This window comes from Scomber scombrus, chromosome 5, assembly GCF_963691925.1.
Source record: "Scomber scombrus chromosome 5, fScoSco1.1, whole genome shotgun sequence".
Lineage (NCBI taxonomy): Eukaryota > Metazoa > Chordata > Actinopteri > Scombriformes > Scombridae > Scomber > Scomber scombrus.
Genome location: NC_084974.1, coordinates 16,233,864 through 16,378,042, shown reverse-complemented (window position 1 = coordinate 16,378,042; position 144,179 = coordinate 16,233,864). Strand labels below are relative to the sequence as shown.

General features: G+C 40.1%; 4 protein-coding genes across 6 annotated transcripts; 2 read left to right on the top strand and 2 right to left on the bottom strand.

The window, feature by feature from the left end:
* Positions 1–6,621: 6,621 nt before the first annotated feature.
* On the bottom strand, positions 6,622–44,107 carry LOC133980171 (neprilysin-like). Of its 3 annotated transcripts, XM_062418778.1 has the most exons (23): positions 43,671–44,100; positions 40,184–40,360; positions 37,726–37,761; positions 36,480–36,641; positions 24,230–24,310; positions 23,675–23,770; positions 23,453–23,571; positions 23,199–23,267; positions 22,423–22,557; positions 21,674–21,775; positions 21,426–21,562; positions 21,114–21,207; positions 19,177–19,305; positions 12,235–12,333; positions 12,049–12,126; positions 11,731–11,834; positions 11,306–11,364; positions 11,078–11,197; positions 10,628–10,761; positions 10,142–10,207; positions 9,309–9,404; positions 9,036–9,112; positions 6,622–8,917 (listed from the first exon to the last, which is right to left on the bottom strand). In XM_062418778.1, the coding sequence occupies exons 1-23, from the start codon at positions 43,711–43,713 to the stop codon at positions 8,818–8,820; spliced, it is 2,313 nt and encodes a 770-aa protein (XP_062274762.1). In that variant the 5' UTR covers positions 43,714–44,100; the 3' UTR covers positions 6,622–8,817. The 3 variants fall into 3 exon arrangements, 1 of the variants encoding a protein (XP_062274762.1); XR_009925159.1 differs by lacking the exon at positions 6,622–8,917 and having other exon boundaries at positions 9,062–9,112; positions 9,309–10,018; positions 43,671–44,107; XR_009925160.1 differs by lacking the exons at positions 6,622–8,917; positions 9,036–9,112 and adding an exon at positions 9,920–10,018 and having other exon boundaries at positions 9,339–9,404; positions 43,671–44,107.
* Positions 44,108–60,878: 16,771 nt separating this feature from the next.
* Positions 60,879–71,258, top strand: LOC133980170 (probable G-protein coupled receptor 149). The gene is made up of 5 exons (XM_062418777.1): positions 60,879–61,853; positions 64,048–64,228; positions 64,369–64,871; positions 70,205–70,345; positions 70,752–71,258. The coding sequence occupies exons 1-5, from the start codon at positions 60,879–60,881 to the stop codon at positions 71,256–71,258; spliced, it is 2,307 nt and encodes a 768-aa protein (XP_062274761.1).
* Positions 71,259–77,491: 6,233 nt separating this feature from the next.
* Positions 77,492–107,824, top strand: dhx36 (DEAH (Asp-Glu-Ala-His) box polypeptide 36). Its single transcript, XM_062420007.1, has 26 exons — positions 77,492–78,034; positions 81,743–81,900; positions 82,087–82,164; positions 82,338–82,557; positions 83,046–83,084; positions 83,212–83,382; positions 83,559–83,638; positions 92,238–92,312; positions 93,120–93,286; positions 93,433–93,514; positions 93,637–93,777; positions 95,410–95,515; positions 98,327–98,414; positions 99,070–99,125; positions 99,252–99,316; positions 100,011–100,154; positions 100,571–100,688; positions 101,641–101,739; positions 102,387–102,560; positions 102,699–102,785; positions 102,876–102,959; positions 103,102–103,201; positions 103,302–103,392; positions 104,785–104,905; positions 106,397–106,549; positions 106,637–107,824. The coding sequence occupies exons 1-26, from the start codon at positions 77,777–77,779 to the stop codon at positions 106,874–106,876; spliced, it is 3,195 nt and encodes a 1,064-aa protein (XP_062275991.1). The 5' UTR covers positions 77,492–77,776; the 3' UTR covers positions 106,877–107,824.
* Positions 107,621–133,213, bottom strand: LOC133981124 (rho guanine nucleotide exchange factor 26-like). The gene is made up of 15 exons (XM_062420008.1): positions 133,034–133,213; positions 130,891–132,579; positions 130,075–130,126; positions 129,780–129,922; positions 127,219–127,275; positions 126,514–126,674; positions 123,440–123,592; positions 123,115–123,244; positions 122,438–122,512; positions 122,232–122,321; positions 121,647–121,801; positions 116,637–116,846; positions 110,079–110,149; positions 109,753–109,857; positions 107,621–109,404 (listed from the first exon to the last, which is right to left on the bottom strand). The coding sequence occupies exons 2-15, from the start codon at positions 132,508–132,510 to the stop codon at positions 109,262–109,264; spliced, it is 3,165 nt and encodes a 1,054-aa protein (XP_062275992.1). The 5' UTR covers positions 132,511–132,579; positions 133,034–133,213; the 3' UTR covers positions 107,621–109,261.
* Between the last annotated feature and the right edge of the window lie 10,966 nt (positions 133,214–144,179).

The following is a 144,179-nucleotide window of genomic DNA, read 5'->3' as shown; positions in this document are numbered from 1 at the left end:
CATGTCAGCTCATAACTTGTCATTATAGCTGATCCTCTAAATCTGTAATAATACTGGCGCTGTCAGCTTTAAAGAGCATTTTGAAGCCTGCATTTAATAACAGGGAATTAGGTTGTTGTTACTGCAGGTTGTGCCACATCCACGTTCCAGAAAGCTGGAGGTGTAAGCCTTACAAGCCTGCACCGCCAAATAAGCCTGTACACTTGGTGTTGTGTTGAACATGTGCACCAGATGCAAACATCAGTCTGACAGGCTGATAAGGCGGAGATGGAAACTCTCTGTACCACAGCAATGCATTATTGGAGACACCATGCACACTCACTTGCACACACACATGTTCATCAAGATAAACATAGCACATACAAGCTTGTATTAAACACAAATGCTACTAGCAATTCAACAGTGCCAAGTTGTTTGTAACTAGAAAAATAATTATGTGTTTATGCGGTTAACATGCTAAATCTGTTTACTTCAATAACTGTAAAACACTATTTCTCACCACCACTTGTCAAAACACACCCTTCCAACCCTCACAGTCTGCCACAACTTGGCATTTCTGCCCTCAAATAGGTCATTAAGCAGGTATACACCATATGGTGCTATGTAATAAGATGTCTTCCAGGTGTGATGCATTAACTGTGTGTATACTATTTATACTATGTGTTTGTTGCCATGCTGCTTTCACAGTAAAATGATATTGGGAAAAATATGGAGAATTCATAGTGTAGTTTGAATCCACAGGAGACAGATGTGCTATCCTAATATCAAAATAGGTCATCAAAAAGTCATGCTAAATATAAGCAACATTAATCATATTAAGAATGATAAATGTAATTTGTATAAAGTTACAATATATTACATATGGAAATGTAATTAAAAAAGTATAATGCCATAATAAAATAATAATAATGCCATAATAATAAAGTAATACAAAAAAAAAAAATAAAAAAAAAAAAAAATATATATATATATATATATATATATATATTTTTGTCCATTTTTAAATAGTGTTAATGGTAATACCAGTAACAGTAGTACCAGTAATGGTGTTTGTAGACATAGTCCTGGAAGAATCTGGCCTAAGATAGGTTGTTTCAAAGTTCAGGGGTGTTGAGAACAAAGCCAGCTACTCGTTGGTCTAAACCTTGTTTTTGGGACAGTAAAAAGGGCCCTGCATGTGACTGTGATGTTCTTCACTGACTTATAAGGAAATTCAAAAGTTTGCTATAAGAGTAGGTCTAGGCCAGATTGAGCTGTGCTGTAAGAAATAAATAAAACCCTGAAATAAAGTCAGACAATTGTAGTAATGTGATTTTGTTTGTCAAACTACGGAGTTGCTATGCTTATGTAAGCATTACAAGCAGTCCAAATGTTAGGAGATCAAAGTAAAAAGTTGTTAAGATGATTAAAAACTGAAGAAGTAAGCTGCAGCATTTTTCCAAATATCTGCTAGTCTATGCCTCTTTAAGGCGGACTTGCCATTTGAGCCAACTGTATCTGTGTGTCAACAGTGTGTAACAACTCAGGGAACCACTACTGTGTTTATGGATTATTTGCCCTAATGAGAGCATCAACACAGAAAGCAAAATGAAGCCTGTAGCTACAAAGCCTCACAGAGGACTGCATGTCAAATAGGAAGTGGCATTTCCTATTGTGACAGAAAATGTGTTGTATCGGCTGAACCAATTATGAGCTGTGACCTTCATGCCAGTCCTGAACTTGAAGCAGTTAATTAAAAATGCATGGTCTATGGTGTCACTGACTACTCTGAAATGTAAAAGTAATGAAAATGATCCTTCACCTTTCTGCTGCTGAATGGAATCTGTGGTGACTTTAATGGTGACAGTCTGTGACTGTACATAATCTTCAGTCAAGATTGGGATTCCATTTGTTTTGTTCATGTTGGAGTCTATACTGCTGCAGGACTAAATAACTAAATAACAAAAGGAAAGGGTAAGGCTCCTATAGTAGCCTGGTCAAAACATGAGGAGAAACAAAGTGCATAAATCAGTTTCTACAGATTTGTACATTATACAATTGCCACTGTCAATACTACCGGTGTCTTGAGGTGCATTACATTGAGCATATCAACCTAACATGCAGCTTGGAAATGCGATATAATCAGTTAGTTAAATTATCTCTAATCAATAAATAATTATCTTATAATTTTGGTATAAGTAAACTGTTGTATTATAGTATCTTATTTTTACAATATGTTAATCACTGCAGGCTCAGTTAAACAGCATTTTATGTTAAATAACCACAGGATGTCACTATTTTACATTAATTATGGACAGAACACTAGGCTCCAACACGACATATACGTGTGTATTCTGAGATAGATCAGCTTTCCTGTCAACTGATAGAGACAAGTTAATAATTACTGAAATAACTTTTGTGAGTGCTCATAAGTAACCTTGTCTGTAAGGTCTATAATCTGAATGGGTGATTCATGGGTCTTAGGCATTTGAGCACTCGATAGTGCCCCCTATAAAATTTCAAAGTGAAAGCATCCACCTTTAAATTTGAGGTACATGTATCATGTCCACACTTACAAAAGAAACCTCTTGAAGCCATACCCTAAGCCCAAGTCAGCCATTTAGAATTTACTGTGCAATTTTTGTGCAGTTTTTGCCAGGTATTGTACTTTACCAAATTAATCTTAGAGAATAAAGCACAGCAACTTCAAATTTGGTCAGTGTCATCTACAGACCTTTGTGATGCAAAGGTATAAAAGTGTGACTTTTCCTTGAACACCCTTGCAATGGTGAGGTGGTGATTTTCAATGTTTTGCCATGAAAGAGGAAGTTGTAACTCAAATATGTTCAATCTGTCCCAAACTTCTCATGATTGATAAGATTCTTAAACAAACAATCTCAAATTTGGTCAAGAGAGCCTTAAGACCTTGATGATGCTATTTTGTGACACTTGTGAATTTTAATTGAATGCGGTTGCTGTGGCGATAGGGTGAAAAAAGCCTATTGGAGCCATACCCACCACAGTCCACAAGCACTCACACACATGCCAAGAAGCACACAGGTTGTGGGCTTCTGACTCCTTTTAAGAAGCACTTAACCATAGGGTATGCAAAGAAAGATCTCTCTCCATCACCTTCATGGTAGGACAAAATGACTGCAGCATGTTTTAACCATATATAGCGACTCACTTCTATCTACTAACCGCTGGATGAAAATAAACACATCAGATAGAGGGCATAATGTGTGCCCCTCTCCACACACCAAAACTGAAAACCGGACCATTTCAGTGGAGAATGTGAGAAAGTGTAGGAGTACATCACAGTGAGTCCACCTCTGCCCAAGACCAACTAGCCGCACTATCATCTTGGCAGAGGCAGTGAAGGCAAATGTCTGTGGTGTTTTGGGGAATGCAGGAGTCACTTTGATAATGGTGGTGCAGTATTGCTGTGACAGCCAAGGTCAGAAGATATGACTGCCCCACTCCCTCAACCCACAGATGGATAAATGTGTTTCCTTGTTTGTAGAATAACGAACCAATAGGCAAATTCCATTACTGTAAATGCACTGAGTATGACCATTTATGGGCACAGAGTATTCGTGGTACTATCTGTGAAGGCTTAAAGACTATATGCAGAGAACCGTTTCCTCAGAATTGTGGTAGCATCATGCATCAGATGGGTGTATTGATAATACTTTGATTCTCCTTAGCCAAGCTTCAATAAACATTTTCAGCGTAAGACATCCAGGGCTCCTGCGGGCACTTTCTCCACTGATGAGGTTAACCATTGACCAATAAATTCTCCATAACACCTACAGTATCACAATATTATCATAATATTATAAGTTTTACATTATAACGTAATAAGTTTCTCATGCTACTGATCCTTTTTTCTTTACCTGGTGTGGAAGCAATATGTTTCATCATAAAACAGAAGTTGTTGTAACTCAACTGGACTTTGTTAAATCTGCCCTATATTTCTCATGCTTGATATTGAGTCACAGTCATAGCACCACTGACTGTCAACAGGATGTCACCCTTATATGACAAACATCACACATGATATACAGCATACAGCATTATACAACATGATGTATAATTAGTAGGTGTTCTCTAGGGCCACAGGAAGTGATAGTTATCTCCTTCATGCAATTTTCAATATTCATGAAAATGTATATCCATGTCATTTGTCCACTGGTAGATGTATTGCTTCATCTAGTTGCTCCGCAATAACAGCACTTTGACTGCGGCATGCCCCAAGGAGCACAACGGTGCAAAGGCCCGAAGATCACTGCTTACAGCTTTAATTAACATTTGTAATGTATATCTCTATGTGTCTCAGTGATTTTTCACAGGCAGACCACTGAGTGTACAGTGTGTCAGTTTGATCATATGCATAATCTGTGAACAGTTGTCAAAAAAACACTATGGGGGCAACTTGTGCACTCAGTGAATAACAACACTATGTTTTTAGTAGAATAAATTACTTTCTATATGTATTAAATCAAAATTATCATTAATTGTGAGGCTTTCAGATGGGACATTTTATGAGCACATATTGATTCGTTGCCTCTTTTACCAATGCCTGAAAGACACAGCAATCACAACTTTTAGAGAATGTATCCCTCTTAAAATTCAGAATGGATTGTTATCAGTGGCCCTTACCAGTGAGAGCACAGTGAGAGTGCACTTCACAATAAGAGCTTCTTTCAAATCAAGTGTTCAATAGGACAGTGCCCACTCTAATTGCCTACCTGAAAAACTTTCTCATTTCTGATCCTAAAATACTATATGCACATGTGTGCTTGTGTGTGTTCTTAAAGGTGTCAACATGTGTGTGTGAACATGTGTGCATATGATTGTGTTGTGCTCGCTTCAGGCACACAACACATTGCCCCAACCACAGACACACACACACACACACACACACACACACACACACACACACACACACACACACACACACACACATTGACATGCATTGCAGAGGCTGCATGCCCCCCCTACACACACTCATACACACATACCATTGGATCCACTGTTAGGGTCGCCAAAAGGGCACATGAAGGAAAACTGAGTCGTTTTTATGACTAGAGGGCAACAGAACTTTGTATTGATTGCAAAACAAAAGAAGGTCTAGCATGAATGACTTTCTAAAAACTGCGGAGGTGTAAATTATGTTTTCTCAACTGACAGTATCTCCAATCAAGTCACGTTTCTCATTCTTATTAAGTTTAACTTCTTTTGAAAGCACCAAACACCCCCCCTCTCGGTGTTACGTCAGGATAAAACCTCAGTCGTCTATAGTGTTCCAAGTGCAAAACACACTGTTCAGCCTCCCAGGAACATGCTGAGGTGTTGTAATGTTAGCTGTTATGTTAGCTAGCATAGCTGCTAATGACAGGGAGGGTGAAAGCACGAGGAAAGTGGGTGGTGTGAACCCTCAGTTATCTACCACAGTGTTACCAGCCAGAGAGAGCAAAAGGGGAAGCTAGGAAGTAAATAAGAAATTGCAACTGATATTCAGCTGAAAAAAATACTTGAATGAGTCTCAGAGGTGGAAATGCTTTCACATACAATCACATAGTTATGTTTGTTTTTATATATTCACTGTAAATGATATAGACTATAAAGAATAAGTATCAAAGGAGCATTTTGAAAACGGTTTAAGAAATGAAGTCTGTTGTTGATTTTTAAAGTCAACCTATTTGTCTCGCCACATTGGTGACATTGTGAGGAATGTGGAGTAAAACCCCCAAAAATGTTGTTGGTTAGCTCGACCAATCAAAAGTAATGTATTCACATTACAGTTGTAAAATAAAAGTCATAAACTTCCAAAATTGTATTTGTGTATTTGCACAAGCGTGTGTTGGCTCCACTACTTCACATCTCCACTCCTCAAGATTTTTTTAAAACTTGGCTTCAAAGTTAGGTCATATTTCTGGTTGTCCTACTTGGCACCCCTGTCCTATACATCCTGTGTGTTATAAAAGTGTTTTTTTCTTGGTCCCTGTTCATCCCTGACTGTTTGCTTCTCCAGTTTCAGCCCGGGTAGAAGCTGTCACCGTGCCAAGAAATTGCTGGTCCACTGCACTGCCAACCAGCAGCTTGGGAGTAGCCGTAAAGATATGGCACATTCATTTGTTTGCATCATGCCTTTGACTAACTTCACATATAAGCCCTTATTCCCTGCATGTTTGTGGGTCCAATTAGTGGGAAAAGAGTTTGGGCTAATGTTGCTATTTAAATTATCTTATTGTTTTATTGTCTCTCTGTGGAAAATTACTAAATTAAACTAAACCTACATATTCACAATTATTCACTCAAGTCAACAGCTCTCTATGAGTGAATGAGAATGTAGAAATATATCAGCCTTCATCTAAACACACAAACACACTTCTAAACAGACATACATATTTTGAGTGAGTCCAATGTTGAATTATGTTTTTTTTTCATTTTGAGACTCTTTGCCAAAAATACTTTTGCCAAAAATACTTTTACCAAACCTCATGAGGCAATGATACAGCCGTTTACATCATATTTAAGAGCTTGCATTTATGAGAAAAGCCTGGCTTGGATGTTGAAAAAACAACACACAAAAGCCCTTTCATACTGTGTAGACTCAACTTGCCTGCAGACTCAGAGTGTTATTTAAAGATTTATTTTGAAAGGAAAAAAATGCTCCTCAAGAAGATTATCAGTCATTTTTATAAAGTATCTAAATACAGGCAACTGAGGTATATCTGTCTTCCTACAGGTGGAGTGTGTGAGAAAGAGAGGCAGAAAGAAAGACAGCCTGAGGGAGTGATAGTGACAGAGAGAGATGAAGATTGCACAAACAATGATCAAACAAAACACAGGGAAACAACAATGTGTACAGGTAAGATATGGACAGTGTTGTACAATCTGAGGAAGTGGTATACATGATCATGGCACATCATCCATTGCACTAATTTCTATATAAAAGGCAAAGTCATTTTTTCATAAATTAATTACCTTGTATCACAGCCTCAATTACATTTTAATGTAGAAAATAAAGCCATACAAAACAATGAATCCTAAATTGGGATCCACTGACTTGATACAACCTTTAACTACTGCATTCAGAGAAATAAATGCACTATGAAACGTTCATTAGGTAAAGCAAAGACTCAGCCTACAGTTTAAAATAGACAAGATAAACATTCCTTCAAAAGCATGATGATAATATTATAATGTGTCATTTGACTTTTGCCTCAGTGTGTAAAGTAATCATTCAAACAAGGGACGGCTAATACGGTGCACTTCACGTGAATAAACCAATAATTAACTGAATCAAACTCACAACCACTCTCTCACCTATCTATTAAATATGAAGCTACAGCCAGCTGCCAGTTAGCTTAGCTTAGCATTAATGCTGGGAATACCAGGCAATAGTATGACTCAGTACAAAGGTTACAAAATCGACCAACCACAACCTCCAAAGCTCACCAATTAAAATGTTATATCTCATTTGTTTGCTGTACAAAAACTTTACAACCAGTGGAGATGCATTGTCCCAGCCAAGAACTGTCATTTTAGCACCTTGGTTTTTATATGAATTAAAAAACAAGATATTATGTGTTAATTAGTGAGCTTTAATTGTTTCCCCCAGTTTCCAATCTTTGTGCTTAGCACAGCTAACTTCTCTTGGCTATGGCTTCATATTTTCCGTACAGACGTGAGAGTGGTGTTCAACTTCTCATCTAACTCTCAAAAAGAAAGTGCATTTCCCAAAATGTCGAACTATTCCCTAATGTTAAATTTTAATATTATTTGTTCTATTGTGCATACACATACACACTCTCACACACAGTATCACAACAGATCATGTAAGGCATACTGATTTGCTTGACAAACAGTAGGCAGTGATCATAATGACTTACAATGATTGGAATACACTTAAGAGACATACATCCTCACAGAAACACACAGGAGGCTCAGTGAACGTATAAAAAGGGTCTGGCGTCTGTCGATTGTCAGCTCAATGATTCTTGACCAGTTGTAATCTTAAAGGCAAAAACTTCATTTTGGTTTATTTGACATACTGCTAATGATCAGCAGCCGCCTGTCAGCTGCAGTTGAGTCATTAACATTAAATATAGAACAGTATTGTGTAATATGTGATCACGGTTAAATACATACTGGTCTATTCAACAAAATAGATTCTGATTTTCTGTAATAATTTACCTAATCTAGTAATATGTATTAACAAAGAGTACATTTCGAATACATTGTAAAGTGTATCAGCATGTAGATGAAGGCTGAAACCAGCTGAGGTTTTATGAGAGGCATACAGTTCAGTCCCACATACAGTACAGTGGTTCAGCCCTGTTACATGTGTATGAGTGTGAGTGGGTGTGTGGAGTATTCATATGCCAGTGGGTTTAAGCACATTTGTCTGTCTGCTCCTCTCTTGCCAACAATTTGTACAGTATTTTGACTGAAACACACGCACACACACTCACATATACACATTGGCAGACTCACAAATAATGAGTAAAACAAGATGGAAATTGAGAGAGAAAAAAACCAGAAGGAGTGATTGTATCCAGTGAGAAGCAGAATAATCAGGCTGATTGAATTAACTACAGTATCAGAGTCGGAGAGACGGTGCTCCGTCTGTCCGTGAGGGTACAGTCCACTGCTGTTCTCGGAGGAAAGCATACTGCAGTGTCAGTCCACCAGCCCTGGTCCATCCAGTAAAGAGCTAAGGGGAGCTTCCACTTCCCTTTAGCCCCTCACGAGTGCTCCAACAGTCAGAGGGGAGAGGTACTGTAGGGGACAGGGACGACCCACATTGGCATCCCAGAAGTCTGTGGATCACCACACACGGCAGATGTTGTCAGGGACCATGTAGTTGCTCTTGTTGCAGCTGAATGCTTTGGCAAATTCTGGGAAATTTTGAAGGGAACCTAGTACCCTGTGAAACACACAAGTTGCTGCATTAGAATTGACTTACTTCATATTTAGTTTCATTCCCTTTATACCAAGGAAATGGATGATTGATATAAAGAACAAACGTGTTAGTTTGAATTAACCTGAATTTCCCTGGACTGTGTACATCTACTTTGATGGAATTAACAGCTTGTTCTGGTCGGTGTGTTCCACACCATACCTGGAAAAGACAGAGATTAAGATTTACTACATTAGACAGTTGAATTAAATGATATCATCAAATCCTTCATTCACCATTCACCCTCTGATCCTTTAATCAACCATCCATCCATCCATCCATCCATCCATCCATCCATCCAATCTTCCATCCATCCATCCATCCATCCATGAAACCAATAACCAATCACATGCACTACCTGAGCAAAGTTGAGGAAGAAGAGTTGATTATGGGAAAGGTCAATTCCAGGCAGTGGTGGCTCCTCTCCATGTTCCTTCACATAGTTCCTGTAGGCCTATAATAATGACAAAACACACCTTCTCATATGATCTTACTTCATATTTTTACTGATTATTAAAAAACCCAGCCAAAAACATCCCATATTATATTTATATAATGTAATATGGGTGATTCCTTCAATAAATTGACTTAATATACCTCATAATACCCTTCCTGAATCATTACCATCCAATGATAAATTTGCAAAATAACCAATAAAATGAGCATATTGAATATTAAATGCCTCTTCCTGCTTTGCTTTTATTCTGCTGTCTTCAACATTATGTCTAATTTTCATGGATATTGCCTGCAAACTCCTTAAAGTGGGTTGAAACTCAGTGTAAAGAGTTGCATGCCAAATTGTGCATGGAAACATGCATGACAAATCTTTAACTGCGTTGTTATGACATGAAAACAGTCTGTTCCTGAAACTGACATTTCTATCACAGACTTATTTTCAGCATTAAAATCAACAGCTAAATTTAATTTGTACAATGTTTTCACAATGTAAATGTTTTGTAGATATAATACTTGTATGACATCATGGTTTATCTGAAATGAGGACTGACAGAATCAGCAGCAACACCATGTCATCGTTGATTACAATCGTCGATGAACCAAGTCAGTGACCTTGCAAAATGACACGTCTATTAATGTTAGCAAACAGGCGATAATCACAAACAACAGACTGAATATTCATCTGTAATCCGGGCCTCTTAAACCAAGTTTCCTTAATGCTATCTTGCTCTTTACCTGATATGCCTGTCGTATCCCTCCATTGTCAGCAATGTTCTCCCCAAGGGTGTTGTTGCCATTTAACTAGAGGGGGGACATGAGGAGAGAAAACACAAAGATTGGCAGGAAAAAGGGCATAGAGGTAGCCTGTAATTGTTCTTGTCGTTCAGCAAACCACAGATATCACTCTTTGGGATACAAGAAGTAATTTTCCCACGGGACAAAAGAAGCATTGTTCAAAGCAATAGGACCAACGAGGCAAGACAAATAGAGGAAGAAGGATTGATACATCAACACAAAAGACACCTGAAGCAGGGAAGAGATGAGGCTGCAAAACTGGGGGTAAGATAGAAAAATTAGGAATGGATCAGTTGCATCAAGAAAGCAAATAAATAAGAAAAAACAAGGTTTGGGATCATATTTGAGAAAAATACTGCTGTAAATTCTATAAACTCTTATAAAATTAGTAAAGAAGCAGGAGAGAGATTGTCTACCAGGACATACATGAAGTCCATTGGCCAGGTCCCAGGAGAAGTTGCTGTACTGATCCACAATGCACTTTGACAGCTCCAGAAACCTTTGAGTAGAGTCTGGTGTCCACCAGTCCTTCAGGTCACCATCCTTATCATAGTTACGACCTATAAAAGAGGGAAAAAATAAAAATAAATGGTTGTGAAAAAACTGTTTCCATTCTGTTTTATTTCTTTGTATTGTATTTATGGATAGCTTACAGCTGTGGATATCAGTATTAAATCATCCTGACATCTTTGAAATTGAACATAATTACTTACTACTGATGAAAATGAGGATTTTGAAAAAAAATTTCAAGCGGCACACAGAAATGGGATTTAAAAACACTTTTTTGCCAAGTAGTACAGTTACAGGGGGGAAATATTTCTACCCATTGACCAATATAATCTGCCAAAACTGCCTGTGAGAGGAACAGAATCATACCATTGTCATCAAAGCCATGTGTGACCTCGTGACCAATGACCATGCCAATGCCACCATAGTTGAGAGATTTAGCCTGGCCTTTACTGAAGAATGGGGGCTGGAGGATACCTGCAGGGAACACTGACACCAGGGGAAAAGGAAAATAAGGTTTATCGTTACAAAACTTTACCACATGTTAAAAAACATCTATGGTATGAATGTTGAAATGAATGTGCACATATGAAATACCTATTTGGTTTTTGCTGGATGAGTAGAAAGCGTTGACAACAGCAGCTCCAGTTACCCACCTGCAGAATGCAAGGAAAGTGGAATTAAAGAATGGTCCATTAAGGAGCCCAATAGCACAACTGAATTAAAATTCAGTGAAAGATATTAAAATTAACCTGTGGTTAATAATAATAACCTGCTAAAATTAGCATTCCTGCTGTGCTTAGTGAAAGGCTGAACTCTATCTGTGAGTAGGAGTTTGTGTGGGAGAATGTGAATGCACTATGCCAAACGCAAGCATGTGTGTCACACCACAAGTACCATAACATAAGTCATTTATTATCAGCTGTTTAAATACTTAACATTGAAACTTTAAATTACTTCACAGCTGAAATCAGCCTGTTTGCTTAGCATATATTTAATTCTGCCCCCACGGGAAATCTTACTCCTCTTTGTTGACTTTGACTCTGAGTTTCCGCAGGCGTTTCTTCTGCACATACTCCAGGTTCTGTAGGATGTTTTCAAAGTACTCCTCTGCACTGTAGCTCAGCTAACACCAACACACAGCCAGAGAAACAGGAGGATTAGCCGTGATGAGAGCTATCAACACCAGGTCATATATTTTCAAAGCTCATAAAAGCCCATAATTCACTGAGATATTTTCATAGAACTGATATGCGGCCACAATGAACCGGCTGTATTCTGTTACATTAATTTAGTGAAAGAAGAGAACTATTCAGAATCACATCTTTGCAGACACTCACATCTTTGTACTCATTGTTAAGATATTTGTCATCCCTGATGTTGTCAGAATAGCCGATTCGTTCCCGAATAGCTCGGGCCTAAAGAAACGGAGAGGAGACGATTTGTCAAACACATGTCTCAGTCATCATATGTCCTAAAGAACATAATACAGTACAATGCAAGAGACAGTTAATTATAACTAATACCTTCTCCTCAGCTGCTTTCTTGGTCTCCACATCCATCCAGGCCAGGTCATCAAGGTTACTAATGAACACTTCCCGGATATCTTTAATCATCTCTTCCATCTGACCCACCACACACACACACACACACACACACACACACACACACACACACACACACACACACACACACACACACACACACACACACACACACACACACACACACACACACACACACACACACACACACACAAAGAAATAAAGAAACAACCATTACAAATATGTCACTGTATACTGTATTTCTAACATGAAAAAACTCAACACTGACTGTCTGTGTGTCCAATACAATAAAATGTCTTTAAAATTGTTCATGTTGAGGAAGTATTTCCTCATAAGGTATACTGAGAGAGTAACCAGTTGAAAGCTTGCTCCAAGTACTGCAACACATTGTGCAACAAAGTCATAAAAATACACCTCCCTGAATTAGGCTCATCATTACACAGTCACATATCAATGTAGAAGCACTCTGAGTTACACTCCCTCTGCGTTGGAGTCTGGTGACCCTGGGTAGTATTACCAGTAGTGTAATGATTAATTATGATAGATGGAATCATAACAAAAATATAATCAAGTATTTTTATGTGCATATAAAAGGGAGTTAGGCAATGAGAACCAGAATTACATCACGTTTAGTGACAAATATTAAAAGTACATGGTGAGGAAAAAGTGCAAAAGGGACATACAAGACATTTCTACATATTTACAAAAGTCTGTTCTTAAAATTATCTACAGTAGCTGTCTGCTGTTTTTGCTACAATTTTGCAGTTGTATTATTAATATTTCTACCAATTTACATTCTGCATCCTAAAAAATATTTACATTTATTTACGAATGCATCAAGTATGAACTTGAGCCATATATGTCTAAATTACAGAAGGTAAGGTACTTGGGCATAATGTTTCACCATCACTATGATTAAACAAATAAGTTATGCTATTTTTATTCGGCAAATAAAGGTGTGTAACTGCACAAATGTTTCTATGTCAGCATATTTGTCTTCACATAAAATACTGGCAGAACTATAAGATAATGACATTTTCTATTTGTATATGCTGATTCACACAGCAAGGTGCTCCAAAATCCACATCAAACCTGTGGTGTAAGTTTAACGTTTCCATAATGTATTGCTCTTGATTTACAGTATTTACAAGAATGAGCTTGCACACTGAGAGACACACAGACTGACTGACGCCACCAGGAGGGAACAACGCTGTGCAAACTGGATGGCAAAAAGAAAAAGTATGAAAGTAAAATAGGAAGGGAAAAATCAAAAACTGAGGTGACAGCAAAGGTCACCCTTACAGATCCCTCTAACCACAGTTGTGCTCAGAGACCGCAGCAAGCTGACAGATGCATTCCAGTGTCTCATCACATCAACAGACCCTCACTAACACGCTGCATGACCACTCGGACAAAACGCTGTGGTTTGCCACAAATCGGCAGGGACCGCACTGATGAGGATTTTCTTACAAACCTTTTAGCATACAGCCTGTGTATGTGTGTGCATGTGAGATTGGGTTGTGTGTATGCATGTTGTGGCTGTATGCATGTGTGTCTTTTTTGCATGTACTGTATATAAAACAGGGTTTATATACATGAACATACATAAATGCTAAATCTGTATGTATCATGTTAGCTTGCTTTAACAAAAATGTAGTGACTTTCCATTTAAGGCTCCGATCCACTACTATTCAATTTGATTTAATGTCTCCATAAACAAAGTTATGTATATTTAATTAATTTTTGGGTTATGTTAAAGCATTTTAAAAGCGTTGTCTCATATAAATCCTTTAAAGGGGACAAATTATGCATTTTTTTGGTTTTATGTCATTCGTATACTGTTACGAAACCAGATATTTATGTGAAACATAGCCAAAGCTCCTTTAATTGAGGTTAACATAGAAATGCTCCTTGTGAGTAAAAGCTCAGGCTTCAACCTGCACTGAATGTTTTGTTTGCAACATTGCACATGCCCATAAACAGCCAACCAGTCCCTAGTCTTGGTTGCTAAGGTTGCAGCTAAGGGTTTTACGTGTATTACTGTACATGTCTTGCATACAGATGTATTTGAGAAGTTGACATTTCAAATAAAGAAAAAACAGTGAAATCTTACTACTATAGTTTGTTTCATTTAGTTTGTTTACGTAACCTCCTGAACAGCCAGAAGTCAGCCGTGATGCTTGGTGTGGCCTAATCAGGAAGGGCCTTAAAGACACAGGAGCTACCATGGTAATGAAACAGGGTGAAATAAATTATCCAAGAGTAGTTGCAGTGCATACCAACCACCAGGTGGCACATGTGAGCAGTCCAGATGCAGTGTCTGTATGTCTCTCTGTAAGGGTAGTCAATACAAAATGGCGACCATGCTCGCCAAGAGACGCAGCACAGGAACAGAGACACGCTGTGAAACTTTGTCACGGCAGTCTGTTATATTTGCTGGCCTGTACAGTGTACTTATATGTTGCACAGTATAAATATCATAATAGACGTTTGTGTTATGATATTCAAACCAACCATCTGTCAACACAGTTTAGACCTCAATATTTGAAACATGGAAATTTGTCCCATCCAATATTTGTAATTGACTGGACATCAGACAGCTGATTCGTTCTCCTCAATATTCAGAGCTAAATTGGCTCCTGATCCTTCACAGAAAACCTGCTGCATTTCATTTGTGTTCATGTTTAGCAGCAGTGGAAAGCAGCTGTGAGCGCTGCGCCAAAGCTTTGGGTCCATCCTGTGGGTCCTGTGGGCTGCCACTGCTTCAGCCCCAAATGTTTTGGGCATAGCCCTGCATATTTCTGCTCCTCAAAACTGGTATTTTAATGTAACAGAGCAGTACTTAATGTGGAACTTTGGAGGAAGGGGGAGAAATATGGTGCTGCACATAACAAGACACATGCACAATGTGGATGTATTATAAGATCAGTAAAGTTATTTTTACAGTGAGTGGAGCAGTTTCTGCAGCTGTCTGAAGTATTTATAAAGGTAAGTGCACCTTTACTCCAGTTCTAAAGTCTTTACACTGGCTCCCAGTCAGCTATAGAATAGATTTTAAAGTTATGCTACTGGTCTACAAATCACTGAATGGTTTAGGTCCAGAATACATGAATGACATGTTAGTAGAATATAAACCCAGTAGAGCTCTGAGATCTACTGACTCAGGTCAGATAGTGGAGCCCAGAGTTCAGACTAAACATGGTGAAGCAGTTTTTAGCTGTTATGCTGCACACAACTGGAACAAATTACCAGCAGAACTGAAATCAGCCCCAACTGTTAATATTTTTAAATCCAGGTTAAAAACACTTCTCTTCTCCTGTGCTTATGATTGAGCTCTTTCAAAGGACTTTAAATTGTAATCTTTCATTTGCACTCTATGTCCTTTTAATGATTTTAAAGCAAATCATTATTTTATGCTGCAATCTTATTTTTAATGCACTATTATAGTATTTTATTTCTCTCTCTTTCTATGTTTCTGTACTTTGTTTGTATTATTAGTGTGTGTGTGTGTGTGTGTGTGTGTGTGTGTGTGTGTGTGTGTGTGTGTGTGTGTGTGTGTGTGTGTGTGTGTGTTTGGGGTGTGGGGGGGGGGGTATGTATGTGTTTACTATGATTGAGTTTTATTTTTATTTCTCAAATTCCATGTTTTTTTTAATTTTTCCAGTTAAATGTGCAGTACGCACAGCAGTGACAACTTTAGTAACACCAGATAGAACAAGATCTGATAGTAGTTAATTTTCTGTATTCTGCTACATATCAACATAGGCCAGCTGTTACACACAAATTCCAGCTTTATGTAGTGTTTGTAATAAAACTGATCTCCATCAGAGCTGTCAGGATGTTTTTAATTTTAAATAGCTAAAAGTCTGAGGTAAGTCTGCCACCCCATACCGACTTGGTCCCCTTCCCATCCCACGTCTGACAGAAGATTTTGCCCTTGATTGTGTTTTTAATAGCTTTTCACCACATTAAAAATATGCAACATTTACATTAAAGCCTACATTTTAGTTACCTCTTTTAATATTATACAGAATAAACAAGCAATAAATATCAAAATCTCCATTTTAGACACCCTGTTTAATATGCAGGTATAGTCGCAGCTGACATGTTGCAGGTTGTTTTAATAACATAACACGCTTTTTGACTAAGGAGTTGTGCTGGAGCTCAGCAGTTAGAAAAAAAGTGAGCATCAGAGCAACGATGGAAGATTGAAGCTATTGAGACGGTAAACAGTCCAAATAAATGCAGAAACATCTCAGCTTTCAGCAAAGAGATGACTGTCTCTGAGCCACCTGACAAAACTACTCAGTTAATAACCTAACAGACAGGTTGTGGCTGCCTCTGGAAGATGGATATCCTTGGTTGCTCATTCAGTGTGGTCTATTTTTCTTATAATTTCTCTATGCTTACACATATTTTTTTCTGCTAGAATGTAAGCATTAGCAACATAACCCTATTTCCCCTCAGGATCAATTAAGTATTTCTGATACTAATTCTAATTACTACAGCTACAGTTCATTAATGAAATTCTTAATTGTTTCTCATATTTCTTAAATATGGCATATCTTATATTCCCTTGTAAAGGTTTAGTTGGACATTTCAGAGGACTATATCAGACAAGAGGGGACAAGGATAAGATCTCTTTGGGATCATTCTCAGATTTGTCTCATTAAAATCTCAGACTCTTCTCATGTTATTCTCTTGGTTATATTAAACTGCCTTATAGAAGGGGTCCAGAAAAGTAAAGCAAGAAGAGTTGAGCCGAGCCAGTAGCATATAGTGGACTGTCTTAGACCCTCTCTTCTAATGATCCCCCCTCAAATGACCCCGACTAACACAGCTAGAGAAGTTGGCTTTCACGTGGAATTGAGAATGTCCACAGTAAACTATACAAATGCAAACCAGCCAATTAAATTAGTAGGGGAACCGTGATTCCTGTTCTACATTAAGAGCTCCAAATATTTAAATTGTGGAAAACTAAAAGTCAAGTTTACTCATTTAATTTTGTTCAGTTTATTTTTTTTTATCATTTATATTGCAGGGGTTGGTTATACTCTTTTTCTAGGTACTGTCTCCAGTTTAAAGGTAACTGGATAACTGGACCAACTTTTTCGACAGATCAGTTAGAAATTATGTAAGGAGGAATTCTACAAGCAGAAACAGCCACAGTGAGATGTTTGATGAAGCACTGCAGACAACCAACACATACCCAAAAGATAAACAATGCATTTTCTTTGCAGTGCGATGTAATGGAAAAACACAGCATGCCAGATGAACTCGAGTCATGGCTAAGCTTAACTACACTCAAAACAATGGAAAAATTCCATAATTTTAGTGGAGTGGAGCAGTGAACCCATGTGCTGTGTGTGGAGTAGATCACCATAAAAAGAAATCCGTCACAAGCTGACATCGGCTCAGGCTGAAAGTAGAAAAAACAGTTGGAAACCAATATTTCAGAGAAGTCTGAAGCCAGTATTTTTTGTTTACAGGGATACTGTAACTCCTACATAAGTTTACCTCATTATTTGACACTTCAGCCATGTTTAATATAAATATCCGACACTGCAGCGTTATATTATATGACTGAAAATAAGGAAAAGCATAATAGGTCCCCATTAATGTGTAAGTGGCACTTTCCTGTTGTAGTTGGTCAAGATGAAGCAGGATTTTAACTGATTTATTAACTAATGTGCTACAATGTTTAAAGCAAAACAATACATCATATTTTATAAGATGATCATATCTGTTGGTGAAATTTTATGGACAAAGTAACTAGTGAGTAGTTAAATAAATGAAGAAGAGCAAAAAGGTTTTTTCCCCCCTCTAAAATGTAGTGAAGTAGTAGGATAGAGTAACATATAATGGAAGCACTCAAATACAACGAGCACCTCTAGATTATACCCAGTAATACTACTGTAAATGTACTTAGATACACTCCACCACCATTGGTCAGATGTGAAATATATCTCTCAGGCTGAATGAAGGTTGATAAGTGAGGAGTGCAGCATGTGTGATGGCTGCAGATCAACTCAGCACACTTTCACACATACAGTATATGTATGGCCATGTATTTGGGGAAAGGGGGGTTGATATATACTTGCATGGTCAAAGGAGTTGTGTGTCTCTTCTCTCTCTGTCTCTCTGTCTTTCTGTCGCTCTCTCTCTCTCTCTCTCTCTCTCTCTTTCTCTCTCTCTCTCTCTCTCTCACACATACACACACATTTGCTTCACATTTACACAGGATGCAATGTGAGATCCACATGGTAGAGTGGGCAAAGATCCAGAAGATGATAGAGATTTACGGTGTGTGAGACACTCAGCATTACGACAGATGTACACAGTCATGGAGATGCACTAAATCTGACTCAAACACACACAGTCATACGCTAAAACACACACACACACACACACACACACACACACACACACACACACACACACACACACACACACACAAACACACGGACAGATTTACAGTGTGGGTGGTGTGGGCATAATAACAAGGACACCTTTTTCAGCTGCTTTCAATGAGTGCAAGCAAAAACAAAAAAACAGTAAAGTGGTGGACACACAATACAAAAAGGTGACAAAAACATAGGTGGATAAGACACATAAATAAATTCAGTGGGATGCGACTGAAACACATGTTCTCATACTGTATTTCTGAATAGCAGAATAAAGAAACACTCACACTGTGTTTGTGAAAATGTGTGCCCTGAGAATTCATCTCTGCAATTTAAAACCAGTCATATTCAAATATGTACTCTGTTTAAATGATTCCTCTTTTGTGTGATACAGCTGTGTGATAAAATGTAGACTAACTGATGCCTTTAATACCTTTTTATCCTGTATTTAATGTAATCTAACCTAAATGATATGAAGTTTAATCCACAGCCCACTGACCAGTTCTTTGCTCTTTTCGGAGAAGGCTTCTTGCACATACAGTCGTCCTACAGCATTGTCCATGTTGTTGTTGACGTAAACTGCACATTGTCGCCACACTGCTGCCTCTGACGTTGTACCTGACAGAGCCTGCAGGGAAAGTAACAAGGCACAGATCAATTAGAGATGGCAGCTAAACCACTCAGCATATTGGTTAAAGAGGCTCATGGCAATTCTTTATTTGCACCTCCACTATGCATAGCCATTATACTAAGGGCTATAAGTCATTGGGCAGCAGATAAATGGTTATATTAGGAAAAGGGTTAGGATTAGAGCTTTATAAATGTGGAGAAAGAATATGAATGGGGCTGAATGTGCACATCTAGTGTTATTAAAGTTTAATGTTGGCCGATTAAGTAAGACAAAATTAAAATATCTCAACAACTTTTGGATGGTTTGCCATGAAATTTTGAACAGATACCCACTGTGCCAAGAGGACAAATCCTAAAGACTTTGTTGATCCCATACCTTTCCTCTAGCACCACCAGCAAATAATCTTGAGAAATACAATGGCTCAATATCTACTAGATTACTTTTTTTTTTTTTACAAACATTCATGGTTCCTAGATGCATACAGATAGTTTGGAGATCCTCTTTTCTTGTTCTGACTGAACAGTCTCAGTATCTATTTAATGGATTGCTATGTGATTTGGTGCACACATTCATGCATTCTTCAGGTTGAAATTTAGTTACTATGGTGCATACCTTTTCATATAGTTATGACAAAATTCCTGCAAACCTGACATTCCTGTCAGCTCCAGCTGTACTTTGTTTAGCACTATTTAGAAGAACGTAGCACTCTACTCTTAGGGCCTGATTTAATAAAGGATTGCGTGTGTAAAAACGTGTGCAAACTTGACATCACTCGCAAAAAAATGTGCAAGATAATACACGCTGTCCATTTAGTACTTTTACTTTTACTTTACTTTTTAACCCCAGTGTGTAAAATACAGGGAAGAGAAAATGTAAATATGTTATTCAGCACGCGCATTGTGATTTACGAAAACTGAAGGTAATTTTGCTAACGGTAACTGCATATATAAATAATACCTATCAAGGGCAGGTATTAACCGGCTGCGCACTGCGCACAGATGACTGCTGTTGAGAGGAGGAGACGGAGGCACAATGACAGAATACACATTGGATGGATTTTTTCCACCTGTGTTGATATTTTTGAGTGGAATATTTTTGGTTTTACTAACAGCATTGACTTTGTCACAAATACTCTCTCATATGGCGGTTCTTCTGGTAATTTTGTTTTTGTTATAACTAAATTGTTATCCTCTTCCACTAGAATCTCTAATTCCATGGGATCAAATTTCATTTTGCGCTTGCAACTTTCTGTTTGTCCAAACTCTCCATTAAGACATGCAAAACCTACATACATACTGCTGTCTCCACCCCGTTGCACCTGATTTCATTTACGTTATTCTTAGTAGACCACCTGCAAAACGCATGCTAACTAAACGCACAATCGATTGCACTGTGCACGCAATTTAGTACCTTTTATTTGGGATCTTGGTAAATCAGGCCCTAAGATGGTGAGCATAGTCAAAATTACACAGGTTAAACATCACCATGTTAGAATTGTCACTCTGACCATGATAGCAGTAGCATTTAGCCAAAAGCACCACTGTGCTAACGTACAGCCTCAATGGGCAGCTGTAGAATATATAACTCTATATAACTCTAAAATATCTTGGTCTTTATGTACCTCGTTCGTAATTCTTTAAAATGTAGGGGATCCTCATCAAAAATGTTCCTATATCTGTTAAAATCATATACTCTCTTCTATATTGTTTTTTGGACTGGATATTGGTATTTGCCTCAAAAATCCAGTATGAGTTGGGCTCTGTTTATCCTCAGGCAGGTTCAGAGTCAGGGCTCTGGCAGCATACCTTGCGGAAGGCTTTCCTGGTGTCTCTGTATGTCCTGCTCAGGCCCACCACCATGTTCATAGCAAAGCGCCACACCATGTAGTTCTGCAGATCCCTGCAAGGAGAGAAAAGATGTTCAAAGGAACTGTTACTCACTCAAAGCTACAATATATCAATAATGGGTAAGCAGCTGTTTTCATTGCACGCTGTGCACTCCCGCACGCTGTGCACTCCCACCCCCACAAACACACACTCACACTATCTAACAAACACAAGCATGTGTACACATATGGATACACAAACACAGCTACAGACTACTACAAACCCACAAACCTCTTGGTGTATCTGGCCAAGATCAGGTTGAGTCTTCTGTAATAGTTGGGGGAGTAGTTTATGACCTTCTCTGTGTCAGGAACAGTGATGTTGACTGTATCCATTATCTTAGCTGTGAAGTAACTCCAGTTAAATACCTTCAGGACAAACCCAAAAGCACAGACATAGAGGGGAAAAAACACATTAGAAAAAGGATGGGAGGTGAAAAAAACCCAACAAATTCTGAAAGACAGCTTTTTTTTTTTCACCTGTGATTCAACCTCAAGGGTGAAGTTGGCTTTCAAATCACCCAATTCCATCTTGTTGTAAAGTAAGACTGGGTTGTTACGGTCCTCTGGAGTATCAGTAGCCTTGGACAAATAAAGATGGAGAGATTAGAAATCAAGAATGCTGTCATAACATACACCTCCTGTCTCCTGACACATGCATACCACTGCAGCAACAAATATATTTGGAGTCCCAGGAGGTTTCGGGTTTGTAAATGTCAGAGCTAGAGTGCTGTGACTGCCTTATAAAATCCAACAGCGAAGTGGAGGGGAAGTGGAGCATGGCAGCGAGCAGAGCAGACCAGCACAGAATGACAAATGCAGACTGTGGAAACCTGTTGATGTCTGAGAAAAGTTGTTGTGTTGGGATCAGACTGGTTAACAGCTTGTTTTACACAGCAGCTGCTCTAGACTGGAGCCACAAACACAAAGAGAGGAGAGAGGTTCTGGCTACAATTGGAGGATTGGAAGGTCATAATGTCAGAACTTAATTGCTCACAAAATCCTTCTGTTTTGTGAAGCTGAGAGAGAATATAAGGTATGCGCTGTTGCTGGAAACAAGGTCTCTTTTCCTTAGCTTCTCAAAGAAAAGATGAAAAGTCTTACAAAGGCTGTGTGTGTGTGTGTGTGTGTGTGTGTGTGTGTGTGTGTGTGTGTGTGTGTGTGTGTGTGTGTGTGTGTGTGTGTGTGTGTGTGTGTGTGTGTGTGTGTGTGTGTGTGTGTGTGCTTACATTGGCTATGTCCCTCTCCAGGTCCATAACTCGTGTCACCTCCTCTCTGATGCGGGTCTCATTTATGGCCAATCCTCGGTCGGTGCGGATAAGCTTAGCCAGGTCAATCATGAACTGCTTGTAGGCTCGACATGCCTGTCAAATACATGCACATTCATGATACTCACATCTTGACTTCACTTCAGCTGGAAAGAAAAAATGTTTGGATTTACCAGCGACCAAAAACCAGAGGCAACAGTGTGCATTTACTCACAGATACATACACACACACATGCGGCTCGCCTCAAGCTGAGTGCAGTTAAGTGTTTCTCTCTGCATATCAATCAAGAGTCTATGGTAAACTGTAAAGTAAAACCAGAGCAGAGGATGTCTGCTCCAATCACACACATCTGGTCTGGATTGAGAAACAACCAAATTTGTTCTCCTTTGCTTCTTTGATTTTAATCATCACTTAAGTGCCTCAGAATGCATTTTATTTATCTTATCCACACACATTCTTTCAAATGCATTTACTATAAGAAAACACACAAATGAACACATTTAATTAATTCCCGGCACTGATGTTTCAACTGATGCCCTCGTCATTTGTTGGGCATCAAGTTTCCAGGAACAAACTCCAGGGGACATGAAAAACAGACTCAGTGGCACTTGCCCAAATGAACACATGGAGTTGTTTTTGTCATGGATCAGTTGAAAGCCTTAATTATATTACAAGTGTGTGTGCACATGCATGTGGTGTGTGTGTGTGTGTGTGTACATGTGAACTTTAAGCCCACCTCTGCGTAGGGTCCAGTACAGGCATAGTAATCTCTGGACAAGAGGCCAAGGCTGGTCTGCTGGTCAAACTAGTAAAGAGGAAGACAAGAAAACAGATGTATTTATATAAGCCAAAGCATTCAGATTTGAATTCGTTGGTGGGTGGTTATTTTCAAGCTCGATGGGATATGATGTGTGAGTGCCTGTGTGCATGTGGGTACATGAAAGAGAGAAAGAGAAAAAAAGGGATGGCTTCATACTGTTGCACACCTACATGAATGATGTGTGAATTGGAGTCCCTGTCATCAGTGCCGACAAAAAAGTTAACCAAGAGTTGAGTTCCATATTTCTCATTCAGCTTAGCAACTACGTCCTCAAACCTCCATGTTCCACCTGAAAAAAAGAGGAAGGAGAGGAAAACGAGGAGAGGAATAATAGGAAAGAAATGCCTGTAGGCGATATTTTCTGCATGCAAGCATATCATAAAGAATGATACCATAGACAGTGTCCCAGTTGTCCAGAGCTATGGGCCACTCAAACACATCAGGCAGCATGGCAAGCAAAGGAGACCCTCCTCTTAGCTCAATTAAACCTTAAATGAAGCGTAGATAAAGACAAGCAAAAATCATATGTATAGATAGATAGATAGATAGATAGATAGATAGATAGATAGATAGATAGATAGATAGATAGATAGATAGATAGATAGATAGATAGAAACATATTTTTAAGCATATATTTATTTTACACAAACATTCAGAGAACTAATTAAAAAAGAAAGTAAACCTTGTTATTATTCATACACTGATCTTCATATCCCTTAATTAATCTATGCTAATGCACATTTGATGAGTTCATTGTGACTTCTGCATCATGTAATGGTATAAAACTGAAAGACAGTAATTGTCTTGCATTTAAAAGCCAATGGTTGAAAAAGAGAAAGAGTAAGAGCAATTAGGGAAAATTGAATGAGCAACAGATGTTTGATTTTTTTTTAAAGTTCAATTTAGGACATTGGTAGATACAAAAAAAGTCTGTGATGCTAACTCACTCTCATTGGTACATGACTTGTAGAGGGTCTTAGCCTTGGTGAGAGCAATGGCTTCCCTGTCCACTGTTTTTTCAAGGACACCTACAAATAAAGCAGAGAAACAGAGCAAGCATGAGGGAAAGAAACACAGATAAAAACGGAAAGATAAAGGAGGAGGAGGTCTACATGTCAACAGAGGGAAGAGGAAAGAGAGAGAGATGTAAATAACCTCAGGTACAATGTAGAGTTTTTCATCACTGTGGATTGGAAATAGAATCCAGCTGTCGTCCAGATGCATTTAATCATTTTAACCGAGGCATGTTGTCTGTCCCTGTGTCAGAGAGCGCTAACAAAAATAAAGTGATGGCTTCAAAACATGGCAATACATAGCAACTACTCAGAAAAAAGGAATGGCATTATTCTACGAAATAAAAAAAGCTAATAAAAAGCATGATATGAATGCTTTTAAAGAAAAAGTCTACTTCAAAGCTGCCATGCACAAAGAAATGCTTTAGAGCTGAAACATGTGACACTTCTTCTCGTGTAAATACTAATCGTTTATAATAGGCTGCTTCCTGAAAAAGCTGTTATGAAGTTTGTATATAATGAAAAAACAGTCCAACATGTAATATTCTTACAAGAGTACTGTAGAAAACAAATAAAGCCATAATGTTGACTCTGCCTTAATGAGCAGTCTAAAAGTCACTTTCCACTATTCTGGCAATTCTGTGACATGATATCATGAGCATTAGCCAACAACAACAAAAGATCATCTGTTTTTCTTAGTTCTTTCTTTCTTTTTGGAGGGGGTGTTTAATATTGTATTGAGTGGTAGATAAGGAACAAAAACATTTACACACAATAATGACTAGGATTTGTTAAGGGGGATGTATAATATACATATCCAGGTCTAAATTTATATTCTGGGGCTTGACTAGAATGTCTTTACATGATTTACAATAAAAAAAAAAAAATCTTATAATGGGTTCATCCCTTCATTTCAGCCTGTGTCTAAAAAAAGGCTCCTGTCTCTTCAAGGCCCCTCTTCCATTCCAATAACCCCACTCTGTTCTGATTGGTTAGCCTCCTGGAAATTGCTCTGCAACCACCAGATTACCAATCACTTAGGTAACTATGTAAACAAATAGTAGCAGTGTTTTGTTTTTTTTGTCGTTATGCACCAGAAATGGAAACTTTTCAAATACATCTGTACGTGTTCCAGCGTGAGTCTGATCTGAAATATGCTAGTGGACAACACTTGACCAACCCGTGGAACAAACTTAGCAACAACCTTAGCTACATAGGCTACAGAACAAATGTAGAAATGCGCAAACAATCTGATATCACATAGAGAGAGTAGAGGTAACATTGCAAACACAGAATTCAGAGCAGGCTGAAACCTGCACTTTTTTCTTGCAGGCATGGCCGTAGCTACCATTGAGGACACCGAGGTCATGCCCTCGGTATGTTTTTCTTGAAGTTTCGTTTCATTGTGAAAATAGCCGACAAGACAATTATCCTTGCATCAACGGACCGTCACGTGACACGTACTTGCAGATACCGCTGCCATGTCAAAACGAAAGTAGTCGGCTATAGTCAGCGGTGGAGTGAGGTCTTGAAATCCACCGGTGTCCCAACATGTTTCCAATTTAACTGGTTTCCTTACCGAACAGCTCCAGCTGTGTTGCGCTTCCATCAGCAGATTCGTCACAAATTCACAAATATACACAGCATATTATTGGAGATTTTTAAGTCCCTGTTATATAGTGCTCACTTCCAGAAAATATTTGCTGAAGTAGATGTGAACTGCGACTTGAAAATCGCCAGAAATATGTTGTCTACATTTTGCAAACTGTTCATTCATTGGATGAGCCCTTTTCTCCCTTTCCCAGTAGGCCGTGCTCCTTTCCGCATTTTAAGAACAAACAAAGAAAATAATATATTAAATTTATAATTTTTAAATATACAACCATGGAAGTTGTAGAATACTGAAATAGGAGTTGATTTAAGTTGCAAAATTGGAAGTGATAAGAAAGAACTGGACCACAAGAGTGACCATGACTGAGAAATGCACAGCAAGAAAGCGTTATAAATATATCATGGATTACATTGAATTAATAAATATACCTTTGGTCTTCTTTTGGACCTCGGTATTTGAAAAACCTGTCCTCTGAAGAAAAATGACACAAAAGGTCATAATGTCAGTACCCCAGAAATGACTTATGGTTACATTTGATCAGCCATACTAATTATGACCCAGAGATGCGGTGCAATTATAAGTTGACCAATTTCTTCATTCTGAGGTGCAGGTTTGAGTGGATGGATTAACTCAAACTTGCAAAAAATGGACAATGCAACAGGAGACTGTTATTCATTTTTTGTTTCCAAACAGGGGGTTTCTGTGGTGTTTATTGTTGGCATGGCGATGAAGGTCACTTAACTTCAAGGACGTGGTAACTTGATCCCCTAACCCTCACAAGGTGGTAATTTTAACCCAAACTTTGTTCTTTCCCTAACCCTAACCAAGTGTTTTTTGTGCGTAAACCTAAGCAGACCTTAAACATACTGTAGCACTGTCACATCATGAAACATTATCATTATATTTGTTATCAGTAATTTGTAACAGTATTGAAAAGCACAGACAAATTATGTTGTCCTTCTGATTACTGCCGAGAGACGCCATATTAGACAATGCTATCCTATGTGTCCCCTCGAGTGCATGGTCAAACGACATATTTGATCGTTGATTTGAAGGAGTTGTTGGCAATTTTACACATTTTTTTGGTTTTGGAACTTTGACCATGTTTAAAATAGACATCTGACATCATAACAGTATAGAAAAAACAGAAAATTATAAAAAGCACAATATGTACCCTTTAATAACCAAAGACCCAACATTTCCTCCAGGAATTGCAATGGGGACCCAGTACAAGTAAAACGTTTGTGGTGGTTTATTATATGTGTATATATAAATACACCACCGCAAACTTTTCCTTTGTACTCTGCCCCCATTACAATTCCCAGGGGAATGGCAGGTCTTTGCTTGAAAGATTGAATAAATAATTAAACATGAATTATTTACTATTGCGGTGCAATTCATCTTTTTATTTAGGGGATTTATATAGGTCATTTGTTGTAGAGGTTAATGCCATGAAAATCACAATTTAAAGTGGCAATTTGCATGCACATTTTTTAATGTACTAGCTTCTAAGCAGACTAGTAATCAAGGTGAGGCTAGTGACCTTAGAACAGGGAAGTCACAGCAAATAATCTGGAAAGAAAGAAAGCAAAGCTGAAGGTGTGGCGGAAAAGGGCAATATGAAAAAAGAGTGAACACCATTGCTTGTTTTATAGCCTGTGTTCATTGCCTCTTCAACACCTGTTGTGGGCATATGGACGCCAGTTAGCTCAGCCCGAGGCTGTAGTGTTTCTAGGTAGACAGCTAATCAAAAAGAGTTTAAGTGTTGGGGTATAAACTTGCTCAACTGCGGGGGAGGAGAACAGGACTAACAATACACTTCCCTTTACTGCCTTAAGGCAATGAGTTGCATATTGTAGCTTAAGGAACCACTGTCGCTTTTCAGCAGCATTGAGCAAGAGGGCGAGCTTAAATACATATTCAGATCATCAGGGTTCAATCCAACATACACTTTGTAATTTTGGTATTTGCTGGAAACCACCATGATAAATGCAAGTAGTACGGTGATACCAATTCACAACAAGAAAACACCTCACACTCAACAGGTATTTTAAAGTTGAACTTGAACTTGCTGTACTAAATAAAAACATCTTGACTGCCTACACCATTGCAGGGTTTATCTAAGACCCAGGCCTGAATCTCACATTACTGCTTTAACTGTAGTTCATGCCAGGGCTCTTGGGTGGAACAAATCCCCTTTTTAAATAAATGTGTTTTTTTGTTTTTTGTTTTTTTAAGTGACTTGTCCTGTCAGAGATCCAGAGGTCAAATCCTTCCTTAGTCATTTCCACAAGTTGTTTCTTCCAGCTATCATGATTTACAGCACTTCTTTTTAAGTATTGGGAGATTTAGGAGAGCTTTGATGTCATTGCTAAGAATCCAACATCTGGTATTGGTTAAGTGGCACAGCACTTCTTGGTTACACTAAAGTCAAAATGTCCTCTGTCCAACAAAAGGACATAACTATATAGATAACATTATGCCAGATACATTATTGTGATCTTTGAGGTTGACAGTTCATTCTTGGGAGATATTGTTTGGTCAATAATTTTTTGCTGTTTTTGGGTCTAACACTTTTTTTCCTTCCTAAAATATATGGAAAAGTATATTTTCCAAAGGCCTGTGCATTAATATGTGGAGTGCATAGGATGTCTGATGTGTGTATTTGCTTTATAGAGACTGCATCATGAATAATGAACGATGCAAAACATCTTTAAAGTCTAAGTGCCTGCAATAAACTTCCTGTACATGCAAAATGTATGTAAATTGTTGACTTGGTTGCTAGTGCTATTGTTTATGGTCATTTAGAAGGAAGATATAAATATGTTTAGGTGGTTCAGCAGTATAATTAAAATCCTGTGGCATGAAATTCAGTCAGCAGCCTTCATGGATTTCACATGGGGAAAAAAATGTATGCCATTAGAAATCCATGGGCATTTACATTTATATTGCATATTCTGTATGTATGTGCAACAGTTGTCCTGAAGTTATTATCCCGTTTATTTTGACCAATTCAGCTATGCATTTGTATGACTTCTGTGCTTACGCGACATGCATGAGCTCACACTGCATGCAATTCTCTGTTAGATAATCGGTCATTGTGAGGAGAGTAACACTTGAAATACCTGCAGTGCATCTTAGCTCTAACTGCCATTTTGGGTGTATTGTGGCTACACTGAGATAAACAACACAACTCTGACCATTGTAGGCAAAAACTGACGTGTGACTGACAAAAACTGATAGAAATTAGTTGTATCATATGTATTTTTATTAAAACATGCTCAAAATCTTGAAAGCATGCACTTTGGTAGCTTAATTTTCTAATAAACTGAACATAGAATATATAGATACTTAAGAACACAGTAGAGTATAAAGAGCAGCGAAACCAAGTATGAGGATAAAGAACAAGACTCCGTCAAGTGAGCCACTCTAGTCCAATTCCTTCTCAAAGTCATCTAGTTTGTCCTTCAGAGCAAACCTGATCCTTTCATGGTGGAGACCTGACAAAGCATTTAACAACTGTAATATTTAATTTGTATGTTTTTCCAGTGTTGGTGCAGAACTTGGTTGGTGCACCCTTAATGTGTTCAGTGTATCTGTAGTGCCAAGGATGATCAGCATGTGGTCGGGTTGTGTTGTCAAACCAGTCACCTTGGAAGAGATGTTGAAAGGGAAATGGATTTGTAGCTGTAATGTTACTGTTTTTTGGCTCTCAGTTCAACTTCCCTCAGGGATGAGTTTTTGAAGCTTTAAAATGCCATAAATCACCAGTATTAACTAGCTTAGCATTTCAGAATGTGCCTCTCTTCTCTACTTTCACAAATATGCCACTTATTGACATACTCCAAGTCGACTGAGCTAGCCAAGTCAAGTTATGAGAACAATGTGTACCACAGTACAAAGCCTTCATCAGTCACAATGACTGTATCAGGTGCTCAGACTCCTTCTGCATTTAAAAAACACAAAAACTGGGCTTAAGGGAGGTTTGTGTATGGCTTTTAGCTTGCCAGACAAACCATGTGGTAAATACAAGCTAATCCAACATGCCTAACTAATTATACCTCTTTTGCAATACAATTTAATACTTTCCACACACTTAATCAAAATGTAAGAAAAACACATGTTCACACCACCAAAACAGCATTTCTGAATGAAAATCCAGCTTATTTGGTGTCAATAAGGAAACCCTTGCAAAGGTTGTATCATGTATTGTAAGGAAGACAATCTTGATACTTTGACAAGCCATCACACATCTTAACATGGCTTCAGGATTGCTTGTCACTTGGTCAAAAGATCTCTTCAGGATCAGTACAGGAAAGGGGATGGATTTTGAATGACTCAGTCAGCTGACAGGAAACTCTCCCCTGACAAAAACAAAACATCATTGATGTCACAGTGACTTGGGATCAAAAGATAAAGATGAAGAAAATTTGACAGGTAGATTAAGAGGCTAGCCATATTTAAAACAACATTTATGCCTTTGTTTAGTCACTAATTTCATTTAATGTCATATCAGCTCATTGTCTCCTAAAAACACCTGTTCTGTTGCTGCAGAACTCATGGAAAACCCACCCTTCTGTCAATACATTTAACAGCCCCAAAATATTCTACACTTAATTAAACATTGAATTGATTTTTTTTTTCATTATCTTTGGGCTTCATTTATGTCCTTTATTTCTACTTGTTTCATTCTGTGTATTGCTGCATTTCACTTCAGCCTCTTTCTACACTTTTATTTTTCTAATCGTCCCATTTTCTCATTACCATGTGTGCACTATCTATGCGCTCATTTAATCTTAATGAAGGCCTGAGATAAGGACCCTTCACAGGGCGCTTCTTGCAAAAGGGCACAGATCATGTGTGAGTGATTAGATTACTGACTGCCTGGTGCTGTTTAACCACAGCAAAGGCTTACCCTCTCACTCTCTCTTACATACACACATACACTCTCCCTGTGTGCAAGTTTGGATTTATCCGAAAATGGATTTTGTGCCACCTGATGTTTGTATGAGACACCATGTCAATTTCGGCAAGAGCATTCATCATGATACAGAATCTGAATTTTGAGTTTATCCTCTCTGTATTGCTGTTTTATGCTTGACAGTCTCTCATTCCACAAGGCATTTCACTCTCAGTGTTTCAGTGTTGCCAGATAGAGTTTTCCTTCCAATCTATCATTTTGGAACAGATTCACATTATAATGCATGCAGAAGCTGTAAACGCAATTGAAACTGAAATGAGATGACACTGTTTGAGAGTGATGAGTCTCAGTCAGAAACAACAGAGTTGTTTACTGTTCCTTCCACAGTATAAAAACACAAAAGACCTTTAAAATGTCATTCAAACCAGTAGAATAGCCCATTAAAACCTTAATTTCCTTCACAAAGGTGTAAATAATTGACAACATTATGTCCTATTTTTCTTTCAAAGACAAGTGTTGATTTTTTTCAGCAGTGCCTCTTAGAATGTGTTGTCAAACAGAACATGTTGTGAAAAGGAGGGAAGTATAATTTACAAAGGTGCATTTCTGTATGGAAAATCCAATCAATGAGCTAAAAATGCTGTTGCATGCACTGCTAGTGCCAAGTGTAAACTACAGTTTACGTTTGCTTGTTTGTAGAAACAAAATAGAACATTCTCTCAGTTCTTTCCGTCAATTTTGGATTAATTCTGTAATTGTGGCGCAGTGTTTGTTCCTAATGGAAACTCTGAAGCAGCCTGAATTTTTTCTCACTGGCCTCTGCTTTATAGCCACAGTAGCTGAGGCTCATGGGTATAATCTTTTAAAGCCATATCAAAGTGATGGAAAAAACATGATTTCTAGAACCCTGACTTTAATCATGGAAAATTAAAGCTGATGACCATACCATAAACCAAGGTTATGATATTGTAACCCTAGTTTTATAAGTGATGGGTCTCAAAGGTAAGTTGCTGCAGCCCATTGTACCCATGAGTACCACTGAACTGGGTGAGGCCATGGTCTAACCTCGCAGGAGTCTACTGTCATGCACCAAACCCTCTGCATACCTCAGTCCCTGGGTGATCATGGAGCACAGGAAAAATGCAGGTGTATCACACCCATAGGGTCATGATACCCCTGAGGGGCATGATACACCTGGGCTGACCCAGACCCAAGACTGGGTTTGGGTCAATCCAGCAAGCACAGACTGTGAAAAGGAGTCCAAAACATCCAAGATTTAGAGCCGTATGAACAGACAGGGCATAGACCATGATGCTGATGTGCATATGTCCTTGACACTTATTCCATTAAACAAGGCTGTCAACACTACCACATGGTGTATAGAGCGTACACAGACTACAGTGGGAAGGACTCTTCCCACCTGCCTGTAGGCCTGGGAGACGCACTCAGAAAACAACACAGCAATGTGTTTCTTGGATAGGGCATTTCCAGCCAAACCATTCCAATAGCACACAAACAGCTGCTCTGTGTGCATGATTGGGGCTGTGCATTCAACATAACATGGTTAATGCACAAACTGAACAAAGCAGATGCAATGTTGCCGAAGAGCAGATGAGCTGTTTCAGCGGAAATGACCAGGAGTAGCAGCAATGTGTCGTCAGCTGGAGCAGGGGGCTCAGTGTCAAGTGTCATCTATAGCAAGCTCCAGCTTGTTCGCCTTACAGCAGAGCATTGGATTGAAATGTTCAAAGTCTCTCACCGCCGCTGGTGTTTCACCTTGGGCAGTAGTTGGCAGTCCACACAGGATAGTGGCTGTTGAACACCTCTCTCTGTGTGGTCTTGTCCATGGCACTTGAGGCATAATCCATGGGGGTAATTGCCAGGTATGAAACTGGGACAAAACAGACAGGAGTAGGCTTCTTGAAGCAGCAACGTCCTGATTAGCTGGTTACATTTATGCAAAGTTCAGTGGTGAATATAGAGTCAAGTGGAGGTCAGAGCTGGTGTGAGAAAGAACCTACAGTATAAACAAAGTATATGTTTTTTTTATGTGGAAGAACATTGAGGATATCATTGAAAGAAGACTTTGAAATTTGAATCAAGAAAATCTATTCTGTCATGAACTCTGTACCATGATGCCAGTCAAAGTAATGCCCATTGGCTGGTCTTTGTGTGTACTTAGTGTACAAAGTTTTTTGTACACTGTTACACTGTTGGCTGCAGTACAGTTAACAGGGGAGATTATTACCCTGGTGGAGGTCTGCGCTTTACTGAACTCTTTCCTGTTATTCATAAGCATCCTGGCTGGCAAAAACACATTTGATTCAAGATTTTTATTCAGTATGTTTTTGTTGGCCAAGAATTACTGCCTTAATATTCATATTATTTTACTTGGCCACAAATCTGTGGTGTGCTATCTTTATTTGATATGTTTATGAGAAATGCAGTATTTATGGTGTTGTGCAATGGTTTTGAATGAAATTCTGATATCATTGAGGTCATGTGAACAAGCCATTTATCTCAAAAGTTGTTTTGTAGTAAGTATGGGATGACTTTTTTTAGCATATTGTTATCCCAGGAAAAACAGACATTCAGTCTTTTTTATATATATATAACGTCGGCTGTTAGATCAACATCACACTTTTTTGGGCATCACAGCTACCTCACAGACATTCAGTGATGCGAGAAACATAAGCTGGTTCATGTATTGCATGCCGAAAGCTAGAATTGACTCTGTACAGTGTAATTTAGACCTTCAAGAAGCACCTTGTGTAAGAGCAGCAGTGTGCTCACACTCACACAGCCACATGCACGTGTGCATGCACGAATGGACGTACGCACATAGGGCTTAGCTTGGAGATGATTACCACATGCTGTTTCACATTTCTTGACTTATCCTCAAAGCTATTCTCAATATACCATGATCCTCTGGTTTCAGACCTCTTCCTCCCTTCACCTCAAAGCCCCCTGGTTTCTTGTGCATCTCACCACCTATCTATTCTTCTATCACTCTCCTTTTGTCTTTTATTTCACCTTAGTCTTTGCCAGTTTTATTCATTCATGCTTCTGCCTGACAAGCTAGTTTGTAATTAAAACGCTCACGGCCAATTGGGCAAATTATCGCACAGTATGCCACACCTGAGTAGGGGGACAGGGGGAAAAAGCTCACACAGGCACACATACACACACACACTGTTGTAGTCACAATCAGTGTGCAGATCCTCATTATGACCTTTTACAGCAGCAGAGAACAATCCAAGGCATTTACAAGCAACCACAAATCTACACAGCTATTCACACATACACATGCACATAGCCTTTTTATTGCTGTCATGCAGCCTCAAGCACTGCAGTGTCCAGGTGTTTCCAGGCCCCTGCAGCTGTTGACAGGAGGATCTGTCCATCAGCAGGCGGTGGTATCCAAGCAGGCAGCAGCGGCCAGTCCCAGGATCAGAGGTCATATGTTTGATGTCACATCGAAGAGTAGAGGTCACAACTCTGCTGAGGCCTCACACTGGCTGGGGCCCAGACCTCAGCATACATCAGTCATTAAGAAAAATTTTAACTCTGAGAGCTAGTAGTTGCTACTGTATATGTCCAAGACTGCACACATGCCATGATTTTGACAATCAAATACATCTTAAATACACAGTATTTTCTGTGTCACACACATAAATGAACATCTACACACATGTGTGTATACAATACAGTGTGAGACATTCCTTCTCTGACTGGTAAGCCAGAAGGAATGAGCACAACACTGACGATTGTTAAGGAGTTGAGCTGTTGAATGATTAGGAGCAGTTCTTTTAGTCACCTCGTTCCTTTCTGTGGTAAAGGCAACTTTTAAAGCAATAAAGTCAATAAATTCTGAAACAACAACCTTTGCACCTTGCCCAGTCTTTCCACATTAGTTGCAGAAGCCCATTTCTCCTCTTTATTCCTCTCTCTCTCTCTCTCTCTCTCTCTCTCTCTCTCTCTCTCTCTCTCTCTCTCTCTCTCTCTCTCTCTCTCTTTCTCTCTTTCCCTCCCCCCCTCTCTCTCTATCTCTCTCTTTCTCTCTTTTTCTCTCTCTCCCTCTCTCTCTCTCTCTCTCTCTCTCTCTCTCTCTCTCTCTCTCTCTCTCTCTCTCTCTCTCTCTCTCTCTCTCTCTATCTATCTCTCTCTTTCTCTCTCTCTCTCCCTCTCTCTTCTTCTCTCTCTCCCTTTTTTCTGTGTGTGTGTGTTTTCAGACAGGCAGCACATATCACCATGTGATAAATGCAGTAAAATTACAGCAAAGTGTGAAATAACGCCACACACTTACACAGAGATATGCTATGTACGTAAATGCACATATGGTAACAAAATGCTTAGAATGAGTCCTTGTTGGGCAATGTTTATTTTGCTTTTTCCCCCCATGTGTGATTTTTATGGGTGTTAAGACTACCGTGGAGAGGAGAGAAGAGGAGAGAAGAGGAGAGGACAGAGCAGTACAGAACAGAACAGAACAGAAGGAAAGTAAATTGTTACAAAACACTTTTTTTGGAATCATCTTATCTTTACGCACATCATTGTCAAGGATCAGAAGTCCAGATTTCTATAACACACTTTTAGAATTAAACTACACTACACAGAATGAATGAAGATGCACTTTAACCACTAAAAGCACCCTGTGATGGAAAGGTATAGAAAAAGATTGCTGACTACATTATGATCCCTAAAAGTTATATTGTAAAAAGATGTTTATCAAGAAGTGAATGGAAAGCATGGCCAGTGAGAGTGGTCTATTCACAAAGAGCAAGACTTATAGTAGCTGAAGAGTTTTGGTTGTCCATGAAAAGTTTGTGCCCCTTAAAGATTTAGCACCTGCTCCTCAAGACTCGACTGGCCTTCTCACAGACATCTTGAGGTGAAGTATGAAGCCACACAAATCCACAAGCACCCACACATTTGCAGTGTAACATGACCCTCGCTGTATCAACCATGCCACAAGGACACCAACAAGACTCTAACACATGGTAAAAGCTAGAAAAACACCTGAGACACATGCATACAGTACAAACTTACATGTGTAGACGTGTGTGTATATGTGTAGACGTCTTTTAGCACAGTCTGAACGCAATGTCCTTACATACACACACACACACACACACAAACACGCACACATACACACACACACGCACACACACCCACGCACACACACACACACACACACACACACACACACACACACTGATAATGTCAGCTGTGTTGACAAACGCCGAGCTCACATGGTAGGCAGCGCTGAAGCCAAACTCCCCTGGCATCTGTGATATCTATAGAGCTGCAATCCCTGAAGGACAGTCCTCTTTAGCTCATATACTCGAGCAACTGAATCAAGCTGTTCTCACTTCTCTCACAAAGCAAGTGGACTGAAAAAGACGTACTCTTGTAGGTTTAATCATCATCTTAATCCTGGACTAAATGCAGAATTATCACTTTGATGAAAACAAGCAGAACAGGTCTCTACATCTTTCATAAAATGGTCAGCCTGTCTGTCAGTGTTGTGGTCTTTCTGCAGATCTTTGTTTGTGTGTGTGTGTGTGTGTGTGTGTGTGTGTGTGTGTGTGTGTGTGTGTGTGTGTGTGTGTGTGTGTGTGTGTGTGTGTGTGTGTGTGTAGGTGTCTGACCTTTGAGGATGACCTCCAATTCGTCTCGTAAGATGTCAAAGGTGCTGTATCTAGAGGTGGTCTCTGGGATTATGTTCTTTTTAAGCCAGCCTCCACAGGCATACTGGTAGAAATTATCACATGGGTCCACGCTAGCATCCATGTTCTCAATAAGACGGGATGCTGCATGAAGAGAAGGGAAACAAGCTGTGAGAAATTAAGGAAATAGTAATACTCACCCAGAGATTACTATACTTAAAGATTTAGGAGTCAGCAGACATAAATAGTATACTTACTTACTTTCATAGCAAAATTAGACAGTAATGTATCATAAACCCATTTACAGGTTGTTATGTGCTAGACTATTTTTTGGTTGGGAGCAGTGACTAAACAAACCAGATTTAACGTGTTAATTACCGAGCTTCAGAGGTACTGGTTTTGTTACCTTTGGAAAGATATTCCCCCTTTTTTCCAGTTTTATGCTAACCAGCTGCTGGTAGGAATCTTTTGTGAACAGACAGATATAAGAGAGGTATTGCAATAAATGATGTTGGACATCCTAAGCAAAACAACAGCTTAGATTGCGGATCCACACTTGAGTGCACACCAAAAATTATTCATGCTACTGTATGTACTAATATAATAAATAAAACAGCTCCTTTTAGTTAACGGTTCATTAAAAAAGTAAAACACAGGCCCTTGAAAAGTCTTGATATGCACCAATTGGCATAAGAAAACTGTAGAATTGGGTTCTGTTTGGCACCAATACTGGAAATGTGTTTACTTTTTGGAGCTGCAATTACATTACATGAGGGAGAGATCTCTTGTGACAAGGCTGTCAAATCTTAATTAATTGGGACACTGGTTCCCCAAAAATGAATCTGAACTGAATTGGCATCTGTTGCTGTAATCTAGAGGTAGATATTAGTTAATTTCTCTTAACTTGTGTCTTAATGAGTTTTCTAAAGTTGTGGATACACTTACTCAGCCATTACAATTTGTTCAACTTCCCTTGTAGGCCCACCGTTGGTGAGAGGTGATCCAAGGACAATAAACCTCTGCAAAATGTTTCTACTGATCAGGACTGTTTCTGATTTGAACACTGTTTTGACTCAGAGGCAACACATTCACAGCTGAAGTCTCTGAGCTTTCTGCTGCATTCTAAATTTTCCCATTCTGTTCTCCATTGAGAAAAATGGAGAAAGTCAAAGTCTTCAAAATGAGACATTAAAGCAAACACACAAACAAACAAACACACAATGCTTACCTGACTGTGTGCAGTCAGCCGTGGTGCAGATTTCATCTACAGGAAAATGCCAAACAAATCGTCACTCAGTGGGTTTTTTTGCAGTCATCAGTCATTATGTCAAATACACATAATCTCCTTCCTCTTTCTTTCTTTCTTTCTTTCCCTTCCATCTCATCCTACTCAAACGTACTACTTACTACTTAGGAGTGTTTCTTTCACTGTCAGAAATGTAGGTGTATAACTGTAAATCTGACATGTGCTGACAAAAGTACACATGCTGTCATATTACCTTCATGTGTTGAGTGTGAATGCATGATGTGCACACAGGTAAGTGAACATGCAGATATAAACACAGACAAAGTCATTAAAGATCCTTTCTAGATGTATGAAGACATACAAAAATACTCAAAAATGCTTGGGACTGTGTATATGATATTTTTTTCCCACAAAAAATATAATTCCCTCATAAAATCCTTAAAATGGCATCTACTCCTTCCACCTCATTAAAAATCCACAATCTATGAATATAAAAAAATGTTTAATTTTAAGAATTATGCTGCTGGACACAATATATCTCGTACTTCACTGAAAGGTATGTTGTGTATTGTTCCAAAATTGGCTTCGAAACTATTTGTGATGTCACAAATCATGCTTATAGGCCCATCCCTTAAAATCAGATGAGCACAGAGAAACTTTCCACATTCAGCAGATGAATGTGAAAACAGTCTTCTGGTGTCAAACTCTGCACATACATCATTCTGCACAGTGAGGCTCAAACATCTAACTGAAGGAACAAGAGGAAAAACACATTTTGCAGTAGAGGGGGACTTTAAACTTTCTCATTTTCCTGACATGGCACCTTACACATTTATCAAGCACAACACTGCCAAAGATAATATTAGCTATTATTAAATGTAATTCGATTAACTTATCTGTCAGGAGTTCTTAACTTGCTGATCTTCAAACCTGTGCCTTTTTGTCAATAATTAATCTATAGATCCATAAATAAGATGTTTATTAATGTTAATGACAAACTATTCTTGTACCGCAGCACAATCATCAGTTATCCTTGGACTTCTTACCACTTGTGTAGTTTCTAAGAACCAGTTTAATACATTTTTACAAAAAGCGAGCAGGTAAGCATTAGTCAGGATATTAAAGGGGAACTATTATGCTGATTTCCAGCTCTATATTTTTATTCCAGGACTCATCTAGAGTAGATTTGCATGATACAAAGTTAAAAAACTGTATAATATATATCTTATGCTGTCCCTTTATGAAGCCCCTAAGTTCAGCTTCTGTCTCTTAACAGGTAGTCTTAGCTCCTGTCTCTTCAAGGCAGCCCTCCGCTTTAAAAACCGGTTGCATAACAACATACAGAGATACTTAAAGCTATTTGCCCAGCAGATCAGTAAGAAATACTGTTGGGAGAAATAGGACAATCAGAAACAGCCACAGTGACGATGTTTGATGAAGTGTTGCAGACAACCAGCACTCTTCCAACAGGTAAACTACTTATTTAACTTTTCCGTGCTGTGTAATGGAAAAACACTCACAGCATGACAGCTCGAGTCATGGTTGGGCATGACTACCCTAAAAATAATGAAAAAATGCCATAATGTTAGCTGAGAGAAGCAGTGAACTGGTGTTCTGTGTATGGAGCAGATGACCAATCTGTCACAAGCCAACGTCAGCTCAGGCTGAAAGTAGAAAAAAAATGTTGGAAACTGAGCATTCAGAGCAGTCTTTTATCTGCTTTTATCTCACACGGGTTATGGCTTCATATGTTTCCCTGATTATTTCACACTTTGTTTACGTTTGAGTGAAAATATAGAAAAGCAGAAGTGATTTAAAAAACTTGTGATATTTACTTTGTGACATTGGTCTGAATCAGATGACATAGTTTTGTAATGGCAAGTAGGTGGCAGTTGGTATCATAAATTAATTGATGAAATTTGACTTGAATATATGAGTTGCACAAATTTACACAAAAGTCTGAAATATTACATTTCACAATGTTTTCAAGGTGCATAGAATATGTTTTGTAAAAATTCTTGTCAACAATAAGGCAACTCCAAAAAGGACATTTGCACGCTGCATTCTTCTTTCTGGCTCAGTGGTTGTACTTTTGCACTATGCTTTGAAAGCATGCAGCTCAAGAGTCCTCTATTCACCTGAGCAAAATGCTGTTCTTCAGAGCACTCCCTCATGTTAACCATTAACTATGAACTCAGTTTAAAGTGATAGCGCATAGACACTCAGTCTCAGGAAGGCAATCTTCAATAGTAGAAATATTTTTGAATTACGTGATGAATTTCTTTTGATCACACTCAGATTTATCACATTTTCATCAATGTGTAGCTGAAGACGGTTTTGGGAAAAGATATTCTTAAGAGGCACTCAGTGTTGCACATATTTCCCACTTTTCACCATCAGCAGTCCAGCAGAGACCCCTACCCTTAAATTCAGCACTCACCAGTCTTCTGAGTGGCAAAGAGGATGACGAGGGCGACAATGACAATGAAGAGCAATGAGACGATTGTAATGAGGCCGATCTCCAGGGAGGTCCAGCGGGGCTTCTTAGCCGACTTGGGGGGGCTGGTCTCTGTCATTCTCAGGTCTCTTCCTTCAGCTGCAGGCTGTATCAACTCACCTGGGAGGAGAAGAACAACAGCAGGACAGCTGACTGATTAATCAGTTGACAGGATATCAATTTGAAACAATTCTGATACTTTATCAAGATGATAATTGGGCAAAAATGCAAACAAATCAAAGGATTTACAGCTTGTCTGTCTGTTTAAATCCATTATTTAGGGATTGGGACTAACAAAGCAAGCAATTTGATAACTCTGAGAATATGATGCATATTTTACTCTTTTCTGACATTTTATAAATAGATTAATCCAATAAAATGAAATTAAAACAATCATTAGTAACATGCCTAAATCGAAGACAAAAAGGGAGCCTGAGACAGACTTAGATAACACATGAATAGAAATAAATAAATAAGAGATTAATATGTGAATTATAAATAAATGTATATGTCACATGTTAACTAAAAATGAACTAAAGAATTAGTGCATTTAACATCTGTTTACAAGGTTTTGAACCTTTAACATACATTTGCATCATATCTGTTACTGTCAGCAACATTTACTGATCCATAATGTATTTCCGCACTTTGGCAACATACTATTTCAATTTGAAATTATCTAAAATTTGTATTTTAATAAAGAAACTTGAATTCTCCAGATTGGTGCAGGCTTAAAAAGGAAAAGACACATGGCAGTTATCACTAAATAAAGACAAATAGTATTTTTTTACCCAGTCTTAGAGCAAAAGGTGAGAACAATGGAAGTTCTTACCCTCTAGCGGCAGTACACTCCAGACAGAAAAAAAAAGAAACACACTTCTGAAGAACAGAAAACAAGATACACCTTCCCTCTGCTACTCACTATATAGTGTGTGTTGTCTCCTCTCTGGGGCCAAGTGAGAACTTTACAAAGTTCATGTAACAAGCAGTTAAGTCTATCTCTGAAGGCAATTAATCCTTAATCCCTTACTGACGCTGCACACACATACACTGGTGCAATCACCGCACACTAGCATACACACACACACACACACACACACACACACACACACACACACACACACACACACACACACACACACACACACGTCCACAGTCATGCTCTCACACACACTTTTACAGGCTGGTGTCATGAGGCGCCTGTGCAGATGGGCGGGTTCCTCTATGTGCTGGCTGAGATGAGAGCAACACACGACCAAAGGACAAAGTCTCCTAGCATCCTTTGAACATGTAGAAAGCCACAGACACACAACATCACCTACTCTAACACATCCACATGCATCAAACACAGTCCCAGCCCTGCTAGACTTCAAATCCCCTTCCATTCCTCTTCATGACAAAAGAATAGAGCAATGTAAAATAACCCCCCCCCCCCTGGTTGCAGTCATTATCCAGTCTGGTAATTGGCCATTATTGTATACACCAACCACAGCTCCCTACAGGCTGTTCTCCCCCCTCCACACTAGCACTCCAGCATGCATGACTTTACCGTGGGTCGTAAAATTTACTACAGGAGAGTGGTGGCCCGACATGTAATGGATACCTTCCCTTTTGCAGTGTTTGTGTTTGAAAGATGTTTTTCTATATGCAGTATATGCAAGACACATGGGGCAGAGAATGGGGAGGGAAATGAGTGCTTAATCCATTAAAAGAAGACTTCAGATTATATATTAATCAGAACTTCCTGACAATCGCTCTTGAGCTGCAGGGGTGCATAGGAACTTTTAGTCAACTTTGCTCTTTTCTTTTTTTGTTTGCAAGCAAGTACATCACTGTGACAGCAGTCCCACTGCTCTAATAAAACCATGTGTGCATGTCAGTGTTGCAGAGGGTGCATATTATTGGCTCTAATCCTGTCACATTGAATGCCAAGAAATGAAACGTATCAAAAAGGAAAAGGGACATAAAGACGTTGTGAAAGAATGTACAAAAAGGAACACAAGCACAGAGGGGGGAAAGAAAGATGTATAGATGGAGTGGGACACTGAGAGGCAGTAAATCATGTTTAAGTGACTCCCTCACAGTATGCTCAGGCATGTCAGGTATGAATCTTAAGGAGCAATTACTTGATGTGTCTCTCATGTACTATCACTCATATGTACACTTACAGCTGTGCTTGTATACATGACTCTGTTAGGATGAGAATTTGTACTCAGGCATGTTTAAAGTCAGATAACTCTTCGTCACTGCTTCTGTGCAGATTAAGAAACCTATACGTATTAGCCAGTATGTGTATGACATTGATGCCTTTGAAGATGTTTGCTCTGTGCGGGAAGACTGTTTAACTTATTTGTTACATGAATTTCCAATTCTGCTTATGCTGTTTCTTGCTGCTATAGCAATACACTGCCACTGTTATTTAACTTTTTATAATGTGGCTGTGATGTTTTTTCTTTTGTGCCTTGGAAGGTATATACAGCATGTGTCTGCATTTGTAAGATAATGGTTTATGAAAGGGGTACCAAAAGTCAAAACTCTCTCTCTCTGTGTCCCCTCTCTGTCGGTCTCTCATGATATATCGAAAACATAAACAGTCCCTATGTCTTGTGAGGCCTCACAAACCCCTTCAAAATTAAACCCATCATTCACTGAGACACCTGAAAACACCCATGTGCCTGAACACATAAGTCACTAAACACTGCTTCCATTAAGTCACTTTTTACAACCTACATCCATGTGAGCCATAAACATGTACCAAATTGAGTTTGAATGAGTACTGGAATGTGGCCTACTTTAACTTAAAATAATACCTTCACTGGGATATTCATTTCAGCACAGGGCCTATAGCTGCACACCGAAGACTAAATCACTTTAAAATCATTTTGAGAGAGAAGACTTGATGTCCAAAGGTACTGTGGTCTAGGTAAAATGAAGTCCACCTTTTAAATAGCTTTTTTGATGGTTTTCTGATAGCAGTATGAATTGAATAAAGAAACTAATTTCTAAAGGGATATAACACCAAAGTTGCAGCAACCTCACCATAGATGCATACAGTGATACAGTGAACCAGTACTTCAAAGTAAAGTAAGTATTAATAGGATACCCTGCAGAAATTCCATTGCATTAGATGTTATTGTTTTCTGGTTAAACCGAATGCAACAAGGTGTTCAAACTCCAGTGATAAAAATATTCAGCTGCAGCACACATTCGAGCAAGACGCAGCTAAACGCGTGCCAGCTCCTCATCTCCTGTTGCACGTCGGGAACTCTGAGGGGGGTGGCATGACCAACTAGAGCAAGCTGCCCCGTATCACCCAGCCGGCACGCGCGCACACGCACATGCAAAAAAAATAATGCACGTACACAAAGACGGATACGCACACAGATGGCACCGCGCTATAAAGGGCGCTCATGGTGCGTGAACGACTTACCAGATGTGTCGGGAAATTTTCGGTCGATGATATATATGGGCATCACATCCACTGATCAAACATCCATCAAATCCACAAAGGGAGCGCGAACTGCTGATCGATCTGTTATACAGACGATCTATTTGCTTCACCCTGGATTTCAACAACGCACAAACCGATCCCGCCTCTCTTCGTCTCCTTCTTCTCCTTGCTTTGGCTTTCTATTCTAGGAGTGCACATTCACTCACACTCACACACGCACATACACACACACATACACACACACACATGCACACTTACGCACAGACCCTTCACTACAACTACCTACTGTACTGTACCACATACCCAGTGAGGATCGCTGAATTCAAATGACCCATCAGAATGTTGCGCGGCGCGATTGGGCAAGTGTGTGATCCACAGGGGGAGAGATCCCATATTTATACAGCGTATGACATGTACTGTAGTGAGGGGGTGAAGTAGCTTTCTGAAGTTCCCTGTTCACCGAGTCGCTGCCTCATCAGGGCTGCGTTTAGAAGTGACCCTCGCAGCGGCACTTGCTGCCAGTGGCGCCTAAAAACCTTCAGGGCGCAGGTTAAGGTGAAAAATGTGATAAAATTGTGTGATAATCCATAATACTTTGTGGTTAGGTATCAAAGTGTATACAGCAAAATCCATGTCACATTAATCCAAAGTGCAATGTGGTGTGTTAATGATCTACAGCTATTAAATAAACTAAGTATATCAAAGGGTCAGAGTATTTATGGTCAACACATTGTCTAAAATGTTGTAGTGGGGTCACATGGATGTCCCTGCAGCTCCCTTGGTGAACCACTCTTAAATCATTTGAAACAAAACAAAGTGTAACTTACTTATTTGTCTGGGTCTGTACAGGAAGGTTAGGGTGTTTGAATAGCCAAATTCATGAAAAATAAAAACAATTACCCAGAGTAGTCTAATAATTCTATGAAAATATCAACCTTACTGTAACCACTGGTAAGGTTAAAAATAGCATCTCTTTAATTCAGGTTGCACTTAGAACATGTGCAAAAATATGGTCAGTATGGGAGTCAGTAAGCATGCATACTGTACTTTGCAGGGTGTCAGATAACCCTTTTTTAGCAACATTTCAATATATATCTTTCAGTGTGTTGGCAAGGCATCTCACTGACATAGTCATTAAAATGTTAATGTTAAAATGATAGTTATCACCTATCAAATAAAGCTTCAAAACCAAATTGCAGGCTTTAATGGACCTGGAATTCACCGTGCTTATGGCTTCCTTTAATGTTGTACATGCTGTCCTTACACAGCAATACATATCAGCCACTGAGGCAAAACATAAATGGAAGAATCATCTAAATCTATAAGTTAATTCTTGTCCTTTAGAACAGGATTTGAACCCAGGCTGTTTCCTTTCTGCACTTACACACATAAATTGGGGCCATCACCATCAATATGTAATATCGGCCTATTTACAGTTAAAGTCTGCTTAGTCTGTGATGTGTGAATCTAAGGCCTCACTAGATGTTTGTTAGACTAAATACATTTCACAGTATAGTTAAATGACTGACATAAAAAAAAAACATTTACTTTGATGCATCCCCACTGTTCCGTTACTATTTAGTTACATGGGCTCTTTTGCTCTGGCTCTCTTTGCTGTTGGACACCAAAGTTCACCAAAGGGTCACTTCTTTTGGAGCAATTAACTCTGCAAACACATGAGGATGTTTGGTCTCAGAGTGAAAGTTAGCATGAAACTGCAGAAAATACATTGCCTCATTTCAATGGAGGGCAGGGGAGTTTAGAATCAGACTACTTGTCATCATTATCAGTGGCTTTATGATTATAATCTTGCACCCTCTATCAAGCTGTGGTTGCTGATGTGTATTTATATATTTATGTACAGAACATTTTTATGGGCAGTCATGTTGTAACTGAGGTGCAGTACTTATCTGGTAAATGATTAGGTTTATCTTACAGTATGATAACAATGTTATGACTTGAAGGCTATACTAAAGGCTACACTATTATACTCTTTTTTTCTCTAAAAAAAGAGTATAATACTATACTATACAAAACCAATTTCAGCTGGCCAATAGATGTCATCTCTGCATGTGCCTTCATCACTTCATTGTCAATTATGTATTCTAAACCTAAAAGATAAATGCGTATGCAAGCCTGTCACCCCGTCATAACATCCATGTTTCAATGCTTCTGATAATGAACAGCAGGATTCCCCTCAGAGGAATTTCGATCTGTGTGTACATCTTTTGAATATCTGAGGAGCTGAACTGACAGCAGTTTTCACAGCAGCTGCCTGTCAATGCATCTGAAGGATATTCACATTTGCCTGCAGTGCAACCTCTGTGATAATATTTTCCATCATTTTGTTTCTATGCTCTTCAAATAAAACCCCTCGCCTGTTCTCTGTTGGCCATTTGAGCTCTGTTCACTGACAGTAAACCCAGCATGTTATGGACTCCTGGAGAGTATTGGATTTTAAATGTGCTGTGCCCATGGTGACACAGGTATTAAACCATCTTTTGTTGCAAAAATAGACACACATGTGTCAATACAAACCCAGATATATACACACACACACACACACTTGACATTAGTCCTAAGGTCTTTTATTATTTCTCAATGAATTTAACCAGTGCCAAACACTGTTATCCAGATGCACACACACTTTAAGTAGCAACATACGCATTGTGTCAGTGTGAATTTACCGTTCCTCTCTGGCTTTAAAGATTTGGTGTTAATTGCAATGTTGTGGAATTGATTTACTTTTCCTATTCTTATTTTAGACATGATTCACATCCTTGTGGTTTTTAGTACTAATCAACAACAAATGTTAACACCACCTTCCAAGATTGGAAGAATTTTGTTCCAGTAAACTGGTATTGCAAAGATGCAACCATGACTGGAAAACAGTTCCACAAACTGTGAATCACACAAAGTCATTGCAAAACAGCAGGTTTTCCGTGATTTCAAGAAGTCGTTTTTTATCTGACGAGAGGTATGAATCTTCAGAGGAAGTGAGATATGAAGGCTCTTTGGTCGGATCAAGGTCACTCAAATGGTTTGTTCTATCAGCAATCCCTTCAGGAACTGTCAGGGGAGTAACTCTCCTATCAGCAACACCACGGCTGTCCAGTTCTGCTTAAAGTCTACAGTCAGTGCACATAAAAACACACACTCACACGCACACACACACACACACACATGCGTGTGTACACACACCATCTGGCACCAGAGTACAGAACCATACAAACACACCCACACAGGCATGAACTCACATATACTACACACAAACATTATTAATAACCTTACTGCTGTCACTCAGAAAGAGGGGCTTTCAAACTGAGGTTTGTGCCGGTCATGAAGTAGCAAGAAGAGGAACAGTGAAGAAAGAGATATGAAAGGAAAAATGGTTAAAAGTGCCAACTAACTCAATATTTCCAGACTGACACAGACCATTTGGGATTTTTTTTTTTTTTTTTTTTTTTTAACTTACTGCTGCTATCTATGAGAAACTGGATAGAGGGAAATAACGTTATGAGTGTGTCTTAAAAAAATTCCAATATAATAGCAAAGGTTCTTTGTTGTACTTCATGACACTGGTATTACTGTTCTATGCAGTCTCCTCAGTGATTTATATGACGCAGTATGAAATACAATGTGCGAAAAAACATTAGCTAAGTGCACACATGGGAAGCGATCCCAATATTGAAGCAAGAGTTGATCAAATGTTCCCTTCAAACACATGCAGGCACACATGCACACACACACATACACAATATCATGCTTTTGTCACTTGAGAGGACATTGTATTTACTTACATGTATTCCCTGGAGGCTTATTGTAACCATAATCACTGTTTGTCTCATCTTAACCCTAACCTGATCCAAAAATCAGTCTTAACCCAAAAACATTGATGATTTATACTTCTTGGGGACCAGATTTTTCTTCACTTAAGGAGAGGTGTGTCCCTGTAATGTGGCTGAGCTGATCATGGTTCCCAGAAAGCGATTAATACAAGTACACGTACAGTAACTCACTCAATTTTTTTGATATTCACGAGTTGTGCAGAGATTGTGTTTATGATAAAATGCTGAAAATTTGCTGCAAAGTCACAAGAAATGTCTCTTCTTTCCTGTGTATATGTGCATTACGTCTCCTGCATCATGTGTGTTTATCTGCATCATTATCAGTTTAGTAGCTTTCATGAGCAATGTCACAATTTAAGAGACATTTCCTTTCAACAGTTACTTACCTCTTCACGTGCCCGCACTTGCTTTGCCATAGTGAGTTGGTATCTATAGGAATCTGCAGACATGGAAAGGAATGACAGGTAGCTTAGAACCTCCTATATGGATCAGATAAAGTCACAATACTAAGATTCCCCTTTGAGATGTACGCTTGATCGAACATTTCTAACATCCTAAATACATAAATGTGTGGCAGTCTTATGCCCTCATCATGCTCATTTTAGTGTGTCCATTTTCCTCTCAATGTCTCTTTGTTTCTCCAGACAGCCCTCTCCACCGCCTCCACCCTTTTGTCTTGCATGCCAGTACATGCTGAATTAATTTAGATTCCCAAGACAAAATACATTTTTTTCATGAAGTATAAAGTGTTCATGTCTTGTGTATCCAAACAGCAAATGTAGCCATATTTTGTCGTTGCACCTACAATGTTTTATAATGTTTTTATAAGAGGTTTATTTATTCATTTGTACCGAGGGAGGTTTTGTATTAGCAATGATTAAAATGACTATGTAATGCGAAAGGGGTTGCTTATATTAGAGAAACCCACAGAGAATGATCACCCACTGAGCTCTACAGAGAATTTTAGCATTATTTAAAGTCTGCCACTTTAGTGTTCTGGTTCATTTTCATCAGTCTCATCAGCCTGATTTGCAGACACGGCAGTATGTTGTTTTCAGTGGAAAAGCTCTCATAAACCCACTCCCTAGTAAATGTTGGATATACATAGATAGCTACTAGCTTGCAAAAATAGTGGAGCATTTAGCAACCAAAAAAGCTACACATTTTTCTCAGGAGTTAATGTTGGACTTTGATTCATTACATGACCAGAAACATGACTCCAAAGTCTGTTGGATTTGTCAATAAGCAAGTAATGCAACCCTTGGATCAAACCCAAGCATATAGAAGAAGGGCTTGAAAGCAACATTAAGACTGAACCAATTTTCACTAGAATTATCCATTTTTTCAACAAACAAAAGCTTATTCCATCTGAATTACGTGTCTCATAGAACCGGCTTGTAACTCAGTCACAAATGTGCTTGTTCACAATCAGCATATGAATCTAGTTGTCAGTCTAGTTCCACATGTTGCAGCCTAAAATCAATCTAACAACCTGAATTTCCAAACTACTCCTGCTGAAGTTAATTTTCTTGCCAATAGGTGGTGCAGCTATGACCAAAATTTCATCCAGAACTCCTGCTCTGAAGTTAGATGATATTAGTTGGGCAGGTGCTTCACATCAATGACAGTAAATGTCCTTGTTAACTCAGCCTCTCTATTGCGCACACACACACACACACACACACACACACACACACACACACACACACACACACACACACACACACACACACACACACAGACGTGCAAACACAATTCCACAAAACATCCACATACACACACACCCCTGACCCTCCAAAGACTCTCACTTGCTGACAGCTGGAGGTCGAGCAGGTCAAGTTGACCGCTGCTACAGTACCTTTGATCTCAGACTTAGTGAGATAATTTGTTCTGGACTGAGTTTTAGTAGTATTTAGAGACCAGTACAGTGCATTTTGTTCTCTGTGTATTGCTATGGGTCCCATGCTGTACCAGGCACAAGACTGCTCTGCTATGAAGAATACAGCAGTCTCAGTTGCATATACACTAAGTAAAATGTAGCCTTGTGAAATTGGTCGGCCTTGTGCTGAAGCCCGAAACCTTCAGATCAGTTCTCTTGCTTGTAATTGTTTCCCATATGACAATTTAAACAATTAATGTGCATTATTTCACTTTTTTTTTGTTCTATTTTGTTGCCAGGGTGTGTGGCTTTTTTGTGTGTTGTTGTGCTCATGCATGTGTAAGCTTTTCTGAATTGGTCTGAACGAGATCCAGAAGAATGCTCTCCGTTAGCTCTCATCTGTCATGGCCACTTAGCATGCCTTTTCCTGAGTGTGTCCTCTTACCCTCTGGCACCTCAGTGCCAGACCCTCAAAGACTGATAAAACACTCCACTGTGTCCCACTACTGTTTGTCTTAGGGCACACATGAACTGACAGGGATTGGTGCACATGTAAGTGACTTTGCCTGCATCTTACTGTACTTGGCAATGTACTAGAAGCAGCAAAAGAGACGGTACTAGACTGTCTTAATTAAGTAGGAGTACAGACTTAGTTAACTCAATTAATACTCAATGAATGCAAACTAATGCTTTATAGATCAGCTTTAAGCCATTAATCAAAAGCTGCCACATTGTGAAGTACCTTTTTAACTGATTGGATCATATGACCTTCCAGAAAAGGACTGCAGAGTATCTTGAATTAATTTTTTCATGAATAACATTTAAGACATCTTTGTTACCAAATAGAAAATACATTTAAAAAAAACATCAACCATTATTATAAATGGTTTATAACATTAACAGGAGGTTCACCCTGAGACATGACTACACATATGTGGTCTTTATGGTAGCAATGATTTCCACAGAGATTCTATTCTTTTGCACCTTTTATATGTGTTCTGTCATCATGACATGTTTCAGCAGGAATCTGGGCATGGCGTAATATGGGCACATAATCCAGTTGCAACAGTGGGATTTACCCTAATCCTTTACACTGATGATGGAGATGACTGAAAACAGCCACTGATCTAGACGTAAGACATGTCTAGACTAATTGAGAGCACAGTTTTTTGTCCACAAAAAAAAACCAGGATTCGTCAAGTTAATGTGGTGATATTTGGGTTTGGGTCATGTGGCTAACTACCATACTTTGTGACAAACCCCTTTGAGGAAAATAGCACTGGCTCATGTGGTCACCTTTGTGTGGTGTTCTGATTTCTTTGAGCGGACATCTTCCAGTTTCAAGCTATATTTGTCTTAACACAATAACATGATCTGTCAACTACTGCTGACATTCTTAGATTTACACCATCTGTTTCCTCCCTCTTTCCTATCTTCCCCTCTGTCCTAAATTCTCTGAGAGGGCGATTTTCTGCCTTTAAACAGTCAGCACAGACTTCCACCTTACATTTTCTCCTCCACCCTCTATACACAAGAACACTATTAGTATGTGTTTGTATTTTCCCTGTCTCTCAGTTTCAGCATGAAGTGAGTATATTATAAGCACAGAAATGTATGCAGCAAATAAGGTCAAGTCACCATGAAGGAGAAAAACAGAGCAGGCTGTTCAGACAGACTGGTTAACTCTAATCACTGAGTCCTGTCTACCTCTCCAAGCTATTTTAAAGGGTTCTGGTTGATCCAGAGGCCACTTTGTAGCTTTATGTAAAGCCACTGCCCTCTAATGTTCTATAATGAAAGCACAGCAACATCCTTAGCTGTAACCTCCTGTGGTGAAACACACTTGTTATTTTTAGTCATGTTCAAAAGAAAGGTTTTTTTACGGCAGCCAAATTTTTCAAACTGCTCATCTCTGGCTGAGATGCGCACTGGATTGGAAAGACCAAGATTGAAAACATACTTCCCAAGATAAAATCTGCTGCCAGTTGACTTGTTGGGGAGTTGCTGTGCTTCCACTGCGTTTTGAAGAGCACTGTAGTTTGATAGCATGCCTGCTTGAAAGGTTTTTAAGAGTTTGGTCAGCCATGCTTGTCGGCAGTGTGTGGATTACAGCCAAGCTAGTGCACAGATATCAGTCAAGTAAACCTTTCGGCCAGATATCAATCTCATATTAGTTTTGGATAATTCATACAAGTTAAAGTTAAAATGCCAAACCCACAACCTAATGAACAATCATATTTCATAATTAACTTTGCCTTTCTGCTTTATTTCAAGCTGATGCCTTTTACTGAAAACCCCAATTTGATGATCAAGTCAAAAGAGGCAGTATATTCTAAAAGTGGTGCCAGACATATTGCAGTTTATTGAATTCCTGCAACAGTGAGCCATGCCATGTCAGAGTGTTGCCACTCTCTGTCTGCGTCTCTTTGGTTATTGCATCAGAGGAATGAATGAGAGTGGAGCAGTGAGATTGGAGCCCAGAGGGAAAAAGGTACTAATGGGGCCCTAATGAAAATCTCCAGTCTGCTCATTAATGTAGAAATATACACACACCATGCACATGAGTAGAGAAGGGAAACTAGACACTAATATGCAAACACACACAAGCACACACGCACAGAGAAAAACAGATGGGTTTGTCACATCAACTGCTTTTTATGCTCTCCTATCATCGCCTCTCTCTTCTGTCACTTAATGCTGTCTTTCACTCTAATATGAAACAAAACAAATGGCAGTTTGTCATCATCGGTTTCTCTGCATAAACACTCAGACAAGCTAGATATTTTTGCCTTAATATCCTTTCTGTAACCGTCCAGGTAAATTACTCTTGGCTGGTCGTTTTCTTGCCAGGTTTCTTGTCTTCTAGAAATAATTGATTCTATTAAGCCAGGCATGCTGCAGGAATTCATTATGCTGATTATAATGCTGCAGGTTGTTGGAATAGAGGTTTGGGGATCATGGAGGGAGATGGTAAAAAAAACAAAAAAAGAGAGAGCTAATTTGCTACATTTCTTCTCAGTCAGATCGCTTGTTGATTGCTCTCCTCATAGAACTATAGCAGTGACCCACCTTTGTCATCAGGTCTTGCACAGCAACACCAGTGTCCCTACATTTGAATCTTTGGAGACCTTATATTGTTGTCGAGCTCTTGTTATGTTCAGTTTATTCTGACTTTAGGCAATATATGTTGGACACCTGCTTCCTCCTGAGTGATCCATTAGCCGGGGCTATATTTGACCGGCCACAGCTGGTCTCTCACACAGGCCAGCATTTCCACAGTGCAATAGATCCATCTGGTGGACGAATTAGAAACTTTGTATGAATTGGTGACACTTCACAAGCAATGATTCTATTCTATTGTCCAAACTGCTTATCTTACGTAGTGTCGCAGGACGGTTGGAGACAATCCCAGCTGTCAATCGGCAAGAGAAGGTACACCCTGGATAGGTTGCCAGTCCATCACGCTCACCTCAACACCTACTGGCAAATTTAAGTCTCCAATTAACATGTTTGTGGGAAAGAACCCACACAGGCACGAGGAGAACATGCAAACTCCACACAGAAGGGCCCCAGCCGGCCAGCAGGTTCAAACCCAGAACCCTCCTGCTGTGAGGTGAGATTGCTAACCACTGCACTTCTGTGCCACCCAACCTATTTGACTTATGACCCCTTAAACCAATCGCGCGCACACACACACGTACACACACACACACAGGTATTACCCGTGAGAGAAAGTAAAACCATTCTGTTAGGATATGGTCCAGTGGCTCACAAATGCCATTGTGTGCCTGTCCTTGTTTTACCAGCTTCCTTTCTAACAGCTGCATCATGTTTATTCCAGCTCTTCTGCAAAAGCAAATCAGCCCAACTCAGGTCTGAACTAAATCTATTTTAAAAACTTTGAAAAACTGAAAGGGATGTTTTTCCTTGCTAAAGTGTTACCTGTTTAAGCTTAGGCTCAGCTGAATTTGAATACATCTTTTTAAGTGTATGTCATAGGTAGGCAGTGAATGTTTTGCTCAGAGTTTCTGTTACTGCTGGATATCCCCCCACTCATCCCACCTTAAAATCAGTGTGGTTGATGTGTAATGTTTGGCTTACTGATGAGGATGTCACCCTCTTGTGACCATCTAAGAGTATTCACCATTAGTAACTCTGGCAACCCTTTTGGAAAAGTATAAATAAATATTCAAACTCAGTCAATTAGGAGTAAGCAAACAGGATGTTGGTATGCATGTGTTGCAGAGGGAGAGAGAGAGAGAGAGAGAGAGAGAGAGAGAGAGAGAGAGAGAGAGAGAGAGAGAGAGAGAGAGAGAGAGAGAGAGAGAGAGAGAGAGAGAAGAGAAAGAGAGAAAGGAGAGAAAGGAGAGAAAAGGTGTTTGTGTGTGACCATAAACTCCGTCCAGTGTTTCCCTGGAAACAGGTGCTGTGAATTAAATGTGGTCTGACATGACTTTCTGACAGTCATTCTGGCTTGGAACCGACACACACACACACACACACACACACACACACACACACACACACACACACACACACACACACACACACACACACACACACACACACACACACACACACACACACACACACACATAAACAAATTATTTTTCTGTAGTTCTTACTCAACATCATTTTCTTAACTTTTTCTGTTGCTGCTGGTTGGTATTGTTATATCATAAATGCATTAATAAGTCATGGAAAGATGCTCAAAGATGTGGTTTTCAAACACATGACCTCATGTATTATAGATGAGCGCTCTGGGTGTGCATGTAGATGTGTGTGCAGTCACATGTGCACACACACAGGCACTCACACACTTTCACAGATATGATCAATTACTGAGCCTGCAGGTGCACACACACTTCTGTAGACATACAGTACACACCTGGGCAAATAATTATTCAAGCCCAAGCGTGGTATCAGAGTTCTGCCAGTGGCCAAATGAACTTGAATTTTCTAAACTTGAACATTTTTTCTTAATTACATTTTGTATTTATATGAATTTGTATATCTGTGAATATCTGTGAATGTTTAACCATGCATTTTGCATTGGTATATAGTGAAAGTGAATGGATATGAAATATAAATTAAAGTTAAAATGACATTTTTTTCATACATTTTTCATTATAATTTATTTGAAATTTAAGTATTCAAAATGCTGCTTAATTAAAAAGAATAACTGCTATGTGTTGTTAGAGATAATCAAAGTTCTTACTAAACACTTAAGGAGAAATCTTCAACTCCCAACTGTCTGCGTGTTTAGCATTTATTGTGTTCACATCTGTATTGTATTTTTTTTTCAGTTCATTTAATGTATATGTCAAATTCACTTTTACATTCAGAAGTGATTTTGAGTGAGTTGAAAGTGTGGTGCAATTGTCTTTAAGAAATAACATGATTGATACATCTCAAAAGTGTGTTTAAAGACAATAAATAAACATTTAGCCTTTTTCCATTCATATTCTAAAACTCTTCTTTCTTTAGCCCACAGTATAAAACATAAGCCTGACTCAAAAGACAACATTTATAATGTCTGTGACAGCTGAACACATTGTTAAGAGATTATAGTCATTTAACCCTTACATACTGTTCAGGGTCTAATTTGACCCAGTTTTACATTTTAAAGAAGAAAAACACACCTTAAGAAATGTGAAGACTTTTCCTCCTGTGACCCAAAATATACAAAAAAGGGGAAATATTTCAACATTTTTGTGCAGCTCATTTGCAATGTTTGACTCATATTTATTAAAATATACTGTTTATTCACATTTAATATAATGAATTGAACTAGTTATATTCTCCTGTGTTAATAACCTATATATAGTGCTATTGTAAATGTTTTTTCTCCATCAACAAAAAGCGTAAAAACCAAAGAATAAATGTATTCTTTATTAAGTATTTATCACCAGTTTATTAATGACTCACGAGGATTTGTGGTTCAGAAATGTTTTTATAGAGACTAACCATGAGGTGATATTGTGAATAGTGTAAGGGTTAAGGCATCTTGAATCACCTTATGGCCACTCGAGGGCAGAAAAACATCAAAATACACTGTATGAAAGGACGCGCATCCAGGAAACTGTGGAACTGGTATACAAAGGCAGAATTTCACTTTATTCAGATGTGTGTGAGAAAGGACCATCTAGGTTCTGTGGAAGGCAAACTTCCCAGATAAGTATCATATATCTGGGGATTTTTTCTGACAATTGTAGAGATTATCAGGAAATTCACACCTCATCTTATGCTAGAACTTTGGTTGATGGCTGGTCTAATGCTGCAGCTTTTCATGTTAACAACTGGCTAATTGTCTTGGATGGCAGGCGGTGCTTTCTTTTTGCAGTTAGCAGACAAACACACCATCATATCCCTGACTTACAGACTAAAGTTGTTATGACTAAAGTATCAGCAGTTTGCTTGCATCAGGCTGACACAGAGGAACACAATGAATATGATGAATACACATCCAATATTCTCTCTCCTTTTAGCTTATTATTGGTGTTCACCAACTCATAACAAGAAATGCTCTGGTCTAGCTAGATTTGGCAACTTTGCCCTGGGAGTGTTTTGTGCTGGGCAGGTAGTGTGCAGTGGGTTTATCACTCAACTTTTGATGAGAGTAAAACGATGATGAGACTTTAAGTAAACATTAAATCAAAACACTGATTAAAAATAGCTTTGTCGGCAGGGATGGGTGAATGTTTTCTGTGATTTCTGCACTACAGGTAACCCTTCTCTCATGACACATAGTCATTTGATACAAATTCACTACAAATATTACTGAATGAATATTCTGTGCATGTGTGTTCATATGTACTGCACTTAATTTAGTCAGCACTGTGTTCTTTTTCTACAACATTAAATAGATTTTGGTTCTCAAAGTCTAATTCTCAAAATAGCACTTAAAGGAGCCCAAAATACTTAGCATGCTGCAACTTTAGGAGCACCTCAGCAGAGAGTTAAGATTGAGTCATTATGAATTTATGTCACTGACTATTCATCCTCCCTTTCCTCATTCAGTTTTTCTTATCTCTTATATGCAAATATAATCTTCCATTCTGCTTCTGTCTCTGTGTCTCCGTGTCAAGTGCTGCTTCATTAATATTTGATGTGACTTAGGATAATTATGCACTTGAACCGTGAAAACGGTGTGTGTGTGTGTGTGTGTGTGTGTGTGTGTGTGTGTGTGTGTGTGTGTGTGTGTGTGTGTGTGTGTGTGTGTGTGTGTGTGCATACAGGTGTGGGTGGATTTGTGGTTGAGGGGAGGGGGAGTGAGGTGGTTGGGGGGATGGAACTCCTTCAGTTCTACAATTTAAAGTTACAAACTGTGCTCTGCTGGATTTAGGATGCACCACCAGAGGCCAGTAAGCAACAGAGTAATGGCGGTGTGATTTGTGCAAACATGTATGCCCATATGTGTAACACAGTACATTATTAATGAACTTGGCGGGTATTTATACAGCATATTACAGTCATCTATCTTTGATTAGCTGCTTCCATTTCATGGTTCAGATGAATTGCAGTATATGAACTCAATGAGGTTTCACTTCATAGCATTCCTATGGTTTGCATTTTCATTTCCAAGGCAATATTATGGATGAATGATTTACTAGATGTTGCAAGATGGCTGCAATTCTCAAATACAACTCTTGCTTCATTAGTTTTAATGTCATTTTGTTTGACTTCATGAGCCTTCATCAAATGTTTAGTGGAGTAATGAAAGAAGACACTGTAATGGAAATGTCAGGTTTTAGCAGACACCTTTTTCTGTGTTAACACAAGAAGAATATTGCGCATACCAGGCCTCATTTCCCAGATTTAATGTGGCATAACACTCAACAAAAGGGCCCCACAATCTAAGAGAAATGGGGAATTCTGTTGATGTTTACCAAACAAGTATGTACAGGGTAAACTCTGTTTATCGTTGGAACATCATGCAGAAGCAGGCAGGAACATCTGGATGTGTGTCAGTCTGCAGATGGAGATACATATTTATTTTGATCTCATTTTATTTAGATCTGAAAGCTAGAGCATGTTGTGCTGCAGTCTTTCTGTTTGTGATTATACTGCTGACATGTGACCACTCACTACAATTTTACCATTTAAATGGGACAGGTCTAATCACTATCTAGACTTATGTTTTATTTTATTTTAGATTAAGCATACAGCAATGGAAAACTCTTCAATTTTTCACAACTTTAACAAAATAAAGTATGTGTGTGTGTGTGTGTGTGTGCGTGCGTGCGTGCGTGCGTGTGTGTGTGTGTGTATGCATTTTGTTCTTTTTCACATAAGAGGCTATATTAAATCTGCTTCACTGTTTGGGAAATATTGAGAAATGTTCTTCTTTTGCATCTTATCCAGATTTAGATTTGCTTATTATACATATATAATACATGTATGGGTTATGGATGATAAATATAGGATGTGATTTGCCAGAATGATTTGATGTATGACTGATATTTATTTTCAAATATTTAAAAAGATGGCCTGTTTTGTTTTACAATACTGTAACGAAGAGCGCTTCGTTACTAATGACTGATGGCTTAGGCCTTGTAAAGATGGCACATTTGGGTCTTTGTATTGTCACTTTTAACCAAACAATTTAATTAGGCACTTTAATAATGGCACATGACACTTTAATTGTGATAGTTGCACTTTATTAGTAGTTTGCACATTGCATATTTGCACATTGATCTTTATTGAACAGTTTAAACCATTGGGTAATAATGAGTTGGGATTGATGTGTGTTGTCTTCTGCCAGGTGCAATAATCGGCTTCACCTGAGGGAGAGAGGGAGTTCGATTATATAATACTATGTGCACCTCCAGTGTATAATTGATAGACAACATAAATATGCGTTAATATTGCAATGTAAAAGTGTTTTAGTGTGTTAAAGTTGCTGCCTGTATTTAAATTGTTTGTGTGGATTCTTACCTGTCCTTTTGGTGTCTCCTTCAGTGTTCGTCCAAAAGAGTCCCCGGGGTACGAACACCAATTTAAAGGTTCCGGGAGAGACCAAGTGTTAGGATAGGAAGAGGGGGGTTTGGTAGTTGGTGTGTATAGATGTATATTTATTGTAGTGGGTTTGTTTATTTTGGGAAGGAGTAGATAGAGTGTACAGCAGGGGGATAAATATTATGTGAGTGTAGGCGGGTGATATTGTCTTGGGGGATTAGCTGGGAGATAATATCTTTTTGTTAATAACCTGTGAGTGGAAACATCCAATTAAGCAGACCAGTGATGGGGGTATAAAAGGCGCCAGTTTCCATCTGTCCTTGTTGCTGGTCAGGTCTCATCGGTGATGCTGCCATGCCTGTACCATTGTGTGTATGTGATTTTGGTGTTGGTGAATAAAAACCATGATTTGGTGCACCGTACCATCGCCTTTTGACTGCTCTTTTGCTGCATCGTCCAGCCTCTCAGGGTCAGTCTAACAAATACACATCTACACTGCCACTTTCAGCATATATAAGGATTTTAATAAATTATTTAAAACTGCACATACCTTCTTTTGAAAATGTTATATGGTAAATACTTTTCTGTGATCTTCATCTACCTTGATATACAATGTATTTTCAGTGTTTGCTCTATTAAAGGATGAGAGGACATGTTTTGACAGAAACATAGCGCTTAGGAAAATAAATAAATATATAGAGCTGCACTCTCACCTTGCACCATCTTACAGGCACACGTGAACAAACTATTGCATGGAATGTGCACAAATGCACATTTACACACACAAAGTAGGTCACCTTGATGTGTGACGCTGAGCTCAGCTGGTGTGATTGTGTGTGTTTGTGTGTACACCCTTGTGGATTGTGTTTTGTCCTCTTATGTTTCCCACTGTGTCCCCATGGCCCCGGAGAGAGTCTAGTCATTAGACTGGCTGTAAGTCACTTAGCCCAAACTCTAATTTAATTACAAGCCCTGAAGTCAGATGCCATGCTTGCATCCACAGATACTGTGTAATGATATCACAGAGTGAGTGAACACATAATGGAGGAGTGTAAATAAATAAGCATGAACTGTCATCATGCAGATCCATGCATTTACATAAAGGGCACTGGTCCAAAAATATATCACCAGTGACAAACTGAGCACTAAACATATCTACAGAGTGCTGTGAGAATAACAGAACACCCATGAACCATCTAAACAAACGGGCAAGTCCTTCATCCTGAAAATCCTTGAAAACCACAGGGGAGGACAAGACGAGGCCATTTCCACACCAGGGTATAGGATTTACTCACGCAAATGAATCTGTTGTTACCAAACCACAGGGTCACATACTGTTTAATTGGGGTTTTTCTTTAGTCGGTTGCATCTCCTATTGTTATCCCCCTAACCTTTTTTAGTGTTGGAAATAAAGGCTGTTTTAGAGTCAAAACTATCTCAGTAACTTTAGTATTAAAACTATCAGGCTGATTTAATTACAATTTAATCATTCCTTAAATCATCATTTAAAACAAGATGTATAGTATGTTAATACAGTGTCCACTCAGATGTGTCAAGCAAGTATAACTTTTCTTTGAAAGTACTTCGCTACCTTCAATGTGCCCTTTGTCCTCCTGCCTCATGCTGCTGCACTGATGGACAGATGCACAAACACACATATACAATAAAGTGGCCTGGCTGTTTTCAGTCTGGTCACAAGATACTACTCAAACCTTATCTAATTTATGTTATCCTTAATATTCTTGGCTTGGCATTTAGTTGCCTCACTCTATTACGCTGGAAAGGTTTTGAAAATGGAACAATGAAAGGCAATCTGCTGAAACTGGCTGGCAATAACACTGCATGTCCATGTAGATGATTATTTTGTTTTCCAGATGGAATTAACCTGAAAGTGAAGGGCCTCTTACACACACATACAAGTCTTCACTGGCAAGAAAGAAACATAATAGCTTCTTTTTTCTCATTTGTATTCAGTTGTTGTTAAACATCCCTCATTCAGAGATATGGGATGGGGGACAATTGGAGTATTTGGCATGACCTGAGGTAAGGGTTGTGCCAAGGTACAAATGAAAGCACAGCCTAATGTATCGTACCGATTCCACGCAGATGCTGTAGTAGTTGCCTGCGTTTGGCCCAACCCCAAATGACTGCCGCGGGAGGAAACGGTGATGACGACAGCGCGTAAATCAGCAGCTGGAAACAAGAGGTGCCCTGGTTACGCGGTTTGAACGGTGAACAGAAGTGCCTGCTAGTAGTGTACCCGGGGGCTCCACATCCAAAGGACAGGAAAGCTTTGGTTACGCGTGCGTTCCCCGTTGGATCGGAGAAGGATGTTGCGCTATGTCTCTCTCGTCTATATTGTCCAGTTTTTTTAAGAGATGCGGCGCATGTTGTGCCATCCTCACATCTTTGCAACGCGGTAAACTTTACAGGCGAATGAGTCCGATTTAACCAATTAAAAGTGCCAAAAGAGATAGAGAAGACAAAGTTCATTCACTGAAAATGTCCACGACGTACCTAAGCTCCCCGGCGCCCAATCAGAGCCACCTTTCCACGGCCACCTACGAGCAGACAGACCCCTCGGAGGTAGAGAGGCAAATTCGCCTGCTGCTTTTCGGCTTGTGCGTAACCATCGCAGCTGCTACCTTTGTCGGAGGGGTGTATTCGTTACTGTCTCTCCTTCGGATGAGGAGAAAAACCTCTCTGTGTCTCATTGTGGCTTCCATGTCGGTGGACGACCTGCTCAGTGTGGTCCCTCTCTCCATGTTCATGCTTCTACAGTGGGAGAGAGATGGAGGTGGAGGGTCGGGCAGTCTGTGCACTTTATCCGGACTTCTGTACGTGTTCCAGGGTGTTTCAAGCAATATGAAGGCCTGCCTGATAGCAGCCTACACTTTTTATGTCACAAAGAGATTTGGAGTGCTCCAGTCTGTCCGCCAGCCCTTGAGAGTGATGTGGGCCATAGCCGGTGTGTGGGCGGTCAGCCTGGCCGTTAGTGTGTTACCTTTGTGCGGATGGGGCAGCTTTACGCCGGCCTCTCTTGGGTGTTTCCCAGAGAGCGACAGTTTGTACATTCTGCTGCTTTTCTCTTTATATTCCCTGTGTTTCTGCGGCTTGCTGTTCTTCTTTATCCCCCTCACCTATCAGCTGTTGTGCTCGAGAGAGCCCCAGAGGACTTTGCTGTACCCGAGCTATTTGGAGATGGCGAGGGGACTTAGTGGATCCACTCCCCTCTGTGATCTCCAGTCCTTCTCCCGGGACAGTCTGAACAAAAGTTTCGGTGTCTACAACGAGCTGAGCCCGAGTTCCTGCGGGACAGGGTCTGAGCTCAGGGAGAAAGACAACAGCGGTCTGTCCCCAATGTCTGTCAGCGGACAGAGGACAGCAGCTGTTGGGGACACACCAGTGGTTTTTGCACAAAAGCGCTTCTCCATGATACTGGCGGTTGTCCGAGTTATTTTATGGATGCCGATGATGGTAAGCAGCGTGATAAAAGCACATGCCATGCCAAAAGCAAAAGCCTCATAACTAATAGCTGTCACTTTGACACACCCAAACCGTTTAATGTCCTACGCTTTTCTGACAGCTGACATCTACCAGTTGAGTTATATTTGTACTTTTTCCATTGTAAATCTACTTGTCTCAAGTAAATGTTAAATGTTTTAGGTTTAAATCCATCTTTAAGTGACTTTTATTTTTAGAAGATTCCTGAACTATATTGCAAAACAATACAAGTGTCTTATCATATTGAAATAGCTTTTCACGTTCTTTCTAGACAAAGGGGGATTCTTAGACCGACACCCCTGTCCAACTATGCTTGCTTGTTTCTGTTATTTTGCTGTTATTTTGCTTGTTTCTGTTATTTTGGCCAATGAGCATCAGATGTCAAAGATGAGGAGAACTATGCTGCACTTTTTTTCTAGAGAGCTGTATTTTAGCCAAAAGACAGGTGCAACAAAGGAGCAACAAAGACATATGGGTCAATGACGTATAAGGATTTAGAACAACTCAATTGTAGAATAATAAAAACAAGCATATCTAATGCAGTAGTTCAAACATTCAGAATGTTGTGTACCTGAAGCTCCATATTATACATTTGAAATTAAGTGATTTTAGTGGGTTTTTCAAGATTAATTGGCACTGGCCTTTAAAAAGAGTCATGTGGTGCGACCACGATTCATCTTGAAATAAATTAATTTACTTAACACGCTTCACATCTTTTTTTACAAGTTTTCAGTAATATAAAGTGTTTGGAAACAAAGTATTTGCATTTTTTTAAAAATCTTTGTAAATGATGGTCTTTTATTTATATAAGACATTTCAAGATGAATCATGGTCGCACCAAATGACTTTTTTTTCAGGCCAGTGCCAATTAATCTTGAAAAACCCCCACTAAAATCACTTTCAAATTGTAATATGAATTGTCAGGTACACAACATTCTGAATGTTTGAACTACTGCATTAGATATGCTTGTTTTTATTATTTAAAATTGAGTTGTTGAAAATCCTTATACGTCATTGACCCATATGCAGTGTATACAAAGTCAGAGTAGGGCCAGAAGCCAACTGAAAATAAATGCTTGGGCCTCTAATGTACCCCAACACTGCTAAACACTGTCATACCTAAATCAAACATTAGGCCACCATTTCTGTTGCGGTTAGTGTAGCTATGGCATTTAAGTTTATGCTGTGGATAAAGTATCAGCAAATGAACAAAAGTCAGACTAGAGGTGCATTACATCCTTTCAATAACTTTGGGGACTGTATTTTGTGAGACAATCAATCAATTATTGGACATTTAAAGTTTTGAAACCATTAGGACACCTTATTGTGATTTGCAGTGTTGTTGAAAGTTTCCTTAAAAACTATGTTAAGTGACAACCAGTGTCCCATTCATATCAACATTCCCAGAAGGCCTTCAGTTGGCAGGTTTTACAGTTAAAATCTTAAGAGTAGCATTCATTGTATTATGAAATATTTTTGCATGATTGCCAAACAGTGCTGCTGCTCCAACAAAAAAAGGGGGTGATAAATGCTGGTCAGCCAACAGACAATGATGGGCAAACAGAGTCGACATTCCAAACTTGCAACAGAAAATGAGAAAAGGCTCCAGAGAGGAATAATACAGCTTTCCATGCTGCTCAGGAACACTTTAAATGCAATTGAACATTTCATAATGACCTTTCCTTCGGTAGGTGTGTAATTGTTCTTTAAGACACATATCTAAACAAACGTGTTTTGCCTTAGAAGGTTTCTCTTTAAATGTTTATCATTTGTATCTGTGTTTGAATTTACAAGTATAACATTTTTCTAGAAAGCTTTGGAGGTCAACACTACAACAATGCTGCACTCGTTGCTGGGGCACAATTGACTGAGTCATATAAACAATATATATGAAAGAAAACTTTCATTATAAAAATGTATACATATATTTTTATATTTATTGAATTTAGTACACCCACACACAGTACAATAGAGCAACTGTATAATCAATGTGTATGTTGACTGAAAATGCAAAAAAATAAAAGGTAAAAGCAAAAAAGAAGCCCAGTATGGATGAAGGATCAGTGTAATTTGTTTTCATTCATGAGTTTCCCTACCCCCACATCCTCATACATACTGAATCACTGATACCTCAGTGAATTAATTTCCCTTTCCCTTTCATTCACAGACTTTGGTGCTGGTGCGCCACGCAGTGAATGCACGCAGCTCATCCCTGGAGACTCTGAGCTTCTTTCTCACTTTGCTTGCCCCCGCGGTTACTCCGTTGTTCGTGCTGTCTGAGCGCTGGATTCACATGCCATGCGGCTGCTTCATAAACTGCAAACGGGATCCAATGCAGGAACACTCAGGTACCAAGGCTTGATCTAAATTTACTAACAAAGAGCATTTGTGTTTTTTCCAAACCAGTTTTTCCAAATGTGATATACAGTTGACTTCTGTTTTTTAATTAAGGGTGCAATTTAATTGTTCTCAATTACTTTCTTCACAGTAATGAAAAGAAAATTTGAGTTCAACCTTTCCTTCCAACAAGGCTATGGAGTGTATAAGTTATCCCATGCCACCGTGTCTCATCACAGTCCGCCCATTGAGAAGCCGGCCTATCACAATCTTTTTAACTGTGACTTCCCCAACACCCGTCTTGATGCACTAGAGAGTGGTGGCTTCTCCAGCTTGGGGCCCAGTTTTGATTTCAGCACCACGTGTCCTGTGGACAGCTCTTCACATGCAGACCTTCTGTTAGAAGCTGTGGCTGGTGGAGGAGATGCCCTTGCTGATTGTCCCTCACTTCCCCATGAGAACCATGGAGATGATGATGACTTCCACTGTGTCCCTTCCCTGTCTTCTCATCACCGGCAGCAGGATCACAATCTAACTGACACATCATCAGTGTTTGATGGGTCAGAGAGGAGGCTGTCGCACGAGGAGTGTCGCAAAATCGAGCTGACAGACTGGGAGTGGTGCAGGAGTAAATCAGAGAGAACACCAAGACAGGTACATCAGAGCAGTCAGTTCATTAGTCTGATGTTGAACCACTAAATGAAGTCATTTGTATCTGTCATTTTGTTGCTTATGGCTGGCATTAATTATTTTTTTACACTCTCACTCGGCCCTGTTGCTTTTCTAAACTAGTAAAAAAACTGTTGCATCAGCATGCAGTATGGTCATGTACTCTAGAGGTGATTGTTTATAAATGATTAGTCACACAGGACCATAAAATGGATGGATTTTCACCCATCACCCTTTCTGTGTTTACAGTTTGCTCAAAAGGAAATTAAATACTGTTATAGTACAGTGCACCTGTAATCTTTTGTGATAGGCCAGAAGTATGGCAGCTGGAGGTGTGGGCATATTTTAGCATTTTTTTTCTGTCCAAATGCCTGTCTGACTTCCTGTTTGTTTGTTTGTGTCTCTCCTCTCCTCTCCTCTCCTCTCCTCTAATAAACCCATTGATCAAGATACTATCAGCAGCCTACCATTTTAGTAACAAATGTCAGCCTGTCTTTCGAAACCAAATACTCATTCATTGCTGCTCCACAGTCACTTTAAGACCAATTCACAAGGCTGAGCTCTATTCATTGAATTAGTCTGGTGTTTTGGGTTTTAAGCAGTATTAATGACATGTATACACTGAATGCTGGCCCCCATATGTGTTTGTTAATCTTCTTTGTGCATATCTGTGATTTGGAATTATAACTGAATGAAAATTTAAGCAGAATCCATGTTTTAAACAATCCACTCACACTTCATCAAACACATACTGTAGCCACATATTAACACTCATATTTTGTGTGCAGTGTTGTTTATCTGCTTGTTGAAACCATAAGTTGTGCTCATACAATTATGATTTTCTCAATCACTCAATAGTTGCTCTATCCAACTGATGCAAAGCCAAAGAGCACTACAGGTAAACAACTAGGTTCAAGACAGTTTGCTAAGAGCACATGAGCCACTATCCCCTAATCCATATTTAATCCATTTCTTTCTTTTTAGTTGACAAGCTGTGCTCTTGTAATACCAGAAGCTTAACTCTCTCTCTGTTTTGCTGGACCCAATTGAATTGTTAAATAAGGACAAAAGCAAGGCTTAATGATTAACATATCCTGGCATTGGAGATACCAGACGTAGATGAGAGAACAGCCTCACTCTTTTCCAGAGAAACAGCAGTGAAGCCACAGGCATTACCTCTGAAACTGACAGTACAGTAATTGTGAGTTTTTCAGAACAATAATGCTATGAGCTGGTAAACTCACAAAACAAACTAGGACATTAACAGATGTTTAAATATGCATGCATACATGTGCACACACACAGACACATGCACACTCTGTCTCTCTTCCTCTCTGTCTCTGTCTGAAATGTTTTGGGTTGAAAATCACCAGAGGGTGGAAAATCCATGGAGCATGCATCTACTGCTTGGCTTTGGCACTCACTTTGCATCATGTATAAGCCGAAGATGCTCACTGCTGGCTTGTGTGTGTGTGTGTGTGTGTGTGTGTGTGTGTGTGTGTGTGTGTGTGTGTGTGCGTGCGTGCGTGCGTGCGTGCGTGCGTGCGTGCGTGCGTGCGTGCGTGCGTGCGTGCGTGCGTGCGTGCGTGCGTGCGTGCGTGCGTGCGTGCGCTATTTCTCAGTATCTTGGTAGCAAACTCTGTATATTACAGTGTGTTCCTGTAGGCCTTAGTCGTTGGCTGGGTCAGCAGATACACGTTTACAGTATGTGCAGGCAGACACTGCATATATAAACACACACACACACTAGAAAACAGAAAAGACAAAAAATACAAATATCAAGCTAGACAAATCAAGCAACCTCCCCCTCTCCCCATGGGCATAAAAGCACACATAACAACAGATGACATATAAATAATTTTTGATTTATAGTGTTTCTTCGCTGCGTTTTGTCCCTTGTTAGCAGGCTAGATGTCATTACCCAGAGTCTCTCCTCCTTACTGTCAACCCTTCTGGCCTTCAACATCCACAGGGAGAGGTGGAATTAGAGCTTAAAGACATCTTTACCCTCTCTGTGACTTTATACTCTTTGTTAGCAAGCACCGAGCTGCGGGTGCGTTCACAAGCGCACTCCCTAAGGGGAAGTAGAGATCTAGTGTGCGTTCAGATGTAGGGAACTGAAACCTGTTTACCCTTCTGAGAATATATCCGTAAATGTAAATAGATGTGTCTCTCACAAATAGGGCTGCAAGGTGGTGAATGAAACAGCAATTGATTTTGAATAGAAAGAAAAATTACAAAACCAGAATCAATACTGCACACCAGGATCTGTAGGCATCAATAATGCATATTTACAGCTAGTCCTGTTGCTCATATAAAATAGGTTGTTTATGTTGTTAATTTTTATTCCTGTATTATAGGTACAACAATAGTTTTCCAGCAGCTGCTTTGGTATGTTAATATAACATTAGCATGCTGATGTTTAGCAGGTATAATGTTTACCATGTTCTCCCTGTTAGTTTAACGTCCCCCTTATCATGGTAATATTGTTATAAAATGGACTTCACAACAGAGATATTTCTTTCAGGGGTTTAATTTTCACTTTGTGCACATAGTGAGACCATCAGCAGGTGTGAGATGAATGGACACCAAGCAGAGTCAGATGTTCTCTCTCATATATTTTAGCCAATACATCAAGTAGTAACCATTAGGATAGCACATCTTAGCTTGGGGCACTATTAAACTTTTCTTTCTTAAGACACTCTTATCCTTCATACATCACAACATCTGCCATGTAACACACATGAGCCTCCTTCAATACATCTTCCATTGTTTTGGACTTACATATAAAACATTTTATGAATATATAAGAAGAATACATCTACTCATATTTAAGCTGGAGTGCAGGACCTTTGTCTGCCCCTTCTGGCAGTGAGAGTAATCACAAAACAACTGTCAACATGTTCTTGTGTCATAGGCTCCACCATAGCCTACTACTTGCAACTGTTGCAGCTGTAGATCGTAATTGTTTTGTGAATAACACAACCTCTGTGAAATGACTTGTTTCACTTTCAGAATTTGATCTATTCAGTCTGATAGCATCTGGACAGTCTAGAAGAGCCACACAATTAAATTATCTTATCCTTATTCAAGTTAGCAGATAGCTAACCGGAAGCTAGCCACTCAGCCATCGGAAGTCTCTAGTGTGCATGCTCTGCCCATAGAGCATGTGCAGTATGCATTCATCCGGCCAGAGCAGGAATGTCAAACACCAGATTAAAAAATTCCAGTATACTGCAAAATACAGATAAATTTACCTGGTGGTGACAGGCTTAACCAGCATTGTATGAACTCATTTGGTAAGGGCTTGAATCAGACGGGGAAATCTGAGAGGGCCCCAAACCTGTGCTTCCACCTGCCTACTGTATGCAGAAGTTTCTTTATAGACTGATTGTCTTTCGACCTTTAAAAGGCAAACACAGTTTGGTATCACATATGCATCTGCATTACATGTATCCAGTGTATCGAATATATTTAAAATATTTAATATAAAGTAGGCCTACATGAGAAATCAAATTTTCATCACACCCTCCACTCAAAAAAATGTTTTTCTTATTGTCACCTGACTTTGGGTTTTTAAGCTTCACTGTACATAATAGTGTATGTGCCGCGCTTGACACTAGAAAGTTGTTTCAAGTAAGGAGGAAACTTTCTCTGCACTCATTGAAAATTCAAGGCATTTACCTATGAGAATTATTTGTGACATCACAAGTACTTTGGATGCCAGTCACGGTCCATTATGCAATTTATACAAGTGTTATGTGGAAACATGAAGCATCTATCATTGAAAATAGATTTCTTAATAAGCAGTTAAACTATTGAAATTAAAAAATATTTGCATATTCATTGATTCTGGATTTTGTATTAAGGAAGAATGAATAGTAATAGTAATAATAGTAATTCAATATATTATTCTCAATATAGCATTTTTATATACCTTGCAACATGTCGTTATCATGTCAACATTTGCTAAATAGTACTAAATAGATGAACTTTTAGGGAAACATCACAGGATTCATCCTCCAGACACCATGTATAGTATATCTATGAAATATTTTTGAGATATTTCTGTCTGGACTAAAAGGGTCTACTAGCTGACTGACATTGCAAAACAGCCATGGCGCTAATGTGGCTAAAAAGCAATAATGCACAAATGTTTGCCTGCTGTAGCATTTGTAATATTACACAAGACAGAAAATACCCATAACAGACAGACACACACACACACACACACACACACACACACACACACACACACACACACACACACACACACACACACACACACACACACACACACACACACACACACACACACACACACACACACAACCATCAGTGTACTCCCCACGTAGATGGGTTCTAAGCATTATTTGATTTACTTGACAATGTATGTGTGTGTGTGTGTGTGTGTGTGTGTTTGTGTGTGTGTGTGTGTGTGTGTGTGTGTGTGTGTGTGTGTGTGTGTTTTCAGCTACAAATCACAGTCTCTCTCTCTATCTCTTTCTCTCCTTCCTCTGTGTCTCTCTCCATTCACAATGAAGCAAAGACAATGACAGTAAAACAGAGTCAGGGAGGACAAGAGATTGACATCCTCTTTGTTTCTATTGTGCGTCATAGTCACAATCAGATCATTACATTGAACTAATCTAAATAATTTAGAGGGCCTAATGAGACCTGCCACAGTCTCTCTGTTGTCTCACCGCAGGATGCTTTTCCATTCCCCTTCCAGCAATATGAATTTTGTAATACACATATTGCTAGCATAATGAAAACAATATAAAATATGAAATATGATGAGAAAATGAGTGATATAGATTATCCCTGTTAAGAAAAGATGGCTAATTAGTAGGAAAACTCTGAAGACATTTGATTAATGCTTTACACACTGAAATGATATTATTCAGATGAAAAACAATATATGTGATAACAGCTAAATCGTGTAGATCATTCCATAATAATACCATCTTTTGCCGTGAACCTGAAAGGTCTCTGCTAGCAGCTAAACCCACAGAGTCCTAACATCTCCTTTTACCAGCAAACTGCTCTTGACAGTTTTCTCACATGTAAGCCTCATTAACTCTCAGAATGGAAATGGTTGGTCAACACATTCATCTCCATGGCCTTGACATCACAGACACAATCTAAGCTCAATTAGTTTGAATAGAGGGAAGAAGATGCAAAAGGATCTTGTAGTTGATGTAAAGCATCAGTTGATTTGGACATCTTGTCAATAACATGATGAGCAGCAAAGATTGAGTATTTACTTTAATAGTAATTCTGTGGGATATTTGTTTTGTTTTATTTTTCCTATGTAGCGGTCATCAGGTCTGTCAATCCCCTTGTGCGCCTTCCAGGGCACCGTATCTCTGCAAGCACCCACCGGAAAGACTCTCTCTCTCTCCACCTATGAGGTCAGCAGTGATGGACTCAAAATCTCCCCCAACAATGCAAAGAAGGTAACATCAATCAGTGCAGTGTGTTCCAGCAATTCTCGTTCATTTTGAGCATTTCATTAAAGGAATAGCTCAACATTTTGGGAAATACACTATCTTGCCATGAGCTAAATGAAAGGAACACCACTCTTATGTCTGTGTATTAACCATGAAGCTAGAGTCAGGAGACAGTTAAGCTAAGCTAAAAGTGGATATTTCACAAAATGTATTAGGGTAAGTAAAACTAAACATGCATAAACTATCAAGACAAAACATGTTAAGACATGAATGATCCCTGTGGTGAAATTAGATTTATTGAATGACTATTCACACTATTTCAAACAAAAACATATGTATTGTATTGAATTATACTACCCCACACTGTTTTGTTTGTAGTAAGTTGTATTATTAATGTCCTTCTACCTTAAAGGTGGAAGTGTACCGCTCAAAATCAGTTGGCCACGAGCCTAGTGCAGATGACCCAGGATCAGGAGTCCAGACTGGAGATGTGAATGTCAGCAGTGTGGGGATGGGTATGGAAATTGGAATGGGCATCGGAGCTGGTGTGGGGGACACCAACGTCAAAATCCACCTGGAGGTTCTGGAGATCTGTGACAACGAAGAGGCCATGGACAGTGTGTCCATCATCTCCAACATCAGCCAGTCCTCTACCCATGCCCGCTCGCCGTCGCTACGTTACTCACGAAGAGAAAACCGCTTTGTTTCTTGTGACTTGGGAGAGACAGCTTCTTACTCTCTGCTCATCCCCAGCAGCGGCAACCCAGAAACAGAGACCATCAACATCACTATACCTGACACTGTGGAGGCCCATCGGGAGAACAGCCGGCGACAAACGCATGGAAGCTCGGGATATCGTGAGGAGATACAGCTGCTTAATGAAGCCTACAGAAAGCAAGCTGGCGACAGTGAAGAGTGATAGCACAGGACAAGAAAGTGACTATCAGAAGTTAAGAGAGCTCTGACAGCAATGGATAGAAAACAAATTTCCAAATCATTCCAAATTTACTTCTTTGTGATCAACATTCTAATAGAACAGACAGGTGATCCATATTGTGACTTATCACAAGACTGTTATAAAAGTTTGTTTGCCTACTCTTGTACTTCCTCTTCAGATAGCTTCATGAGAACACATGTACACATCACCTGTCTGTAAAGTACATAAAGATAGATTAGGCTGTAAAAGAAGATAGTATTAAATAGGGGTAAACAATAGGGAGAGAGAGAGAGATGGAGCTGAAGGAAGGGGAGGGTGGGAGAGCGAGACAGTATTCCAGCAGGGCATCTGTATTCCTGCTAAGACTTTCGCCATATGGCAGCCTCTCATCATAAAACAGCAAGAGAGAAAATTAACTTAGACGTTGAAAAGGAGGGGCCACAGTTCGGTCACGAGTCTGACATGAAGCTGCTCGTTGAGCCTACGTCACTGATGATTCAGCTGTGAAGGGAGGGGTCACATGACCCATATGTCTGACTCATCCCTGTGTGTGTCGTTGTGTGTTGTGTTTTGCATATGAAAGTAGCCTTGCCTATAAGGATGAGGGTAATGATTGTGTGAGAGTAATAGTTTGTGATGTCAGCTGCGAAATATGTTCATACTGTATGTTTCCCTTATAAGAATGTGTTTATTCTGCTTATATTTCTTTGAATTGTGGTGTGTTTTCCTTTGCACCTGCTGCTGCGTTTCCATCATGTATTACACAATTAATGTTGCTACTATCAAACAAGATAGAGATAGAGAAAGAGACACCACTATCCATGCTGAAAATCTAAAACAGGAGGTGAGCCAAACAGAAGGAAAGAAGAGGCAAGCATTTGTGGAAGAGTGCAAGTGATTATTGAAGAAGAGGTCGAGGGGGATACTTATGCAGAGCAGTCTTCTGCTTCGTGCACATTCAGTGCAATTTAAATGAGTGACAGTGTGCATATTTTACTACAGTAGGCAGCATATGAATGTATATTCCAGAGCCACTTTGGGGGATCATCTCTCACTCAGTTCACTGCCCATCCAATCAGTGTGCCACTGGAGCCTCTCAGTTTCCATCCAATCCGTGCATAAATTCAGGAGTGGACTAACATTTTCATAGATTTATCTATGAAAATAGTATTGTGTATTGTGTATTTCAATACCATTTTGAATGGTTACATGGACTATGAACATCTGTCTTTAAATCTTTATTCTATTTCACAGATATCAGTATATTCATTGTTACTTATAAACACATTGTCATGTATGTGTGTATACAAACATATTAATAGTAGTTATTATAGAATGATTTTAAAATATACTGTATACTTATTTAAGTTTGTTTTATGATGGTGTCTTATATGTCAGTTGTTCGCGCAGTTGATCTTGAGCACATCAGCAGCACTTTGTGGACTTCATTTGTAGGCTTTTGAATTGTCCTTTAGCAAGCCCACTTTATCAGCTGCAACATCCTCCTGAAGAATGTCAGCATTAAAGAAAATTGACTCCAACAAGATTGCAATGCAGTCCTATTTCAAGTGCTCCTGGGAAAAAAAATATAAGAAAATAATGTACAGCTGTATGAGTCATAATGAATGTAAAGTTGTATTCAATGTCTCTTTAATTAACATAAACCATTTCAGCTCTCAATGGTGCCAGAGGTTTTCAGCTGCACAGAGTGTCATCTCTGCTTCTTAACAGAGTGTAAGTAACTCAATCATCTGCTTATTTTCACTTTGAACAGAATCTGTTTAGTTTCTGGTCAAACATCTTCATAAATCATGTTGATCAATAAACTTCTTAGTCCTGTTTGTGAGAATTAGGGATTGTACATCAGCTTTAGTGTTTACATGTTTACTCATTCATGTCAACCGTCTGAACTGATACAGAACACTCACACATAGAACAATAATGATCTACTTTAATAACTGTCTTACATAGTTTGCAATCATCACTGGATGTTGTGCCTCCAAGATGATGTAACACCATAACAGTATAATATTTTTATTGTGCTCTTTTCACTTCATACAATTAGATTGAATCAGCTGTAAAGACGAGACTTTGTCAAGACAGACAAAGACAACAATGTTCTTGTATTTTAGGTTGCTTACATTGCATTACAAATCATTTATTATATTTTCTCTCTGTGACATTTAGAGAAACAGTCTTTGTTTTAGGACAGTAGAGGGATAGAGACAGAAAAGCAAATAGTAGGAAATCAGGAGAGAAAATGCAGATAAATAGTGCAAGGTACCATAAACAAAATAAAGTAAAATAATATAAAAAATGTTCTTTATCAAAGGCACTGGCCTCTGCTGATATGTTTTCATTTCTATCCACTGACGTTCACCTCCTCTGATTATGCTTAAGTATAATCAGAAGGTGCAGGTAAAGCATTCATCAATGACACTGCTTTAGACCTGTAGATCAACTCATGCAACTTCAATGAATACAGCATGCATTATTGATAATATAAGCCATAGCTACAGGGGAGAAAAAAACAAAACAACTGTTTTTGTTGAAACTGATTCTTCTCATCTGAAGTTTTTCATCTTGATTAAATGATTCATTAGGCTCAGAGATTGTTTGTGTATATCACAGGTAAACCTGAGTTTAGGAAACAACCACTCCACAACTGAAACAGCTCTCTCGTTTCTCTCTATCATCTCACACCTCTCTCCTTTCTCCACTATTTCCCTGCTTTGCTTACTCTCTGACTCCAACTCATTTTCAATCCTTCACCCTCTCCCCTGGGAGCAGCCGGGTGAGATATTGATAGTGATCACATATTTCAAAAATAATGACACAGATAAAAGAAAGTATTGGCAGCTGTGGAGAAATGCTGTGAGTCACCCACCGTGCAAGCAAACACAGCTTAGTTGTTCATGGGTGATTTAGTTTTATTTTTCATACTGAGCTCAAACACAAGACTAAATGTATTTCTGTCAACATTTTACATTTTGATAAACAGCCAGATGTACTGTGAGAAAGCTGGAGGAAAACAAACTATTCAGCAAATTACTGACTGAAAAACAATTTCATAAATTAAATAAACAGGGCTTATCTTTCACACAGAGACAATAAATAATTCAATTTATCCGGACAAATACATCTTCTAAGCTCTGGAAATGATTTTCTCCATTGTGTCGATGTTGTTGCATGTGTGCTGGATTTCCTTGATTACAAAATGTGAATAATGGTATGAAAATTGACATGCTTTGCAAATTTTAATTTCACAGATAATCAAATGAGGCACATCATATTCTTGATGACAGCATGACAGGAGAATGTATGAAAAGCAGTTCATTTAAAAGTGATGATGCATAATATGTCATGACAGGGACACAGAGCTTGAGGGATGGATCTACTCTGCAATCACTCGTGAGCATCACACATTAATGACAGCCTCACACCTTCATCCCGCTTTCTATTCTCTCCCATGTGCTTCATGGCGCTAATTGGGTATATATAGGTTTTTAATTTGTAAGACAAAGACAGAAGGAAAGGGGGAGAAGACAGATAAATCAACAAATACATATTTACTCATTTAATATTCCAGCTAATTTAAAACTAGAGACTGTTAACTACAATCCAATTAGAGATTTTGCTGAACATGTTTACATCCAAAAACAAACAGAGTCAGTGAAGGGTGAAGAACACAAATGAGAGCACACTGTAATTGCCAACAACCACAAAATTCTGAAATAAGAACAAAACAGAACCAAGTATTGACTGCCTTGTTGTTTTCAGACAGGTTGTTATTGTATGATTGTTACTGTTATTAAGCCAGTGTATCATGTCATTATACATTTTCAGACCACTATTTTTCATCAAACTGTATTAGCATACATTTTTACAACAGCAAAAAAGCTGCAGAGTTTTTATAAATTGAGGAAACTGCTTTGAAAGTGATGATAGATAATATTGACCACACTGCCCATAACGCAGTGCAGATACAGTCTATAGCAGTCAGTGTAGATCTTTTTCATGGTACTATAACCTTTAAGGCCCAGACTACCAGACAACAGGTCATTGCCTGATGCTCCATTCAGCTGTGAGCAGGATGAGCCAGTTATATTGACAACACAGACTGTCTCTGTCTGTGTATATATCTGCCAAACTGGAGTTTTTGCCTGAGGAAAGTTATGTTTTTTCCCCCCTCCCATTGTTGCCTCCTACGGTTCACCAAGCTCAACATGAGAGTCTGACTATTGGTTATAAGTAGGATTAGAGTTTCAAGGGTAATGCCATGGGTAGGGTCTGGTGAATGAATAGTTGGAGGTTCCTTTATTTAATTCACTTTGTCCAGAAATCAAACAGACATTAGAACACAGCAGCATAACATGCATACCTCTTATGGTATATTATGTTACATACATAATAATTTGTATCACTTCAAATGCAGGAGGTAACTTGTAAAAATCGCCAAATACACACAAACACCAAATTGTTTTACAATATATTCAATTGTTTATGTGAAAAAAGCAACTAACTGTTCAGAAGACTCACTTTATAGTTTCAGCATTGCAAAATATGAAATTATAAGATCAATTATACAATTATGTCAGAATGTCCGTTCATCAGTAAATAGCAATGTACTGAGTCTATTTGCTAAATGTTACTTTAGCTTGTAGCTGTTGGATGAATTTGTGGAACAGTATATTGTTAATGCTTTTACAACTGACTTTAAAAAAAATAATAATGTAATGGCCTCTAACTCACTCTAATGACTTTTTTATTGCATTGTCTGTCATTAAGGGTTATAGTTAGATGGAAGAACAGAGTTGTATTCAAGAAAGCCGATTTAGTGAAAACTCTAAGTATGTTCACATAACTTAAATTCTGGGTCAGTTATTGACTCTACGAACCTGCTCGCTGGCAGGTTTTCTCAAAAAACCCTGAGTTTCTGTCTCCTTCCTCTTACAGAGCCAGACATGCTGTGTCATTTTGTCATTCAGCGCATATGGAGGCGTATTCATTAGCAGAGGTTTACCGTCTGCCAGAATCTGAATCCTGTTAAGATGTTAGTGTGTTACTCAAGGACTGTGTAAAGGTACCACTTTTATGCCCATCAGACAGCAGTTTTTGCCATCACATTCGGATATTACAGTGTGACTTCATGGTCTTTTATAACAGTGTGACTCTGCACACAAAACAGTTGTCACTTGTCATTTTGTTAGAATAACTCCTACACTAAAATGTTTAAACAATTTTCAACTCTAAAATTTCAGAAAGCTTAATGACCTCTCAAAGTTAAAAATACTCATAGGAGACAGAAGCAGGGCATATTTTGCAGCCCAATATCAACATGCCACAACCTGAGGGACACACACCCCCACCCACACACACACACACACACACACACACACAAATATATGCGTAGGCTGATATAGGTAGGCCATATCATTAGGTACACCTGTGCAATGCAATGCAATTTAATACAACAGCCAGCAGCTCTGCTTTAGCCTAGATGTTACTTTTATGAATCTTATACATTTTCAGTTTTAGTTAACATTGTCAAGAAGGTGATACACCTACTTTATCCCTTTTATGCATGAATTATGATAACCTCAGTCAGGATTTTTCTCCTAATTTTTTTCATTTCTCTTTAGGCATGAAAAAAAAACATATTTGAACTTAATTTTTTCTTTCACCGAATGATATACTATTACATTATAATAACATAAATCAACTGATCTACAACCAAAAACATTACTGCAGGTTCAGTGGTAGTGTATGGGATGACGCACTAGTGTCCACTGTGGTGGCTGAAGTGTAACTACGCCATCAAAATCCTTTCATACATAAGAAAACAGCTTTTGAATAGCTGTCCTCTGCAGTGACCACTATGCGTGAAAGGCTTATGTTTATCATTGAGGTCATAGTGGGTAATGGTGTTGCACTAGAGCGCATTATATTGAATGATATTCCTTATATTTTGTCCACTACATTAACATAAATGAGGGGGACAAAATATTAGGAACAAAATAATTCACCGCAGTACGCCACCACAACTTAGTACGACCTCAGTGACCTCACGTACTTACAGTATTACATGATATTAAAGTCCATGTTCGCTAAAAAGTAAAAGTGTGTATTTACTGTGTTGTGAGTAACCAATCATAGACCGCAGCGTCATTTTTCCGCGACCGAAAGAAACTGTGCGACATGCCGGATAGAAAGGAGCACAGGAGCTGTTAGCCTGCATGTTGACAGCATCATGTCAATGATGCTGATTATGTGGTGAATTATCGGGATAGCATTTAAAATTGTACACGCACTTGTTAAGGTAATACACTATCGGTACGTTTGCTTCGTGGCTGTAGTGTCATATGTTGTAACTCCGGTCTGTGCTCCACAAATTCAACCAACAAGCTAAAGTAACGATTAGCAAACAGACATCGGATACAACGAATAGCCTGAAATAATCGTATCATTTCGTGCTACTGCCTCTTGTTTCTGTCGGCGGTATGAGTTATGGATACGGTTGCGGAGGTGGGAGAAGGGGTAGGAGAGGAGGAGGTCGAGGAGGGTATAGAGATGGTAGCAGAGAAAGATGGGACAGAGGAGGAGGAGGAGGGTCGAGAGGGCACAGCTCCAACTTTGATGAGGACCAAGGAGGTGGTGGACAACGGGACCGTCCTCCTCCCCACCTAAAGGGCCGTGAGATCGGTTTGTGGTACGCAAGATACGGAGCAGTGAGGAGGAAACAGGCTGACAGGAGATCGGTATGTTTTCATTATCTTGCACATGAATGACTGTGACTGCATGTTATTAGAGACTATTTAGAGCAGGGCTGTCAAACTCATTTTTGTTCAAGGGCCACATACAGTCCGATTTGATCTTAAGTGGGCCAGACAAGTAAAATCATTGCATAATAACCTATAAATAATATAATATATACTATGTCTTTACTCTAATTAACCATCTATTTACAAAACAGATGAACAGCCTGAAAAATCAGTGCAATTCCAAGAATATTATGCCTCAGTTTTTTCAGATTATTTTGCACAGAAGCTGAATGACATTTTTCACAATGTTCAATGAATGGTTTAAATATGACCACAACATGTATTCATTGTTTTTTCAGATAATTGAATTCAGGTCAGGGTGGAAAAAACCCCCCACTGAATTAGCAGAAAAATTGAAATTATATTTCTGAAATTTTCATACTTTGCAAAGTTATCCAGTGTGCTATACTGTACCTCTTGGCAGCTGGTTCTGGCTCGCGGCCCATATGTTTGATATCCCTGATTTAGAGCCCACAGCTGACACAGAATTAGTACGGTGAATGTCACCTTTCCAAGATTCAAGTTTCACTTTGTCCCACATGCTGCATCCATTACAAAAAAATAGAAAAAAAACATTCACTGGTGTTAAATAGATAAAAAAACTTATATTACAGAAAAAAATACAATTGTCAATGTGGTGCTCTAAAAATCCTCCCAGATGGCAGTGGCTAGTACTCAGTGTGTAGCACATGGGATGGGTTGGTAATTATCTAATTACCAGGTCAGCAATGTATCATTAAAAACACCCAAAATATTTGTATGAGGAGACCTGTGAGATGGTTTCATCACTCCTCAAGGTTAAAAAACCATCTCCTCTGTTTTTTAACATTCAAGACTAGGTGGTTATCATCACACCATGCTACGTATCTTTGTATTTCTAAATAACTCTCTGAAATGTCACTGTCCTTCTTCATTAAACCCAAGAGGGCAGTACCATCTGAGGATTTAATGATTTAGTTATTAGGGTTACACATTCTACTCTCATTAGTGTATAAAGTAAAAAGGACAGATGAACTAACACACCCTGGGGTCTCCTGTGTTCAAGGTTCAGGTTACTGAAAGAATACCATTAACACTGACCTGTTTTTAACGGTTGGTCAAAAACTAGTGGAACAGACTAATAATGAGAGGGTGGACATTCAGCTTATCCAGCTTCCTCACTAATACATGTGGCTATACAGTATTAAATGCTGGATTAAAATCTACAAATAAAAAACATACAAAGTATAAGAAGCTGTGCTTAGATATAAAATGCACCACGGCTGTGACAGCATCGTCTGTACCTCTGTTACACCTAGAGGCAAATTGAAAAGGAACAGTTGACTTCTATTTTAAATAGGTTGATAATGATTTTCTCAAAACATTTCATAACTACAGAAGTCAAAGCATCTGGTCGATAGTTGTTATTTTCTTTATAGCGTGCCTGTTTTTAGGAACAGGAATAATAATGGATGTTTTCCAGATGGAGGGAATGGTATCTTCTGGTGGATGGGGCATTGTGCCTCTGCTATTTCTTCAATGCATGATTTCAGCAGGAACCCAGAGATGCTGTCCAGGCTAGAGGCTTCCTGGCACAGGTGCATGAAAACATCCTCTGTACTACATGCTGACCAATGGTGGTTTTTGGACAGTCAGATTCAGGCCATATATCTAGAGCCACTTTTTGCTCTTGTGAGAAATAAGTTGCTTCAAACATTGCATACAAGTCTTTTAGTTCATTGTCCTTCACATCCTCATTCACAACACTTGGAGACTTTTAAGCTGGGATCATGTCTGTCATAGATTTCACTGAATCCCACAGTTCGCCTTTGTTAAATATGATTAAATTCTTTCTGAATGTTTCTCATTTCCACAAGGTCCCAACTCTTAAATGCATTTTTTTCTGAACTATATACTTTTTAATTTCTTTGGAAATGTAGGGTTTGTTGTCTGGGTACATAGTTATTTTTTAGTTTGAACATTGTCTCTGCAGAATTAAATACAGTCTGTAATATTGTCTGTTGTCCAAGCTGTGAAAGAGATCCCCGCCAGTAGTGAGTGCTAAATAAGTACAGCCTGTTTACCATTTACCGTTACGGTCAGAGTGTGCTAGAGGGGGTTTAGCCTTGTCTGTGTAAACGTCTTCAATATTAATCAAGAATTCTGTTGCTGCGAATCTCACACTACATACACACTACATATTACTTAACGGTTGCATCGCTTCAAGCTTGCAATGCAAATGTTTCAAATCACACAAATAAAACAGAGCACCTCTTGTCTGTGCACACAGTTCACAGTTAAAGTAGCTGCCCTTGCAGTGTTTCCTCTCGGTGGGGTATAAACAGAACATCATAAAATATTCCCAAACTCACAGGAGAGATAAAAGTGTCTGAGACTTAGACATACCAGCTCAATGTCAAGCATGCAAACTCCCTCGATATCAATTAGGAGCACCACTTTTGGTTGATAAAGACACGGTTGCCCCCCCCCTTACTCTTGCCTGAGTTGTCATTCCTGTTGGAGCAAACCAACTAGTAAGTTGTGCACATCCCCATGTAGCCAAGGTTCAGTGTTTATACAAGCAGGCATGAATCTTGTGTGCGACTCTGGTGTTGACTTGTAATTCGTCAGCTCAGCTCTTCTGGGAATGGGCATCGCAGAACATCATGGAAGGTAGAGCCAGTCTGTTTGCTCTGTTGTCTCACCCCTCTATGCTTTCCTCTCTTCTTCGGTCATACCTATTTGCTTGGGGGACGAGCCCACAGTTCTCAGTAGATGGGGAGCGGTTGAGATAGAACAGAAGGAGTTGTTCTCAGGTGTATTGTAAAAGTGTCGGGTTGTTTTCCTAACAGGCTGGAGTTAAGTGCATCCAGTTTCAAAGCAGATTCTGAAGAATCTTCTCTCAGGATAAACTTTGTGGATTACACAACGGCCTGAATAATAGACACACATTTTCTTAATCTCAGTCAGTTTAATGAATGTTGTTATGGGTTTTCTTTAGGTCTGCAGCTAACCTTTATTTTCATTACCAATTAATCAATTGATTACTTTCTTGGTTAATTGATTAGTTGTTTCTTGGTTAATTGATTAGCTGTTTGGTTTATAAAATGTCAGAAAATGATGAAAATGTCCAACACTGTTTTCCCAAAGACCAATATGCAGCTTTAAATATCATGTTTTGTCCCAACCAACAGCCCACAACCCAAATATATTCAGCTTACAATCATAGAGGACGTTTAAGAAGCTGAAATAAGATCATTTGGGCATTTTTTTTTCTTAAAAAATGAATCAAAGTGATTAATAGACAATCCAAATTGTAGTTAATTTTCTGTTGATCAACTAATCGTAGCAGCCCTAGTTTTCTTTATTTAAGGAGGTTATCTTAAGTCTGAGGTTGATAGAATTAATGAATAAATTAAGCAAACTTCTTGATGTAGTACTTTTCAAAGCAGAAGTTACAAAGTGGTCAAGGTGCAAGTAATCCCTCACCTGTCACTAAAATTTAAAAACATAGCAAAACTTGGAATTATGAAGCTTTCTGATGATAGCAGCAATTTCTGGGAAAAAAATGACATTTGGAAACGTTGCCTCAAAGTAAGCCTTCAGTATCACATTAAGTAAGGCACTTGAGCTAACTGTCAGGTTACTTTCCATGTCTCTGTGCAGCGAGCGGTGGTCCAGATGGATGAGGCCAGAGAGCAGCAGATTACCAAGCTGCTTAACTCTGTCCAGAAAGACCAGCCTGCTCCAGAGAGAGACAGCAGAGAATCCAGATCCTCTTTGTCTGACAACTGGCATTCAACTGCAAACAGAAGTGGCCACAGGTGAGAACAGCTTGCATAGCTTTTCCCTTTTAAAACTTGCTGTGCTGTGTATTTTCTACTGTACCATAAAGACACCAGAAAAGCCAGATAGGATTGAAGTGCTTAGAGTGTCTAACATGTTTTATTTTATTTTGCTGACACAGATTATACTTAATAAATTAATACATCTATGGTCTATGTATGTAGTTACTTTGATGGGGACCTACCTGAAGAAGATAAACACAAGATCAAATCTGAGGATGAAGAGAAAGATAAATCACAAAGGTAACTATGCCAGCAAACCAGATGCGAGCCAAAACTGACTTGACCCACTCCTAAAATATCAATGGATGGTTCTCCATGCCAGTCATGCAGAACATCCAATATTGTCTGGTGAACAACTACATTGTGGATATTTACTCTGTTCACTGATCTCCCCTTTTATTGTTTTCGGTTAGGCACCTCTCCCAGGCAGCTGTTAAAGATGAGACCCCTGACAGGTGGGATGAAGAAGAGCAGCAGCAGGAGGAGAAGGAGGAGGAGGAAGAGAAACCAAGAACGAAAGACAAGGATCTGGAGTTCTTATTTCAGGAAGTTGGTAGAGACAGTTCAGTGGATGACTCCCTAAAGAGAGGTCTGCAGAGGATGAAATCAGATCCAAAGTATCAAGAAATGCTGGTGAGTATAATGAGTGATCTCTCCTTATCCACATTCCTGCACACCTTAAACCATTCATTTTAACATCCCTAACAATACCTAAAAGATTATTCTTCTCAACTGGAAACAAAGATCCAAACTTTGCATAAATCACAACTTACTGCAGTTCATTTTAAAAGTCTTGGTCTCATTTTCTGGAATTAATTAATAACTTATCTCCTCCACTTCTCCTTCCAGCTACAAAACAATCACGCAAATCATTTTAAAGAAAATAATGTAGATGTATAATAAACAATTAGTCTGTCAAAGTATCCAATTTTTTCATATCTTGTGATTATGGATTTAATTAATTATTGCCAAACCACTTCTGAGAATCTATACTCATCTGTGATTATTACAATTTCTTAAGAGCTGTTTGGGAGTGTAGAAACTGCTCCCAGAACATTTTTCTCTTGATGGTATTGATGTTTTTTTAGTGTTTGCTAATGTTTGTTTATTCTTGTTCTCAGAAATTCAGGGAGAAATTACCATCCTATGGGAAGAAAGAGGTATGTTTTCAATATCATTAGTAAATACTGCCCTCCTCCAAATGAATGGCAATTTTTCTCATAAAACTGATGTCTTATTTTAATTCCATGCTGCGTCTCTCATCTTATTCCATCCTTCCGTCCTCAGGAGCTGGTGCAGTTGATCAACTCTAACCGTGTCGTGGTTGTGAGTGGGGAGACTGGATGTGGAAAGACCACCCAGGTTACCCAGTTCATCCTAGACGACCATATCAACCGTGGCATGGGCTCGATGTGCCGAGTGGTTTGCACGCAGCCTCGTCGGATCAGTGCCATCTCGGTATGTGCGCTCTAGTTTTTCAGAACTGACTGTGTCAGAGTGTGTGTGGGTGTATGCATGCTGAGGGTGGATGTGAAATGCATTTGTCTTTTCCTCCACCAGTTATGTAGGTTAGATTGCTATTTTTCATGGTGCTGACTGCACGTAAAAACCTGTATACATGTGCCTCCTCACAGGTAGCAGAACGTGTAGCAGCGGAGAGGGGAGAAAGTGTTGGTAATGCAAATTCTTGTGGTTACCAAATCCGCTTGCAGAGGTAAGGAAGTATGTTTATGCATTAAATGCAGGAAGTTGGTCTCTTTAGTTTCAACACTAACAAATATCCTACAATTTTGAATGGCTGGTAATTTAAGCCATGTGAAGCTAACGTGACTTTCCAAACAGTTGATTTATGATGTTTTTGGTTTGGTGTTGGCTTGTTTTTTTGTGAAAGGAAGAGGCTTCAGTTATTCCAGAGCTTGCTTCTTTTCCCTCTGAGGCTCAAACAATTGACTAATTAGTGGATGGTCAGAAAAGTATGCAACTATTTTTATAATCGATTAATGAAGTAAGTAATTTTGAAAATAGAAATGTCAAACATTTTGTTTACTGTAACTGTGAGGATTTTTTTGTCTTATATGATTCACTTAAATTGAGTATATTTGGGTTCTTTTTCTAACTTCGTTCGGTGTTTCACTATGGGAATCGCCTTGGCGTGACCTACTAGGGAAGCTCCAATGACACAACGTCTGTCTGTGACAGACAGGTCGAGCTGTGCTGGGGCCCCTCCCCCTCATACTCTTACAGCCGACCCGCCCCTAACTCCTCATTCTCGCTTTCTTCCCGTGAGGAAGGAGAAGCTCCCTCAGCTAATCTAGCCGAGCTAGCCTGGATACCCGCTCAACTGTTCACAGACGAACCGTCAAGGCTCACGTCGCCGAACGCGGCTCCGGGTTCGGTTTGGATTGGCCGAGTAAGTACCAACACACAGCGTTTTGGGCAGTGTCCGCGTCGTGGTGAGCTGCTCGCTCGGCTGCCCAGTATTAAGTTACCGAGGCAGCCGACAACTGTGTTTATTTAGCATCAGGCTAACGCGTCGAGGCAAGCCTTTTTACCTGGCTACACCGGGTTAGCTCACTGGTATAGCCGGCAACTGTGCAGCTTTTACCCGCTGACTAACGCGTTACGGCAAGTCAACCGTTTTTTCTGCTAGCACCGTTTCCGTTAGCTGAACCGATTACCGGGAGTCCTGCTATCGCGTCACGGCGGGCGGACTCTCACGGTTCGCGGTTAGCTTGGGCTAAACCCCAGGTGCTAACGCTAATACGGTCGGGCTAACGCGTTACGGCGAGCATCATACGGCTGTATTTTCACATCTTTATCTCCCTTTCCAGACACCATGGCCACGGCCACGACCCCCGCCAAAGGGTCGGAGCCGAAGGAGAAAGAGGCTGCATCCCGCCCGTGCCCCGCGTCATGCGGTGCCACCATCTCGGGACGGGACCCTCACCCCATGTGCATTGTATGTATGGGTGCTAAACACGCCCAAGTATCTCTGGCCGACCCCCAGTCATGTTCCCACTGTGCGTCGATCCCAGAAAAGTTGCTGGAAAGGAGGCTGAGAGTGGCAGTGGCTAACAGACAGGACCCATGCCTGACAGCAGCCACCCCACAGACAGCAACCATCACCCATCAGCCATCGGCTACCAGAGAGTGGTCTGACCTGATGGCAGATGAGCCCTCAGAAATGCCTCCCCTATTTGAGGACCTCCTCGAGGGGGAGCCGGGCACTGAGGACGCAGAGGGCGATGCCAACTCTGACCTCCTCCAGTACCAGCTTGCATGAAGGAAATGAGTGGGTTCTGGTCCAGCCCATTTAAGAGTAAGCTTCCAACCAGCGCTCTCTCTCAGCCTCCTCCACCACTTCTCTGCCCAACAAAGCGGAGCGCCTCACCGCCTCCGTTTTCCAGCGGATGTACAGGTATGGAGCACAGTCAGTATGTTCCCTCAATGCAACCACACTGCTGTCAGCATATCAGGCTGAGATCCTGGAGGAGATGGGGCAACAGCTCGACTCTGGGGCGCCCAACCCAGCCCTCTGGGATGAGATCTGCGTCGTCAACAACCTCATCCTGCGCTCCTCAAGAGGTGCAGTTCAGGGCTGCGGCAGAGTGATGGGGCTTGCGATGTCAGGGGAGAGGGCCTTGTGGCTCAACCTCTCTGGCCTCAGCGACGGCCAGAAAGCTGAGGTCATGGATGCACCGTATGACCCAACCAAAGGTCTGTTTGGCCCCGCGCTCGAGAAGATGAGGGAGACCAGCAACGAGACCAGCAACCTGAGGAAGCAGGAGGGTGAGGCCTTCAACCTCTGTCTTCCTAGGAAGCCCACCCCTCGTCCTCCCCAGGGTCCAAGGTCTGGCTTCGCTGCGGCGGCCGCAGCAGTGAGGGGCAGACAATGGGGAGGCAGGCCGCAGAGGCAGGCAACCGGGCAGCAGCCGCACCAGCAGCCTCAGCAGCAGCCTCAGCAGAACCAAGGGCCATGGGGCAAACACTCCTTTGCTGCAGTCGCAGCAAGAAGCCGGCCCCAACACCCCAGAGGCGCGAAGAGGAAGCAGTCGTCCTGATGATCCAGCTTCTCCCTCCCCGCCTCCCATGAAGAAGAGAATCCCCGCAGTTCATGGTTCAGAGACTCTGGCAGTTTTCAGTGGTCGAGAGGCCTCTCTGCTTCTCTCCCCCCAAGTTCTGGAGGAGGAGAGTGACGAGTGACGTCACTACAGTGCGACTACATGAGCACGTTACCTGCCCGAGCGGCAAGCTGGCGCGCATGCGCAGTTCACCCGTGGGTTTTGTCAACAGTTTGTCAGGGGTACAGACTTCAATTCGCTATGAAACCACCCAGGTTCAACGGCGTGGTGGTTTCAGTAGCAAAGGGGGAGGCAGCCCGTGTTTTACAGGACGAAATAGCGTCGCTGTTAAACAAACGGGCGATCAGAGCTGTGCCGCGCGAGGAAGCTCAACAGGGTTTCTACTCCCGTTACCTGCTCGTTCCCAAGAAGGGGAGCGCGTCCCTTCGCCCCATTTTGGACCTTCGTGTGTTAAACAGACACCTACGAAAGTAAACATTCAGGATGTTGACACACAAAGTACTCTGTCAGTCAATCCGTCCGGGCGATTGGTTTGTTACAATCGACCTCATGGACGCATATTTTCACATCGCCATTTATCCCGCACACAGGAAATTTCTCAGGTTTGCTTTTCAGGGCAAAGCCTACGAGTATCAAGCCATTCCCTTCGGGCGTTCGTTAGCTCCCAGAGTGTTCAGCAAATGTGTGGAAGCAGCACTGTCTCCGTTGAGGAGCAGAGGTATCAGAATATTTTCGTACATAGACGATTATCTGATATGCGCTCGATCGCGGGCACAAGCGGTCAGGGATTCCGCTACGGTGATCAATCATCTCAGGGATCTCGGGTTCAATATAAACTGGGCAAAGAGCCGAGTCGTGCCAGCTCAGTGCACGGAATACCTGGGTCTCAACATAAACTCTCTCTCTTATCGCGTCACGCTATCAGTTAACATCATTAACAAAGTGTCTTTCCCTCTTCAAGCTGGGGAAAGTCGTGTCATTCAGATTATGCCTACGCCTGCTGGGCCTCATGGCGTCAGTGATTTCTGTTGTGCATTTGGGGCTGCTGATGATGAGGGATTTTCAGCGTTGGGTCGCGGCTCTGCGCTTGTGTCCACATCGTCATCTCAGCCGCAGGCTGAGAATAACGTCAACGTGTGTGGCGGCTCTCCGACCGTGGGGAGACACCGCGGCGCTCGCGGAGGGGGTTCCGCTGGGTGCAGTGACGTCACATGTAACCATGACAACGGACGCGTCCCTGTCAGGATGGGGAGCGGCGCTGTTGGGCAGATCAGTGAATGGAAAGTGGGATCAGAGCCTGGCTCATTCTCACATAAATGTTCTGGAGCTTTGGGCAGTGTTTCTAGTATGAAGCATTTCCTGCCTTTCTCCAGGGTCGCCATGTCCTGGTAAAGACAGACAATTCCACTGTGGTGGCCTACATAAACCGCCAGGGCGGTACGCGATCACTGCAGCTGCACAGATTAGCTCGGAGGGTAATCTTATGGTGCAGCACTCGGCTCCTCACACGTACCGGGGTTTTGAACAGAGGAGCGGATCTCCTGTCCCGGGGCAATCCCCTGTACGGGGAGTGGAAGCTCCACCCACAGGTGGTGGAGCAGATTTGGCGGAGATTCGGCCGGGCAGCCGTAGATCTATTCGCCTTGCGAGAAAGCGCGCAATGTCCGCTGTTTTTCTCCCTGTCGGACGTAAATGCACCTCTGGGTGTGGACGCTCTAGCACACCCGTGGCCAGACGTGCTGCTTTATGCGTTTCCCCCGCTCAGCCTGATCTCCCCGACTCTTATCAGAGTGAGGGAGCAGAGCCTGTCACTAATCATGATAGCGCCTCGGTGGACATCCAAACACTGGATGGCGGAAATAATACAGCTGCTGGCGGGCGAACCGTTGCCACTCCCCATACGCAGGGATCTTCTGTCCCAGGCGAACGGGGAGATCTACCACCCGCACCCAGACCGCATGGCACTCTGGGCTTGGCCCGTGAGAGGTGGAGTCTGAGTGCAGCAGGCCTGCCAGAGCAGGTCATTGACACCATCCAGAACGCAAGAGCTTCCTCCACTCGCTCTCTGTATAGTGGCAAGTGGCGGGTCTTTGAGGAGTGGTGTGACTTGAAGCACATCATCCCTTTCCAGTGTTCAGTAGTGGACCTGCTGTGTTTCCTGCAGGATTTGGTGGACAAAGGCAAGGCTTTTTCCACTGTTAAGGTGTATTTAGCTGCCATTTCTGCGTGCCACGTGGGCTTTGGGGATAAGCCCGCCGGGCAACATCCCTTAGTCTGTCGTTTTATGAAAGGTGCAAGGCGCAAGCTCCCAGTTTCCAGACCCCTGGTTCCCCTGTGGGAGCTATCCGTGGTGCTGGATGCCCTCTCTCTCCACCCATTTGAGCCGATGGAGGTGGCAGAGATGAAGTTTGTTTCTCTGAAGACAGCTTTACTCTTGGCTTTAACTACAGCAAAGCGGGTGAGCGACCTACAGGCTTTATCCATACAGCCTTCCTGTTTGCAGTTTTCACAAGGGCTCACCAAGGTTTGTTTCAGGCCCAACCCAGCTTTTGTGTCTAAAGTGGTGGAGTCAGGTTACAGGTGTCCCACAGTGGAGCTGTTGGCTTTTCACCCGCCTCCATTCTCCTCAGCTGAGGAGAAGAAGCTTAACACATTATGCCCGGTCAGGGCGCTTCATGTGTATCTGAGCAGGACAGCAGGGTTCAGGAAAAGTGACCAGCTGTTTGTGTCCTGTGCCACTCCCCATAAGGGCAAGCCGTTGTCCCGCCAGAGGTTGTCCCACTGGATTGTGGAGGCTATATCTCTGGCTTATGGCTGTAGGGGTTTGCAGCCCCCCCAGGGTTTGAGGGCTCATTCCACCAGGGGCATGGCCACATCCTGTGCCCTGTTCAGGGGGGTGTCAGTGCAGGACATTTGTGCGGCGGCAAGTTGGGCTACGCCCCACACTTTTGTAAGGTTCTACAGGCTGGATGTCTCAGGGCCGTCTGTAGCGCAGGCGGTGCTAGAGGCAAACAGACCAGGATCTGTCGTTACCGGGCTTTGAATTGTCCAGGGCTTCGGGAGACTGATGCAATCCGGGAGTGGGCTATATCTCCCATAGTGAAACACCGAACGAAGTTAGAAAAAGAACGTTGGGTTACTTAACGTAATCCCTGGTTCTTTGATAACAGAGTGAGGTGTTTCACCATCACGTCCCTCCTCGCATAGACACGGAAAGAAACCGTCCCAGAATGAGGAGTTAGGGGCGGGTCGGCTGTAAGAGTATGAGGGGGCGGGGCCCCAGCACAGCTCGACCTGTCTGTCACAGACAGACGTTATGTCATTGGAGCTTCCCTAGTAGGTCACGCCAAGGCGATTCCCATAGTGAAACACCTCACTCTGTTATCAAAGAACCAGGGATTATGTTAAGTAATTTGGTGGCCTATAGACTTTCTTGGTCCATAAATCCCTGCTGAAGATTATATATGAAGAAAAAAACTAGTTGTAACTCCTAATGTGTATTCTTTTTGTGTATCCATACACATTAAGTGTAAATGAGTGTAAATGATATTCTAATATCAAGAGTGTGCAGTCTTATTTAGTTTTGTTGATGGATGGACTGAAATGAGATGGATATAGGAAATACGTGTGATGAATCATTACCTCAAGAAGTTTTTTTGATGTACAGGAAATAAAATAATTACTACATGGAAATGATCATCTGAGACCATGTACGCAAAGAGATGGACAATGCTAGAGAAGAAATCAGTTGAGCAGAATGCAGACTGAAAGAGGAAAGTTACAGGAGGCAAAAAATTGCAGCAATCTGAAGTGAATTATATTCAGTACAAAGTATAAGATGGATGAAGGAAGTGGGGAAAAGTGGCAATTCGAACATTGCATGATGGGAGACTGATACCGGGGGTGAAGTAAGAAGATGCACGAAGAAAGTGATTACTGACTATCAAAGAAATAGGGCTAATAACAGTCTTCTAATCTGTGAATTGAAGACGATTTTCCACATTTTAATCTACATAGCTATGCTACTTTTTTCTTTAGTTGCAAGCTGCTGAAGTTTTGATTCACAGCTCTCGTTAAGGGGAAAAAACAATACAGCCTATGTTTGTCTCAAAGAACTTAATAAAGGAAAATAAAGTCTAGTCAATTTAGAAAGGCATCTCTTCAGACTTATTCATACTGTGGTGCTGTCAGTGCACACTGTCACTGTCACCGATAAAGTCCATGGGTGTCTCTCAGTGGGCATATGCAAAAACAGGCAATTTGTAATTCAAGCTTTGTTCGGCTTTCTTTTCATGGTCCAGCACACCCACAAAGCAACTAATAAAAAAAGTACACACTACTGCACTATTGAAAAACCAGAGCTCAGGCTCTTTATTTTTCTCCCAGTCTCTCAGTAGGTAGTCAACTTCTTTAAAAATGATCTGGATTTAATTTGGCCAGAATACATTGAATACAGTCTTTGCTAACTTCATTTGTTACATTTGTAGGGAACCAGTCTATTAGTCTTCAAAACTCAGTTAGTGCAGTGAATAAAATGTTTTCTCTCTGGTGCTGTTAAAGTGCAAATGATGATTGATTATAATAAACACAAAGTAGGAAACAGTTTGTAGTAAATTATATGAATCTAATTCATAGTAATATTTCTCAGCTATGAGAAAACTGCCATAAACAACCAGAGATGACAGATCATTTTTGTTACCAGGTTGCCAGTGAAATTCAGAATTCATGTAGTTGACTGATGATCACTGATTAATATTGTGCTGGAAAAAACAGCTCCATGCTTTCTGTATGTCAGCTGGTTGTTGCCAAGTTAACTGGAAACCTTTTGTGAAATGTGCACTATTAAAACACAATATCACCTGACACGAGAAGGACCTTTAAATGATAGGTTCACCATTTTTAAGTCTATTTTTCCCCTGTTTACTGTGATCTTTCCACTTCAGCTAAACAGGAAAACATTGTCCATTGTCCATTTTTTGCTAAAATGACTTTGACATTGAAAGATATTGACATGATTTTAAGGGGATCTGTAATGGTCAGTATGAACAGGAGGAATATTTACAGCGAGTGAAACCTGTATCAGTATTCATATGGACACCTGACTATTGCTATAGACAGACCTGAAAAAATTGGCCATGCTTTATTACCTGACCGTGGGACCCTGTCTTGAAGAGGGTCCATGTCTCCAAAGGTAGTTTTAAGCCTGTAATTATTTTTAGTTTTGTACCTACGTGCCGCATATTCCTAAAATGCTTTGGGTTTGATCAAAATACTACACAGGCAACCTGCTGCCAAGTTTCAGTATGGCCTTATCACTGTTAAACAAACCAGTTCCTTATGTAATTTATTTTAATTCTATCATAAAGTAAGTTAAATGTTTGTATTAAAATTGCTTTTATCTCTGTTATTGTTGATTGTCATATTTGTATCATTGCTGCGGTTTAGCTACAATCTGCTTATTAGTGAAGCTTAATTAGGCCCATAGCTTATGGTGTTACTGTGAAGTGTTTTGATTCTATAATTATGTTTTTTCATGTTGTGAAATATTTAAATGTTTTGATGAGCTTTATAAAACATTATTTCATTGTAATTAGTGTTGTCTGTGGCTGAAATGAGTTGTTGAGAACATCACACTGGCATCAGTTATACGACAAACCCTTTAATGTGGCTCTGTTGTCAGTGAAATACATTTCACAGATGCTCCATAAGGGCTGTGCTTTGTCTCTGCTTTGTCTGGGTATAATAAAAAAAAAAAAAAGAGAAGTCGTCTCACGATTGCCGATCATCTGCTAAACTTTTCAGCACTGACTCATACTTATGCAAAGTATGATATAAATGCAATGTGGACACAAGTGCCTGTTGCAACCAATTGGAGTACTTATTAGGTAGCATTTTATGTAGAAGCAACATTTTATAGCAATATAAATCTCAGCTTTATGTGTATGTCTCTGTACAGGGTGAGCATCAAGATATTGCTGCTATGAAATAATGTCTGTTTGTGCAACCAACTTAAAAAAAACAGAAAAGAAAATACCTGAAAATAGGGCGTCTGGAATACTGAAATGAAAAAAAGGATGGAGATATAGGACAGAAATACAGAAAAGATAACGGAGTCTGTAACAATCATATGTAGAAACATTTAGTCAACCTTTGTCTTTACTTTATACTAAATGTACGAAATGTAAAGTCTCAATGCTGTCTCTTTTTTTCCCTCCTCCCCTTAATTTTCAGCCGGTTACCACGGAGACAAGGTTCGGTCCTGTACTGTACAACAGGCATTATTCTTCAGTGGCTTCGCTCAGACCAGTGAGTCTTCCCGCATCCCTGCTTCCTCATCTTCATCCTCATCACATCTTCTTCAAATGTTTTCTTCTCCTGCTTTTTATCTCTCTGTGTCTGCTCCAGCTGTCCTTCCTCTACTCTCTTATTCCCTCTGTGTCACTCTGTTTTATCCCCATTGATCTGTGGTTGACTACTGTCTGTGTGGAAGAAGCATTAGTATGGGTCCCCATTCTCATAGGCAGAGAAAATCGAGACACACACACATACTCAGCTTCTGTTGACTCATCCCTGCATGCTCATCCTTTCCTTTCATCCATTCTGAATGTCTTCAGAAAAAAACACAGAGACTTAAGTGAAGGTGCCAGCTTTTCTTGCTGTCTGGCTTCATGCTCATCCAGAATTGGCACGACTACGGAGTCATTTTAGGACTACAGTAGACTGACAAAATGTTGCAAATTTTTGACATTAAGTCATGTTTACACAGCAGCTGGCTTACAAGATGACAGTCTGGATGGACTGCAGCTACAACATATTTATGCTTTTCAGTTTCTGTTTCTGTTTCTGACTATTGTCTCCAGCCATCACATTAATAATGCATTAACCTTTTCAGCCCTGAAACCCAGTAACTCATTTATTATTGCAGACTAGTGCTGCTCAGAAAAGCAGAGAATTTAATGTTAAATTCTGTTTGAGATAATACAAAATATGTAAACACACAACAACATCTCTTGTGCCAGTTTTATCCCAGACAAGACCTAACATTGTTTGCTGTACTCTTTGTATGTATATTCTGTCTTGGTAACTTTGTCTTATGTTCTGTCTCCCCATCAGTTTGCTGTCCAGTGTCAGCCACTTGGTTTTAGATGAGATCCACGAGAGAAGCCTGCAATCTGATGTTTTGCTTGTTATTGTGAAAGAGCTGCTCAGCCTCCGAGATGACCTCAAGATTATCCTCATGAGTGCCACGCTCAACGCAGAGAAGTTCTCTAAATATTTCGGTATACACCTTTGAAATGACAAGCTATATTTTTGATGTTATGTTTCATATTATGTATTGTAAGAAAACCAAATAATTTCTGTTGGATTTGTTGTAATTGTTTTTTTTTTTTTCTTATTCCCTTCCATTGTGTCAAAATCCTTTTAGATCATTGTCCAATGATCCACATCCCCGGCTTGGCTTTCCCGGTGGAAGAGTTCCTGCTCGAGGATGTGTTGGAGATGACCAGGTAGAACAGCACTGCTCCCAAATGCACACAAGTAGACACTCCCAGACATGTGAACACACTAATTCAGATGGAACCACTACCATTTGGGGTATTATATAAGCCAGTTTTTGCCTTTCTGCCAGGTTTTGTCCCCAGAATCAAGACCGTCGCCCATCCTGGAAAAGAGGATTTTGGCAGGGACGCAACTCCAGACCTGAGAAGGAGGAGAAAGAGGCTGAATACAAGGAGAGCTGGCCTTGTTATGCACGCACACTTCAGGGCAGGTGAGTTGGAGAGAACAGCAGGGTAGTTAAATTGGCAAAGTAGGTGCCAGGTTGATAAATATGATGTTTAGGTGTGAATTGGGACATTCTGGCTGCTTGACATCCACATGAAAAGAAGAACACTGCCATTTTCAGCATCTTTAAGGAGACCAGCTCATCTTGAAATGTCAACCTCTTTTCAATAATGTTTTCTTCATTTAGTGTAGATATTTGCAGTGCAGTCCCTCTCTTCTTTGCCATAGTTATTACTGCTCTGTAAATGTATTTAATCGCAACACCACCTGAGTACACAACACCACAATCTTGTTAAATGAAAACACTACAACAGTTGATGGGAAGAGCTCTTGGCAGAGCTATAGATCACTTCCCACACTGTATGTGCCCACACTGCCTTCCTACACTGTAAGCAGGTACAGTAACTCCTTGATGCCCAAGTGAAATTCAGACTTCAGTGGCAAATAGGAGGTTAGTGCCCATTTAGTATTTTGTGGCTGTGACTTAAACTACTTTACTAGCAAACTAGGAACTCTCAACTGTGCTTTACCAGTGTCAGTCCTACTTACTGACAGTTTCCTGCATGCAAGCTAGCAACAAGATCAATTTAACCTCAACAGTTTCAATCATTCAACATTGTTTTCTCTCATTTTGCCGGTTGCTGATTTATTCTATTGCTAATCTTACTTTTGTATAAAGAAATACACAATTATGCTTATGCCATTAGCCAGCCAATAAAGTGCATCCCTACTTGGAACCTTTTATCCATATGAAGCTGTCAAATTTGTTTTCTATATTGTTGTTTATCATCTTTTTAATGCCTTTCTATGTACAGTATTTCATGTACCGTGTAAGGCATATACTGTACTAACTTGAGAAATAGCATAGATCATTCACACAACAATAAACCCATTTGGCCCATATGTAAACAACAGCAGTGAAGGTAACAGGAGTCGTAAAGCCATAAACTATAAACTTTTGGAAGCAGATGAAGTTTTAAGGATTGCAACTGAAAATGCTTCTGAACAGCTGTGATACATTTAGCACAGCATGTAACCAAATAAAAAGTATATTCGTACTGACTGAATATCAATACCTGAAAAATGATACGAACTTGTGCGTCATATACACCAAAATGATTCACTAGAATAACATCTGTTTGTTTTGTATTGAGTCCTGGCTGAAATGTCTGCGGTGTATAAATATATTTTTTAATGATTTGTAATAATTTGCCAAGAATTTTGATTGTGAAAAATGCAGATACCATAATTCCTACACTGACACTGACTGAAGTCACTATCCTGCCAATTCTAATAATCTTATTAATGACCTGTCAATGATTAGTCAATCACACACTAAAGGTGATGCCAAGGGAAGAGAATTATTCCTTTTTTGGCTGTAATAAAATGATTTACAGCTGTTCATCGTTGAACTTTAGAAAAGGGAAAGAAAGGTAGTACATTTAAACTAAAGAAGCATCATTAAATATTTTGTACATTTTCATGATAAAACCCTCTGTCTGAAAATATATAAACTTCTTACTTTCATAATCCAGGTGTAACAGCTAGAGTGACTAGGGGACAGTTGTACTACCATGTTGTAGTGTAATCCATGCTTATTATGTCCCATCTTTTACAGATACTCTGACAGGACCATTGAGGCACTGGAGATATTGGACAGTGATGAGAAGATTAACCTGGAGCTGGTCATGGCACTGATCCGCCATATTGTGCTTAATGAGGAGGTGAGGTTCCCCACTTAGGTCTTGTTGTCTGAAAGTGGCAATGACCTAGTTTGTTTTTTAATTAAGTATATTTGTCTGAGATGAAAATGGAGCTTCCAGGTAGCCTGTGATTATATCACAAAAACTTGTTTTATAGATTTTAAGATGCGTGTTTCTGAACTTGAGAAAAGCCAGACATTTTGATCTAAGATAGACAGACATAGTAGTGATCAAATCAAATAAATATGAATAGTTGACACAGATGGAGAAACTGACAAAAAGAGAGAAGTACAGTGCATTCCGAGGTAGAGCAGATGGAACAGGAGAGCTAGCTCCTTATCACAGAGCCACATTAGATTAGAGGAAATAACACAGTTCCTGGCTGCAGAGCTGTGCTAATGAGTGATCGAACAGATGCTCTCCTGATACACGTTCCAGTCCCTTTTTTTTCTTTCCAGTTCTTGTGAAATCAGTGCTCAGTTGAAGATTTCAGTACTGTGGAGTCTGTCAACGAAGTCCAGTGAGTCACTATAGGCCAGGGCCAATGTGTGCAAGGACAGAGCTGCACAATAGAACAGAATATCACGTTAATTGTAGCAAAAGAAAGAAAATGACACACTCATGTTTCCTTTATTTTCCAACAAGAAGTGGAACTAGTTTGACTTATTTGTATTGGTTTGGCTTTTGGCTGTGTTTGTGAAAAAACATATATAAGAGAGAGAGGAACTGAAGAGAGAGGCCAGAATGAGGAGTGACTAATGCAGAGAGACATAATAATTATCCCTTCCCATATGAAGCAGTATCTCTATCAGTCACGGCAACCCTGAGCCAGAAGACCAGCTGATTTGCCGTGGCATTGTCAAATGGCCGAGAGAAAACAGGCCGATTTTCCGTGACTGCATTCTGAGCCGAGGATACGGGCCGTCTGCCAGGCTTTTGACTGTGGTGATTGGTTAATTATGTTGCAGGGGTCTATGATTAGACACCTAGGGTGATGACATGCATGCATTAATGAACACCTGCTGGGTGCAACTCTGTGTGTGTGGTTGGCTATGTGTGTGCGCTAAATAGTAAGCCAACACTACATGGCTTACTGTACTGCTACTTGATTTTTCATTGGAATTAATTAGAGCCTCTCTCTGTACTGTGTGTGTTGTAACTAGTCACAATTGCTGCATCTATCTCTCCGCACTTTCACTTGCACACAAATGCACAGACATTAACACACACACATGCAGTCCCATGTGGGTGTCAGTGGTTGAGCTCTGATAATAGTAATTAGCCTTATTTAAAAGGAAAGGGTGCTCAGGGCCCAGAAGCTACCTTTTTATGACTGTTCTTCATCTCGCCTTCATCCCTCTCTGGAAATGATTCCTTTTTAAAGAGAAGGTTTTTTTAAACCAGCTTAATATTATCCTGAGAACAATTTTTCGTTTAAATTTAGTACTTTAATTTGGTGAAATAGCATTACCAAAAACTGCACTGATGATAATAGAAATCAGACCTAAAGCCTGGTTTCCAGAGATCACAATTTCTTAAATTATTGTCTTTAGTTGACATCAGTGATTATTAAAATTTTATTGACACAACAAATTAGGTAGAAATCCACCGTTCCAACTCCTTCTTTGCTGATCCAAAATCTCAGTTCAAGGGATTAAAGTTTAAGTTTTGATCAGATAGTTATGCTTTCATTTTACCAAATGTAAGGTCTATATACCACACTGCATGGAACTCATTGGAAATCATGTTTAGATCACATGATGCCTGACATTTATGTGGCCTAAAAACTTGAGTTGATGGCCTTCTGTGACTCATTTTATTATGTTATTCATGTTCACTACCTGTGTAAACAATGAATTGTGTAATACAAACATCAAAGAAACTGTCCCTATCTGTGTAGATACAGATCCGGCATATTGGATCGGTTCTTTGTGTGTGTGTATGCTGTGAACTGTAGCCTTTATATTTGTGTAAAAAATCTTTCTGTCATAATTCTTTACTGCTTTCTAGATGTCCTGCTTATTTTTTAGTAGTTAAGTCTAAGTAGTTAATAATATGAACATCTGCTCTGTACATCTGGTACTGTGGATGGCATTTGTCTTTATTTGCACATCTGTAAACTGCAACCATCTGTTGACCATCAAATTCCTTAATTATATATTTTAAACATACATTTATCCAGTTTAGTTGACATGGTGAAAATAGTTTCTTTGAATATTAAACTATGTCTGTTATATGAATCTTCATCTGATCATTTTACATTTGTCTGTATCCTGTTCCTATTTGTCTGTAACTTACTGATTAGGGACGCTGCTGTAGGTTAACGTTGGTAGTGCATTGTCAGGTGACGAGATCAGCTCATACTCTAATACCTCCAGCTATTACTGGCCAGAATCATCTGCAATCCTGCTGATGTTTTCTCAGCTTGAGTTTATGTATTTTTATATTTTCCAGGTGACTAATTGGTTTTCTTTTTTTTTTTTGCTGACCGAGAGAATTAATTGCATCCCTGTGGTGATGTGAAGCAGGGCCTATTCTGTAGCGGGAACATGTTGTGATGAAGATGTTGCCAGGGGATGTCAGGGCCCTATTGTATGACTGAATGTGGAGATTGGGGGCTCAGGGCAAGTCGTCTTCATCTGCCTCGCCTCAGCTCCTCCGAGGACACGGGAACCTTGTTCTCTTGGTTCAGTTGTTGCTGATGCTCCTCCAGCTAATGACTGTTTGTTCCCATTGGCAGTGTGTTTCTTGCTGTTGTTTTTTCTGCTGAAGCTGTTTTTTTTTAAATGTCTAACAGCTTTTAAGTGTTGTGTGATGTTCTTTGTCTGACAGGAAGGAGCTATCTTGGTCTTCCTGCCTGGCTGGGACAACATCAGCAGTCTCAATGACCTGCTAATGGCTCAACAGATGTTCAAATCAGGTATACACACATAGTAACACACACATACATTGTGAATGCGAGTATATGCCAGTGATTTATAGGTTATTATAGCCCAAATCATTGTTCATTTGAGTAGTGCTGTTTTTGTGACTTTAAATTTATTTGGATAAAAATGTTTTTTTAACGTCAGTTCTGACTTCAAACTCTCGCACACACACTACTAGCTAATTTTTTTTATAGCAATCGTGATAATGATTTTGCCATCCACAGTTAATTACATTTAATTGGATATGACTTTGATAGTTTATGTGAGGAATGATTTCTTTGGTGTATTAAATCAAACACTCCATGAACACAGGTAAATTCAGACCAATCATAATCATCTCTTTTGAGCACACTTTGATTAACCAGACAGTTACAATCCCAACTTTTAAATGGAGTGTAAATGCATTTTCTGTGTAGAGGTAAATGCTTTTTATTTGACGCTGGAGTTCATAAAGTGCCATGTAAAAGTCAATTTTCTGTACATATATACACTGTACCAAGATTTGTTTCCAAATAAGAATACTACCCTTCCACCATCAAATCATGGTGATAAGTATAGACCATCATGCAGCTGTACACACTTGAAGATGTATCTTATGTTTGCAAATGATGCTTTGTTTGAGTTTATCTTCTGTGTGTCGTGTTTCAGACCGGTTCGTTATCATCCCTTTGCATTCCCTCATGCCGACTGTTAATCAGACACAGGTCAGCATTTACCTCTCTTTGTCTCTCTTTCTGTGCCTTTGTCTGTGTGTCTGACAAATGTCCTGCTTTATTCCCTTCTCAATATCAGAAAAGTCCAATCTCATCTTTCTCCCTCACTCTTCCCAGGTGTTCAAAAGGCCTCCTCCTGGAGTAAGAAAGATAGTGATTGCTACAAATATAGCTGAGACCAGGTATTTGTGTGTGTGTGTGTGTGTGTGTGTGTGTGTGTGTGTGTGTGTGTGTGTGTGTGTGTGTGTGTGTGTGTGTGTGTGTGTGTGTGTGTGTGTGTGTGTGTGTGTGTGTGTGTGTGTGTGTGTGTGTGTGTGTGTGTGTGTGTGTGTGTGTGTGTGTACTTACTCTCTTTGATCATTTATTTTTGGATGTTCTGTTTCTGTGTTTCTTGTCAGTTGAGGAATACGAGAAAAAAAAATGATGCTTTACTTTCAGGTGTGTGTTTTGTGTGTATGCGTGTGATGCAGTAGATCTCAGTCATTAATTGAAGCAGTGGATTTGGGACTAATTAGCATACATGTCATGAATTGATTATGAATACTGTCATATTGGCTTGGATAGAGCACACTGACTCTGTGACAGGCAATTTGTTTTCACAGACCTTACACATACACACACAACTGAGCAAATTAAAAAGCTGTCTGCACTCTCCTCACATCACTCTACTAAATATAGACTCTAAACTACCCAAAACTGAATTTTATTTTTACTTTTTAATGATTGTGTGCGTGAGTTTTGAGTTAGCATTCTCGGCAGACTGCTTTGAAGTGTTTTTCTCTCTAATTTGGACTCCTCCCCCCCCCCCCCCCCCCCCCCTCTCTCTCTCTCTCTCTCTCCCCCTCCCTCTCCCTCTCTCTAAACTCTGCCTCACAGCATCACCATAGATGATGTTGTTTATGTGATTGATGGAGGGAAGATTAAGGAAACCCACTTTGACACAAACAACAACATCAGCACTATGGCAGCCGAGTGGGTTAGCCTGGCCAATGCCAAACAGAGGAAAGGACGCGCTGGCAGGTGTGTATTTGTGTATGTTTACACACAGGGGTATTTGTGGATATTTTTATTATGAGTGCATGCTGTATATTAGCACCCTTGGGGTATGTGATCTGTGAAGATTATTTTCACTTCCTTTTGTCATCTCAGCTCTCCATCAGTCTTCCCCATCAGCCCACTCCTTCCTGCCGTCCCATGTGTAAACACAGATGAAGGCAAAGTGTAGTCTCTCTCAGGTTATTTCCAGCCTGTGACTCGAGACATCTGTTCTTTTAGCTAGATTTGCCATCAAAGTGGAGCAAGGCCCAATTAGCAGGAGCTGCTTTACTGAGTGCAGTTTCATCCCATTGATTTTAAATTAAGCCCTTTTCACAGGACTGTCATCACACATAACCTTTTTCTTCACCCTCATTCTTTTCTTCTCTTCATTTATATAGAGTATGTCCAGGGAAGTGCTATCATCTATACAATGGTCTCAGGGCCAGCCTGCTGGATGCCTATCAATTACCTGAAATCATGAGGACACCACTGCAGGAGCTGTGCTTGCAGATCAAGGTTGTGTATATGGAGAGAAAGAGTTAGACCATCCGATAGAGAGGAGACAAACTGGTGTTGGGTGGAGAGGTTGAGTCGAGGACAATATTGCCATGAATGAGTTTTGTGAGTGTGGGGACAAATGAGGACAGTGATGCTGTTTTTAGTCTTTCGTTGAATTACAGTCTTTCCTGCCTAATGAGAAGTAGGGATGAAAATCCTGGGCTGACTCATGCCCCCTTGCTCTAAATTGCCCCCCTTTTGTGTCTCTTTCTATTACATGGATAGTCGTTTTCTTCTTTGATTGCTCATTATTTTCCCCCTACTCTTTTAGCCTGCTCTTTTTAAATCCTCATACTCCACTCACACATGCTAATGGAACATTAAGCCAAAGTTCACTCAGATCTAGTGTTTGCAATGATTGTTCTCACCAGTGACTTTATAGGATATGCGTTTGAGTGTGTCTTCCACTAGCTTCAGATGTATTTGAGTATGTGTGTAATGTGGTTTTTGAAGCTAGTGGGTGAGAGGCGGACTAATGCATTAATCTGTCCTTAAAGTGCGAGCAACACTGACAACATGCTAACCCAGAGCAAACTCTAATGCACAAACACTTCAACACCGCCCTATTAGTCAGACATAGAAATGTAGTTGCTTTCTTGCTCTTTAGTTTGCCACAGGTAGATGTTCAGTTTGTTTAAAAATCTATCTGGGATAATGAATACACATATAGAGAATGTAGATATTCATCAGGTCTTATGAATTTGTATAGCTCTGAGTGAAGCACGGTAATGTGGTTAACTCTTCACATCGTGGGTTATCAACATACATCTTGTCAATAAGAGGACTAAACGTCATACAGTCTGTCCAGTATGTTTGTGGGGGAAAATATTTAGACAAAGGAAGGGACAAATAATGCAAAATTGGTGATTATCAATGATCAGTGTGACGTAATGTGATATTTTCTGTTTAGATATTGAAGCTCGGGTTTATAGCTCGATTCCTGGAAAAAACTCTGGACCCTCCTACTGAAAAGGCCGTCAATCTAGCCATCAAGAACCTGGTAGACCTGGTAAGAAAGAATAAAGAGCAATGAAAACCATTTAAAAATGGTTGAGGACACAAACCAATAATGATAGTTAATTGTTCTTACAAGAATCTAAAGTCCCAGCAAGTGCCAGACGGAAAACGATTGTATTTGTGGTTAGACAGACTATCCTTCGACCTGAGCAAGTGAACTCAAGGTCTCCTGTCAGTAAACATTATTCACATGTACTAGCTCAGAGGATGCTATTTTGTAGTTTACCTTTCTAGATGAGAGAGGTTGGGGGACCAGCAGAGAAAACAGTAGTTATTACAAGGTTTAGGGAGATAAAGCATGAGTGTTTTTATGATATGGTTAAAAACACAGTAAAAATCAATGGAGGAAGCACTGCTTGAATCTGATAGTAATCTGAATCTGATAGTAATACAGCAGCTCCTGTGAAAGCTTTAAAATGATAACATGATAAAAAGGAAGCCCAACACAAAAGCCTTTCTCATAAACCTTGCTTTTTATAATCTTTTGCTATGTTGATAAAGGCTTTTTAACTTTTTTGCTCTTAATGAAGCAGTGGACATTGATTCCCTCTCTTGTTGATATGATTAAAACACTTTGTTTTGAGAGAACAAGATGACAAAATGTGTTTGCGTTTTCTGTTTTGTGACATTGTATGTTAGAACGCCTTGGACCGTTCAGAGAATCTCACAGCTCTAGGTTTCCACCTGGCTCGTCTGCCGGTGGAGCCTCACATCGGAAAACTCATCCTGTTCGGAGCTCTGTTGGGCTGCCTCGACCCTGTACTCACCATCGCGGCTTCACTCAGCTTCAAAGACCCTTTCTTCATTCCCCTGGTAGGACAGTGAAGTCACAGACCTGAAAGCTTATGTGAACTCAAAACACAATTCATCACATTGCTGCACTCTACTGTTCCTTCTGACTTTTTTATTGCAATGTTGACATTTTCTTTTATGCGTCTGCACCTCTCTTAGGGTAAAGAGAAGATGGCAGACATGAGGAGAAAGACACTGTCTAGAAACTCCAAGAGTGACCACCTCACTATTGTCAATGCCTTCCAGGTAAAATAGCTCAAATCTGTCAATTTGCTTTCATCTCTGTCTGTGGTATGAATTGATCCTGTCCTCATTCATCACCCACTGATTCCTTAGGGTTGGGAGGAAGCGAAACAGCGTGGTTCCAGGTATGAGAGGGAGTACTGCTGGGACAACTTCCTGTCTGCCAATACACTCCAGGTGAGTCAGGCTGATTGTAAGTGTCATGCTGAGCTGTACACTGATGTGCTTAGAAAATAAAACCCTGGGTTGTCCATTATTACAGTTGGAGTTTAATTTGTGTCCTCTGTTTTTTGTAAGTAATTTAGCCTTTATCTTTCAGATGCTGCACAATATGAAGGGTCAGTTTGCTGAACATCTAATGACTGCAGGTTTTGTGAGCAGCAAGAACCCCAAGGACCCCAAATCTAACGTCAACTCGGGTAACTGAGATGAGTTGTTTAAGTGCAGTTCAACTATGTGACAAGAAAAAAGTCAGGTGCTAATATATGATGAGTTTTTTTTTCTAACTTCTTTCCTCAGACAATGAAAAATTAATTAAAGCAGTGATTGTTGCTGGACTGTACCCAAAGGTGGCCATGATCAGACCATCTCACAGCAAAAAGAGGCCTGGGTGAGTCTCAACAATTCAAAAAGAGAGATGAGCAATGACACATAGGAAAGGGCTGAAGACCACAAGATAAAGTAGTGCCCAATCATTCTTATTGATCTTTAGACAGAAAAATGGCCTTCACACTACAATATCTCATCATCTCTGGTAAGAGTTCTGTAAGGGTCCTGTGATAATTACCTGAAGGTGTGCAGAGACTGTGTTAGGAAAATTGTCAAAAACAGAAACTTTTGCAGCTGAAGATCAATGCAGTCATCATAAAACTGCCCTCAGGCAGCTGTCATAGGCAGCGGCTGAGACCTGTGTGCAACAGGGAGACAGACACACACGCACACACTCACTGTCACTTTTATTTGTCTGTCTCCATGACAGCTTTAGACCTAGTTGCACAGTGAAATTACCAGGGTCATTTCCTCTGCTTAAGTAATTCTCAGCAGTTGTGACACAGAGCCAGTTAGTTAAGTTAAGTTAAGTTTTCTTTGCAGTATTTAATGAATTTGTTGCTCGATGAAGCAGTTTTTGTTTGTTTTGCTGTTGAATCAGACAGCTGTCTGGTACAACTAGCTTGTTCCCTGCAGTCAAGCAGTTGGTGTTGTCTGGCTCACACACAGGAGTCTGGCACAGTGTTACTTTCATGTGAGAGATGATTTGCTAACAGCATCAACATTTTGCTTTGATAGCCTTCATGCCAAAGTGGCATAAGCCATTCTTTGTGCATCATTTTAACAGCTTTAGGTGAAGCCAAAAGCAACTGATGGGTTCTTTTTATAGAGATTTATTTTGACAAAATTTGCTCACATTTTGGGTGACAACACACAAACCGATAGAAATTGCACAATAGTGTCTCTGTAGCACATTTGAAACATGCCTTAATAACTGCTACTTTAAATAATATTCTCAACTATGGTGGCAACTATATTATTTTCATTATTGATTAATCTACAGATTGATTCTGGCCATCAGTTGAAAGTTGACATTTTTCTTGATAAATCATATTGACAATTAATTGATTATCAAAATTGTTGCAGATACATTTTCTGTCCATCTATCAAATAGATGGACAGATTAGTTAATTATTGCAGTTCTAGTTTCTACAGTTTCTAAAGCACATTTTATGGTACTGTAATATCATATTTCCGGTCATCATCGAGAAGAGAGAAAAAGTTCAGTTGTCCTTTTCTGTTTCTGCTGACAAAACGTCACTTTTTCCAGCTTCAGCTGTCATAATGTTTCCTTTTGTGTTCTTGTGTCAGTCATTGAGATAATGATGGTAATAAAACTCATGTTTTTATATTAAAATGTCAGGAATGTGATTTTTACCAATATACTGTACTCAATCTTACACACAACCTGACACACAGACACACGTACTCTCTAACATCTTATCTTTCTCAGGGTTAAGGTGTACACCCAAGCTGATGGAAAGGTGTGTGTCCACCCGAAATCTGTCAATTATGAAGAGACCGAGTTCAACTATACTTGGCTCATCTATCACCTAAAGATGAGAACGAGCAGTGTGAGTAATCTGGAGGGAAATACAATATAACAAAAGCACCATTCACTTTTATGCTGTTCTTTAACTCTGCTGCATGAATGTTGTGTGTTTTTACACTTGAGTGCATGTTGCTTTGTCCCTCTGAAGGGTGCATGTGAGTGGAAAGAAGGACCAGTGGTTAAAGGTTGGCAGTGGTTCCACACCAGCTTTACACTGAATGAATATTTGATTAAAACGCTGCCTTTCAACTCTATCTCAAAGGGTCTTTTGCTTCAAAGCTTCCAGACACAATATAAGAGGTGGGGGGGTGGGCAAAACGGTCAATGCAGCTCCCTGACTGCCTCTTCCTATCTTTTTCCTTTTTTTCACCCCTCTTCACACTCCCAGTTTCCTCTCCCTCCCTCTCTCCCTCCCTCCCTCCCTTCCATCCATCTGTCTTTGTTCTTCTTGTGCACTCTCTCTTTGTGAATGTTACCATTCTGCAGAAAAACACCTTTCATGTCCTCTCTGATTGCTGCCTGTGCCTTTTGTCTCTCACTTTGCTGCCTTTGTCTTTATGAAGAAAAGTGTTTCGCTGGATTGCGACATCATTATTGCCACCATTAAATGCTTTTTTTTACTTTCTCGCACTGTGGAAGCAGTTTTATGCACAATGCTATGTGTTTGTGTTTATTACAAAAGTAAGGTATTCGAGTGCAAGATTGTCAAGGGCATTTGTTTACTGAGAGAGACAGAAGCAGACGACCAGGGCTATGGAAAGGGGGAAATAAGAAAAGAAACAGAGGCATGACGTTAAACTTTATCTCCTCTGACGCACTTGCCCTTGGTAGTCCATTACATTTCACATTCATGGGGCAGAAGTTGTCCCTGCTCTCTCCTTGTTTCTTTATTTCACCATGTCTCCTACCCACTGCCTCCACCTTTCTCTATCTCGCTTTCAACACTTCCGTCTGTTACTTTCAAAGATGAAATGGGTTTTGCTTGACCTGAGCCTACTGCTGATGTAGTCTTTTTATTTATTTGTTTTACTGCGTACATACAGATCAGCGCATTACATAAATTATTACTGTTCTTTCCTGCCTGCAGTGTTTTCAAATGATTGAGTTTTCAATAATTTGTGAAAAAATATGTACTCACTTTCCTTTTTGTTTTTCTTTTTTTAGGAAACATTACTATTTTTCATTTTGCGTATCAATAGTCAAACTACTCTATATAAGTGGCTGTCAGTTGAGCACAGGGAGGAAAATTGGTGGAAAAGAGTGTATCACACATCTGAGATTTGCAGACAGGGCAAGATGACATTTCTCCCAACCCTGGAGGCACTAAAACACATTTCAAACTCACACAGCTTCTCATCACTAATGGGACACTTTCAGCCCCACCACAGCATAGCTAGCTATCAGGCACGGTGTGTCATAATGATGCCGCTCCCTGTCGCTGAGTGTGTTAGCGTGTTTGTTTTATTATTCCTGTCGATGTGTGTTAGCGTCATCTTTCTGTGTGTGTCCTCAGATCTTCCTGTACGATTGCACTGAGGTGTCCCCGTTCTCCCTGCTGTTCTTTGGAGGTGACATCACCATCCAGAAAGACGAGGGCCAGGAGACCATCGCAGTGGACCAGTGGATCGTCTTCAGATCGCCAGCACGCATCGCTCACCTTGTGAAGGTAAACGAGGATGCACACATATCAACAAAGCTCATTCAAGTTTAATTCTATATGATCATATTGGCTTCGTAAAAATTTATTTTCCAGAGTCTAAAGAGAGAGATGGATTCTCTGCTGGAGGAGAAAATCCGTCACCCTTCTCCAGTGGACTGGCAAAACCGTCAGTCCAAAGACTGTGCTGTCATCACAGCCATCATAGACCTCATCACTACCCAGGAGAAGCCTGCAGGCAGCACTAAAGGCTATGGCAGAACGTGGGCGCCTGCCCCGAGAGGACAGCACGTTTACTTCAATGACGACAATGATGATGATGATGACGATGATTAGAAATGGCCAGGTTTTTGGCTGGCTTTTCAGAGAGGAGCCTGTGAAATGACTGACTGCATCCTTGCAGGAGGACACATGAGGTTAGTTGGGATATTTATGATAACCAGCTGCTTCTTTGAAAATTTAGTGCTCCCTGGATGCCCCTGAAGGCCAAACACAGGGTGAAAGACGACTGGAAAATGTTATGCACTTGAATTATGCCTGTTATTCTTTTTTTTTTTTGCCTATTTGGTCATTTTTGCAAGGACCAATCCATGTTGTAAAACACTCATTAGCTGTTTTGTTTCTTGTTTAGTTTGTAGATTTCTGGTTTGGCTTAAATCTAGGAATTCAAAAACAGAGTGATAATTGTTACCTTGAAATATCACTGTTGTTATGATGGGAGACCATCATCTATTCTGTGATGAAAGAACATCATGTATTATGTGCTTTGAGAGAGCAATTACTAAAATCACCTGGGTAATATTTGGTTGGAATAAAGACCTGCCTAGTTGTCAACCTCAAGCAGCACAGTTCTGTACTACCCTGACTTAACAGCCGATATCTCCGTAAATATCTCTGAAAAAGTACGTCTGGCCACAAGATTTACGCATAATTCTGATTAATCTGTAGCAAATATCTGAAGAGCCCAAATCTGATTAAATGTTATTTAAGGAATACAAGTAGTCATGTTCCTTGGTCTGGCTGTGGTCGTCAGGGAAAAGAGATGTTACATTGATCATTCAGAACACATGATAGACTCAAAGCAGTTAAGCTTTTATTAAAAGTGTCTGATTAAAATATATATGGTTGAATAAGCAAGTTTCTGAATATAAATCTGTATTAAGGAAAACATACATGTCACAATTCTGTGTGCTTTGTGACTGTTTTACATATTTACATGTACACAGGTGATTTACAATAGTTACAAGAGGAAACGATTGAAATAAAGATCACTTCATGCTTATATATGTGGTATCACATAGCTCATTTTCCCTGAGTGCAAATGCAAAGCCTCGTTTATTGAGAGTCTGAACAGACATGTCCATCCTGCAGGGTGATCTGCTCGCTGTCGTCATACCTCGCTCTGTGTAGCTCAACCATACGTGGTTGTCATTTGGGCCAGAGCCAGAGCAGTGGGCTTGATAGATGGTGTTATCACCACACTGACCAAGCCATTCATTTCCTTTAGCTGGGAAACACTAAAAAGATGACTCATACTGGACAATCACATTAAAAGCAGGGCCGCTTGTCTCTCCTGGTCTCACCATCAGCACACACAAATTAATTTCAGCCTCTGTAACATCACATACATAAATCCCAAGGGGGGGTATATATATATATATATACGACTCTGGCTGGCATCAAGGGTGTGTGATATTTCAGGCTGTCCAAATCATTGAGTGGATGGAGAGAATAATGGCATCTGTGACACAAATGTAGAGTCTGATTCATGACAGTGACATTAACTGGTGACAAACAGCGGGGGAGAAAACAGATACTTGGCCCCTCTGCTTAACCTAGGGATGACATTTGAAGTTATAACTCCCAGATGACTGTAAATATTATCCAATTAATTATGACTTATTCTATTTACACAAAGTGCCTCAGGCTTCAGAACAATGGCCCTGTTTTTCTTTTGCAGCTAAACAAACACCATATTTTATTTTCCTGCAAATATCATAGTAATAGTTTCACTTGCCAACAAGTTTCTACTGTAACCTACACACTGTAAAGAAGCTGCCAATCCCACCATGTTGCCTTATATTGCTTTTACAATCAACATGCTTACACTTACATTAGTTGCACTGACAAAGCTCCTAATTATATAACCTGTGCCTCATTAACAGAGCTGGCTGCTGTCATTACCTCCTGTAGCTTCGCTTATGACATTGCACATCACTTACACAGCAAAAAATGTTTGAAAATTACAACATTTACAAATTTCACATCATCAGTCATTATGTAGCCGGGTGTTGCAAGCGGTGACTTTGGCAGTGCGTGTGAAGTTTTTCTATCCAACTGGGGAATTAATGTGACAGATCTCACTGTCGAGGCATCCCTCCCACACAGGGGCCAATTAGTGATTAAGGAAAACTTTCTGTTCCTCTCACTGTGATTGTTCTAACCACAGTGGTTGCTTTCAAACAGCATGCCTGCTATTTAGTGGACATCAAGCAGAAGTCTGAATTATGGCTCCATCTGTATCCCGCTGAAAAGAGCAAGTCCAGCACCAATGCAGCTCCCATACTGGCCAACTCAGTCCCTGAAGGCAGGTCACTAATGCTGTTACTGAACTCATTTGTCTGGGCTCAATGCTTCAAAAAGGCAGGTCACTGGTGTGTCAAGGAGTCACTAACAGCTGAGAAAAACCCTCCGTGGTTTAAGTAGCCCAGCTCATCCGGCTCACACATTAGTCTCCAGCCCCTGCAGGCGGTCCATCCTCTGCATGTTGCGCTCAATGGTGGCCTGGCATGTGATTGGTTCAGCACACTCCGCGAGGAACCATCCCCTCTCTCCGTCACGCAGTCGCTCTCCTTCATACCAGCCTAAGAGGAGAAATTGTATTGATGCATGAAAACTCAGGCATGTGTTGTGTTACTATTATGGTCTCTTTGCTTCTGATGTTCAATGCTGTCTGTTGCCATGATCACCAAAAAAGGAAATGACCTTTGGCCTCTGTGTGTTTGTGTTTAGGTTTCAAAACCACATCTTCAAACAGGTATCAAGGCCCATTAAGTGAGAAAGATAGTTACTGAAAAGGAGATGGAGAGCGTATAAAAGTGCATGATGAAAGGACACAGTTGAAACAGGAAGGTGGAAAAGTGAAGCTGTAGAGAGAGCTAGAACGAGATAATGAGCGATAAAGGCAAGACAGGCTCATAGAGCTGACGTACCATCATCTACAGTCTGTGAGACTAACACCACATCAGCCATCTGCAGGGACAACTCATCTGGCTGCTTGGCTGTGTAAGTTCTGATCACTTCCACCTGCATGGTATCTAAAATGACACAGACACAAATCCATAAATCACTTCATATAAGTTGCACTGGTCCTGGTTTATTACATTTGAATTAAGAAGCAAGTCTTTGTGAAATCAATATGCGGAAGAAAAAAAAAAGTTGTATCCAACAACCACAAGGTGGTGCAATAGGCTTAAATGAGAGGTCGGGTAGCCTTGTTTGTGCAGTGTGAGTTTGAATGCTTTGGTACAAAACTTACTGGTTCTGTCCTGACTCCTCTTATTGTTGTCATTTTGGCCCAGAGCACTGATCCATCGAGCACGCTCATTCCTAAAAACACACAAAAGCACATAAATGATTTTGTAAACTTTTCTGCCACTGAAGCAGTTCTAAACACAATCATAAGTCTCAACTGGACAAGCTGTGGGAGTTGCTCGCCTTATAAATCATTTGCAGGAGCGTAATTATTTAGTGTTTGTGTTACAGGTGTGGAAAATACTTTGTCAGAGCAGTTTTTATGAACATACACAGCCACAGAAGAGAGAGATATCAAACTAGACCACGAAATAAGGGGCTTGCATGCGCAAAATATTTAACAGGCTACTGCTGCAAATGGATAATTTAGTAGCACAGCAAAGTTTGCCCTCCCTCCAAACCCTTTCTGTCCCCTGTCAGTAAGAGAACAGAGGTGTGTTTTCAGTAGGAAAGAACTGAGGAGAACAAGGACAAAGGCTGATTATCAGGAGGGGGACAGACATGCTTTTGCTTTCTTTCACTCTTGTGTGCATTTCATGGGAAAAAAACTGTGGGTGGAGTCAAACAGGTCGGATTCCACGAAACTCTATATCTCATTTCACCTGTTCTCAGCTAGGACTGAAGAGATGTGAGGATTTAGAAAGGGCTAGAGAGGAAGGAGAGATAAAGGGGGTTCAGGAAATGAACCAGAGGGGGTTATTGAGGCCCTCAGTGACTCAGTACCGGTGGTGTGCATCATGCAGATGGGTACAAATGCAAAGACGTTCCCAGACAGAGAGGGGCATTTGTGTGAATGCTCTTCACAAGGGCCTCACATGGACCTCAAACGGGTAAGTCCCATGAGTCACCTCATTATCAAGTTCCCATTGTAGACTTTGATTTAATCGTTTAGAGGACACAAAAGCTGTAAAATACTGGGTCATCCATAAACAGCCAATGTTTTGAAATCATATCACCATAAACAAATATAAGCATCACTATAAAATAAAACATTAACTAAGAAGGCCGTCAATTTGCACCCTTAGGGGAATATTATCACTGGTATGGGATGACCTTTGGAGTTAAATGATCACTTTTATAGACCTATCGCCTCACTTTGGTCCCTTTTGATGTGTTCAACACCAACTAACATTAAAACAATGTCCTGGGGTCATAGTTCAGGAAAAAAGTAATCACGCACTTGTCATGAGCAATTTTTTATGGTAACCTCGTAAAACGGTTACCATAGTCGCTGTTTTAGTTCAGTATGTTTGCATGCTAAAGTATATGCTTCACTCTAGGCTTATAAGGAATGGCGTTATATAATAGATCACTGCAACCATGAGTAGTCCTTGAGCACATATTCATAAATGTGCACAAAACATGTTAGGCTGATGGGTCAAGTGTGTGAGATTAGCTGCGGACAGATACACAGACACACGCATGATTCCCTCCAGGCTTACACCTGGCAGATTAAAAACATTTGAGAAGTAGCTAGTAACTAAACCTATGGTATAAAATGTAGGAGAGTACAATATTTATATATCAATGCAATGGAGTAGAAATACAAAGTAGCATAAAATGGGAACACTCAAGGGAAATATTACTAGAGTGAAGAACTTGGTTAAATGCCATCATTGTCTATTACAATGATGGTAGATTACACAAACTACCTATTTTACCCATAATTTATTAAATACATACATTTATATCTTTTTTTGAGTCATATTCTATCACTTGGCACTGTGGCTAAGGCTGCAACTAACAATTATTTTCAACATCATTTAATCTGTTTATTTCCTCAATTAATCGATTAGCTGCTTGGTCTATTAAATGTCAGAAAATGGAGAAAAATGTTGATCACTGATCACAAAGCCTAAGGTGAATGTCTACTTTTGGCCCAAGCAACAGTTTGCAATTTAAGGATATTTAATTTAATAGTTGGCAACAAGACGATAAACTGATAAATCATTGTAGCTGTAACTGTCACTGCTGATGAATCTGAGCTTTCTACCCACCTCCCAGGCTGAAAGTGTGGTCACTAAGACACTGGACATATATGAGAATTAACTTACACAAGATGATTATAATCAAGTGAATAAATACTACACAAATGTAGGAGAAATAATGCACTTTGACCGGTTATCTATCTCTGCTGCATGTCTTATACTTGCTATCATCTGAGCTGCTCCGTGGGAAAGGCAGCTGATAGTCGCTGCTCTTAACAGCTGGACACACATGCGCAAATGCAGAACACACCATCATGACAGCTTGCCTTCTCACGCTAAAACAGCTGAAATACTTTATTGAATCTATGAATGCACAGCCATTCCATTTATTGAACTCACACAGACAGGCGCATGTGTTTGAGAGGCACTTAATGGTTATCTGTGGAATGTAAGGCGCATACCAAAAGAGGACCAGGTAAAAAAAAGCAGCCTTCAAACCTCAAGTGTGTGTGTATGTGTGTTTACATGCAGGCATGTGAGTACTGCATATGCACAAATGGCAGGTGTTCTCCCCTTTCCACTGAAGAGAGCTACAAGCCTGCACAGGAACAGTCCATTCATGATAGTAAAGATCTTTCTGCCTTTAACCATTCATCCCAAAGAGCAAGTGAAATTTAAACATCATAAATCTGTTGTCAGGGGTTCTTGTTTCATCTCTGAAAAGACGAGAGGCCTTGCTGCACTGTAAAACTTCTTTCACACACACACACACAGATAAAAAGCGATGACAGACTTTTTCTAACCTTCTGCCCTCTGCCAACTTAAAATCACCACAAGACCACTGTTTTTCATCTCCTTTCAGTTTCATCTCTCTCTTCCCTTCTAACCGTCTGTTCCCTCCTATCAATTTGTTTACCGTCAACAGAATCCCACCCTTGTTTCCACTTAACCACAGGTCAGAGCAGTATTCGGGTACAATTCTTACTCCAGCCAGGGAAACTCCCAGACTGAGGGAACAATTCCCATCAGCAAGCTTCTCGTTATCATATCAATGAAAGCAGAACTAGTGAGAGAATCAAAAACAATCACATAAACTAAAGCAGACAGAGTGGAAAAATATCATAACGCAATGCCAAAGTGTGCAACAGAAGTACAGGCTCCCTCCTCCGTTTGTGCCGGTTACATAACCAGTGCTGCTTTGTGTTATAGCTGCATATCTGACTAACAGAACTGTTTTGCTACAGACTTCTGTAGCCACTCTGTTCCACTAATAGAGAAGCACTATTCACTGACTCGCCGGACAGGACACAACATCAGGGTCATGGGGAAGACGTGCTGACATACCCACACTGAACAAAAGGATACACAGAAAAGTAAGAGGACAGAAAATGAAAAAAAGAGAATCACATATGATTGCAGAGAGACACCAGTCACACAGGCATCCTGTCTGGATTCCTGACTTATCTTGTCACTGCTGTGGTCAAAGATCAGTATAGCTGTTTATTTCTCAGAGCTCAACACAGTGGCACAGAGGCACAGGTAAGTCATCAGCTTAAAGGGTCGGCAGGTATAGAACCAAAACGGAACTGAAAGCCGCAACACCACAAGAAAAATCCCATTTCTACAGTTTCATTTCCACAGAAAAACACAGACCCGCCTTCAGCCAGAATGTGTGGAATTTCACGTTATGCCCCGACTTAAGCTGCACTTAAATTCAGCGGTGCAGTGGACAATATAGGCAAGTGTGCGTAATACAGCCACTTGTTTTCTGTTTTTTTATTTCATGAGTACCACTGATGCACATGCGGCTCCCACATTTGCCGTCTGAGTTTTGACAGCAAAAAGAAATGTAGCCTATCCTGTGTCCATTCCCACACTGTATGAGTATGTTCATATTAAGTGTATAACACATCATCTAGTTTCATGAAATTCTAACGTTATGTTTTGTAGTAATACACAATGTCACAAAACAACACATGGTAATTATAGTAAATGTCTTTAGTTACTACTCATCTACTAATCTCTCTACTATGATGAAATGATTGGTCAGTTAATTGATTAGTTCCTCAACAAGTGATTTCTCAAATGAAAAAGTCAAACATTCGCTGATTCCAGTTTCGTAAATGTAAGCATGACAAATATTGCTGTAAAACTGATGGGTGTTTTTCATCATTTTCTGGTTTTTTTTCTTTTTTTTCTGGACTAAACATTTAATTGATAAATAGAAAAAAATAAAGAAATTAAATGGATAATGAAAACAATATCGATAGACTGTTCTATCAAATGAAGTAATCTGTAGACAGCACCTCTGGTAGCTCTGGCATTTTACATCACATTTTAACAAGTAATCAAAAATAATCATAATAATCTTAATCAATAATGAAAGTGCAGCACTTTCCACCCTTTGAGCATTTCTGAGAAAGCCTCAATACTCCTTATTTGTCCATTCTACTTCACTGAACTTGATAGAGTGCTAAACTAGGCTGGTTAATGTATCACCAATTCCACATGTCATGTTGGTTTAGATTGCTAAATTGGGATGAATGGACAGAGGAAGAGGAAGTTATTCTATGGTCATTGAAAACAAAGAGCAGACACTGGCTGCCGTCTAAAAGATGAGACACAGGATTATGAAGAAGGGTCTGGGAGAGTGAAGTAACAGGCGTGGGGGAGGGATAGTCATGGGAAACAACCTGCTTAACAATGGACCGCTGCTAGGCAACTGCTGAAAAAATGCCTAGCAACCACTGTAACAATGGACAGTTGCCAGGGTGTCCTCTCCTCAGCTCATTCAGTACTACAGTGATTGCTACACACACATACACATCATTACATCTCAGCCGAGGGCCCCAAAAGAGGGAGTCTGGGGGCTTTCCAGAACAACACACTAGAGGGGGCAGTTAGAAGAGTTCCCCCTCATGTATACATGGGCACTATCTAAAGGCTCAGTGGGCAGCACTTTGAAGCCAAGTCACTCTGAATGCCTCTTACACAGGCCCAGTGCAGTCACACTTAACACTATTACCTCAGTCACTTTGTCAATAGCTAATTACCAATATCAGTGGTTCAAGCTACCCTTCAACATGAAAACTATTATTACATGCAACCTTTTATTAGGGGCTACAAATGGATCATACAGGCAGGAAAGGTAGGTGATATGCAAAGCTCTTGGTGTAGATTTGAACTAGACATTAAGATGTTTCTTGTCATTAAAAGGCTTCTGATGCTACGTGTCACTTTGACAGGTTTCTGTTCCTGTTCACCTGTTGTGTGGCTTACTTTGTTCTGCTTTGAAAATAACTATTATTCTTTGAACTTGTACCTACGGTTAACGCCTAAATTTTAATTATCATTGACTGAGTCCACTCTATTACCTTTAACCATTTACACTGTAAAGCTCTGATAGCCTTTGAAGTAAAATCAAAGCTGAAACTCTTCTGGATTAAATCCTTGCACCCCTCGTGATTTGTGGCTAAATTACATAAACTTAAGAGTCATTGGGCTTATCCTAGAAGAAGGGCAGAAAAACAGACAGAAAGGACTCAGGAGTCATTTATATGTAGTGTTTTGTACAGTAATGAGAATGCAAAGGGAGGTTCTAAAACACCAGAGGAATGAGGAGGAACAGGCTCTGCATATGAAAACGCTCCACAAAGCCTTCAACCACAGCAAATAATTACAGTGAAAACAGTGTGTACACATTTGTGTTTGTGTGTGTGCAACACGTTCATTTACAAACGCTAACTAGAACAAATAAACCCTCTATGTAGCCCAATATATGACAGATCCCCTTTGTTTGTGTGGGTTATATAATCTATGCAAACAACCCTGCTTTTCAGCCTATTTGCCGTACAACGAAAAATAGGATTGAGGGTTTGGTCTGAGCTTTACCAACACAACAAAAGGCATTAATCAGGATCAAGAAACTTCAGACCAGCTAAATCTATTTCTAGGTCAGATGTGTGAGTAATCATTCATGCTGCATATGCAATATGAAAAAAAGGAAGTTGCTTTCTCCAGAATAGATGACTGGGCTGGAAGACGCTCGATCAACAAAACAATTACATCTAGAACAGCCGGTCCACATTACAGTACGACTGCAGACACAATGACTGTATAATGGACTAGTAAACTCCACTTCCCTAGGGGACATTAACAACAAGCAATGAGGCTAAAGCCATTCTTTGAAAATAGATGTAACAAAATATCCCTGTGACCTGTAATGAGACAAAGAAATAAGAGCTGAGGAAAGCAGGATAAAGGGATTTTCTTACTTCATGTTAAAAAGCATATTGGAGTGCATAAAGGGAAGATAAGGGAGTAGGAATCTGTTTCAGGGAACACCTGAGCTATCTTTTACACAGGAAAGCAATCAGACATAGAAAGAAATAAGATTTAGACTCACTCTGCTGTCTTCTATTAGACTAGAAAAGGCATTGCTGGACTGGCAGCATCTTGTGTTATGAGTGGCCTCGACAATAAATGTGTACGTATAAAGATGCAAGGTTGTGTTAGAGGTCAAAAAGATTAACCTGTTGCTTCACAGCCGATCTCGTAAATCTGTAACAATAATGTAAGTGAAATACAAAAAGTGCCTTTAAGAGGGACAAAAGGTTACGGAATAAAGTACTCACAGCAACTCTGTCCCCAGGATCATAGGCACCTTTTCGCCAGAGTGGTTGCTACGGAAACGCAGCCGGAAGAGATGGTTGGCGCCGGCCTGCCGAGAGCTCAGCATGCTGGCAGTACTTCTGACTGGTGACAGGTTGAGATCCTCAGGCTGGGAGGAACCCACCCAGATTTGGTCCCTGAGAGCGTAGTCTATCACAGAGTAACTCTCTTCACTGAGAGACACAGGGAGAGATAAAGCTTTAATTATATTTCACGTCATGTGTTTCAGATGGCATCACTGCTCACCATTAAAGGTCTTCACCCAATTCAAATCAAGTTAGGTTCATTGTGACAGGCATATTTAGTGATGGAGGCCTTGATGTGTGAGAAGAGTATCTTTGTTGTGGCTTTATTAGGCAAGAAAAAAGAGAATCTTTGTCACATAATGCAACAGCCATTATTAAGGTGACCATAACTGTAACTGAAATAACCTATTACAACACAAACACACACACACACACACACACACACACACACAGTTGTACATCTACATAATTGTTACTGTATGCTGTAAGATACAGACTGAATGTTATCACTAAACAAACACTGATACTGTTGCTTCAGAAGAAATATGAATTTGACAGTCAAATGAAAAAAAAACACTGTGTCCCACCAGCCAACACAGATGGAAAACACATATTAGTCTGTGACATTTAGAATTTCAATTTCACTAGAAAATATAAATATTCTTTAGATCTGGTCCAAATAATTTGTCAGGTTGTCATTTATACATTAAGTAATTATGGATCCAAATTCTGATACCTTTTTCTAAAATTTTTACAAACATTAGAAATATGGTTTATTTGTGGTTGTAATGGTTATGGTCTGTAGAAAGCCCCAATCAACAACTGATGTAATGCATCCTACCGACCCAGCTACAGTCTGCATTCCTTTTACTGCCCTGTCATGGAGAAGGCACACCAGTCAACAACTGGGGCTAATAAAAATATACTATGTTGATGTTTATACAGCATTATATTCAATCCAAATGTTTATTCTGTTTGAGATGTTTAAAGAAACTAATATCTGTCGTGGCAACATTCATTATTGGTCATGGCTCATTGGTGATTTTCTTTTCCTATTGCTAATTAAATTACAACAAATCCTCAAATGTTTGTTTGGAAACTAAATTTGAAATACATATGCTTGTTATTCTGCAGACACTACACCATCCATCCATCCACTCACTTATAAATTTAAAGTCACTCTTTTCAGGAGAGCTCTAGTTTCTTGGTCCCTCAGCAATAAAACCCTTGAGAGGTGAAAGACCATGTGGTTAATCAAATTCACCTGAATTAATAAATCAGCTGTCGCTTTATGTCTCAGATTCTCATCCAGTCAAGAGTCAAAAACATTAAGCTGTCTACATAGCCTTATGCTAAATCACATGCTGCTACCTGGTTTCTTTAGTACATGCCTACCTTTCCCATGAGTACCTTTACCTGAGCGTGACCCCATCCATGCCTAACAGTACACACAGTTAGTCAAAACATCTGGAGCCAATTGTGAAACATGGGACCTTTAATGCAGCATAAACTAGGAGAAAAGGAATGTGTGTGTGTTTTCATAATGCTCCGAAGAACAGAACTTAAGTCAAGCCCACATGTGTTTTATCAGCCTGAGAGTAAAACGGCAGCCAAGCTGAGAAGCTACTGGACAGGAAATCGCTCCTTGTCCATTAGAATATCCATTCATACTATAAACACACAAACTCGAGCAGGGACAAAGGTAGAACTTAGACAAACAAGAGTAAACAGTGTAAGTGTCTATGTCTTAATGTCTCTCCCTTTCACTCACACACACACAGACTCTGGACTTTGGGGTCATGACTGGTTGAAGAACCCAGTCACGGTTGGGAAGTTCTCAACAAGGTTCAACTGTTACCCATCAGCCACCTATTGTCCACCAATCAATCAAGTTAAATCCTATTGCCCACAACCAAATTAGACTTCTAGGAAGAGGAGAAAGAAACTACAGGGAGAGACACATCAGAAAAGGCTGAGGGATATGAGGGGAAAGAAAGAATAGACAAACAGAAAATGCAAGAAAAATAAATGGTACGTGCGTGAGCTGCATTCAACTGTAACCACAAACTGCTCTCTGCATCAAATATGAAGGTGGAGCCAGCAGCTGTTTAGTTTAACTTAGCATGAAGACTAAAAACAGGTGCAAACAGCTAAACAGGCTCTAGTGACCTAGAGGTGCCGGTAGAGACATTTACCTTGGGATGGAGTCAGGCTAGTCATTTCACCCTGTTTTCAGTCTTCATGCTAAGCTACAAGCTATCCAACTGTTGACTCCAGGTGCGTATTGAATACACAAGTACGGTATTGATCATCTCATCTAATTCTCAGCAAATAAGCACATCTACCCAAATGTCCAACTACTCCTTTAACTTATTTACAATCAGCTTTACTAAAGTATAGATTTATCACAGCTCCCGACCAAAGCTTACATGGGATTAAAGTTTTAAAGTCTATTTGTACCACAGGAATGCTTGCTGAATTTTTCTCCTGACAGCCCTACAGGTAAAATGCCTGGAATGCCATTTATATGACAATGGGGAATGAGATGGGATGGATGGGGAATCTGCATGTTTGTGGGGTGAGTTCTTGCATAAGTGGGTGGGTGAGTAGGCTATACAGTGTAGGATTATATGTTAAATGGAGGAATGAAGGTAGGAAATGATTGGCATGTTCTATTGGGGGGGGGGGGGGGTAATGGGGGAGATAGTCATTACAAAACTGAAATAATAGCTGAAAGAAACCCTTTCTAGTGTGGGCTGATCAGCAGCTCCTTACACTGAAACAAACACACAAACTTGCTGGAATGAAAATAACACCACTGTTCGAGATAGCGCAGGCATCTACTGTACGTCATCACATCTGTGCCAGCTACTATCTAACCAGTGCACAACCAGTTCTACAATACACAACTAACACAAATATTCAGATTAGAAGATGTTGAGATAGGACTTCAAGTCAAGCATGGAGTCAAGACACGCGCACACAGAGGGTTAGAGAAAAATGTCCTGGTGCAGTGTTGACTATGGAATACTCAAACTAACAGAGAGAGAGAAAAAGAACTGAGAGTGTTGGGCTTATAAGACTTGCACGCAAACACAAACCCGCTGGTTTATGACTACCAAAAAGAAAAGAGAAAGGACAGGGAAAAAATATCAAAGACAAAAGAGAGAGATTAAAACCTCAACAATACTGAATGTTTATATGATGCCCAGCATCACACAGGAAAGGGGGGGGGGTGAAGATGAGAGAGGAGCCAGCTGGTGTGGACTGTGGATGTTATGTAAGTGTTCCTGTGAGCCAGAGTGCAGCAGCTCAACACTTTCCCACTGCGTGACAATAGCCCAGTCTGATATGGGGTTTGGTTTCCAATAGCCAGATTAATTTAACAATTAGAGTGGGAACATCTTCAAATGTTTCAGCTCTGAATTATACCATTTTAAATTTGTATTGGTTTAGCTTTTAACAGCCTACTAACCTTGTAGGATCCACAATAAAGTAACACAGGCTATCACAGATATTTGTGAAATATAGGCCTATAAAACAGAAAATATTCTAAAAGGTCATAGGTATGTTTTTCCCTCCTCTGTGTAAGTGCTGTTGCTATGACCTTTTTCCCCTCTCCTTCTGGTTTTGAATGTATTTCTAGACGTCAATGAAAAATGAGACAAAAAGAAACTGAAGGGATTCAGGCACACAGGATCACTGCATTTGGCAACAAAGCTTGGTGATTGTACACCATCTCCCCCACACAATCCAAGTCATAATCACAAGGGAAAGAGCTATTATACCATTATGTCTAGGAGGTTTGTGACCTGGCGGTGCCTGGCTAGCCCTGTGTACCCCTGATGTGTTTTTGTTTTGATTTCTGCAGATGGAGTGCAGTAGAGTAGCGTGCCACAGCAGGGCTCCACCACTCCCCGCAGTACAAACCAATATTATAACAGCTTCTCTCATTCAAACACACACACGGATACACCCTCTGATTCCGTAGCACTCCCTTTCCCAAATCACTCCTCCAAACACAGGCCTGACACCACACACTGCTGGAGTCTGCTGTCTCGGATCAGATTCCCAGAAAAATATTAAATGGAATGGGGGTTTTTTCCTTCTTTTGAAAAAAAAAATGTTCTCAGGAATTCTCAGTCTGCGAGTCACGGGACAATCAGTTCCAGACAGAGCGGGAGATGAACGGGAAAGGATTTTTTTGGCAAAAATAGACACACTTGTATGTGCTCAGCCACACTAAACACACACAAATCAAAACCACATTATTTCAAGAAAGTCCTCTTTATGGCTTGCCTCATGGTGTTGCCTAAAACTAGAGGAAACAGGGAAAGGAGGGGGGGTGGCCTACCCACTGACAGAGCTGAAACTGAACAGTTCCACTAACTTTTGATGAGTCATGGCACTGGGACATGTTGAAACCTTGACAGCATTCAGAAAAACAGGCTCAGATTAGTAATGCCAAGTTAGGTTCAGGTAACGGCACCTGTTCAGCTTAATAAACACACCCGAGGAAGCGGGGGGGGGGGGGGGGGGGGGGGGGCGGCATGGGAGATCAGTCTGATTGCACAGTGAATCTGCAGGTGGCTATCCCTCTCAGTTTCCTAAAAATCATCTCAGCTCTACTGATAATGACCTCACATAGTGACTGTGAGCCTTGTTTTTATTGTTGTCATTTCCCATAATTCAGGGTTTTTTTTCAACTGAACAGGCTCATATCCCAAGACAAGTTCAAATACAAAAGAAAATATGGCACAACCCATTTTTAGGATCTTGGCCTTAGTGGTTGATACACTCACACACATTCAAAAATAAGTGCTTATGGTTACATTTGAACCCTCAAAATGTCAGAGCAGGTGATCAAGGCCACACTCACACCAGCTAAAATCAAAAAAGCTTGTCTAACACTGTCCAACAGTTTGCTGAAATCTTGGATAAGCTTACCTCTTCTTTCTTGTGACAATGAGTACGTCGTTGAAGAGGAAGAAATAAACCTGTTGTCGTGCTGTCCTCTTAAGGAAGATACCATTGTCCTCCACTAAGGCCGTCAGCTCCCCTCTTTTCACCATCCACCTGGATGATGAGACCAGGGGGAATGGCTGGCAGGACACAAGTAGAAAAAGAAAAAAGAAAACATTGAGTAAAGCATTTTGAAATGTCTGTAATGTTGGTACTGTCATGAAATACTAAATCACCATTTGTGTGTGCGAACAGCTGGCTATGCAGACAAGAGAATATTTCTGGAAGACAGCTGTTAATCACAAATGTGCCAACAGTGATTTCCCACACTAAGACACACTTGAGCCTGCCAGGCTTTGTGTGTATTATGTGTACAGTACTGACGCTCGCCAAGTGAGTGACAATGTTGTGTAAACTGTGTTGTATAACTGCATCTGCATGTGTGAACATGTCATTGCACTACTACATTGAGCCATGTTTCACATAGTTGCAGGCATATGCTTTGTTAAAAACATATAATGACCAGAACGCATGTGTGTATCAGTTTGATGTATTTCATGTCATCCATACCTTGATCTTGAAGTCCAGCTGAGAGTTGATGGTATACATCATCTCTGTTCTCTCCATTGTGCGAGCTCCTTCATTACACTTTCTTACCACCTACTCACAACACACACACACACACACACACACAGTCAGTGATTGATTTGCTTAAATTTAATGAAGACGAGGGGCAAAAAATAAGCTTTAGGATGTGACTCCGTAAATCCACTGACCTTGCTGACTGCTTGTAAAGCTTTCTTACATTCTTCATATTGTGCAGAGTCTTTTGGTGTCTTCTGACAAATTGTCTGCAAAAGATGGGGTCAGGGCACAAATCAGTCAAAGTGATTTATACCTTAAACAAAACCAACCCACTTAAAATGTATTAATGCACAAAAACCCGAAACAATTCACTGCAACCATGTAGGCATCAATTCAAAGTACACTACACTCTATGAAAACCTAATAAAATATTGAGGTCTTAAAGGAAGCTGTGGGAAGAAATGAATTGAAACCAAACTTTCTCAGGATCCAAAAGCCTCCAAGTGTACAAGCACAAACCCCAGAGTCTCTTGGGAGACACTGAAGATGGGGGAGAGAGGGGAATGAAAGTAGAGCAAGAGAAAGGAAGAGAGGGAGGCACAGTAGGGACAGAATAATGTGGTGCCAAAGGAAGCATGAAACCTAAGGAGAAAAAACATTTAAAAAGGAAGAAAGTTAAATCAGTTAAGAAAATGAAGGAATGATGTGAGGTCACCAAAATATCTTGAGGTTAGGACGTTAAAAGGCAGAAAAAGAATACACCCTTTGTATCGTTAGTCAGGGCAGGATGAATAAACAAACTGTTACGCAAGAGTCAAAGTCGTGTAATTCCAAAGCTCATGCTACTGTATGTCATGACTGCACTCACATCCATGAGCAGGGGGAGGCGGGTGATCCTCTGCATGGGCAGGATGAGGAAGGAGATCATGGGGAGGTTCCTGCAGTCTGGGTGGCCCTCTATCCTGGTCAGCACCTCCTTAAAAGCTGGATTCTTAGACCTGCAGGAGGAGAAGAGAGAGGGGGCATGGGTAATTGGAGAGGAGTAACTTGATGATACACAGAAAGAAAGAGGAAAAAAATGAACAGGAGGAATGCAAACTCCCTGGTGTCAGTGTCAGAACAGTCATGTTGGATCAAATCCAGGAAAGATATGATAAGGACATATGTTTGTGTGTGTTTGAGAAATCACTCACACCAGCCTCTGCAGGGTTCTCTGCTGGTAGACCTCATTGGAGCAGTATGTGATGTAAGGATCAAAGTTGGACTGTGCATGCTTGGAAAAGATGTCACTGATGTCATCGATCACAATGTTCTGTTGGTGTTTTTCCTCCAGCTCCTTGAAAAACCTAAACACATGAGTGGCAGTAAATGATTAAGGGTTAGTATGTCAGCAATTCATGCCATTCATAGCATTAGCTTTAGTCAGACACATCAAATCATGAGTCAACCCACACTTGGGAAAATATAGGATGCGATGACAGATACAGAGTCAGCAGGGCAGGAAGCGCCACCAACACCTTTCTTCTAAACATGCTGTAAGATCACAAAAGAGGAATTCCACGCCTCTTAAAATAGGCATAGCCTACCATTAACTACAACACAGAGGCTTTTCCTCTTCCTGAACACCAGCAGATGGCCAGTTTAACGGCACGCCACATGGCCAACTTCAAGCAAGTAAGTGTTTTTGCATGTGTGATACAAGGTGACAAACAGGAAGGTGTTGCACAGACACAGGACGCTGACCTTGACCGGTTGGACGAAGTTTGAGCTAATCTGCAAAAGCACCTCTAGTAACCCCAAAAACACCCCACCCTATCCTATACTGCACACACACACACACACACACACACACACACACACACTACAGTATGTTGTGACTATCTATGGGAAACAATGTTTTTTGTGTCCATGCCTGACCCAGTGCTCTCTGAACTGTAACCTTCCAAATGAAGGTCAAGGAAGTGCAGGATGCGCTCCCTCCTGGGGGAAAACTTACTGACCCCGATAACAGCATGGTATCATGAGGGAGGAGGTCGAGGGAGAGGAGGTAAATCAGGGTAACAGGGTTGGAAAAAGAAGTGCTGAATATAAAATGCATGTTCCCTCTGGGATATGCACTGAGTGTTGCAGTTTACCTCTCAATTACAGTATGTTGTTGCAATTATACTGCATGTTATGGTAATAAATGAGGTATGTCATACCCTAAGGGCTGCTAGTGAAATACAGTCAGTAACATACCTGCATGTAAAATACCAAGACTAGCAGACCTCCCCCTCACTATCAAACACAGAACCTGCAGGTGGAGTGATATATATGTTATTTTCCTTGAGAGGGTAAACTCAAAGCCCGACTGTCTGTTAAAGAAAAACATTTCATTGAACCAGAGCTACAGGCCATTTTATATCCTATGATCGGCTGTCCTTACGTGTCTCGTCGTCCACTCTCCTCCCTGGAGTTATGCCGGGCTAAGTATTTAGGTGGGGAGGGTCAACCAAGATTATGAATGTGTGTGGCCTGTAAAAAGGAATGAGTAGAAAGAGGGGCTACAGCAAGTCTGAACACAGGGAGGAATCTACATATAGCCACATTCATGCAAATGGGAATAGGTCATAAAATGAATGTGTAGCCCCAGTCTACTACTTGTCAATCCACATATAACTAATAAGCTACGAAAATGAAGAGTACATTTCCCTCCTTATAATAATAATAATATATTACATCACATACACATATATATTCAAGGGGTGGAATCTCTCTAAGGAGGGGGCTGCCATTCTGGAATCCTTGAGCAAATGTCATGAACAGTTGCACAATGAAAGCTGTGGAAGCTCTCCATGTATGCGCATACTCATCTTCACTGAAACAGCAATAACACAATGAAATCTCACTACATGGTCTTAAAAAAAGTATTTTCACTTTTACATTCTTAGACCTGTGTAAACCTAAAACCTAGACAACAGGAACTTAACCTCATTTTAAGCTTAGATGTATTGATTTATTAAATGTATTGAACTCAGAGTTTCTAGAAAGCCCCTTGGTTAAGAGACAACATTTTCAAATTAGAGCATGGGGTTAACATACAGACTACTCACTGGATTCCACTTGGCTTAGCTGCTGCACATCACAATTATCTACTGGACATTTAAATTCTGAGGGAGGGTGAAGGTTTGAAAAGACTGCATCCCTTAGACTAACAGTGGCGTCTTAATTGAAGTGACAACTTCACAGACGGACTTAAAAATTGCAGCCAAGGTGAACGGCGACTTCAGAGCTGGACCCGAGTCTATTATCATCATGAATACTGACCTTTAAGAAAAACCTGAGAATATTCTCACATCGAACAATTACATCATAGTTGCACTTGAGGCCATAATCATACAGAATCGTAATATCATTAAACAAAAACATGAGAAATGAGGCAATAGTTAAACCAGAGAAGGAACATACTAAAGGTCAGGGTCAGAAATTCTCCTGTCAATTATTTGTAGAAATAATAGAGCCTGGTCCAACACAGTAATCACTGAGGCAACGGAGTTTCTGATAAACGGACGAGTGTTTCCATCAGTTTAAACAATTCGTTTTTACCCAGTCATGGATGTCATTACACAGTCCACATGTATACTCTATAAGTCATGATGCACCCAAAAAAATGGATGGGTCATATGAAGAATTGCATTTACATCAAGACACCTATAAAAAACAAACAAAAAATCAAGCACACATCCAACCTGCTGTTGAGCTCTCTCTAGCACTAAGGAATGTTCATGTTGACAATGCAACTGTAATTAAGCTAAATTGTCCTTTTGTTCTTTGTTATCTCATTGCCCCTCATTTCTTCCCAGGCTCTGTTTTCTGTCAAGCAAAACACGACCCCACACACAACCAGAAAACAGCTGCCAACTCACAATCCCACACTCTCTCAAAACAACTCTAACTGAAGGTCGTCAGGCTGAAAGAAGGAGTAAATTCTGTTTACAGATACACCTCACATGGAAGGAGTGCGGTCTACCGACTGTTAAGTGCAGTTAAGTGAGGAATTATACAGCTCATTAGCCAAAACCAAATGCCACAAACACTGACGCATTATTACAGAACATGTAGGCCCAGCCTAGATGTTCCTATCAGCATGCAAAAGCAAGCACGTTTCACCATTCTGCTAACACCAAACATTCCTATATACAAACATTGATTGCAATACAATATACATGTTTATATCTCATAATAATTCTACATAACAAATCTACACACATTAAAATGACACACTTACTTTTTGCTAGCCTCACAGACATCAGTAATGTTTGAGAAAAGGTGGTGGTGTTCAGTCTTGGTCATGGCCTCGCTGAGCTCTGCAGAGTTCTTGAACATGCGGATCAGGATCTCCAGACTGTGGAGGTAGGAGTGCTCTGAAGAGATCACCTCGAAGATGGCCTAACGACAGGCGAAAGGGAGACAGCGGAAAGCAAGAGAGGGAAAAATAGAGATAGAAATGAGGGAACTATTTATGTTTGCTTCTTTTTTTTTAAAATATATAATTCATGCAATCAGATGTGACTTTGTGTTTTTCAGTTAACCTACTGGGTTCTGACTCAATCACTGCTATGTGTTCTCTGCTATGTTTAGCAGGTTATTAAATTATATACAGAAAGTTATATCAATCTGTTGATCAATTCTGAATTCCTAATCATCAGTTTCCTCATTCTTAATTGGACTTAGTTGAATATTTGTGCTTCTCCTCGACTTTACGCTGCATGTTCTTTAAATATATAATCGACCATGAAGCATGTTTCCTGTTGTACTCCTTTAATGGCTTTTTTATTGGTCTAGTGGGGTCTACAGGGACCAAATGGGTCAGCTATACCCCCCAAAACTTGGCAACTCTTAACATAATGTATGTGTCCCAAAATTAGATTATACTCATGAGGGACAAACCACTGGGAACCAAACTGAGCATAACATACTGTATTATTCATACCTCCTGTCTTTTACGTTCCTCCTGACTCATCCGTTCGGCGAGGCCATTTTTCTTTACCTAAAAAGAAAACACAATTTGTGAAAAAAGGTTTCACAAATTTGTGAAAGCACAATTTTAAGTCCTTATAAATAGATTTCAAATACAAGGTCACAGTTGTTTGACTACTCTGAGGTTTTCTCAGGTCAGGGGCTATTTGCATTTGTAGCATGGATGTTAGTGTGTGTGTGTGTATGCGTTTGTGCACGACTGTTGTCCTGACACACAAAGATGGGAGCACTTTGCATACCACACTGAATAGGAAGTCAATGAAGTTGTAGAAAAAGAAAAAAGACCTCCACTGAATAAAAAGGCACATGGTGAGAGTATAAATTGGAACTTATCAACAGAACTCTAAAAGGTAAAATTGGCAGCTCATTTTGAAAGTTTCATTTGGCTGAAAACATACAGAAGGTGTACGTGTGTAGCTGGTGTGATTTTATCCAAAGATATTTGAGTAAGATTGAAACAAAGAAATCTTTTGGAATGGACTGGGTGTGGAGTGCTATTGAATTAATCAGGCTGCGGCTTCGTCAGAGTGAAAGTACGGTTCAATCAAAAGCATGCCTCCATCTCATGTTTCACAAAATATAATATGACTTGGGGCACATTCACCTAATACTTAACCAGATTACACATGCAGGGGGAAAACCATGTTTCCTTTCTTTAACTTCCTTCTCATCATGTTTTGGTATAAAGGCACAAGGAAATGATACTGCTCCTGAAGGAGCCTTCATTCTCTCCAGTATCTGCCCTGCAGCTTTCAGCAAATACCAAGAACAAACAAAACTGCAACAGACCAAACATCTCTGCTTTCTTCTTTTTCATCCCTTTCACACACAAATTTGTTTGATTATTTCTCACTCCTATTTTCCCGTTCTTCTGAACCATCGATCCATGATATCAACAAGACCAACTATCACTTAAAGGCTGTTTTTAGTGTCAGAGCAGACAACTGAACTTTACTCTGTCTTGCAGTTTCACTGGGTATAACTGAAACGTTATCAATTAATTATCTTCATTATTCAACAGCAATTTACACATTCTTGTTTTCAAGCTTGAATTCTTGTTTTGAGCACAGCAAAACAAGAAAAACTTGAGGCCAACTTTAGCACCACCTTCTGAAACTACAGGCAGTAATTCCTGGAAATATGAGAATTGTGAGATGTAGTTTGTCATGAAACCAATACTGACAGAAGGTGCTAAAGGGACAGAAAGAGAAGGGAGGAGCTGAGTGAGAGGAGACTCGTTGGAAAGGTTGAACTAACATTGTGACAACTTGCAAATCTGGTTCTTGGCTTCACTGGAACTATGCCTGTTTACTGTAAGACCAGGACATTGACAGCATCATGCCACCACTTCATCCATAATTTGAAGGTTGCGGATGTATCCCACCGTGTCACATTGAGTACCATCTGGCAAAAAACAGTCACACTTGAGAAAAAGGGAGCTGAGATTTGGGATTACCCTGGTCAGCCTGGTAATGCCAGATCCTTGCTCAGTTCAGCTCTGCATTTTGCTCACATACATAATAACAAAAAGTATAAAAGTGATGCTTTGAATGTTCTCCAGTTTCAATCTAATTTCCAGTTTATTAGAGTCTGTGTGCATATCATTCCCTGTCCACAATCAATCCTCCTCCAGAATGCCTCCATCTATCCTCTCGCCTGTTTTTGCTCCCTCATTTTCCTTCTGTGACAAGTAAACAAACAGATGGGAATGCCTAAGTAGAAAACTAAATTAGCTCTTTCCTTTCCTCTATATCCCTCTGTTCCTCTATCCAATCCTTAACTATATTATGTAATGTGGAGCCACTGCACTTCTCTCTGGAGGCAGCATTTTAGACATATTTTAAGGCTGACAAATCTGTGGAGTTTGCCAACACGCTGGCATAAGGCCCAGCAGTGCTTCCAAGACTTCCTGCAGGTCTGACTGTCTGCCTCCCTGCCCTTGACGAAATGGCCCCGTACTCCCTGCTAAACAGAGTAAGGGGTAGAGGAAGACAGAAACAGAGGGAGGATGGGTATGGACTGTGGCCAAACTGGATATGACAGCATTCTTTAGAGCACTAGCATTCCAACCCTCCACAGAAGAATTTACTGTATATTTGTCTATGTACTGGATTTATAGAGGGAACAGAGAAAGATATGAATCTGTGTGTGTGTGTGTGTGTGTGTGTGTGTGTGTGTGTGTGTGTGTGTGTGTGTGTGTGTGTGTGTGTGTGTGTGTGTGTGTGTGTGTGTGTGTGTGTGTGTGTGTCTTTTTCAGACAATTTGTCAGAAGACACCAAACCACTCTGCACAATATGAAGAATGTAAGAAAGCTTTAAATGCAGTCAGCAAGGTCAGTGTATTTACGGAGTCGCATCCTAAAGCTTATTTTTTGCCCCTCGTCTTCGTTAAATTTAAGCAAATCAATCACTGTGTGTGTGTGTGTGTGTGTGTGTGTGTGTGTGTGTGTGTGTGTGTATGTGTGTGTGTGTGTGTGTGTGTATGTGTGTGTGTGTGTAATGTCTGACCACATACCACACTGAGCTGGCCCCAGGAGGTTCGTATGGGCCTGTACTGCACCACAATGCCGTTATCAGGTTTGGGTTCTCTGGAATCTGCATCTTCATCTGAGTCATTATGTAAGGCCTTCTCCTGGTAGTACTGATACAGCTCCTCCTCTGAAACACAGTTTGTTGACAGAAAGATTCATAATTCAGTTTTTTTTTAAGGCTAACAAGGAAGAAACAATATTTGAGAAAGAGGCAGAAACCATTAAAAGAGTAAATTGAAGAAAAACGTGTGAGAAAAATAATAATGAAGGTTTTCTCACCTTCACTGTCAAAAGTCCTCTGGGTGGTCAACATTTTCTTCTTATCTGGACTCTGAAAAAAAAACAAAAAAAAAAAACATCACAAATGTAATGACTTGTAATGAGGGAACAGACACACACACACTTCAAATGAAACAGGAGTGTGTGACTCTGTCACCTGTCCATGACCTATTGCAGCCCTTTCTGGTGACCCCCTTCACTGACCCCTGTCTAAATGCAGGCCCATTGTATGTGTGTGTGTGGGCATGGAGTCGCATTACATAATCTCTCCTAACAACCACATTAATTGTTTCCTGATAAGGTCTTGTTTCTAAGGTCCTTACTTCTGCTGATGCTAAGTTTGTTCCACAATTACCCCGCCTGTGTTGAAATTTTAGTGTGAACTTTACCCCTCGTCTCACTGAAAGTCAATGTTGAAGCAGTCTTTGTGCACACACATGATTAAACATAAACCTATTTGATGGATTATGAATAAATGAGTTGAAAAATCTAACTCAGATATAGCAAAGAAAAAGAAACCTCATTCCTAAATTCAAATATTTACAGCGCTGTCCACTCACATTCACATTTATTGTCAAGTTCAACCACAGTTGTTAATTAACTAGGGATTTGCTTTTCAGATTAATAATCAAATTAATCAGCAAGTCAATGCAAACATGTACATAAAAAGCAAACATCTGACCTTTATGCATAAGGGTTCAGGTCGAAACTGGTCATTTTTTATGTTACTTGTATTTATATCACCAGAGCACAAATGTTTGTTTCTTGAGTGCATCTTTTGAGCATGTCTTTTTATAGAATAAAAGGTTTACTCACCTTATTTTTCCCAGTGCTGGTAGGTTTTTCTGTCTTAGGGCTTGCTGGTTTTTCTGTCCTAGGACTGGAGAGTGTGGGTGTTCCCGGGATAGAGAGTTTGGGTGACCCTGGGCAGGAGAGTTTGGGTGTTCCAGGGATGGAGAGTTTGGGTGACCCAGGGCTGGAGAGTTTGGGTGTTCCAAGGATAGAGAGTTTGGGTGACCCAGGGCTGGAGAGTTTGGGTGTTCCAAGGATTGAGAGTTTGGGTGACCCAGGGCTAGAGAGTTTGGGTGTTCCAAGGATGGAGAGTTTGGGTGTAGCAGGGCTGGCAGGCTTGGAAGACCCATCACTGCCTGGGCTAGCTGGGGAAACCAGATGATCCCCTTCTAGTCCTTTGGCGATAGGCTGGGAGGGCCGAAAGCCCTCAGAATCTATAGATTGGGCCTCAAGACCGACTCCACTCACAACAGCTCTCCTATAGGATGTACTCCTCAGTCCTCTCTTTAGTGTCCCTGGGCTCCCACCTTCTGCATCTGTCCCCTCACCATGCCCCCTTTCTGTACAGAAGTAGCTTCCTGTCTCCACCATGCTTCGAGCTTTCACTGCTCGTTTGGAAGTATCCAGCCCTAGCAACCCTGCCAAGCCATGGCCTTGCGGAGGTGCTTTGCTCTGGCGAATACCTGATGCCAAGCTCTTGGGAATGAGTTGATTGGTGCCCATCTTCAGGGCAGCTGGGCTATGGGTGCTGAGGACGATGGAAGGAGAGGGGGAGACAGATGGGGAAAGTGAGGGAGAGGGTGAGGTGCAGGACATGGAGGAGGGGGAAGAGGCATGCCTGGTTTCTTGTGAGGAGGCAGACGATGATGAGGACTGTCTGTGGAGAGTCTGCCTACTGTCTGCTGGTGACGGGGAGCGTGGGGTTGGGGGGTCAGAGGAGGTGAGGGAAGAGAGGGAGAGGATGCTTGAGGTTGAGCTGTGGGAAGGGGTAGGGGTACGGCGGGCAGGAGGAGATGGGCTGGATGCAGATGAAAGGGAGGATATTTCATGGTGGTTGTGGTTATAGCTGTTGTTATTTGGGGTGTCTGGAGGACAAAGGACAGGCGAGGAATTGTTAAGAGGAGCAGCTTCAGGTGACGTCGATCCAAAAGCTATCCTGTCTTTCTGTAAGCTCAGACTGAAGGGACTGGACAAGACTTTTTGGGAATCCTGGACATGCTTGTCAGGCCAAACTGTCCCTCCATTACTGGTTTTCACCCCGTCACATTCACCATTACACACTCTGTTGTCCAGTGTGGCTGATCTGCTGTCATCACACCTAAATCTGGACAAGGAGAAGCGTCCGTTGGAGAGGTGCCCGATGCTGATGCTTCGAACAACTCTGAATTTTCTGGAAGGTTTGTGTAAAACATGTTTCAACACTGCAGTGTTTTTATCCGAACACTGAGGTGTGACCACCAGTCTCTCAGCAGGTTGGCTCAAGGTAAAGGAGCTCTTGTTGTCCTCCACAGGAAAGTCTGTTGTCATGACCCCATTTATGTGATAACTGAGGGGTCGTGGTTTGGGTTTGTTTGAGTCTGTGCGGCGTTTCCACAAAGGAGTGATGTTATTGTTGGACAAATCCACATCATTGCCGAAATCCATGGTCCTCAAGTGTCTTGTCTTCTTCACTATCTGTGTCACAACCTACAGGTCAAAACACTGATCTCTCTCCTAAGAGTAAACAGAGAGAGAAGCAATCAGTATCAAAGAGCTCAGTGCAGTGTCCAAATTCCAAAAGTTTACTCATTAACAGGGATTTGGGGCAGACACTGGCAGCAAAATTCTAGAGACACTTAATTCATAAGAGGAAAAAGTTCATCAGTGCAGAACAGGAGCCAGTGAAGACAGCTGATAATACTTTAGTGTATGTTCAGTGTGGTGGAATGCTCTAATTACAAGCTCAAAGCTGACAAGATAGTTGAGTAATCACTATAATATTCCAAAGGGGAAACAATGGGTTCACTGCCACATTAGTATTGTTGTTGTTTTTTTATTATTAATTTCTACTTAGATGTTTCTTTGTGTCCACGAAAATTCAGTAAGCCTTCACAATTAGATGTAACTTTCTTTACGACAGAGAAAAAACAGTTTGATTGCTGTTGTGTTTTAGTAGTTGTGAACTTACCTCTAATCTGTCGATCTGTTGCAGAATGCGCTCATTGTACCTACGCCATTTGAAAACAAACCCTAGCAAAGTTAATGAGCTTAATCCAGCATGGTATCGAAGCCAAATTAGTTTTTATGAAGCCAAAGTAGGAGCCGCAGACTGAACTGTGACCAGCAGGAAACCAGTGTGTGCGGCAGTGAGCGCGTCTAAAGCGTTACTGACTGAGTTTAGGAGTTTCTATGAGCGGGACTGAAGGAGGGAGGGAGGAGGAAGAGGAGGAGGAGGAGGAGGAGGACGGGAGCAGAAAGAGTAGGCAAACAACACGGGACATAGTATCCAAGCGACCCAACTGAATTTCACAAATTGTAGCCTACATGAGATTTATTTGGACTTTTCCTTCCATCAATGACATGAGAACTACAAATTGGCCATCATTATCATATTATTATTTAAGGAATATTAAAGAGAGTTTACACCTTTTTTGTTTTACTTTATGCCTTCAGATATTAACAATTTAAAACATTCTTTCATATGCTGTTGGCTTCTCACTTGCACAAACATAGCATTAATATTAGGCTGGGACCTGTTGCTGTTGTGCGCCATCGTGTGTGTTGTGGCGCAATTGCAACAGACAATGTTGTTCTGATTTCACAATATTACCGTATAGTATATCTGAGTGTGCTACATATAAATTTGAGTGGATTGGCAGGAAATCATTGCCCTTCCAGCTACATTCCCAAAAAAGCCTATTTGTGGGTCTAATTATGTTTTTCTTTACAATCCACATCGTTGCTGATGCTTTAAGCTCAGTGATACGGTATCCAAATACATTTGTCTGTTTTGCAGTGACATTTGAAATGCCATTGAGTAAGTAGGGGATCTTGAAGGATTTATAGTTTATACTGCTACAATAAGAGTGTGTGTTGTGCAACTAGTTGTGGCAGTGGTATTTCATGCATCGCTGAGAATTTCAGATTGTGAAATACTGTGCGAGACAAAATGTTCTCATGAAATTGTATAATAACCATCTGTCATTATCTAAAACATACGGTTTAGATTAACTACCCAGGAAACTCTAAATTGGATGCTGACAATGGATCTCACTGTAAATGACTAAACAGGCTGTAATGTAATGTTTGATGGAACTATGGATAGTGCGCCACCCTATGGCTCTCCTGTGCCAGTATTTCAACTATTTGACCACTAAGGGGCGTGATTGCCATGGTTACCAACATACCATCACTGCTGTTGATATAGCAATACTGTTGATGGCTTTGGAAGTATTATCCTTCAAATTTGTTATTATATTTACTGAAGTGCAAATTATACACTTGCCACATGTGGTCAATCACTATGTATTCTATGATTGCAGTCCAAAAACAGATGCCAAAATAGCTTCATTGTTTCCTTCTTCATCTGTCTGATATGTTGCAGAGTAACTGTGAGGCATCCAGTTGTTATAGTAACAGAAATGAAATGTGCTTAGTAGTGTAGCATCAAGCTTTTTAGGCAGACAGCAGGCTAACAAGTTGTTTGAGATAGGAGGATCAGCTGAGGAAACAAATGTCATCCACAACAGAAACATTCATGACAGACACAGTGACACAGACAAAAGGTATATGCTGTATGAATATATGTAGTGGGGAGGGTTAATAAAACATAGCTGATGAAATTATGTTTTAATGTGCGTCATCATTCATTTATTCTGTGATTTGTTTCACTGGTAAATACATTACAAATATGATCTTCCTCCTTCTTGATGTATAAAACATTACCAAAATAATCCCTCACAAATCAACAGCAATATTAATGTATGAACTGCTTGCAGCATTAACACCAATGCATTTATCAAGAAAATCCAATTAAACCATCATTATCATAATTACCATTATGATAATTCAAATTAACATTATTATCACTATTACAGTATCATCAAATTCCTTTCCTATCAGTCCCGTCATCCTCTGTCGTTTTTATCAACCTTTCATTGAAAATTTCCTGAATTTTTCTTTTTTCTGCTGGTTTCACAACCTCACATTAAAAGACAGACACAGCCTGAACAGGATTGTTAAAATCTGTTCAAAGATCACTGGAGAGAATCAAAGGGATCTGAATATTTTTGCGACCAACAAATTCTACCGAAAGCAGCGAGTGTTTTGGCTTCTTCTTGCAAATTAATTTTCTCTGTTGCTATCAAGGTGTCGTCAGGTTTTACCCGATTGTAAAACAAACTGCTATTCTAAATTGTTCCCTCTGCAATTCAACTACTAAATGCATGTGCTATTTGATCTTTTTTATTATGTTTATCAAGTCTATTTATGAATATTATTGATAAGTTTTATTACACATTTAGGCCATTTAGGTGATTTTGTTATAGCCCATATATTTTGCCATACATTGTGTTATTTATTTGTTTGTTTTATGTTACTGTGTTTTATGCACAACAGGCTGCTCCAAATTGCCCCTAGTGGGATTAATAAAGTAGTTTGTATTGCATTGTATATCATTTACCACACCATTTTAAAGCTCCAGTATTCATCATCGACATGTGTGATGCCTGTGGTATGACAATGCTCATTATGTTCTATAGAGGAAGTGCAGCAGCCTATCCTGTTGTATTGTTTTAAAAGAGCTATATGTTTCCTCAGGTTGTTTGGTTTAAAAATTGCCATCAGACAAGATAGTCAGCTCCGACTGGAAGGCTGAGAATTAACCCCCCTGGGACAGCGAGCATCCGCCCTGATGAGAAGACATGAATCTCTCAACTTTTCTGTCACAGACCTTAGGAGTAGAACAAAACAAAAAAGGAAGAGGGGGACAAAAGGTAGAGGATGTATGAGCAATGGTGGGTATCTTATTGTATTTGGATTTTCAGAACAAGAACATTTTAAATCCTTGCTACAGGGGAGGCAGTCTGTAAGCTCCTACAGACTGAGCTTATCCCTCCAGGTTCTCCTGATATCTTCATCTGTCTTTATTCTTCTACACATCAAGGCATGAGCATTAGGTTTGTCTGCCCGTGCCAGCTTTTGCTTGTCTGAACAAAATCCATTTAAAAACAATTTAGAGTAGTTCAAGTCAAGTACAAGGAAGTGGAAATGACGGGACAACCTGACATCTCAATTGTACATCAGTGAAAACTAAACAGATGATATGAATAGACAAGAAAAAAAAATTTAAAACACCATAGGGGAATAATTACTAATTACTGGCTGTATTTTGTGTTTTGAACTTATTTGTACTTAAGAATCAAAATGTCTTCATCAAACAGGTAAGTAGCCTAACTGAGGAGGTGTTTGTGAAGTGTAGTGAGAAGGGGATGTATTGACATATGGGCTTAAAATGGTATCATTTTCTGCACTGTCACAGATTGGATTTTTAGTTGACAGGATGAGATTCTCTGAAAGCCGACATATTCTCATAGAGTTAAACCTCAGCGGCCAGGGCGGATGAACCAGTTTATCTGGTGATGTGGTATTTTCTAGAGAAAACCACAAAGAGAAGGAAGAGCAAACAGCTTGCATTGCATTGTGATCCCTGGCATTCCTCATGCTAATCCAGTACAGCTTTTTGGTTGTACAGAGGAATCTAGTGTACATATCCAAGGGGCTATAGTTTATTTTCAAATCTAAGTTGAGTCATCTCAGCTATTGACTCCAGGTAGACAAACAAGCTGCCCTGCTGACCTTCCATGAATAAACCCTACAAGTAAGTAAATGCTAGAAATTGTTTTTAAAAAGGAAGAATCTCTCATGCCGAATGCTTTATGCTGTAAATGTGGTGTAAGCCTACATTTCAGGAAGAAAATATGACCTTGTTATACCAAGTTCTGAGGACCAAGTTCATTTCTTCATTTTTCTATTTTTAAATGGTTTCACCTGCAGGTGAAGTGTTTGCTGCTGTTGTGTGCATTTACTTTAAACGGTTACACACTCTGCTGTAAAGACATCTCTGCAGTGGTTTGCTGCAAGTGCAAGTTTTTGTTTTTTATTACATTTTAGTTACAAGGAAAAGTCAGTGGAAAGTTAAAAATACTTTCAGTTAAGCTTACTTGCTTTCAGTGACAAGTACACTAAACTTGAGTGAAGACACAGTACTCAGTGTAAACAGGTGCATTGGTTTCAGTAAAAGTGGGATGTTTCACTTGTTTTGGGAATGTAAAAGGGTCATTGCACTCAAATTATACATATATCCTCTGGTAGAATTTTATAATCTGAATAGCATACTTTGAACAGATTTCATCAGGAGTATTTCTTTGATTTAAAAAATAGTTCCAATGACAACAGACATGTTGTAATTTGTTGAAAATGTAATTTTTCAATACTATGAGCACCACAAATCAAATAGCATTCATCGCCACATAAAGGCAAAGGCAGAAATCTCAGAGATGGATCTAGTGTGTCCATCTGATAGAGACAACTGAATCTGAGGTCCAAGCTGTGAATAGCTTGGATGACTGTGGTGTCTGTTTTGGTGTGCAAAGTATTGTAGCATATAATTCAGATAATTCAGTCACAAGACAATGGGGATAACCATAGTGTGTGCAGTCTCAGGAGTTGGGAATGCAAGGGTCAGATGATTCCTCATCATGATGATGGTGGAACACTTAAAATTAGTGAACGAAGAAGCAGAAAAGGCAAGAAGTCAACAAGTTTTTTTTTAGAACGAACTGTAAAGAGAAACACTTAACATTAAAAGAAATGTTTTCAGACACAAGCTATTTAATGTATTCTAGAGATAGAAATTTACAGTCATTTAATGCATATTTATGTTGAGCTCCTCTCCGCTGTGCATCATGAGTCACCTGCTCGTGTCCCACCTAGCCAGCAATGAACATTGAAACCATAAAAAAGAGAGTTAGCATGAATATAACATTCCTGTGCATTCTTAGTGTTCTGGCATTTTACTGTAAAAAAGCCCTCCACATACTGACCTTTTCTCAGCAAACCTCTCTCTCGCACCTCTCTCCTATTTTTCCTCTGACTCACAACCCATTGTACTTCTCCTACTCAGCACTGTCGTTTGCTCAGTGTCCTTGCCTCCCCTCCCCTCACCCTTCACAGCCACCCACACGTCTCCTCATCCATCCTCTCGGAGAACAATGCTGAAGAGACCTAACGACCATAATTACCATAGCTAAGTTACAATGGCTGAAAAAAAGCTGTGTACTAAACAGAAAATACATTTGAATCTGGAGAAGAGGCATTGCTGATACATGCATGGATCACATCATGTGTTACAGAACTAGGAAAACAGCTAATTATTGCATGTGATGTGGTGTGAGTGAGTTCACCTCAGTGTCCCATGCTGATAAGAATTCTGTGTCCATTCATGCATACAGCCACAGTATAGGATTAATGCAGCAGGCCAGTCTATGCATGTACGAGTGCATATGGAACCAACAAAGGGGGCATCTGCCACACATACACTATTTGAACCCAGGCTAATCACCATGGTTACAGGCCTTTCAGCTTGCGCTGATTGGTTGACATTATTGCAATGACCCGTGATTGACTCCCCCCCATGGGATCTCATTGGCGCTTTGCCCCAGGATGATGATGTCATCATGTGTGGCATGTTTCACTTGATGTGGCATTGAAACGTGCACTACTGGGTATGCATCAAAGAAAGCCAAATTAGATCAAAGCTGGAGGTGGCAGCTGCATTTGTTTAGAGATAATTCACATTAATTTTAGTTTCATGGCAGTTTAAGTTTAAGGACCAAAATGATCATGGTTGTCATATGCTGTTATGGCAGCTTTTTGTTTGGATCAGATTTTCTAATAGTTGTGCAGGATGGTTAAGAAATATTTCCCATCTAGCTGATATACTACCCATTCAAACCAGTAGAGGGCATATTCAGGGGGATAAAAGAAAAGCATGACGGTAATGACAAACTCACATGCAGATCCTTAAATTCACATTTTATTATGTTTCGAATGTGTTGGTTTTCCCCTTTGAATGAGCAAATTCCCTGAAGACCATCAGAATATATTCCTGCCTCAGCATACCGTAGAATAAAATTACAAACACATTTTCAAAATGTGTTTATCAAAAACTTCAAACATTTAGCATTTTTTCAGTCCATGCAAGTCCTAGTGTATCATGTGTGAGTCACTCGAGGAGCTTATTATGTTGCCATAGATTTTGCAATGTGGAATAGGTTTTGACAGTAAAAGTGATAATGGGACTTATAAAATAAGCCCAGATGCATAAGATCAGTACTCACAGAACCAAGTAGAAATGTTATTTTTGAGCAATTTAACTGTGCAGAAAAAGAAAAAGATTCCATGCAGGAGAAAAGAGACATATTTATGTGGTAAATGATGCTAGATATAAAGTTAAGCTCCCTGAAACTAGGAACACTGGACATAATATATTGCAATAAATAAATATGTAAAATAATCAACACACAGAAATGGACTACGAGGAGTTGATTTAAGTTCTATCCATGAAGTAATGCAGTCTGATCTCCTGCAAGCCATCCTGCCCCAGCTTCTCTGTTGCAGGGCCTTCTGTTGTCTTCGCACCATGTGCTTCCCCACCACCCCTCCTCCTGCTGCTGCTGACTCATCCTGAACACTCCAGTCGACTCCTCATGACCCCCCACCCTCTCCTCCGCTCCAGTGAACCCATCAAGTCAACTAATTACTCTTCTCAAAGCTGCTTAACAGACCCTTTAATTAAATAAAACTGAAATATCCCTTTGCACAGTGCAGTGGCCCAAACCTTTTCCAAACCTGCAGAAGACTGAACCACACAGCCCGGGGCCACTTTGGGCAAACTTTGAGGATGAGGGTGAGGATGAGCTGGTGTGAGAACTGAAGATAAGCGCCTTGCCACCAGGTGTGTTTGTGGGCCTACGGCATTGTCAGTAAGCTGTGAAGTTCAGTCAGTCAGTGAGCCTAGGGAAGGAAATGTCAGTCAATTAGTCCATCACTTTGGTCCAGATTTAAATATCTAAACAACTATTGGATGGATTGCCATTGCAGTTGTTACAGATGTTCATGGTGGCTGGAAGCCTTATGACTTTACCCCTTGACTTTTTTGATTTGAGTCAAATATCTCAACAGTTATTGGATGGATTATTATGAAATGTCATAGTAATACATATTTGTGTCCCCTACAGGATGAATTATAATAACTTTTGTGATCCTTTCACTTTTTCTCTAAAACTAGTGATTAAATCTTAAAAACTAAGGCTATAACATTACTGCTAATTAAGAGTCAAATTAAAACATAGGCCCTTAATTTCCTTTCAAAAAATACTTAGAGCTTGCCATTCTAATATCCAGAGGCAGTGTGTTCCACAGATTAGGGGCATAAAAACAGAAGACAGCCTCAACTGTTATGGGACACCTGAGGAACATTTGAAAGAGAAATGTTGGAGGACCACAGTGATCAGACTGGAACAGGACATAAAAGAATATCTCTGATGTAGGAAGGAGCAAGGTAATTCAAAGTTTTATAAATGAGTAAAAGTTAAATAACTTTAAAAATCTATTCTAAAAGATACAGGTAGTCATTGCAGTGTCCTAAGCAGTGGGGGGGATGTAGACCCATTGTCTTTGCTTTAGATTCTGGCTGCAGAATTCTGAGCTAAGTATAGTTTTCTTCTAGACGTATTAGGGAATCCATTAACAATAAATTACTATAGTATAAACAAGTAGTAATAAAAGTGTGAATGAGCATTTCAGCATCTTTCATCATTGAGTTAAAAAAAAGTCTAACGTTGTATTTATATATTCTTCAGACGAAAATTTTTTATTTTATTGATCTTGTAAAATGGGAATTAAAATTTAAATCAGAGTATGAAGATCAAAATTAAACTGGAGGATTCAGAATTAGAGCAATTGCTCAAATTCTTGGAACTTTAGATCAAAGAAGATGGAAGATGTCTAAAAAAGATTAAATGCAGAATTAAATGAGCAAAAATAGTTTTCTTGGAGAATAAAGAATTTCTGACATGCAACATGAAGATCACAGTAAAGAAAAGGATAATTGAAACCTACAATTTTTTCTGTTTTTACATATAGATCACAGACATGGACACTGGCAGAGGGAGGAAAAATAATATTAAATGCATTTGAGATATGGTGCTACAGGATAATGTTCAAGATCAGCTGGAGAAGATATATGATAAGGATCTGGATCAGGTACGTGTTTTATGAAGAAGATTGCAAAGAGAAAGCTTGAGTTTGCAGGGCACATTATGAGAGGGTCCAGTGGGAGGCTGATGGAAGGAATGATTGAAGGGAAATGAGGAGTGGGAAGACAACACATAATCTGGCCTGTTAACATAAAGAGATGGAGCGGAAAAAGAAGATAAGAACAACTCAAGAGAAAGGCTGTGAAGAGAAAGGACAATGAAAGCCAACCTGTGGATCGAAAATCATCACAAATGTTTGATTGATTGACTGATTGATTGAACTTAATATACATCATTATACAGTAAAGAGGATTTCGTTCAAATGTCACACTGATACAAGCACATGACCACACATACTGTACATATACACTGCGTATATACAAACCAGCAGGACAAACAAACCCAACACTCCGGCAGGAAGAAGTGATAGCATCACTTCCCCCTTGATAACTATGGAGTGGAGTCTGCAGTTGAGTGTGTCACTGTGGGAAAGAAATTGCGAATGTGTGTCTGTGTGTGAGTGACAATCCCATTCACTTCCTACTACATTTTCCTCTCTTTGCTGGAAGGACTGAGGTGATAGAGCTTCATCAAAACTTTAAAGTGAAGTATTCTGTTATTGGTTTAGTGTGAAAACTGATTAACCAATGAATCCTCAGCAGAGTTTTCCCTGCAGCTACTGATTCATGATTGTATTTTAGGCAGAAAGCTGTAACAGGCACACGCACACACACACACACACACACACACACACACACACACACACACACACACACACACACACACACACACACACACACACACACACACACACACACACACACACACACACACAGGATGCAACAACTGACATACCATTTTCCCTGCAGCTTCAGTTTGAGTCATCTTGTGGAAGAAAGTCTCAATGTAGGAGCTGAAGTAAAAGCAAAGAGGACATGAGATGCACAGAGGGAAAGAGGAATATAATGTTTTGGTGCTTATCAAATCAGAAAAATGTTATTTGTATAGGGAGAAAGTGTGAAACAGACAGAGGAAGCAGTAGGTGTAGTGTAAAGTGTTTGGACAGTAGGTTGACAAACAACGACAGCAATATACCCTCCGAGAATGTGAACAAAAATCTGTCTCTCACGAAGCACAGACACACACACACACACACACACACACACACACACACACACACACACACACACACACACACACACACACACACACACACACAAGCTCTGAACCAGCTGACAGGTAAATCAAGGAAGAAACATCAATGTCATTAAACTAATTTTCCCAAAACTGCATGATGTGTTATCTTTGTATTGGACATAAACAAGGAAACAGCTACACTTAGCACACACACACACACACACACACACACACACACACACACACACACACACACACACACACACACACACACACACACACACACACACACACACACACACACACACACACAGTAAAGGGCCACATCTCTGTCCCTCTGCAATTAAAGTCTTAGTCATACTGCGCCAAAGGCTATTTCAGTCCTCTTCCACCCCAGTTTCCTCAGCCATCTATATATTTTTTCCTACGTATTTCTTCTTTCCCTCTTTCTGTCTTTTCTGCTCAGTGACTAGGTCATGAGTCAAAGTCAATTGAAGATGATTATTATTGTTGCATGCCACTAGAACAACAAGCTCACAAAAGTGGCTGCATATGAAGAAACTGGGAACGTGTGCTTCTGTTTGTAGAGAGGCAAAATTGCTCTTTTAAATCCTACCACAGCACACACATTTACATTAAGAAGTAAACAAAAAATCATCCAGTTTGACAACTCTCATCTGCTTGACATGATTACACGACATGCTCAACACTGCCATCCTTCTAAATCACTGGAATATACATCCATCTCAAGCACCTAACTGTCCTGCCAGTCAGTCATAACACAGAGAGGTTCTCTGAATAGATCCCTCCTCTCCGTCTCTTGTCAATCTTCCCTCCCACACCTCTCAGCTTGCCGTAGATCCTGTGTTCCTGAGAGGCCCAGAATACCGCTGAATGACAGTTCTGTCCAACATGCCACGTCTGCTGCTGACAAATTTGGCAGCATCCCTTCCCTCTCTCATCTATTCACATCTTCTTCCTTTTAGGCTAAATTAAATTTTTTCTGCCAAAAGTTCATGCATGTTTTTGTCACATATATGCACATAAACCTTGTGACATAAACATGCATGAAAAAAAAGCACACAAACAACAGCTCGGGGTGAGACATGACACTCACCACCATGTCAATGCTTCCCAGCACTTGTGACACATTATGAAAGCAATGCAGCGGAAATTTTCTCTGTCCTTCCCCAAATGTGATTTTCTGGAAATACCCTGGAGGACACATTGACACAGCGCACACTCTGAAACTGTATGAAGTCACTGTCACGTAATCAAAGTCTGCAGGGTGCTGAAGACATCTACAACAGCTTAATGATTTAAGATGGCTTGCCTCCACAAAAACAATGATATCACCAGGGCATACGCACTGACATTACTAACAAATTTACGCCCTCTACTGCAGTGTGACTAATACGGTAGAGGGATATCTGTTAGGGTGGTGAGTGGTCGACAATTTGAAATCAGCATGGTGAGGAAAACAGGTAGCATGGGGTTTTCAAAAGAAGCAATTTTGGCCATGGGTGAACAAAGACACTGCAGCATGAGCTCATTGCTGAAAGAAGTGAGCTCATGTCTTAACCGTTAAAGCGGTAGTCCATAAGATTATTTTTCTTTTGTTTTTGCAACTTATTGGTCAAAAGACAGGTGTAGTGTTGCATGACTGTCCTTTTTGTATCTATCAAACCTAAACCATTGAAATTGGGTGATATTAAAGGATGCATTTTGCGTTTCATTGCTGGCATTTTCGAAGACAGAGCATCATTTTGACACTGAGAAGTTGGAAGATAAAATAAAATGGCATAGGGTAAATATAGTGCAGATCCCAAAGTGTATGCTGTTGCTGTTGACATTATTGTGGTAGTGTTTATTTATTGA

Bases quoted from the DNA above. Each gene is read 5' to 3' on its own strand.
- dhx36 (XM_062420007.1), top strand. From the start codon at position 77,777: ATGAGTTATGGATACGGTTGCGGAGGTGGGAGAAGGGGTAGGAGAGGA. The intron at 83,383-83,558 runs GTATGTGCGCTC...GCCTCCTCACAG, and splicing joins GTCGGATCAGTGCCATCTCG to GTAGCAGAACGTGTAGCAGC. The intron at 93,778-95,409 runs GTGAGTTGGAGA...CATCTTTTACAG, and splicing joins GCACGCACACTTCAGGGCAG to ATACTCTGACAGGACCATTG.
- LOC133981124 (XM_062420008.1), bottom strand. From the start codon at position 132,510: ATGGATTTCGGCAATGATGTGGATTTGTCCAACAATAACATCACTCCT. The intron at 126,675-127,218 runs GTATGAATAATA...GCCTGTCGTTAG, and splicing joins AGGAACGTAAAAGACAGGAG to GCCATCTTCGAGGTGATCTC. The intron at 122,322-122,437 runs GTCAGTGGATTT...TGTTGTGAGTAG, and splicing joins CTTTACAAGCAGTCAGCAAG to GTGGTAAGAAAGTGTAATGA.
- LOC133980170 (XM_062418777.1), top strand. From the start codon at position 60,879: ATGTCCACGACGTACCTAAGCTCCCCGGCGCCCAATCAGAGCCACCTT. The intron at 64,229-64,368 runs GTACCAAGGCTT...CTTTCTTCACAG, and splicing joins TCCAATGCAGGAACACTCAG to TAATGAAAAGAAAATTTGAG. The intron at 64,872-70,204 runs GTACATCAGAGC...TTTCCTATGTAG, and splicing joins CAGAGAGAACACCAAGACAG to CGGTCATCAGGTCTGTCAAT.
- LOC133980171 (XM_062418778.1), bottom strand. From the start codon at position 43,713: ATGCCCATATATATCATCGACCGAAAATTTCCCGACACATCTG. The intron at 9,405-10,141 runs GTAAAGAGCAAG...TCATTATTATAG, and splicing joins GGATACGACAGGCATATCAG to GCCTACAGGAACTATGTGAA. The intron at 9,113-9,308 runs GTAGTGCATGTG...TGTCTTTTCCAG, and splicing joins TCTTCCTCAACTTTGCTCAG to GTATGGTGTGGAACACACCG.